Below are 132,176 nucleotides of genomic sequence, written 5' to 3' on the forward strand. Positions count from 1 at the left end.
GATGGATGGATATTCCAACATCATCATACGATGAAGATATTCTGCAAACCCTAACAACGTTTTTTGTTTTTTTTATTTTGACATGTATACACAGTCCTACTTCACAATTTTCATTGCATGCATTCATATTTACAACTACAAACCCAAACTATATTTTTCTATTACCGTATTTTTCAGACTATAAGTCGCAGTTTTTTTTCATAGTTTGGGTGGGGGTCTACTTATACTGGGAAGCGACTTATATGTGAATTGTTTTCATAAATGTTCAAAAATTAAAAAAAAAAAAGTGAAACCTCGATAAACGAACCGCGATGTAGCAAGGGATTACTGTAATTTGAATTTCAAGTGACGTCAGCAGCGCGGCGCGGCGGTTGTTTACATAAAGGACAAAGATTCGATCACAGGATGACGAAGATGACGAAGGGCCCCACGTACCTCCGGCATCCTTAGCGGCTTTGTTTGTAAGTGACACGGAGGACGAAGAGTTTGAAGAATTTAAGTATTTGGAGTTACACAGAAGGTTTGAAAAACTATTATGGCTTTTACGCACGCCCGGTCGTACTCTACGAAGCTCTCTTTCACCTCCGTGGATGGAGGTCGAGGACCGGCGCTCGGCCGGGTGGCTGCCCAAAGATGGTGGATGGGGCTCGGACATGGCTTTTACGCACGCCCGGTCCTATTCTATGGAGCTCTCTTCCACCTCCGTGCCTGGAAGTGCCACCTCCGGGGATGGAAGTCCACGCTCCCACATGCCTGGAAGTCCACGCCGGTGCTTGGGTCCTTGTACTTTGTTAACGCTGCAATATAGTTATATACTAGATCTGTGGAATAACTACGAGGCTGACGTCAGGGCGCACGCGCGCGCCACAAAGGACGAGGAATTTGATCGATGGATTTAATGATTTGGAGTGATACAGATGCTTTGATAATATTATTGCTTATATAATAGTTATTTGATTTCTAATTTATATATCGTTATATGGGCCTGTGGAATATTTTGAAGTGCAAGCGCCGTCAGCGGACCGCACCCATTGTTGACAAAGGACGATCGATGGATTTAATGAATTGAAGTGACACAGTTGGTTTTATAAATGTGTTACTTATGTAATAGTTATTTGAATAACTCTGAATGTTACGTCAGGCCCATTCTCAGCTCTTCGTTTGTGTTTATGTCACGTTAGCATACCTATCGTTTAGCCTGTTGTTGCTCGTTCATGTCTGTTCTTGGTGTTGGATTTTGTCGAATAAATTTCCCCCAAAATGCGACTTATACTCCGGAGCGACTTAATATGTTTTTTTCACGCTATTGTGTATTTTATGGCTAATGCGACCTACATTAAGGACCGACTTTTCGTCCGAAAAATACAGTATCTATTATCTTTTCTCTTGCTGAAATCAGGAGACAGTTTAGGGAAAAAAGAAAAAATACATGGAATTTTAATTGAAGTGTTTTAGATTTCTTGTTGTCCACAAATGCTACTTTTGTTACATTCATTCATCTTCCGAACGAGGCTTCCAGGCATGCCTGAGCCTATCCCAGCAGTCTTTGGGCAGTAGGTGTTAGGGTGGTGTTCACTCTAACTTATTTTGCAAGGACCACACTGGAGACAAGTCAGTCGTTTTAGACACCTGCAGGCGGAGAGTTCACTCGTCGCTGTGCTCTCAGCGATAGTCGAATGAAATCTCACTCAGGCCTCGTCAGGCACTTATTTATTGGGAGAACCAAAGTGGGGTTTCAAGTGGGGGTTTGGGAATACACAGGTTGGGCTGGAGACGCCCCCCCCTGCTGATCAAGGCATAGCAGGGGACCTTTTACGACTTTCTGTAAACAAAGCACCTTTGATTGCTTCCTCCGAGTTTAGTCAATCAGTGGTAAACTAATTTGTCTAGACAGGACAAACTAATTAAATTATTACAGGTTACATTCCAACATAATCATACGATGAAGATATTCTGCAAACCCTAACAGTAGGCATGGTAGATTGTGATTTGGTCACCAGCAGATTGTAGGGTACGTATAGATGAAAGACAAATCACACTCACAATCACACCTATGGACAATTTGGAGTGGTCAATAGGCTTACCATGCATGTTTTTGGAATGTGGGAGAAAAACCACACAGGCACCGGGAGAACATCCAAACTCCACTCAGGCAAGATGAGACGCGATTGAATCCTGCACCTCTAAACTGTGAGGTAAACGTGCTACCCAGCGCGCCACCGTGTCGGTCTTTTTATTACAATACAAATCAATTATATTGGTCAAAGGAATCTGTATTGATTGCTCTAGTTAATTGGTCTTTAACTGCTCAATCCCACAGGTCTGCTCACTGAACAGATTCTCTTCCAATTGGCAATGTGTGCATATCAAGTTCAAGGTCTTGAGGATAGTAGTAGACGTTTTGACAAGCATTGCAATCGTCAAACGGGCACTTTTTATCGAAGTGCCTCCGGCTCCCCAGTAACGGGTTCAATAAGCCGGGAGTGAAGGGACTCGTCCTTAGCTGACCACCCAAGTTAAATTAATTCTACTAGAATCAATCTAATTTCTATACGACGCCAACCCCTTTCAAGTCATCCGACGCGCGAGCCGAGTAACTCAATTCGAGGCGAGTCGTCGAAATGACCGCGCCGTAATGATGGCTCCCTTCGGTTGTTTGATGCTGGTATTACGTTACGGATATTTTTTAGATGCCTTTGTTAAGACCTCAAGGATTCGTTAATTTACTAGAGCGCCCTAGCTGAGCTCAAGATAACTACTTCGAACCAGATCTGACAATTCCTGATGTTAAGGGTTAAAACTGTCTTCACTTTAAAAAGAATTGAACGGATTTAAAGAATGACTATGATGGGGAAATAAAGACATTTCAAAGTTGTATTTACTGCATATAAAACCATGCTCGACATAGTTAATACGAAATAATCGATAACGAATTAAGGCTTAAGAGATTTAATGAATAAGCCAGAAAAAGAATTACAAGTCGAAAAAACAAAATAACAAGACTCACCCACACAGAACAAGAAAGGAGACTAAAGGTCTAAAATCGTATTTGGTGGAACAAGTCGAGTGATCGGCTCTCCTTTGTTCCAAAATCCGAATTCTGTTTAAAAAAGAGGAAAGGTTTGGCCGTGAGGAGCGTAGCCAAAAAAGTAAAAGTGGCGACTTCTCCTTTCTGCCCGGTGGCGGCTTGCTCCTCTGCCTTCCTCGAAGCTTAAAATTTGTCCAATTCGAAGACTCTGGAAATTCATCTTAGTAGATTTTGGTTCAATCTCAAAAAGAATGCAAAATCCATCTTCGTTCTTTTACTCCGGGCAGCGTCACGGCCATCACCCTGACTAGGAAGAAGTGCCCGCTCTGTGTCCGGGCAACATATTTATAGGCTTCTGGCATTACCTCATCGTAATTACCTCACCGGCACGTGAGGTGGCCTTTCTGGAAGTTTCTGGAAGCTTCGAGAATGTTCCTTAGCTGAGCCCTGTCCAGGCCAGCTGGAAACCACTGGTTGTCTTGGCAACCTTGCTTCAAGCAGGAAACACCTGCAATCACCGGATGCCGATGTTTCCTGTTTTGCTCGTTCGTCCTTTTAGTATTAGCCCTTAATGTCTCCTCTCAACTTAATACATTCAGGTATGGATGGAACACCAATGTTAAATACAGGTTGGACAAAACATTGCAACATGAATCACATATATCTTGTCTAACAAAGATCAATCTCAACACATAATAGTACTTAACACAATAATGGGTTCCTCCAACTTAAACACATATATTGATATTGCTCAAGCTGTTGCATCTTAAAATTATGGCATAGCAAACTCATTTCAAAATTGCGCGTTGTTACGTGTTTGAGCAGGTCGTGTCCTCCCAATTGCTAACAGTTTAATTTATTAGATTTGTTCATTTCCATCAGGTCACCCCTATGTCAAGCTTTAACACCATCTCCTGGTCAAATTTTGAACTACTACATGTTTTGGGATAGCCAATGTGCCTGGGCCAAATTCAATACCTAATTTTACACCATCTCGTACCAGCATGTCACTTGACACAATCAACAGCTCTGATGTGCATACGCACCAATTTGTCTCACCAATTTGTGCAGAAAACATGTAATGAGTGATTGTTGAAATAATTTAAGTAAAGCCTTGTCATTTACGAGTTTATGGCTTTCCTTTTATCTAGGCTCTTTCTCTTTAGTGACAGGGAAGTCTTTTGATCCCTGTCAGCCATATGTGTCCTTCCTGTCCTTATGTTATCTGTGTGTTTTTGTTGCTGTAAGAGGCCTTCACTAACAATGAGCAGAGCTTATTTGCATAGGCGAAATGTTCCTATTTGGTTGAAAGAAACTCCATTCCTTTTAGTTAACTGTAGGTTTGGTTCATTGATTGTTGTTGATCAGAACTGTTTTTCTTTATTAAGTGTTAAACACAGTTTGAAGTGGTTGCGTACAAGTTATCCCATATTTACTCAAGTCTTGTTCAAGTGTTTAGGACAAGTCACTTTTGTTATTGCGTGTTAATTTACTAAGTAGATAAAGTCCAGCCAAGGTTTAATTGCATTGTTCCACAGGAAAAGCGGCAATTCAAGTTATCTGATCACACTCGAGGACGACTCGGCCAACAATTGGAGAAGAACAGATGGACAAACTCTGCGGGGGTCACGGGCCGACAATGAAGTGCTAATTCACACCACACTACATTCTTTTGCTCATCAGCGTTGCTACAGACACAATCTTCCCTCCCTTTAGTGTAGCAACGCCTCTGTAACCAGGGCAACCAAAACATTAAATAGAGGAGCACGTGGAGGGAGAACTCAGAATTGATGGAGATTGTAACCGAGTTTCCTCTCTCTATCGTTCTCCTCGCGAGAAAAGACTTAATATTCTGTCTCACTTGTGGTTTGTTTGCTGTTGCTCTTCTCTTAATAGTTATTCAGTCATTGAAATAAACCTGACAGAAATTGGGGGCTCGTTCCGTGATCTCAACACGCCCTGAACGGTTCCAGCGGGCTCTTCGACACAGGCGAAAATCCTCGGCCGAGGTAAACAAAAGCCCTTTGACGGGACTGTCTCGATCAGTCCGGCTGGACACCGGGAGGGTTGACGAGATCTTCCGAGGAAGAGAATCAGCAGACCGTGAGTAGGAATATTAATTCTACTAAATAGAAACAGTTCAATTCCGCAGGGGCGGATGTGGAGCCCCCTAGCTTTCAAGCTAGTTAAATTCTGCAGCAGGAGGGGCGGACTCCTCCGTTATTAAAAAAACAAAACAAAAAAACCTTGAGAATTCTAGACCCTATCAAGTACAACTAGAAACAGTTAAATTCTGCAGGGGCGGATGAGGAGCCCCCTAACGTTTTATGTTAGTTAAATTCCGCAGCAGGAGGGGCAGACTCCTCTGTTCTTAAAAAAAAAACGCGCGTGGTATGCTTGTGAACGGTTTGACTGAGAATGATCTCATTTGAGCGCTCCTCTATATAAACACACAGGATTGTAAACGGTAGCTTTGTGTGGGTGCAGAGACATCAACTCTTTCGGGGGAGGTGAAAGGAGACTTACCACACATTGAATTTTTAACCACTGTCCTGTGAATAAAGTTGGTTTTAGGACACTGTAGGTGCCGTTCAAACTACCAAGTCCAAAATTTAGAAAAATAAACCATGGGAAACTTAAATAGTAAGCGAAAGTCCCTACCCCGACATGAACTAAAATGCAAGGATTGGAAATTAATGGAATGGGTCGACCCAGAAAATGTAAAATATCTTGACAAATGGATAACCAAAGAATAAGGGGAGTGAAGAAAAATCCAAAGAGAGCTTGTTGTTGCATAGGCAGGAAGATGATGAAACGACATCAGCGCGGCCTCGCTTGAGGGCCGTAGCTGAGGGTGTGATAAATGAAGATGAAAAGGATGATCAAATTACAAAGAAAGGCGTTGTGGGACGCCAAAGCGAACCATCCTTTCCGACTTTGTACCCCAAATTGTCAAGCGCAGGTGATCCTCCAAAATATAGTGATTCTGCTCATGCCATGGTGACGCGGAGCCGCGTGAAGTCAGAAGCTCCCTCTCCCTCAGCCCCCGCGGCGAGCTGCGGCCCAGGCTACATGGGAGCGGAAGTAGCTGACGCTTACCCAATGATTCAAGTAGCAAATCCTCATGATGACGGGGGCCCCACAATTTTAGTATACAGAACATGGACACAAGCTGATGTAAAATCAGCTACAGAAGGAATAGCATTGCCTTCTGAAGACGTTGAACAATACTGCACCGACATAATACAACTCATTGCTTCCTATAACTTGAGAGGTGATGAGGTGCAGCAGGTTTTTATGGCAACCTTGACCAAAGATTGGGCCAGTGTCAAGGGCGGGTGGAATCCTTTTGATGACCAAGGCCGTCCATTAGAATATAATGGGGTGCCATTGAAAACTCAAATTGACCAACTATTGGGTAGGATCAAAATAAAATTTCAACGTAGAGCAAATTATACAGATATTGGCCGAACCAAACAAAAAGAGGATGAGTTGTTTGAAGATTATAGACACAGATTGGAGAAGGTGTCACGCCCGTGCCAGAGCACGTGCTGCCTGCACTTCCCTCGGCTACACCCCTTTCGTTATCGTAATGTCTGTCACCTGGTTCCTCTTGTTACCCTGTGTATTTAAGCCCTGCCCGTGTATTTCTCCCTGTCGGTGTCTACTGTTGTGATCCGTCCCTGTCCGCGCCCAGTGTTCCTGTCGTTTGGTTTTCCTCGGTCTGTCTGGAGGCTCACGGTCAGAATTTTATCCTTGTCCAAGTGCCCAAATATCAGAGTGTCCAAGTGGACTTCTGTCTGTTTGCTGGCCGTGAGTCTCTATCCCGTTTGTGTCTTTGTTTCCCCACCTGTCTCCCTTCCCACTCCCTTTCCCTTCAATAAATCCTGGTCCAAGCTGCATTTGGTCGCCCTGGCTCACCTCATTCCTGACAGAAGACACCGACCAAAACAGCGACCAGCGCTTGGACCCCCCTCCACCACCAGCTTCCGTTGTCCAAGCCAAGCCAAGAAGTCAAAGCCAAGAAGTCAAAGCCAAGAAGTCAAAGCCAAGAAGCCAAAGCCAAGCGAAACCAAAGCCAAGCGAAACCAAAGCCAAGCGAAGCCAAAGCCGAGAAGCCAAAGCCAACAAGCCGAAGCCAAGGAGCCGAAGCCAAGGAGCCAAAGCCAAGGAGCCAAAGCCAAGGAGCCGAAGCCAAGAAGCCGAAGCCAAGAAGCCGAAGCCAAGAAGCCGAAGCCAAGAAGCCGAAGCCAAGAAGCCGAAGCCAAGAAGCCGAAGCCAAGCGAAACCAAAGCCGAAGCCAAGCGAAACCAAAGCCGAAGCCAAGCGAAACCAAAGCCGAAGCCAAGCGAAACCAAAGCCGAAGCCAAGCGAAACCAAAGCCAAGCCAAGCGAAACCAAAGCCACGGCAAGCAACCAAGCCACGGCAAGCAACCAAGCCACGGCAAGCAACCAAGCCACGCCAAGCAACCAAGCCACGCCAAGCAACCAAGCCACGCCCCATCTGCGACGCCAGACTCACGGCAGCCATCGGACTTTGCTCCAGCGACGTTGGACGCACGTGAGCCATGGAGATCCACCTTTGCACCACCGGATCCGCGGCTGTGGCTGTACTTCGGGCCATCGGACTCGTGGCCGCCATCGGTTCCCAACCCCGCGACGCTGGACCCACGGCCGCCGTTGATCCTTGTGCCAGCAGCGCCCGAACCTGCGATCATCACCTGACCCCACGTCTAGGAAGGCAACATGCTCGACTCCGGCCGCTGCGCACAACTCCGCCTCCCCGAATGCCGCCGATTGCGGCATGGACTCCCCGAATGCCGCCGAATGCGATTCTGTTTCCCCGAGTTACCGCCGAATGCGGTTCTGTTTCCCCGAGTTGCCGCTGAATGCGGTTCTGTTTCCCCGAGTTGTCGCCGAATGCGGTTCTGTTTCCCCGAGTTGCCGCTATGTGTGGGTAAGACTTTGCTGCTGGTTCGGACTTTGCCACAGACCAGTGGGGTCGTTTGGACTGGTGCGCATCCCCCCCGCTTGTCCCGTGGGGGGTTGTTTTTTTTGGGGGACGTCGGGAGCCGTCCCTTGTGGGGGGGGGGGGGGGGTACTGTCACGCCCGTGCCAGAGCACGTGCTGCCTGCACTTCCCTCGGCCACACCCCTTTCGTTATCGTAATGTCTGTCACCTGGTTCCTCTTGTTACCCTGTGTATTTAAGCCCTGACCGTGTATTTCTCCCTGTCGGTGTCTACTGTTGTGATCCGTCCCTGTCCGCGCCCAGTGTTCCTGTCGTTTGGTTTTCCTCGGTCTGTCTGGAGGCTCACGGTCAGAATTTTATCCTTGTCCAAGTGCCCAAGTATCAGAGTGTCCAAGTGTCCAAGTGGACTTCTGTCTGTTTGCTGGCCGTGAGTCTCTATCCCGTTTGTGTCTTCGTTTCCCCACCTGACTCCCTTCCCACTCCCTTTCCCTTCAATAAATCCTGGTCCAAGCTGCATTTGGTCGCCCTGGCTCACCTCATTCCTGACAGAAGGTGTTCAAAGCCAATAGTGGTTTGGAGCCTGGTACTGATGTCTATAACCAACAACTCAAAATTGCTCTACATGCAAATTCACGACCGGCAATCCAAAGCTGGGTAGGTAAACACATGATTACTTTCCCAACCTCTACATTGTCACAATTTATTGATCATGCTATACACGCTGAAAAGGTTGTCAATTTAAAAAAGGGAAAAGAAAAAGGGAAAGTGGCCGCCATCTTTTTTGCAAATGATGATTCATCTGAGGTATTTTATCAAAACAGAACCTTCAAACCACGCCAGAGAGGGCGCGGTCGTGAGAATTTCCGTGGCAGAGGCAGAGGAGGGTATAATCGTGGTGCGCTCGATTATGACCCAAACGGCCAGCCTGCCCAGGGTCAGTCAAAGCGATATGACTCCCGACCTCCTCTTTGTTGGTCATGTGGCAAAGAGGTCCATATAGCAAAATACTGTCCAAATCCCCATAAGGGTCAAGCTGATCCTCTCTTATGACTAACCGATGGTCAACAGAAAATTGAAAAGGCTGTCCTGGCGACAGCTCCCCCTGCTGATGTAGATTTGAACATTCAGGACTTGTTGATGAACAATGTAGAGAAACCTTTGATAACTTTGATGGTAAATGGGACTCCCATAACGTTTTTGTGTGACTCAGGCGCGTGTGTGACCACATGTCGCGACATACCCGCTGATGTGCGAGAAGGAGGAAAGACTTTCTGGGTGAGAGCAGCAAATGGTGTGACAACCCCAGTACCCCAGTCTCGTCCAGTCTGGATACAGGACCCAGAAGGGGGAAGTTGTTGCATTCCCATTTTGCTGACGCCCAATTGCCCTGTTAATTTGCTAGGAAGAGATGCTCTCACTGCACTTAGTCTTTCCCTTGTGCCCATTAATGACAAAATCGTTGTCAAAAGGCGACATCAATTACAGATTTTTGGCCAGTTTCATTGCTACTATTTCTATTCATTGGATTTGACTGATGCAGAAGTTGTGCAGTTTGGAACCCCTCTTTTAGCCCAGGCAGGCACCCTGTTGCGCTGCCCTGAACAGGCGATGGACCCAACCAACCTGCACGTAACCATGTGGCATAAAGACACACCTGGTCCTGATCACAACTACGAGAACATGTTGAGGCTGTTACGCCTGCCTCCTTGAAGACATCTTTCCTCCTGCATGATGGTGAAAGCCGTGCCTGTGTTGTCATAGGGCCGGCTCCCTCTGAGGTGCAGAAATTTCTCATGTCTCCCACTCCGCTCCACATCTCATTGTTTCGGCCTTTTACGGCCACATGGCAGAGTTTGGGATTTATGGCCAGAGATGCACTGGCGGCTTCTGATTGGACTCAAGTTGGGCCTGACTCGTTTTATAGTCCTTCTACTAAGTTTTTTTAAACAAAACATGAACCAGGTCCTGTCATTTGTTAGTGGAGTTCACGTTGACTCCTGTTCTGAGAAAGCATCCTCATTTTGACATTTTGTGCTGTCATCAGATGACGAGCAAAAAGGTGTTCTTAGTGCTTCTATGTGTTCTTATATGTTGTGCGTCATCCTTTTGTGCTGGTGTGTGTGTGCGTGTGCGCGCAGAGGATCCTCATGAATGGGTGTGCGTATGAGTGCGAGTGAGAGGTGTGTTCTATGGAAGAAATCAGTAATGGAGAATGTTCTGGAGGCTGTTGAGCAATAATAGGGAAATTGAGAAGTGGACAATGATGTGTTTAAGTTGGTTGGAGAAACTAAGATGAGCAGTGTGTGGCAGTAGAGAAAATAAGACGTGTGTGGCAGACAGTGACTAGAATGGTGGCTTGATAGGACGAGAATGAGACAGCAAATGTTGTGTAGAAGACTGAAAGATGTTGAAGGTGAGCATGATGAAGGGGGCAACGGCAAAGTTGGCCTGCCCTTTGAGAAGGTGAAACTGATAAGCGTGCCTGCGCTCGTGCGTGGTCGCGGGGCGGGGCTGTTCGCGTGGGCCTTTGCTATGCTCGTGTGGGCGGTGGGCCGGCATCATGGTTGTTGCAGGAAATGGCCAGCCTGTGACCAATCAACATTGATGCTGCGCCCCCACCTCTCGCACGAGGGGTGCTGTGGCTGCAGGCGAAACAGGGAAAGTGTGAGTTTCTCAGAGAATGTTTGAATATTTGAAGCAGGGTGATGCTTAAGGAAGATGTGACAATATTTGCATGAAGGATAAAAGGCACTGATGAGAAAACAAAAGTATAACCAACACGTCAAAACAGAGGATGACGTTTGCGCAGCGTTGTTTGTTTGTATTGTTTGTGAGCTGTGTCTCTGCTGTAAGTTTTTGTGTTGTCTGTGTGCTGTCAGTGTTATGTGTTAAAATTGGCTAATGTAGGTGCACAAAAGAATTTGCTAGATTGTAGTCTATATGATTTGCACCGCAAAACAAAAGCAATTTTGTGAAAATAAGAAGAAAAGAAAGGCAAGCAATTTTCTTTGTGGGCAGAAACTGGTCCACACTGCATTAATGCCTAGCCCTGATTAAACAAAATTTGAAAGATGGAAAGAACTTGCTTTCTGGAATTGGATGAAGCAAAATTATTAAATAACATTAAAAAGCTGAATTTAGAAGAAATAGTCGATTGGTTGTGTCAAGACTACACAAGTTTTTACATTTGGGAATGAGAGTGATTGAGTTAGTTAAAGTTAAGTAACAACAACAATTGTCTATTATATTAATTTACTGGCGGTTATTTTGTTAGTTTTTATCTTTATCTTGATTGGTTTGACACCTGGGGGGAGGAAAGATTAGGATGTGGAACACGGGTTGAGACAACCAGTTACACGTGCAAAACATGTGTGCACTGGGACACTGAGAAGCATTTTGAAAGGTGTGTCAAAATTAAATGAAGATGAAATCATATGTAGTAATACAACGCTTTACTACATATGGATCCTCTAAATCGTACAATTGAGTAAAATAAAACATACTTTTTGACTTTTGTTCAAATTACTAAGATTCTTGTGATAAACGATGAGAAACTGATTGAAAAGAAACTACAAGAAACTACAACTAAGCTAGTTGTGGAAGCAGTCCAATTGCCACGAAAAATGGCTATATGCACGTGTGCAGGGCACACACAAGACTGATAAGGTGCCAAGACGTAACAAGCTTGCAGACGGAACTGCATAGCTGTAGTGCAAAAGACGCTTCAAATTTTATACACAGTAGAAGCAGATTAAATTACTGAAACATTTTTAAAGATTTGCAGCGACAAAATCCATCGACTGGACTTCAATTATGGACGAAAAGAGGAGCAAGAGTGGAGAATGGTATCTATAAATGACCAGAAGACTGACCTATCCTCCAAAAAACCTATACAAGCGGGCAGCAATATTGAGCCATGGTTGTGTGTCGCATGGCTCAAGAGGAGGGATGGAAGGGCAGTTCAGTCAGCTTTATACAACATATGAATTTGATTCATATTCAAAACGTTTATAAAAAAATTTTTTAGAGCTTGTTTAACATGTGCTTAACACAATCCACAGGGTTATAATGCCTGGTCATAATAGATGCATTCTAAAAATGGATTGAATTGGCTTCAAAATAAACACTGAATGCCTTAACAGTGGCAAAAACGTTATGTAAAGAAATAATAGTTTGTCAACAACTGCTGTAGATGTTAAAGAATGGAATCAATATCTCGAAAATGAAACTGGATAGTTTGTTTACTGATTGTGAAATGTGCGACAGTGTTCTATATAATATCCGTTGAATGGAAGAAAAAGAAAAGAAACCATTGCTTTTAGAGACTGTAGTCAACCAAAATTATATATGTACCAACATGCCAAGATCTGGGAAAAAGCTGGAAAAAACAAAAACATAATATCTTTAAATTTGAGAGGCGGCGATGATCTGACTGAAATTGATGCAATTAAAGTCCCCAGAGGAGTTCCTGATTAATAAGAATTAATTGACCAAATTGAAGCGGGATGGGAGTCCTCCATTTGCTGCTGGTGGACGATGAACAAGAACGTTGACAGGATAAATTACATCCATTGCAACATGCAGAAATTGGGCAAACGGACACAAGCGGGACTTGAGGCAGTGCACGAACAGCTAGCCATGCCTTCCCTAATGTCAATCCAGAACCGCAATGCTCTTGTTATGTTGTTGTCTGGGAAAGGAAGGGTCTGCGCAATGTTCAGGGAACAATGCTGCACCTTCATCCAGAACGACACCGCCCCTGATGGGAGCCTGACGAAGATGATTGCAAACTTGCAATCCCTCAACACGAGGATGAAAGAGCACAACAAGTGGATGACTGCTTTTGGGAAGTATAAAGCCCTTGTGTCCTCAATTACTGCCATACTCACCTTGTGTGGATGTTGTTGTATTCCACGTCACCGTGCTCTGTTTAATCGTCTTATCACTACAGCAATCTCGCCCATGGACGACGAGATGGCCCGGGTATGCCTAATGTCTGAACGCCAGCATGTTGATGATAACGATGATGATGATGCAGTTTTTGCACTTGAGTTTACAGACTTCTTCCCAGATCTGTGTGTTTCCGAATGATAATACCGCAACATTTATCCTTTTTTGGTGTAAACTTATTTGTGCTCATACTTGTGATCCGACAACCGAAAATCGAGAGAAGTGGTTGTTCTTTGGTAATATAAACATTGAGCAAATATGTGATAAACAGGAGGGAAATGTTGGAATAATTTAGGTAAAGCCTTGTCATTTACGAGTTTATGGCTTTCCTTTTATCTAGGCTCTTTCTCTTTAGTGACAGGGAAGTCTTTTGATCCCTGTCAGCCATATGTGTCCTTCCTGTCCTTATGTTATCTGTGTGTTTTTGTTCCTGTAAGAGGCCTCCACTAACAATGAGCAGAGCTTATTTGCATAGGCGAAATGTTCCTATTTGGTTGAAAGAAACTCCATTCCTTTTAGTTAACTGTAGGTTTGGTTCATTGATTGTTGTTGATCAGAACTGTTTTTCTTTATTAAGTGTTAAACACAGTTTGAAGTGGTTGCGTACAAGTTATCCCATATTTATTCAAGTCTTGTTCAAGTGTTTAGGACAAGTCACTCTTGTTATTGCGTGTTAATTTACTAAGTAGATAAAGTGTAGCCAAGGTTTAGTTGCATTGTTCCACAGAAAAAGCGGCAATTCAAGTTATCTGATCACACTTGAGGACGACTCGGCGAACAACTGGAGAAGAACAGATGGACAAACTCTGCGGGGGTCACGGGCCGACAATGAAGTGCTAATTCACACCACACTACATTCTTTTGCTAATCAGCGTTGCTACAGACACAATCTTCCCTCCCTTTAGTGTAGCAACGCCTCTGTAACCAGGGCAACCAAAACATTAAATAGAGGAGCACGTGGAGGGAGAACTCAGAATTGATGGAGATTGTAACAGAGTTTCCTCTCTCTCGTTCTCCTCGCGAGAAAAGACTTAATATTCTGTCTCACTTGTGGTTTGTTTGCTGTTGCTCTTCTCTTAATAGTTATTCAGTCATTGAAATAAACCTGACAGTGATATATTAATTTCTCCCTACCTGAATCAGACGCTGACTAAATGTAAAAAAAATATTGCGTATTTTCCGGACCATAAGCCTTCAAAGCACTTAAAAGCCTTTAATTTTCTCAAAAACCGAAGTTGCGCCTCTTGATGAGGTGCGCCTTTTGTGTGGACCGAATTCCAAAATCTGGTTGTTGTGTGACTGCCGCCACACGCAGGGACGTAATATATAGACGAAATATGTAGACCTGATGAACCAATCAGAGGACATTATGTACGAAAAATACGTAGACCGGGGCGGTAAACCAATCAGAGAACTGTATGTAATACGTAGAGTACATACCTTTAAATAAATATCGGTTTGTGCAAAGCAAATAGTATTAGGAGTCTCTAAAATGGCTTCAACACACCTCATTCAAATGATCAGGATTGTTATCACTCAAGGCTACTGCAGAACTTGTTGATAAGGATCATGATAATTTAAATCAGGTGGTTTGGAGGAGGGAAACATAAAACACAGAGATTGACACCTGTGATTTAGGGGCTTCTGACCGACACGCGAGATGCTTCTGACCAACACGAGAGATGTGTTTACTAAATGGACAAATATTATAGCATATCGCCTACCAAACATCTACTGAGAATTCATACACAAAGAAACAGAACAAAATGTTCTACTCCTCATAGCATCACAAAACCTTTGCCAAATATTGAAGGCTGGAGAAGGACTAAGAGATGTCGAGAGACTGGGGAAAAGTCCTCAAAAACCAAATCTGAAACAGGATCCCATGGAATTAAATTTTATATGATTTGTAATGGTGAATTATTTAGTAGTCTGAAAGCCCTCTATCTTCGGGAAGAACGATTACCAAGGAGCATTGTGAGTCATGCATATGTAATACTGTCAGTGACAGAGAGACTGATAAAGGGTCACTGACACATGCTCTGTGTGGCCCATCTTACATCTGGGATGTTTTGATATAACAGGGGTATTTTTGACTAAAATGTGTAAATCTACAGAATAATGTCCCAACAAAGCTGTAACATCAACAAGCAAGTGACAGTGTGATCTTTTGGGCTGAAACGGTTGACCGTGATGGACCTATTTAGGGTGCCTGGAGATTCCAAAATGACCTCTGCAAAACATTGTCTTCCATAGTTTAACATGTCATGTTATTAACACATGAATAACAGGAAGTTTCATGAGATTTTTGGAGGATTTTATGTGTGCAATGAAACGCTGCACTTAGCTAACAAAAGGACATAATGTCAGCTCATCCTGAAAACCAAAGAAATTTGGCAGAGGTTGTGAATTTGACCCCTGAAAGTGCAACAGTTAACCAAACTTTGTAAGGAGCTGCTATGTGCATCAAGACGTCGTGCTTCTGTAATTCTCACTGTTGTTTCATGCCTAGAAATGGTAACCATTTCAAGTCTTTTCAGATGTACTATAAAAACCCACTGTAATAACCCAAAGTTTTCTTACCCACTAGGTTTTGGTGATCACGTCTCAGAAAATTCCCTTTCTATTATTTTGGGGAGTTTCATCCATTCTCAACATTCTTTATCCTGTTCAGGGTCGCTGGGGGTGCTGGAGTTGATCCCATCTCACATCAGACTACACCCTGAACTAGTTGCCAGCCCGTTGCAGGTTTTACGGACTTTGATACGGAGGGCCATCCAACCGTCCACCCGTCTGTCCGTCCGTTCATCCATCCATTCATCCATCCATCCATCCATCCATCCATCCATCCATCCATCCATCCATCCATCCATCCACCCACCCAATATATCCAATCCGCTTGTCCCCACGGGCGTCATCGGGCAGTTGGCGGGGGGTTGCCAGCAAATCACAGGGCAACCAATCGCACTCACACTCACACCTGTGGGCAATTTTTGGAGATCTCAATCGGCCTACCAAGCATGTTTTTGGAATGCGGGAGGAAACCGGAATTCCTGGGGAAAAGCCACGCAGGTACAGGGAGAAACCGACACAGGAGGTGGAATCGAACGCGCAATCTCTGAACTGTGAGGCGGACGTGCTAATCAGTGCGCCACATTGGAATTTCCATCAACAGTGGACATTTACAAAGGAGCCTTCCCTCTATTTTACTCGCATTCCCTTGATATCACTGAGCCACACACAAAAATGCTCTCTGTGACCCTTAGTATAGCGTTTCAGAGTAAATGAGTCCAGATGGTCCAGATGGTCATGTAGTACATTAATGAGCATTAATATGAGGAGGTGGGGGTATTTTAGATTTAGCAACGGGTCAGAGGGTAGAGAGATATTGATTTACCGGTATACAGTTGCTACAGAATTGAAGTACGAGTTTACATTTTCATGGAAATACACTCCACTCGAAACATACTGAAACAGTAAAACAGTAAATCCAGTTGTATTAGTTTTGCTGTAGTGTAAAGGTAGTATTTCAATTTAAAATCAAAATATGAATATGGATTTTTTAAAAAATGTTCAAAACATGGCATTTACTTGCCTAAGGGAGGAGCCATTTTTGCTCTCTAGTTGCAGGAATATGACGTATATCTGTCCATCTTACCCCCCAACACATAAACACACACTCTAGCCGCCCCACTTTTGCATGAGCATGTGTTAGCATGTTTCTGACATGCCTGGGTTTTGGTGTACAAACAAGTGTGAGAAATGTTCAGAGAATTGTTTCATTTATTCGTTCGTTCGTTCCTTGATCCAAACTGCTTATCCTAGGGACATGGGTGTGCTGGAGCCTATTGCACCTCATAATCACAGCTACAGTGGTCATTTATAGTGGTCAATCGGCTTATCGTGCAAGGTGGGGAGAACATGCAAACTCCACACAGGAAAGCCAGGGCGGGTACCGAACCCTGCACCTCTGAATTGTGAGGCGGACATGCTACCAGTGCTCCATCATGACACCTCCACTAATCGATATTCTTATATTACATTTGTGAAATATGACTTAAGCAGAAAACAACCCCTCTTTATACACCTCTGGGCGGATTGTGAACATCACGTGACCAAAGCTAGAAAACCTTTGAGCCTGAGCCTGATGTTTTTATTCAACAGCAATGGGCAGTACAAGGCAGATTGGGAGTCCCCGAAGATGGATAAAAAAGGGTGAAAATATTCCTGCTTTATTTTAAGATTTTACTGTTAATTTTTAACGACTTGGATTAGGGGCAGCACAGTGGTGGAATGGTTGGCAGCTCCAGCCTTCCTGTGTGGAGCTTGCATGTTCTCCCCGTGTCTGCATGGGTTTCATTCGGGTACTTCGGTTTCCTACCACATCCCAAAAACATGCATGGTCGGCCGATTGGCATCTTCAAATTGCCCGTAGGTGTGAATGCGAGTTCGAATGGTAGTTTGTATATGTTTTCCCTGTGATCAGTTAAGGGTGTCCCTCGCCTACTGCCCGAAGTCATCTGGGGTTGGCTCTAGCACCCCGTGACCCTCGTGAGGAAAGGCGTTTCAGAAAATGGATGGATGCTTGGATTAGACCTCATATGGGCAAGATACGACCCGCAGTACACATCCGGCCCACGGGGCCGTTTAATCCGGCCCGCAAAACCTGAATAAATTGGACTAAACATATTTTTTGGTTATTTTCCCTGCAATGACTATGTTTCGCCAGTAGACGGGGAAACGCTCGCCTGCGCATTTACTCCCGGAAGTCGTGTCGGAAACCTCGGTGCACACTCACAAGTGCGTGTACGGAGTCAGTAAGTAGTACGGAACAGGTGTTGTGCTCAATTTGTGTGAGATTTTGTTCCCCCTGCTGCGGGAGCGCGCACGCTTTGTTTGGAAAGCGAAAAACCGATGCCAATTAGTGGCCCAACAACATTATTAAGACATTATAACAATTTTATTAAAAAACTCAATTGGCATTAATTTTGTTCTTTACACATTTTATTGAAATTATTGACAGAGGTATTTTTTTCTTCTGTTTATTTTTAGATCAACCCGGTGGAATTCAAGCTTATAGTTGGCATTGTCAATGAGCATAATCATTGGAAGCTCGCGATAAAGAAATGTTTTAATGCCACAAGAGGGAGTAACATTACAGCAAAATGTACCCATGTATAATACGCACTCAAATTTTGACTTTTTTTTTTTAAAGTCCCAATGATCGTCACACACGCATCTGGGTGTGGTGAAATTTGTCCTCTGCATTTGACCCATCCCTGTGTGATTTTGATCCACCCCTGGGGGAGAGGGGAGCAGTGAACAGCAGCGGCGCCGCGCTCGGGAATCATTTGGTGATCTAACCCCCCCAATTCCAACCCTTAATGCTGAGTGCCAAGCAGGGAGGCAATGGGTCCCATTTTTATAGTCTTTGGTATGACCCGGCCGGGTTACTTAAGTCCGTAAACGTAAAATTATTTCAGAAAAAAGATCATCTTTGGGAACAACCGGATGTAATTCTGCCAGTCAGTATCACTGCGCATGCAGTAGCAAACTCGATAGCGAAGAAATATGAGACTCTCAACGGGGTCACCAATATTTGAGTGATGTTCCAGCTATTTATCACAATTAGTTTACCAAGTCTGTGTTTTGAGTTCCTCCAATAAACCCTGGTCCAAGCTGCACTTGGTAGCCCCGGTCCTTTCCACACTCCATCCGTGACAAGATTTTCTTCAAAAATTGTTGTACCATGATTTTCTGAAAAAAAATAATAAAAAAAATAAATAAATAAATTGTACCCATGTATAATGCGGACCCCAGATGTTAGGACAATAAATTAGTTAAATCTTGCGCATTATACATAGAAAAAAACGGCAGTTATGTGCAAAATGTTGAATAGTTCATGCATATGAGTAATAAAACATCATAGTTTGTGTTTAAAAGTTTAAAATATAGGCAACCATGCCAGGGGAAAAAAGGTCCTTACTACTTGATCCTCTTGGTGAGTCTCGAATGGACATTAAAAAATGCCTGGAATCAACGCGGTAAGCACAGCTTCTAAAAGTCAGAGTACTATTGTGATATCAACTTGTAACTGAAGATGTGCGCTTTCTTTTGAAAGTGGACTAGGTTTTTGTTTCTACCAATACAAATTATGTAATTGACGGATACAACTTTTTGTGTTGATATGTACTGGCTCTTATATTTCAGGGCGTTCATGCGCAAGAAAGGGTGCAATGTTTCCAGGTGGACTTGTGGCACTGTCCCCCATCCCAGGCAACAAGATTCAACCTCTTGTGGTGTCTTTGCTTTGAGAGTATGCATTTGATTTACAGACTAGATTTACCAAACCCATATCACTCAATTATGCAAAAGCTTAATAAAACATTACTCAAAACTAAAAAAGCAAATTTAGAGTTCATACAACAAAGGACAAAAACAAATTATTGTCTGACAGCAGAATTTTTTGTATGATATATAGGCTAAAGATGGCAAACATTTTAAGCATTCTTTATGCACTGTAAACATCTGTCACGTGTGGGCGCCGCCGGCTGCTCGGCCATGCCCCCCTTTCACCGTCACCGTGATCACCGGCACCTGTCGCTGGCTCATCAGGAAGTCTATACTAGCGTGACCAGCGCAACTCCAGTTGTCAGCTTGTCTTGTCAAGTCCTTGTCCGCATCAGAGCAGAGAGAAAAAGAAAGAAGAGAAGAGAAAGAATAGAAGAGTCCTGTCATCCAGCCTCGCCCGTCCACCATTCCAAGACTCCATCGATCCCCTTCCCTTTCACAATAAAGTCTGGTCGCTCTGCACATGGCTGTACTGTTCGATCCTTACAGTGCAAGCTGACCACCACTATGCAGCCAGCAAACGATCAGACGGCATTGTGCCGTCTGGAGCAAGCGGAGACCGCCGTCAGCAGCCTGTCGGCAGATCTCCAAACCCTGATTTTGATTGGTCAACAATGGCAACAGCAAGCAGAGCGGCAACGGCAAGAAATGTCGCAGATCCTGGGCAGCCTCCAAGAGCAGTCATTCCATAATTCACCCGTAGACGCTGCCTCGGTTGCGCTGGTGCCCGTCTCCACTCCTACGCCCCGTCCAGTCCCAGAAGCCAGACAACCCATTGATGTTCCGGAGCCCCGCCTGGGTGACCTCGAGAAGCTCAGTGGCGATCCCAAGTACGTCCAGGCTTTCGTGACAGACTGCCGCATCATGTTCGGTCTTCAGCCAGTATAACTCTCTCTCGTATACAAAAGACAGCTTTGAGTTCTTTTTGTTACTGATCTGTTTATCTTGACTTGACAGACGGTGAGAACTGTGTAAACATAAACATACAGTGCATTTCTTAACAATAAATAAATATGCTCAAAATAATCTCCTTTGGTCTCTTTTCAGATCATATTGCACTACTGCTAATAAACTTAATCACAAAACAGATAATACCTATAAGACTATTAAACAAATAAACTTTTAAACAGCATCACAATAATCATTACAATATACATATATATACCACCACTAGCAAACATATTCAATACTACAATACTGCAGCAAACAAGTGGTTATATTAGCTGTAAGCTTCAATGCTACAGATAAACAAGGTACATAAATCAAATGCAAACTTCTGCAATGAAACAACACAAAAACGTCACCCTCATTACCTTATTAGCTGCATATACAGGCGTGAGAGGTGGTTAATAAGGCTTAAGAAACATAACTATAACTTGGCTAGTCAACAGCTTAGAAAAAACTGGCTTTTCCTAGCGGAGATTTTCGCCGGTGGTCCGTTACTAAAACGGGTCCGTGTGAAACGACACAGAACAATGTTCTGCCTCATTGATCACCATTAATAGGTAAGAACAAAAATACTTTGAGCTGAAATACTGCCACAGATGCAGTTACAGCCAGTCACCTTTGCTTCCGAACCAGCCAAGGTGGGGTTTGCTTTGATCCACCTCACGGGCAAGGCACGGTTGTGGGGCCTGGCCAAATATGAAAGAGGATCCTTTGCATGTGACACGTTCGAAGCCTTCGCGGAGGAACTGCTTCGGCTGTTTGATCTGGGCTCCGCCGCTGAGCATGCAGCCGAGGAGCATGCAGCAGAGGAGCTGGGTCGTTGCTCGGTGGCCGAATACTCCCGAAAGTTCCAGACGTTGGCAAGAAGCAGTCATTGAAACACCCCGGCCCTGGTAAGCGCCTTCCTCCACGGGCTCGCGGACTATAGGAAGGATGGGATGGTGGCATACGACCGCCCTCGAACCCTGGAGGAGGCGATGGACATCGCAGCCCGAATTGATCGGCGGATCCGAACACGCCGGCGCGAGCATCGTGTGAAACACGCCGCCATTTCCCTTCGTCAAGGTCAAAGCCAAGAGCTAAGCCAAAGGAGCTGGGAACACACTCAACGCCTCCCGCTGGGCTTATGCTTGTATTGTGGAAAGGAGGGTCTTCGGGCGATTCAATGTCCGTTAAAAGACCAAGAGCTCACGCGGCATCAAGGAATCCGCGTGGGTTCGACCAGCGCTCACTCTCCCGGAGCCAGCGCATTCACATTACGGCAGGGGTCACCAACACGGTCGCCCGTGAGGACCGCATGAGTCGCCCGCAGGACTGTTCTAAAATTAGTTCAAATAGCTAGATCACCAAATGATTCCCGAGCACGGCACCGCTACGGCTCACTGCTCTCCCCCAGGGGATGGATCAAAATCACACGGGGGCTGGGTTAATTGCAGAGGACAAATTTCACCACACCCAGATGTGTGTGTGACGATCGTTGGGACTTTAACTTTTTCACTTGTCAGCGAGCTGCATCCATTTATTTTACAGTCAAACCTCGGTATTCGAACGTCCCGGTTCTCGAGCAAATCGGAATTTTCGGATGTCTAACAAAATTTGGAGGTCGAACCTCACGAGATGAGCCGGGAGGACCTGAAAAAAACCCGACCGCGCGGCCCGGATGCCGACTGACTCCGTTGTTATTGTATTTTCATTACTTTGAGGATTGTATTAACCCCTAATCATACCTCCAAAGAAAGCAAGTGGGAGTAGTAAAGCCATCCTAAAAAACAAAGACGCTCTTAAAGCAATGCGAGAGTGAGATCCCGGCGCGCTGCGGTAGCGCGTTCGGACCAAATTAAGCTCCCTGCGCACTGGGGTCCACTTAAATTTTGGAAAGTACATCAGGACTTTAATTTCATTTATTTATTTTCAAAATTTTAGCGACGGCTCTGTCACAATAATGCGACCAGCGCGGTGCAGTTGCGCGGTCGGCGACGCAATACTGTTGCGCGTTCGGTGGTGCGCTGCAGTTGCGCGATCGGACAAAATTAAGCTCCCTGCGCACTTAGGTCCACTTAAATTTTGGAAAGTACATCAGGATATTTTCTAAATTTAAGCGACGGTTGCGCGTTCAGCGGTGCACTGCAGTTGCGCGATCGGACAAATATGCACAAATGAAAAAATGCTTAAAAAAGGCGTTTTTTTTTTTTCTTGAAACGGATAAAAAAAAAATAATTGTATTATTTGTAATAGGAAAAATAGATTCGGAATTCGACCGATTCACTTATCGAACCGCCTTCTGGAACGGATTGTGGTCAAAAAACTTACACTTACATGTGAACTCGCAGACGTTTTCTGCAAAAACAAAGCGACTGCGCTTCCTCCTCACCGCTCCTATGATTGCGCCATCGACTTGCTACCCGGTACCTCTCCTCCCAAGGGCCGCGTATACTCCCTGTCCGAGCCGGAACACAGGAACTGGAGGAGTACATCTGGGACTCCCTGGCAGCAGGGATCATCCGACCCTCCTCGTCGCCCGCAGGAGCGGGATTTTTCTTCGTCGGGAAGAAGGATGGTACGTGCATAGACTACCGGGGGATAAATGTAGTCACGGTTGAGAACCGGTTAAGAACCGCTACCCGCTGCCTCTCCTCTCGTCCGCCTTTGAGAGTCTCCAGGCCGCAACCATCTTTACCAAGTTGGATCTCCGTAACGCATACCACCTTGTACGCATTCGAGAGGGAGATGAGTGGAAGACAGCATTCAACACCCCGAGCAGGCACTACGATTATTTGGTGGTCCCGTTCGGACTGACCAATGCCCCCGCCGTCTTCCAGCCCCTCATCAATGACGTGCTAAGGGACATGCTCAATCAGCTCATGTTTGTATACTTGGATGACATTCTCATTTTCACTTTTGCCGGACTCGGACTCAGTGCTGATTTTGACCGAGTCCACCGAGTCCGACAATTGAGAAAAAGAGGCAAGACGCAGCCAGAGAGTGTCAGGTTACAGTCAGCGCGGTAGGCGTTGGAAGAAGGAGTAAAAACTCCACCAAACTCGTCGTAATGACCCGTGATATATGTTATATCCTTACTATTTTCCAGGTTCTTAGATAGCAAGAATAGGTCGGACAACAACGTGAATGATAACTGCTTTATTCCTTACTCACAGTGCGTTCACAGGGTGTACCACAACAACACAGAATGCGCCCATCCCACTTCCGGGGTTTTTCTACTACGGAATTTGAGTTAGCCCAAAATACACAACATCTCTTCCCCTCTTACAATGAACGTGCGATATGCACCTATAACTTGACAATTTCAAGATATATCAATAACTACCATTAAACAATTATCATATATGGTCCAGACAATTATGACAATAATATTCCCATAAAACCTTAACTTTGGGTGAGCGTGGACTACGTCGAATTATAGCGAAAAACCGATGTCATACGGCGTCGTACGACGTCAGCACTATGTTGTTTTCAATAAAAACACGAAGAACTCACGTTTGCGTCAGTCAATTTTAATTTTTATAAAGGATTATTCTCATTTGATGTCTTTAAATTTATCCGCGTTCTGCCATCGAAGCGGGGTGCATTCATAAACCAGTCGTACAGACGAAAACATTTTGTGATCAAATCTTTCATAACGAGAATGATTTGAGTGAATTGATTTGAATGAATAATTGAGACGAAATTTCAGTTCTGAAGGCTCCTTTTGTCCCAAGCAAAGTGACAGATGGTGGGGAAGGGGGGATAAAAATTGTAAAATCAATTCACTCAAATCATTCTCGTTATGAAAGATCTGATCACAAAACGTGTGTGGCTTTTTCTTAAATGAACACGTTTGACATTGCTATCGTGTCAGCTTTTAATTATATTGCGCTGTCATGTTAAAGCAAATTAATAAATGCAACAATATTAATTTGCTTTGAAAATACCTGAGTAATAAAATAAAATGGATGGATGGATGGATGGATGGATGGATGGATGGATGGATGGATGGATGGATGGATGGATGGATGGATGGATGGATGGATGGATGGATGGATGAATGATGATCACAATTAAGTATAAAGTCTCCTTTGTAATATATACTCCTTGTAGCCTGTACCCAAAAAGAGGAGTTTCTTTGCACCGAGGTTTATGCAAAGAGCTCACGTAATTATATTGTTGCGTTTTGGTGAAGTGATTGAGTGTTCTGTCTGTACGACTGGTCTTTGAATGCACCCCGCTTCAATGGCAGAACGCGGATGGCATCAAATGAGAATAATCCTTTATAAAAATTAAAATTGACTGACGCAAACGTGAGTTCTTAATGAGTTCTTAAAACAACATAGTGCTGACGCCGTATGACATGGGTTTTTCGCTTTCCAAATAAGAAGTCGTCACTAATTATTTGTGTTTAGATAAATGTCTGAGCTATAATGGTGTAATTAATGATTAAAACTTGAAAGTATCTGTTTATTGTATTCGTTTATATGTTTAATAAAGACAAAGCCATCACAAAACTGTTGTAAATATTTAGATTGTGATCTAAATTAGCCTTGAATAAAGACTAAGCAGTCACATGAATTAACAGAAAAAATGGACAGCCGGACTCGGACTCGGACTCATGGCCAAGAGGCCGGACTCGGACTCGGTGCAAAAATCCGACCGAGTCCACAGCCCTGGCACAAACAATAAATAATAAGAGTGATAATAAATAATAAATAAACAGATAACACAAAAAATAAGAGGAGCAAAACGGAGCCAGTGTGCATACAGCAGACAGTAAGCATAGCGCAAAAGTACAGGACGCTACGCAGAACGGGGAAGCAAGTTCAGGATCCTAACAGCCTGGAGTATGAAGGTGTTTGAGAGTCTGGTTGTGCGGGAGCGCAGGCTCCTGTACCTCTTCCCAGAGGGCAGAAGCTCAAACAAAGAGTGAGCGGGGTGACTCACATCACTCGCAATCGTGGTCGCCTTGCGGGTGAGATGGGAGGTGTAAATGTCCTTCAAGGAGGGGAGCGAAGCACCAATAATCTTACCGGCCGTGTTCACTATGCGCTGCAGGGCCTTCAGTGCAGCCGCCACCCCAAACAGCAATACAGCTGGAGAGGACGCTCTCAATGGTGCCGCGGTAAAATGTAGTCATGACGGCCGGAGGAGCGCTCGCCTGAGTTTCCGCAGGAAGTACTGGCGGCGCTGGGCTTTCTTTGCCAGTGATGCGGTGTTGGTGGACCAGGAGAGATCCTCACTGATGTGCACCCCCAGGAACTTGGCGCTGCTCACTCTCTCCACCACAGCACCGTCTATGGTCAGCGGCAGGTGTTGGGTGTGACCCTTCCGGAAGTCCACAACAATCTCCTTGGTCTTGTCGACGTTCAGCAGGAGGTTGTTGTCCCTGCACCACGTGGTCAGAAGGTCAACCTCCAGCCTGTATTGAGTCTCGTCTCCCTTGGTGATGAGACCCACCAGAGTCGTGTCGTCAGCAAACTTCACTATGCGGTTGTCACTGTAGGTTGCAGTGCAGTCGTGCGTCAGGAGGGTGAAGAGCAGCGGACTGAGCACGCAGCCTTGGGGGGCCCCCGTGCTCAGCGTGATGCTGGCGGAGATTTTGTCGCCAACACGTACCATCTGTGGCCTCTGACAGAAGAAGTCCAGTAGCCAGTTGCAGAGGTAGGTACTGAGGCCCAGCGTGTCAAGTTTGCTGATGAGGCGTTGTGGCACAATGGTGTTGAAGGCAGAACTGAAGTCCACAAACAGCAATCTCACATACAAGTCCCTTCTCTCCAGGTGGGTGAGGGCCGAGTGGAGGGCAGAGCAGATGGCATCCTCAGAGGACCGTTTGGCTTGGTACGCAAACTGGAAGGGGTCAATGGTGGGGGGGAGAACCGATCGGATGTGCTCCATGACAAGCCGCTCAAAGCACTTCATGATGATGGGCGCAAGTGCCACGGGGCGGTAGTCATTGAAGCAGGACGTAGCGGGTTTCTTCGGCACAGGTACGATGGTGACAGCTTTGAAACACGACGGGACGATGGCCTGCTGCAGGGAAGTGTTAAAGATGTCTGTGAAGACATCCGTCAGCTCACCAGCGCAGTCCTTCAGCGCTCGACCCAAGATGTCGTCAGGGCCCGCCGCCTTACGGATGTTGATAGCGGCAAGCGCCCTCCTCACGCTGTCGGCGGAGAGGCACAGGGGCAGCTCGTGTGAAGGGGGAGTGGCCTTCAGCGGTGCCGTTCTGAGCGTCGAAGCGAGCAAAAAAGCGGTTAAGGTCATTGAGCAGACGGACGTCGCCTTCACAGCTCTGCGGCGAGGGCTTGTAATCCGTGATGGTCTGAATCCCCTGCCAAAGGCTCCGTGCGTCCCTGCTGTCCTTGAAGTGGGCGGTAATTTTGCACGAGAACGCCCTCTTTGCATCTTTGATGCCCCGGGACAGGTCAGCCCTCGCAGTCCTTAAGCCAGCCTCATCCCCGCTCTAAAGGCTTTTTCCCTGGCCCTCAGCAGCCTGAAGACAGCACCTGTCAGCCATGGCTTCCGGTTAGCCCGAGTGACGATGGATTTTGAGAGAGTCACATCATCAATGCACTTCCTGATGTAGGAGGAAACAGAGTCAGTATACTCCTCAATGTCTGTCCGATCGTCGCAAGTGGCAGCCCTCCTAAACATGTCCCAGTCAGTAGAGCCAAAGCAGTCACGAAGCGCATCAGAGGCACCCTCAGGCCACACCCGTACCTGCTTGCGAACTGGCCTGGACGCTCTCACCATTTGTCTGTATGCGGGCAAAAGCATAACAGTGATATGGTCAGAAAGTCCAAGATGGGGGAGGGGGGCGGCTTTGAAAGCTCCTTTATGCGAAGAGTAGACCAGGTCCAGGAAGCTGTCGCCACGCGTAGGAAAATTAACATGCTGGTGAAGCCTCGGAAAAACAGACTTCAGGTTAGCATGATTAAAATCCCCAGCAAAGATGGTGATACCGTCAGGGTGCGCTGTCTCTTGTTCACTGACAGCCCGGTACAGTTGACTAAGAGCCGCGATCCTGTCGCCTTCGATGTTGGAAGGCGGGATGTAAACCGCGACTAGCAGAATCGCGGTAAATTCCCTTGGCAGGTAAGAAGGACGGCACTTAATGATCACGAACTCCGCCAGTGGCGAGCAGTGCTTGCATACCACTACAGAGTCTCGGCACCATTCGTCACGGATGTAGACGCATATTCCACCTCCACGAGATTTCCCCCCTTGTACAATGGCCCAGATGTACGGCAGAGTCCGGAATGTTGACAGACAACCAAGTCTCAGTGAACACGAGCACACAGCAGTCCCGCACTGTCCGGTTTGTAGATCTCCTGAATGTGAGAGTTAAGAGGGCGGCAGACGTGAGATCAGACCACCACTTACTGGCTGCAAAACTCCAACTCAAGCTAAAGCGCCGCATTACCCCTGCTGGGAACAGAACAAAGTACAAGATCCAGCTCTTCCAGGACATTGGAACAACTGAGCTGTATAAAACCACCCTCCAGAACAGGTTTCAAGCCCTGCAAGAACAACCAGTGAAGGAGTACTGGAACAGCCTGAAAAGTGTATGGAAGGAGACGTGTCTGGAAGTTTTAAGGAAAAGGACAACAAACCATAAACCTTGGCTGTCAACAGAAACCTGGAAAAGAATTGAAGAAAGGAGGGCCAAAAAGGACACACTAAATAAATGCAAGACACGAGCGAGAAAGACCACAGCCCACAAGGACTACGAGGAAGCAAACAAGGAAGTAAGGAAAAGTGCCAAACGGGACAAGAAAAACTACATTGAGGCACTGGCTAAAGAAGCACAGGAAGCAGCAGCACAAAACAATCTCAAGGAACTCTACGTGACCACCAGGAAATTAGCTGGGAAGTTCAGACAGAACAACACACAAATCCGGAATAAAGAGAAACGACTCCTCACCACCAAGGAGGAACAACACCAAAGGTGGACAGAGCATTTCAGCGAGCTGTTGAATAAACCACCGCCTGACCAAGTAATAGAGATCCCACCAGCAGCGCACCAACTTAAAATCAATTGCGCCCCCCCCAACAAGATCTGAGGTAAAGAGGGCTATCATGATGCGCCGACGTGGCAAAGCCGCAGGGCCAGATGAAATCCCAGCAGAGGCCCTACAGGCGGATGTTGAAACTACAACCACTATGCTCCACACACTCATTAGGAAAATATAGGAGGAGGAAGAAAACATACCAGCAGACTGGAAAGATGGGCTTATTGCTGTCATCCCCAAAAAGGAGACCTTAGAGACTGCAACAACTACGGAGGCATCATGATGCTATCAACACCGAGCAAAGTGCTAAGCCACATCATCTTAGGAAGACTACGGAAAGGGGTTGACGAGGAGCTCAGAGAAAATCAAGCTGGTTTCAGAAATGGAAGATCATGTATTGACCAAATTGCTACTCTTAAGATCATTATAGAACAATCGAAAGAATGGAACACCCCGGCTTACGTAAATTACGTAAAAACCTATTATGGAGCTTAATGGCACATTACGGAATACCCCATAAGTTCATCAACATCATCAAAAGCTTATACCAGGACATGCAGTGCCAAGTGCTGCACCAGGGACCAACACAGAAAACATTCACCGGGCTGACTGGAGTGAAACAGGGATGTCTACTTTCCCCGTTTCTATTCCTCCTATGCATTGACTAGATCATGAAACAAACTACCCACAATAAAAAGACAGGCATCCAATGGACTTTGACAGAACAACTGGAAGACCTGGACTTTGCTGACGATATTGCTCTACTCTCACACAGCCACCAACAGATACAGGAGAAAACTCAACTACTCGAAAAAACAGCAGCAGGACTGGGACTAAAAGTAAATGGAGCAAAAACCAAAGTAATGCGAGTAAACAACTAAAACACAAACCCCATCAACCTCAGGGGCTGTCACTGGAAGAGGTAGACAAATTCACATACCTAGGAAGTGTAATTGCAGTGGACGGTGGGACGGAGGAAGATGTGAAATCAAGAATAGGGAAAGCAAGAACAGCTTTCAACATATTAGATAAGTGTTGCATTCACAACATTTATCTGAAAAGAATCTCACAGAGGCAGGATATGTCTTTGATGGTAAGCGATCATCTGCAGATGGGCGCGACTCAGACACAGCAAGTGTGGCTGAGACCCGCGCCCTTCCTTCAGTTTGGTCGTGCCTTTTATTGAGGAACAACAATGGGGCAAGTGTACATGAATGCATAGCTTCTTTAGACAGGAAAGACATTCCACAATTACATCTCATGACCACAGCACAGCAGCTTTACTATTATGGACAGAAGCAGTATGGTCATCTCATAACTTTAGCTTAACAAAGACGTAGTCTTAGTGCCCATGGGATGGATACTTCCGTGGTGTTCTCATGACTTCTACTTACGTAAATAAGACGTTTGTCTCCTTCAGCCATCCCATGACAACCTCATGATCTGTTCATGGATAGCTAACTATGGGGCTTATTGTATAGCACGAGTCGTGACTCCAGACATGAGTTCCTTAGCCAGCCATATGCTCCCAAGTCATTATCACGAGGCCAAACTGTCACATACTGTGGAAAATCTTGCACACATAAGTAGATACATACTAGAATCCAATGATAAAAAGTATATTTTTCCCAACAATAAGATTTGGAAAACCATTTCACTCAATACGAAAATCAAAATCTTCAACTCCAACGTCAAAACAGTGCTGCCATATGGATCAGAAACATGGAGGACCACAAAACACATCACCGCTAAACTGCAAACCTTCACAAACCATTGCCTAAGACGCATCCTCAGGATCTTCTGGCCCAACCGCATCAGCAACACCAGCTTATGGGACCGCACCAAACAAGAAACAATAGAGATACAGGTTTTGAGGAGGAAGTGGAGCTGGATAGGACATACCCTGAGGAAAAACAACATGGCTATAACCAGACAGGCGTTAACATGGAACCCACAAGGCAAAAGAAACAGAGGGAGACCCAAAAACAACTGGAGAAGGAGCACAGTGCTGGACGTCAAGAAGATGGGACTGTCGTGGAAACAGCTGGAGAAAATGGCACAAGACAGACGAGGGTGGAAACTCTTCATCGATGGCCTGTGTTCCGAAAGGAATGAAAAGGCCTAACTAACTAAGCTTCCGTCGGCGAAGCAAACGGCGTCCATTATGCTGCGGGAGACCTTTCGTCACCACGGCCTCCCACGGGACATCGTGTCGGACCGAGGCCCACAATTTGCCTCCGCCTTCTGGACAGAAATCTGTCGGCTCCTCGGCGCAATGGCCAGCCCCTCCTCGGGGTTTCACCCGCAGTCCAACGGGCAAGCGGAGCGCCTTAACCAGGAGCTGGGTAAGTCCCTCCGATGCATGGCCGCTGGAGATCAGCACGGGTGAGCCAAACAGCTCCTCTGGGTGGAGTATGCACATAATACCCTCCCCAGTTGAAGCCTAAAGGGGAGCAAATTTCCTCGTCTTTTTAGACACTAGCCATAGCACCAGCCCAGGAGCCGCGTACTAGTTGTCGACTCCCCTTTCACGTGCCTGCTCTGCTCACAACACAACAACGCCGGGCGCACTGCTTCCGGAAAGAGGAAGCAAGCAACAATGAACTGGATTTCAAAATAAAGTCGCGTCTAATGTCCGAGGTCAAACACGGCGATATAAATCGATGTTTACGTTTAGCATCGATGCCAATAAATCGTAGATCATTATATCGATTAATGGATGTGTATCGATGTATCGTTACACCCCTAGTGCATACAGCAGACAGTCAGAAGCACTGTCTGTCTGATGTACGTACTTTCCAAAATTTAAGTGGACCTCAGTGCACAGGGAGCTTAATTTGGTCCGATCGCGCTACCGCAGCACGCCAGGCGCTCACTGTCGCATTGCTTTCAGAGCGTCTTTGTGTTTTAGGATGGCTTTACTGCTCCCACTTGCTTTCTTTGGAGGTATATATGATTAGCGGTTAATACAGGGGTCTCCAAACGTTTTGCAAGGAGGGCCAGATTTAATAAAGTGAAGGGGCCCGGGGTCCGAAGGTTTTTTCAGAAATTTTTTAACTACAAAAATTTCATGCAAATACACACTGTTATAAAACAAATTTCATTGTCACAATTGTCTTTATTTTTCAAATGACAAAATAACCAAATATAAGCCATTCAGGCAGATGTGAACAACTCTAAAAACACAAATTCTGCCTTTCATTCATATCTGAAGAGTCAGATAACATTGACCAAACTGTTTGAAATACCTTACATTTACATGAGTTTAAAATTATTTTTGCCTCATGAACATTTTAAACAGGAGTTATAAGTAATGTGAATTTGTCTGTTATTATTAAAACTTAAAACAAGTGAGTTTTGCTCTTGTCATTTACAATATCTTTCAGAAAGTAATAGTTTGTGTCATGTCTACAGGTTTATAACATCAACAGTATTAACATGGCCACTACGTAATATTTAATATTAAGTAATATTTAATTTTTATTTAATTTTGACTCACTGCCCCGTGTAAAGAATCGCTGTTGTGATGCCACTTCAGCTTGGAGCTGCTTCACTTTATCAGCGCGGTTACTCCCTGTTAGCTTGTCGTATGTGTCAGCATGTTTAGTCTACTAGTGTCTCTTTAGGTTGAAATCCTTAAACAAGGCAACCGTCTCTTTAGAAATTAGACAAACAGAATTGCCTTGATTTTCAGCGAAGCGGTATTGTAATTGCCATTTCTCTTGAAAGCGACGGCCCTCAATGTCAACTGTCCTCGTTTTCTTTGCAGTCGCCATGGCAGAAATGAGCAGCGAGGGATGGTGCTGCCACTCTTTGGTAATAGGAGAAATTACAGGTTCAAGTTTCTTTTTTTTTTTCTATATTCAGTTTGACAGTGCAGGCGGTCCATAAATAATACATTATAAGACCGGAGCTGCGGGCCATATGAAATCTGATCGGGGGCCGGATTTGGCCCGCGGGCCGGACTTTGGACATGGCTAGGTTAATACAATCCTCAAAGTAACGAAAATACAATAACAACGGAGTCAGTTGGCGTCCGGGCCGTGCGGGCGGGTTTTTTCGGGTCCTCCCGGCTCATCTCGCGAGGTTCGACCTCCAAATTTTGTTCGACAACCGAAAATTCCGATTTGTTCGAGAACCGGGACGTTAGAAAACCTCAGTTTGACTGTAAAATAAATAGATGCGGCTCGCTGACAAGTTAAAAAATTAAAGTCCCAATGATCGTCACACACACATCTGGGTGTGGTGAAATCTGTCCTCTGCATTTAACTCTTCCCTCGTGTGATTTCGATCCATCCCCTGGAGGAGAGCAGTAGCAGTGCCGCGCTCGGGAATCATTTGGTGATCTAGCTATCTGAGCTCATTTTAGATCAAATAATAATTAACTTAGAATTTCATGGCTGCAACACGTGCAGTAGAAGTTGGGAAAGGGCATGTTTACCACTTCGTTACATCACCTTTCCGGTTTCGACCGATGATCCCGGTCCCAGGAAGAAAAAATATATAAAAAATATCCGAAGAGGTACCGAGGTGCGGTAGAAGCCGGACGGACAAAAATACAGAAAGAAAAAGGAGAAAAAAAGGAAATAAAGATGAAAAGAGAGAACACTGCTGGGAGGCAGCCACTCACGGCGCCATACCAAGAAAGGTAACACCCATTAAATTATTAATTATTATTATTAATTATTTTTTGCCACCTTTCCCAACTTCTGCTGGACGTGTTGCAGCCATGAAATTCTAAGTTAATTATTATTTGGCAAAAAACAATTAAGTTTATCAGTTTTAACATTAAATATGTTGTCTTTGTAGTGTATTCAATTGAATATGGGTTGAGAAGGATTTTCAAATCGTTGTATTTTGTTTTTATTTACATTTTACACAAGTTCCCACCTGGCGGCTCGGTGTTGCGCTGGGTAGCACGTCTGCCTCGCAGTTAGGAGGGTGCGGGTTCGATTCCATCTCCGGCCCTCCCTGTGTGGAGTTTGCATGTTCTCCCCGGGCCCGTGTGGGTTTTCTCCGGGCACTCCGGGTTCCTCCCACATCCCAAAAACATGCTTGATAGGCCGATTGAAGACTCCAAATTGTCCCTGGGTGTGAGTGCAAATGGTTGTTTGTCTCTGTGTGCCCTGCGATTGGCTGGCAACCGGTTCAGGATGTCCCCCGCCTACTGCCCGATGACAGCTGAGATAGGCTCCAGCGTACCCACGACCCCCGTGGGGACTAAGTGGTTCAGAAAATGGATGGATGGACAAGTTCCCAACTTCAATATTTGAGAATATTTGCCATTTTTCACATGGCCTGAGTGTTGTTAGTCACCTAATGTTGAACAGAGGGCGTGATTTACGAAGGAAGTCAAATTCCTTGTTTAGCACGCTCAAACATGGCGAATAAAAAACTCTTGAATCTTCAACCAAATCCGGTTTGCAGTATTTATGCTTTATTGCAATATGAATTCGGTCAAGATATTTAATTTTTTTGTCAGAAATATATGTTGACAAATTCAAACATAGAATGGCTTCAAACATATTCACACACAAATTCAAATTTCTTGTGTTACTGCAACAGAAAGTATCTCAAAAAATCTAATGTAGATCAATAAATATGACAGTGACCATGACAATATAGCAGACCCAAATTATTTAAATATTTAGCGGGGCGAAGATCATGCACCATAAGTGAGTGGAATGGTGGAGGCACAATTACAATATCTGGCTAGTGTTACACAAGGGTCATATCATAGTATCAGATTGAACTTTAATAAGTGAGCAAACTCAGTTGAGTAATGAAAGCTAAGATACAGTTAATAGCGTGCTCAGATCAGACCGGGGTCCCATTGGCAAGGGTCACATGAGCACACTTTTTTCATCTTTCGTTTCAGTAAACATCTGTGTTATCAGATGAGGGAGCAGGCGACTTGACTGTGGTGAATGAATGACACCATCTTGCTGTTTTATTTTCTGTCCTTTGTCCTTCAGCGCCACCCTCTGCATAAGTGTTGGCCATGCATCCTTTTAGGTCCAATTCAAATCCTTGCCTTTAAGACCAGGAAACATAGAATATTCAATTTCTTCAACACATGGGGGCTCATCATCTTCAAAACAGCTGTATGAGAGACAAAAGAGATTTTTTTTACATTGTCTAGCATGTAAAGGATGTGTTCATACTGATTCATAAACACTTAAGTACCAATTTTTACAGCGAGTGATATAATAAAAAAAACACAATTTATCTTGTTGAAACATTAATTGGCTCTAATAATAATAATATATTAGGGGTGTAAATCGCGGGTTTTGTCACGATACGATATGTCGATACAAAGAACTACGATACGATATTTGCCGATATCTTAAAGCCTGCTGCGATTCATTAACGATATATCACAATATAGTGCTCCACGATCGATATTTTTTTTTTTAAATAAAAAATATAGAACCGCCTCTCAGTTGGGACGGTGCAGGTTCGATTCCATGTTTGCATGTTCTCCCCGTGTCTGTGTGGGTTTTCTCCGGTTTCCTCCCACATACCAAAAACATGCTTGGTAGGCTGATTGAACACCCCAAAATGCCCCTAGGTGTGAGTGCGAGTGCAGATGGTTTTTCGTCTCTGTGTGCCCTGCGATTGGTTGGCAACCGGTTCAGGGTGACCCCCGCCTACTGCCCAATGACTGCTGGGATTGGCTACTGCAAGCCCGCGACCCCCGTGGGGACAAGCAGTATAGAAAATGGATGGATGGATAGCTGTGATAGTCAAGCCTAGCCCACCAGCACAAAGTGTATTACATTTTGTTCACTAAATCAAGATATTTACCTCAGAACACATCATATTTTTAAATTAAGGGCATATCTTACTTGTGTGACTTATGATCAAGGACGTTATGTCCCGGATTCATGTGGTTGATAAGACTTCTGCCGTAAAGGGCCCTTGTATCTACAGTCAGGGAGAGCAGACTGTGGCAAAATTTCATTCCCATTTCTTCGAGCTCCCTGGTTCTTGTCTGAAGACCCTATACACAAACAAACACAAAGGCAGTGACGAAAAATGTATTTGGTTGCTAATGCACACAAGAAACCACACAAACCAGGGTGAAAACATTTTACTATTATCAACATTACAGTAGTAGACAGTTGAAGTCAGGTAGGATAATTCAAAGGTGCAAACATTCTAATGCAATTATAAGAAACCAATGTGAAGTAAGTGGAAATGACCAAAACACGGGTAAGTCTACAAATGTCCTCCTTTTAACTGAACCGCCAGGTAAATGAACTTGTTTTCTCTTTTGTGGAAACACCTGTGGCTGAAGCCACTCAGTGCAGGGTTTTTACTTTCTGCACCTGGATTTCCCATCTCTGTCTGGCACTGGTTGCCTTGAATACGTCTGACTATCAAGGAATTCCAGAGAGAAATGTGGTGCTCAATGGCAATAACAAGTCGTGGGTCTTGCAATGGGATAACTCAAAGGAAGGAACTGCTGTGTGGAAAAAGTGGCTTCAAACCATAGACAACTTGAGCAGTTCTCTCATGATTATAGCTCAGACATTTATCTAAACACAAATAATTAGTGACAACCCCTTATTTGGAAAGCGAAAAACCCATGTCGTACGGCGTCAGCACTACGTTGTTTTCAATAAAAACATGAAGAACTCACGTTTGCGTCAGTCAATTTTAATTTTTATAAAGGATTATTCTCATTTGATGCCATCCGCGTTCTGCCATTGAAGCGGGGTGCATTCAAAGACCAGTCGTACAGACGGAAACATTTTGTGATCAAATCTTTCATAACGAGAATGATTTGAGTGAATTGATTTGAATGAATAAGCCTTGGGGGACCCCTTGTGTAACTGGGGAGAGGATGGATGTGTGACCGGAGAGAGAGATGAACTGGTTTCTGTTGGTGAGGTAGGAGGTGAGCCAGTCGAGTGCAGTGCCCTCAACACCTAGTTGGCGCAACCTTTGGAGGAGGATGGAATGGTTCACAGTGTCAAAGGCTGCGCTAAGGTCAAGTAGTAGTAGGATGTTGAGGGCACCAGAGTCTGCAGAAATTAGGAGATCGTTGGTGACTTTAACTAGAGCTGTTTCAGTGCTGTGAAGTGGGCGGAATCCGGACTGGAAGGGTTCATAGAGGTTGTTGGACTGGAGATGGGTGTGGAGTTGGGCGGAGACAATGCGTTCAAGGGTTTTGGAAAGGAATGAAAGGTTGGAGATGGGACGGTAGTTGGAGAGGTTGAGTGGGTCCAAGGTGGGCTTTTTGAGGATGGGGGTGATGGCTGCAAGTTTATAGACAGTGGGAAAGTGGCCTAGGGATAAAGACTGATTAAAAAGAGTGGTGAGGTAGGGGAGGAGGACAGGGAGGCAGGCCTTAGTTAAGGTCGTTGGAAGAGTGTCAAGAGAGCAGGTGGTTGTCTTGGATGAGGTAATGATGTCTAGGATAGTGGAGGAGTCAACAAGGGAGAAGGCAGTGAGAGAGGGAAAGGGCGGGCGGTCAGGAAGGGGGGGCAGGAGGGCAGGGGAGGAGGAGTTATTAATGGTGTCGGTAGTGTAGGGGTCTCAAACTCCAGTCCTCGGGGGCCGCATTCCTACATGTTTCCCAAGTTTCCCTCGTTAAACACACCTGATTCAAATCATCAGTTCATCCTCACGTTCTGCAGGAGCCTGATAATTGAATCAGGTGTGTTTAACGAGGGAAACTTGGAAAACATGTAGGAATGCGGCCCCCGAGGATTGGAGTTTGAGACCCCTGCACGGTGTTTAGAACTTGACACAACTGAATGTGTTCCATTTTAAAATATGTCTGTAACATATGTAACTATGGGTGGAAAGAGCTTTCCGGATGCACTGTTGAAATTTATCTACACACTGTATTATTACTTCAAATCATCCTCTAATTCAGATTGTTCATTGGTTTCTCATCCCGCTCAAATCATTCCGCCTTCTCTCTCTGTCCTTTGTCTTTTCAGTCCACGTTCTGAGATGTCTTCCTTGAATAACATTTTTCCAATAAATAGACAAAAATTATTATTTATGGTCATGCTGAGTCGATAAGTACATTTCACTCCAGTCAAGGGTTCAGTTCAGAGGGTGGTACACTATAGATAAATTCATAATTACTAATGTTGTACTAAAAATGCTTTGCAAACCTTGTATATTCCCTGGTCAAAACCATTGAAAGTGCTTTCCATGGTATAACTTCTCAGCACGCCCAATTCTTTCCAGACAACGATTCGGGCAGTGGCAGAACGAGATTTTTCCACCTGAGAATATCAGATTAGTAATATACAGAAAGTGGAGAGAAAGGGGAACTATTGGGACAGATAACTATCAAGTTGCCTATTTTGTCACTTTAAAGAAATCGCCCCATGATCTTATACTGTATGCACTTATACATGTAAATGTTGACACAAAACTACCTACCTACCTACTTAAGTACAGTGGAAGAAAAGCGCCATTTTTTGTGATTTAAAAGAAAAATAAGATGAATCATTTAAAAACTGTATCCACTTTATATGTGGTTGCACTATGCATTTGTGGTTGTCATGGGAAAAGACTAAAATACTTCAGAAATGTATTATCTGTAGCTGTAGCTGTAAATTCTGATTGATGGTGTTGTACAAGGTTTTTTTTAATGTTTACTATTAATTGATCAGACTGCCAAATGATGCAACATGGACTTATCAAATAAAGTTATGATTATTACCAAATAGTTGCAGCTGTTAAAAGAAAAGGCTGGTGCAATACGATCCAAGGCCTTTGCAATAGTCTAGAAAAAGTGAAAAGAACAAAATAGTTTGAACTCTCAATACAACAGTGGCGTTTCAAGCAATGTGTGAAGAGAAAAAAAGATAAGGTTTATGTAAAAATTAAATCACTATAATGGGCTTTGCAACACATGCACAACATGTCTTACTCTATATCCAGGGTTTTCTTTCAGTGCTGCTGTGTCAAATGTAGAACCTGATTGCCATAAAGTTTCCTTTACACTGCAGCCATACAAAAAAACGTTCTTTTTTCGAGAGTGGCCATGATAGTCACAGAAGACCTGAAAGAAGTAAAATAGACATCTTGAAATCTTGTACCACAACAATAATTAATAACATTAAGATTGAAACACAGCTATTCCTTGGGGGGGCCATTGGGGCTATGGATACCTCAGGGGGGCCGCAAAATAAAGCAATGTTTTTGCATATCCAAACAATTCATAAAAACTGCTGATTAAGATTCATTATATGTCCCCTTTCCTCCCACATCCCCAAAACATGCTTGGTCGGCCGATTGATCACTCCAAAATGTCCCTAAGTGTGAGTGCGAGTGCTATTGGTTGTTCGTCTCTGTGTGCCCTGCGATTGGCTGGCAACCACTTCAGGGTGTCTCCTGCCTACTGCCCAATGACTGCTGGGATAGGCTCCAGCATGCCTGTGACCCCCGTGAGGACAAGCAGTATAGAAGATGGATGGATGGATGGATGGATGGATGGATGGATGGATGGATGGATGGATGGATGTGTTCCCTGCTGGGGATCGGTGGAAATGTTGAAAGGAATTCCTGGAAAAAGTTGGGAGACACCCTAAAGTCAATTATTTGGCCTGGCGCCTGGTCCAAGAATATTTCAGTCGGGTCCAGTGCCCCTGTGGCACTCACTTGAGCTCCGCCAGTAGATCTAGGACCACAATGAAAGCGACCCAACTCGGATTTGAAAAAAATCGCGAGCTATTGAGACCTCCATAAGAAAAGAAAAAAACAGACACAGGTAGATGCAGACAAAAAATGCCAATTTGGGTTGTATTTGTTTGCGATATGAACCTAGCCAAATACTTATGAACTACAAGTTCTGTTACACCCTCTTCAAACAAGTGTTGCGGGACAAATAGCATCGCAAGCATACCTCATAAGTTCCAAACACACACACACAACATGCATGCGCACGCACACAGCCACTCGCCCGCAAACACGCATGCGTGCCCACACACACGCGCGCACGCACACACACGTGCACACACACACACACACATGCGCGCACGCTAACCCACAAACGCACACACACACACGCATGCACGCACGCACACACAGACACAGACAACTAGAATGTGACACCATTGTTTAACTATGCGAGCTCCCTACAAAATAAGCACACAATGTGCTAAATATATTGTCATGCCATATTTGTTCTTATGTCAACATCTGAGGTCAAAATATGATTGTGTTTTTGACACACACACAGCAGGGGAATGAGACACCATTGTTCAACACTACAAGCATTTGTTTCCATTTGGGTATTTTTTACGTCGAGCTAACACTTCCTGATGGAGCTGCACTGTATCAACCGGACAGGACTGACGATTGAGGACACGGGGCCAGCTGTACGTTCTTCTGCATGTGACGATGAATCGTGGGAGATGGCAGCTTCCGGGAATAGTAGAAACGAGTATACTGACATCACAGACATGCTCGGGAAAGGCAATATTTTCCGAATTGTCGGAATAAGTGCTTTCATGTGCCGATTGGATTGTAAATCGACATAAACCATGCCTCTCCTTCGGAATAAAATATTGTTTCGAATTGGCTTGATTCAATCAGAATATTCTGAATGGGGTGTGTGCATGAAGCATTTTCATTCCGAAAAAATGTTGTTTCCACAAAAATGTTCATTTATCAAAACTGGTGTCTTCATGTACAAAGATGTCAAACAATGGCACACTGGTTAGCACGTGTTTTTTTGTTTTAAATTTAAAAAAAAATCACATTTTTATTTTTTTTCCGGTATTTCACCCACCCCTATTTTTTATGTATAATTAATAGGGGTGTAAATCGCGGGTTTTGTCACGATACGATATCATATCGATACAAAGAACTACGATACGATATTTGCCGATATCTTAAAGCCTGCTGCGATTCATTCACGATATATCGTGATATAGTGCTCTACGATCGATATTTTTTTTTTTAATAAAAAATTTAGAAGAATAACCTGATTTATAACAATTCATACGCAAAATCAACAAGGTACTGCAAACTCTTTATTTAGGAAATTACAAGAGTATTGTAGTATACAAAGTGCTTATTTTAACACTGAACTTTGATGTCGTGTTTTTTCTTTAAATGTGCGGCGAGATTTGTGCTCCCTGAATATTTGATCACCGCATGGCAGGATTTACAAACTGCACATGTCTTGTCCGTTGAGCCATCTTTTCTTTGGAATCCAAAGTGCTTCCAAACGAATGACTTGAAGCCTAAAGGGGAGCAAATTTCCTCGTCTTTTTGGACACTAGCCATAGCACCAGCCCAGGAGCCGCGTACTAGTTGTCGACTCCCCTTTCACGTGCCTGCTCTGCTCACAACACAACAACGCTGCGGCGCGCACTGCTCCCGGAAAGAGGAAGCAAGCAACAATGAACTGGATTTCAAAATAAAGTTGCGTCTAATGTCCGAGGTCAAACACTGAGATATAAATCGATGTTTACATTTAGCATCGATGCCGATAAATCGTAGAGCATTATATTGATTAATCGATGTGTATCGATGTATCGTTACACCCCTAATAATTAATGTTCATTAGTAAGATCAATGATTACCATTACAAACAGTACTGAACTTGGCATAAGGTGTCACACTAGCAAGAAAACATTCATCTTACCAAGGGAGTCCGTCTAATACTACTGAGGTAGGAGAGGAAGCCTTTGGTATGGTAGATTGTTGGACAGAGAACAGGGTCTGGTTTACACCACTGACGATTCAAGTCATCTCTGTTCAGGTCACAGCGATTCCTGTGGCAAAACAAAATTTACAAATGAAGGGTACCGTATTTTCCGCCCTAAAAGGCGCACCTAAAAACCTAAATTTTTATCAAAAGTCAACAGTGCGCCTTATAGTCCGGTGCGCCTTATATATGGATCAAGTGATGAATTTGTTGATCCATACTGGTTGTACACAGTGCTCTGCCAAAATGTTTTAGTACGTTTTAGTACGACTAGTAAATTACAAGGTCGCATCGCTTCCCAGCATTACGGTAACTGTAGTCAGGGGGCGTCACCGAATAGCTGTTGTACCCGCGAGGCTATTTCATTTCAAAATAGGCTGCTCCGTTAATGTTTCGAGTAAATCTACGGATCGATATGGAAGGGAAACATAGGTAAGTAGTACCAATGCGTTAGATCGAACTTTAGTCAGTTCTGATCATTTTATAAGAGCTCGTTTGAGAGACGCGATTGTTTACACTTTGCTGAGGCTCATGGGAGATTGCGAGCTGAGGCTCATGGGTTTTTGCGGATGGCTAATGCTATAACGATAGCTGCTATACGCGCGAGGCTATTTCATGTCAAAATAGGCTGCTCTGTTTATGTTTCGAGTAAATCTACGGATCGATATGGAAGGGAAACATAGGTAAGTAGTACCAATGCGTTAGATTGAACTTTGGTCAGTTCTTATCCTTTTATAGGAGCTCGTTTGAGAGACGCGATTGTTTACACTTTGCTGAGGCTCATAGGAGATTGCAAGCTGAGGGTCATGGGTTTTTGCGGATGGCTAATGCTATAACGATAGCTGCTATACGCGCGAGGCTATTTCATGTCAAAATAGGCTGCTCTGTTCATGTTTCGAGTAAATCTACGGACCGATATGGAAGGGAAACATAGGTAAGTAGTACCAATGCGTTAGATTGAACTTTAGTCAGTTTCAATCATTTTATAGGAGATCGTTTGAGAAACGCGATTGTTTACAGAGGGCTCGTTGGTTATTGGCTAGTGGGTGCATACCGCAACCCTAGTCAACCTCAGTTTGTTGCAGTAAAGCTTCTATTTTATGCGCCTTATAGGCCGGTGCGCCTTATATATGGACAAAGTTTTAAAATGGGCCGTTCATTGAAGGTGCGCCTTATACCCCGGTGCGCCTAATAGGGCGGAAAATACGGTAATTGAATTTTTGGTCCTCTGACTGATTGATGCTGGTGTCTGCCATGTTGAGGATTTTTTTCGAAAAGGCCATTTGAATCCAAGGTGAGTTTATATTCTTGTACAAGAAAATGGATCTCAAAGAACAGAATATTCTTTGATGGTACGTCATCATGGGTGAATGTGAGAGTTTTTTCTGTGTGTGTGTGTGGTTGTAAAACAATTAGTAGGTAATATTTGTATTAATCTTGAAATAGTAATACAATAGATTACTATTTACAGTGATCCCTCGCCTCTTCACGCTTCTTTGATGGTACGTCATCATGAGTGAATGTGAGAGCTTTTTCTGTGTGTGTGTGTGTGTGTGTGTGTGTGTGTGTGTGTGTGTGTGTGTGTGTGTGTGTGTGTGTGTGTGTGTGTGTGTGTGTGTGTGCAGGGGGGAGGTTGTACAACAATGAGCAGACAAGTCATGAGATTTCTCTCTACTCACATTCCATTAATCACTCCATCTGGGTTTAGCATGGGGATGATCTTAAAGACAAATGTCTCTCTCAATGCCTGGGCTATTGGATCATGACTGCATAGAAATTCTAGGGTGCCTTTCATTACCCAGCTGGCATTGGATTCACCGGGATGGACACGACTTGACAGCACAATGCAGGGGCGGTTACCTAAAGAGACACATTGACAGTGTGTGGATTTTTTTTTCATTTACTGTACAAAATATTTTATAGTACATTGTTTTGAAAATAATACTTGTTTCTCGTATTAAGTAATATAGTAATAATTATCAGGGCTGTGGACTCGGTCGGATTTTTGCACCGAGTCCGAGTCCGGCCTCTTGGCCATGAGTCCGAGTCCGAGTCCGGCTCTACATTTTTTCTGTTAATTCATGTGACTGCTTAGTCTTTATTCATGGCTAATTTAGATCACAATCTAAATAATTACAACAGTTTTGTGATGGCTTTGTCTTTATTAAACATATAAACGAATACAATAAACAGATACTTTCAAGTTTTAATCATTAATTACACCAATATAGCTCAGACATTTATCTAAACACAAATAATTAGTGACGACTTCTTATTTGGAAGGCGAAAAACCCATGTCGTACGGCGTCACCACTATGTTGTTTTCAATAAAAACATGAAGAACTCACGTTTGAGTCAGTCAGTTTTAATTTTTGTAAAGGATTATTCTCATTTGATGTCATCCGCGTTCTGCCATTGAAGCGGGGTGCATTCAAAGACCAGTCGTACAGACGGAACACTCATTCACTTCACCAAAACGCAACACTATAATTACGTGAGCTCCTTGCATAAACCTCGATGCAAAGAAACTCCTCTTTTTGGGTACAGGCTACAAGGAGTATATATTACAAAGGAGACTTTACACTTAATTGTGATCATCATTCATTCATCCATCCATTTTATTTTATTACTCAGGTATTTTCAAAGCAAATTAATATTGTTGCATTTATTAATTTGCTTTAACATGACAGTGGAATATAATTAAAAGCTGACACGATAGCAATGTCAAACGTGTTCATTTAAGAAAAAGCCACACACGTTTTGTGATCAAATCTTTCATAACGAGAATGATTTGAGTGAATTGATTTTACAATTTTTATCCCCCCTCCCCACCATCTGTCACTTTGCTTGGGACAAAAGGAGCCTTCAGACCTGAAATTTCGTCTCAATTATTCATTCAAATCAATTCACTCAAATCATTCTCGTTATGAAAGATTTGATCACAAAATGTTTCCGTCTGTACGACTGGTTTTTGAATGCACCCCGCTTCAATGGCAGAACGTGGATGAATTTAAAGACATCAAATGAGAATAATCCTTTATAAAAATTAAAATTCACTGACGCAAACGTGAGTTCTTCATGGTTTTATTGAAAACAACATAGTGCTGACGCCGTACGACGCCGTACGACATCGGTTTTTCGCTATAATTCGGTATAATTCGACGTATAACACTCACCCAAAGTTAAGGTTTCATGGGAATATTATTGTCATAATTGTTTGGACCATATATGATAATTGTTTAATGGTAGCTATTGATAGATCTTGAAGATGTCAAGTTATAGGTGCGTATCGCACGTTCATTGTAAGAGGGAAAGAGATGTAGTGTATTTTGGGCTAACTCAATTTCCGTAGTAGAAAAACCCCGGAAGTGGGATGGGCGCATCCTGTGTTGTTGTGGTACGCCCTGTGAACGCACTGTGAGTAAGGAATAAAGCAGTTATCATTCACGTCGTTGTCCGACCTATTCTTGCTATCTAAGAACCTGGAAAATAGTAAGGATATAACATATATCACGGGTCATTACGACGAGTTTGGTGGAGTTTTTACTGCTTCTTCCAACTCCTACCGCGCTGACTGTAACCTGACACTCTCTGGCTGCGTCTTGCCTCTTTTTTTTATTGTCGGACTCGGTGGACTCGGTCAAAATCAGCACTGAGTCCGAGTCCGGCAAAAATGACCGAGTCCGAGTCCCCGAGTCCGAACCGAGTCCACAGCCTTGATAATTATAACCACTGATTCTGAGAACTGCTTCACATCACATGTTGCATGGGGTCAACTAATTTCTAACACCTGTAAACTGTCATTACAGCCCAGGACAATTAGGTATAAACTTCATTCCTTTGTTTTGCCTCAAAAATACATTTTTATAATCACCCAACCTTAACCATCATTCCAGCCCAGGACAATTCGGTATAAGCTTTATTCCTTTGTTTTGCCTCAAAATCACATTTTTATAATCACACAACCATAACACGATTAGGGTCAGGCAATTTGGTTTCCCTCCCCACATCGTTTGTTATATTGGTCGGACATAGCTGCTTATCCATTAACGTTTTTGTTTTGGGATGTTGTTCCACTAAAACATCAATTTCCTTCAGCATAAGGAAAAATTTGCTCTTATTATTCTGAGGTACAAACTGATCATGGATCTCTAGTACGCAATAGGTGTCGGCCTGGACGAGTGCTTCCCAACCTTTATTTAGACTGGGCGCTCATTTTACACAAGTAAAAACTCCCAGACACTGACATAAAAATACTGAAAATATCCCATATAGAGCTCCAGAATATTCCCCTGTGCATTTGTTTATAGCAGTATAGAAGTGCCAGCACGCCAAGGGCGTACACCGAAGAGAAGAACACTTTCAAAGAACACTTTGATGAGAAAACAACATAATGAAATACATGTGCAAGCTATTACTGCTCTATCAAGCCCCAGGAGTACTATCATGACAGTAGATAGGCGAAGGACCCTGACGGCTCAGCAGAACTGAGAGCCACTCACTAAATGGCTGAATGGTTGTGATCATACAAAGGCGGGGAAGGACAGAAATATAAGATTTATACATCTTATAAGACTTGTAACGGCCTAATCTTTGAGACGAGTATAATGCCACTGGTAGGATCAATCAAGTAGTCTCGGAGTTGAGGGGGGTCTAGGTGGAGGGCAGGGAGTACCGCGGGTAGGCGGCAGTAGAGTTGGTAAAGTTTTTCATTACTTTTTTCTTAACATACATTCATCCATTTTCTACCACTTATCCGGAATCAGGTCGCGAGTGCAGCAGCTTAAGCAGCGAAGCCCAGACTTCGCTGTTCCCAGCCACTTCATTCAGCACATCCCGAGGGATCCCGAGGCCAGCTGAGAAACAGTCTCTTCAGCATGTTGTAGGTCATTTCCGGGGTCTCCTACCTGGTACATGCCAGGGAGGCATCCAGGGGGAATCCTAATCAGATGCCCAAGCTACCTCATCTGGCTCCTCTCGACGCCGAGGCCCTTGCGGACGACCGAGCTTTTCGCCCTCTCTCTAAACGAAAAGCTGGGCACCCAGCGAAATAAAGCCTTTTCGGCCGCTTGTATCCTTGTTGCTTCAGTCATGACCCACAGCTTGTGACCATACGTGAGGGTAGGAATGGCGCTCGACCAGTAAATCGAGAGCTTTGTTTTTTGACTCAGCTTCTTCTTCGCCACAAGAGACTGTTAGAGTCCGCTTCAGAGCTCTCACTCGAATAAGACCCCAAAATCTTTGGTGAATGTTCATACAGTTTTCCCTTGGGAATTTATTCAAATATACTTTGTTTTAGTAAGACACAGGCAAGTTTGTTTGCCTGCTTAACATGTTCAACCACTTCCTGTAGCCTTCCTCACAAGCGTCACGTGATGGAAATGTGACGTGTCATATAAGCCGCTATGTGGTTTTGCCAGACAAGCAGGGGGAATTTACGCCCCATACTGTCCAGGACTGCATCCCAAGTGTGTGACAGGGTGTACGCTCCCTCATCCCAATTCATGCTCCTTGGACCTTGTTTCTGGATCTCGATTTGGGCGTCAGACAGTATGGGGCAAAAGTTCCCCCTGCTGTATGGCAAAACCACGGCGCAATTTAAAAGACATGTCACCTTTCCATCACTTGACGCTTCTGAAGAGGGCTACAGAAAGTGGCAGGAAGTTAAGCAAACTCCAAGATACTTGAACTCCTCTACTTGGGGTAAGATCTCATCCCCGACCCGGAGAAGGCATTCCACCCTTTTTCAACTGAAGATGTAGGAGATCACGGCTTGAAGAAGCCAACAGCACCACATAATCTGGTAAAACGAGAGATGTGATATTGATGTCACTAAACCAGACCCGCTGAACTCCTCGACTGTGCCTAGAATTCGCTCATAAAAGTAACAAAGATTCAGTGACAAAGGGCAGCCTTGGCGGAGTCCAAACCTCACGAAAACAAATCCAATTTACTGCTGACAATGTGGACCAAACTCTGGCATCGGTGATACAGGGACCGGACCACATTAATCAATGGGTTCGGTACCCTGGACTACCGCAGCACCCCCGACAGAACTCCCCGAGGGACACGGTCGAACGCCTTTTAGATGTCCACAAAACACAGGTAGACTCGTTGGGCAAACTCCCACGCACCCTTGAGGACCCTGCTGAGGGTGTAGAGCTGGCCCACTTTTCCACAGCCAGGACAAAAACTAGATTACTCCTCTTGAATCTGAGATTCGACTTCCTGACGGACCCTCTTCTCAACACTCCTGAATAGACCTTACTAGGGAGGCGAAGGAGTGTGATTCCTCTGGAGTTGGAACACACCCTCTGGTCCGTCTTCTTACAAAGAGGGACCACCAACCCGGGCTGCCAATCCAGAGGCACTTTCCTAGATCCCCATGCGATGTGGAAGCATGTCAACCAGGATGGCTGATAGAGTTTTGCCCACTCTACCTTTTATTCAAGAACCACACGTGAGACAGTTTGGCCATTTTGCGCTTGCAAGCGGAGAAAGCCATCAGCACCCTGTGTGGTACAGAGGTGCTTGAAAGCAGTCTGCCTTTTGCCTCTTGCAAGGGAATATGTATTGAGAGAAAACAGGGTGGGGGTGAGAGTGAACATGTTTCGGTGGTCTCCTCTGCAAACTGGTTAATCAGTGCAGAGGGTCTTAGCTCTTTGTTTTACAAGGTTGTGGAAACAGATACTAGTGGAGCATTTTAGATAACTAACCAAGCAAGGATGTTTTTACATCATTTGGAGGGTTTCAACAACTGAATGTGGAAAGTTTCAATGAGTCAAGTAAAGGTGGAAGATTTTAACAAAGTTAATGATTCTAGTCAACTGGGCAGATATCATCCACCCCTAGCCACTGAGAAGCTTTTTAACCATCACTCTGACTTTAACTCCAGGAATAGGAGCCTCTACAAAATCTCCAGGTTCTGCTTCATCGATGGAAGGCATGTCAGTGGATTTGAGGATATCTCAAAGTATATTCCCCTCACCAATTCACATGTCAAATTGAGGTCAGCAGCGCCCCATCTCCACGATACAGTGCAAACAGTGCACGGCTTCCCCCTCCTGAGACGTTGGATGGTGGACCAGAATTTCCGTGGAGCCGCCCAGAAGTCATTTTCTACAGCCTCACTAAACTCCTCCCACGCCCGAGTTTTTGCATCAGCAACAGCCGAAGCTGTGTTTTGCTTGGCCATCCGGTACATGTCAGCTGCCTCGAGAGTCCCACAGGGCAAAAAGGACCAATAGGACTCTTTTTTCAGCTTGACAACATCCCTTAGTGTCTGTGTCCACCACTGGGTTCGGAAATGTTGGTGGAATTGAGGAGGTTGTCGAAGTATTCTCCCCACTGACTCACAACGTCCCGAGTTGAGGTAAGCAGCACACCGTCTCCATTGCACAAAGTGATGTCGGATGGTGGACTAGAATTTCCTAAAAGAACGTTCGGAAATTATTCTCCATGACCTCGCCGAATTCCTCCCAAGCCTGTGTCTTTGTCTCTGTCGCGGCAAACGGCAGCTGACTGTGCGCGCGCACGCTACTCACTTGCGTCAAACGAGGCTATCAGGGCATCATTTGTTGTAAGGGTGGTCTAACTTCAGCTAACTTGTAAACTGTTAAGTACAATTGAGACCACCCTTACAACAAATGATTGACAAGTTGGAAGAAAATCACGGGTGAAGAAAATAAATGGAAACAATGGAACAACAGTCTGGTTATTGAGTGGAATCCAGTTCAAGTTCAGTTTGGTACAACCCTTCAAGTGTGGGAAGAAGTAAAACACTTGACAGTTTCGGCAACCGCCGAAGCTGCAATTTGTTTGGCCGGTACCTTCCGGCTGCCTGCGGAGTCCCACAGGCCAAAACGGCCCGATAGGATTCCTTCATCTGTTCTGCCAGGGGTGGAAGTCTTTCTGACAGGGGCTTCTGCCAGTCCTTCCCAGCAAACACTCACAATACGTTTGAGTCTGCCAGGTCGGACAGGCATCTTCCCCCACCATCTGAGCCAACACACCAAAAGGTGTCAGCTGCAGCCCTCTCTTTATGCGAATTGCAAAACATGCGGCCAAAAATCTGATGAGATGACTCCAAAATCGATTATCGAACTGCGGCCTAAGGTGTCCTGGTGCCAAATCCACATATGGACACACATATGCTTGAACATAGTGTTATGGACAATCCATGTCGAGCACAGAAGACCACTCTGGTTCTGATCCATTGGGGTTCTCCCAAACATGCCCTTCCAGGTTTCACTTTCCTTGCCCACATGAACATTGAAGTCGCCCAGCAGAACAAGGTAGTCCCCAGAAGGAGCACTCCAGCACTCCTTCCAAGGACTCCAAAAAGGGTGTCTAATCTTAACTGTTGTTTGGTGCACAAACAACAGACAGACACCCCCCTAACCCTAATCCCCCCCCCCCCCCCACACACACACTAGTACAGTGTTTCGCAACCTTTTTTCATTCACGGCACACCTTTTCATTGGAAAAACTCTCGCGGCACACCGACAACAAAAATCTGTTATGCTCCTATATTAAAATCAGTTATATTACAACGAAAGACGTAAAGTCCTATTCCTATATATATGTATGGAGAGTCGAATAATTTAATAGAAATAAATACCGTTTTTTTCCATGTATAATGCGCAAAATTTAACTAATTTATTGTCCTAAAATCTGGCGTGCACATTATACATGGGTACAAATGTTTTTTTTTTTTTTTTTATCCGGATATCATACGGAGGCCGCCATTACAGATGCGCTTTTTTCTTTGCTGTTCACTTCAAACACGCTCCATACTAACACAATGCTCTCGTATCAGACGCTTGCTCGATCACCTGCTCATTTGCTGTCACAATGTACCCTACACAAATCCGAAACATTTCTTTGCTATCGAGTTTGCTATCGCATGCGCAGTGATACTGACCGGCAGAATAACATCCGGTTGTTCCCAAAGATGATCTTTTTTCTGAAATAATTTTACGTTTACGGACTTAAGTAGGAGTCAAAATTTGGGTGCGTATTATACATGGGTACAGGCTTTTTTCCAGCATCAACACGCCATTTTTAGGGTGCGTATTATACATGGGGGCGCAGTATACATGGAGAAAAAATTGTACTAAATATTCTTTCAATTGTATTCCTTTTACGGTGTATGAAATAAATTATGTAAAGTGATTGTGATTAAAATAAAACAAATAAGAATCAACGTGATTTTGTTTACTGTTTTAGACTAGGTCTATAAATATTGCAACAAGAGGAGCAAAGTCACTTTTAAAGACGCTCTGCTGTTCTGACAGCAGCTGAGTGGCTATCACAGTCGAGGTGTCTCGACTTGACTGTTTATTTTATGTACCGTATTTTCCGCACTATTAGGCGCACCGGATTATAAGGCGCACTTTCAATGAACGGCCCATTTTAAAACTTTGTCCATATATAAGGCGCACCGGATTATAAGGCGCATAAAATAGAAGCTATACTGCAATAAACTGAGGTTGACTACGGTTGCGGTATGCATCCACTTGCCAAAAACCAACGAGCCCTCTGTAAAAAAATCGCGTTTCTCAAAAGATCTCCTATAAAATGATTGGAACTGACTAAAGTTCGATCGAACGCATTGGTACTACTTACCTATGTTTCCCTTCCATATCGATCCGTAGATTTACTCGAAACATTAACAGAGCAGCCCATTTTGACATGAAATAGCCTGGTGCGTATAGCAGCTATCGTTATAGCATTAGCCATGCGCAAATTCCCATGAGCCTCAGCTCGCAATCTCCCATGAGCCTCAGCAAAGTGTAAACAATCGCGTTTCTCAAACGATCTCCTATAAAATGATCGGAACTGACTAAAGTTCAATCTAACGCATTGGTACTACTTACCTATGTTACCCTTCCATATCGATCCATAGATTTACTCGAAACATTAACAGAGCACCCTATTTTGACATGAAATAGCCTGGTGCGTATAGCAGCTATCGTTATAGCATTAGCCATCCGCAAATTCCCATGAGCCTCAGCTCGCAATCTCCCATGAGCCTCATCAAAGTGTAAACAATCGCGTTTCTCAAACGATCTCCTATAAAATGATCGGAACTGACTAAAGTTCGATCTAACACATTGGTACTGCTTACCTATGTTTCCCTTCCATATCAATCCGTAAATTTACTCGAAACATTAACGGAGCAGCCTATTTTGAAATGAAATAGCCTCGCGGCTACAACAGCTATTCGGTGACGCCCCCTGACTACAGTTGCCGTAATGTTGGGAAGCGATGCGACCTTGTAATTTACTAGTCGTACTAAAACCTACTGAAACATTTTGGCAGAGCACTGTGTACAACCAGTATGGATCAACAAATTCATCAATTGAGCCATATATAAGGCGCTCTGCATTATAAGGCGCACTGTGTTTTTCTTTGTAAAATGTAAGTTTTTAGGTGCGCCTAATAGTGCGGAAAATACGGCATGTGAAAAATAACCAATCCAGGTTCTCCGGTTGAACATCATGCTCTGATTTCCATTGGACCACAAACGCACCACAACCGACATAGTGTCTGCCACTTTTAGCAAATGCACACAGCAACACACACATAAACTGAATATGTGCCGATGCAATACAATCAGACCGACACAATATGAAATCTCAAGATTCTCCGATTCTCCACGCATGCACGATTAGCGGGTGGCTGACCAGGCCTTGCGCGAACTGACCAGTGGTTTGGCAATCCTGTTTACAATGCGCTCCGTAATTAATATTTGACAATCCCACGGCACAGTTGAACGTCTCTCACGGCACACCAGTGTGTGCTGAGTACAGTGTCAGCATTTTTTCTCTTAAAAAAACTTCTCCATCAGTGTCACTATTGACTCGTCGCGCTATTCACAATGACAAAGTCGCTGCCAATGCTACCTGCATGGGCATCCCATATATACCTGCTGCTGCCATGCGTCACCAATTTTCCCATCTGCAAGCACAAGGCAAATCGCTACCTGCTGCTGCCACCTTCTGATATAGAAGATATGATTACTCCGGGCGCTACACCGCACAGGCGCACAAATTGGAGAATTTCCCATGGCACCCCTGACAATATTTTGCGGCACACCAGTGTACCGCGGTTGAAAAACACTGCTCGAGTACACTGGGGTGAACCCAAGCCAGGGGGATAAAGTATGCCCACGCGTACTCTACCTCTTTCACCTTGGGCAACTAACTGAACTGTTGTTTGGTGTACAGGCACAAAAACCAGTTATGACCCATCCATGTACCGAAAGCAGAAGGAGGCAACCCTCCAGGAACCCCAATGTACAGGTGCTAAGAAGTATAGACAACATGAACGGTCTTCAAATTTCATTACTGACAGACAAGCCGGTGAAAAGCTTGGGCAAGATCTTCGATGCTTCTCTGAGAGACATAGCAGCGATCCAAGCTATGCACTCAGAGCTGGAGACCTGGCTTGCGGTGGTGCACAGGTCAGGCTTCACAAGGAAGTTTAAAGCTCGGATATATCCGCATGGCATTTTGAAAAATCTTCATAGAATAGCATAGTACAAATAACAGAAGAAGTGAAAACCAAACAGTACCGTAATTTTCGGACTATAAGTCGCTCCGGAGTACAAGTCGCATCAGCCATAAAATGCCCAAAAAAGTGAAAAAAAACATATATAAGTCGCTCCGGAGTATAAGTCGCATTTTGGGGGTTAATTTATTCGACAAGATCCAACACCAAGAACAGTCATGAACGAGCAACAACAGGCTAAACAATAGGTATGCTAACGTGACATAAACACAAACGAAGAGCCGAGAACGGCCCTGACGTAACATTCAGAGTTATTCAAAAAACTATTACAAAAACAACACGTTAATAAAACCATCTGTGTCACTCCAATTCATTAAATCCATTGATCGTCCTTTGTCAACAATGCGTGGGCGCCGCTGACGGCGCTTGCACTTCAAAATATTCCACAGGCTCATATAACGATATATAAATTATATATCAAATAACTATTATATAAGCAATAATGTTATCAAACCATCTGTGCACTCTAAATCATTAAATCCATCGATCAAATTCCTCGTCCTTTGTCAATAACGCGGCGTGTGCGCCCTGACGTCAGCCTCGTCGTTATTCCACAGATCTAGTATATAACTATATTGTAGCGTAACAAAGTACAAGGAAAGACGTGGGTTTGGTAAACTGCTCTTTATTTAACAAAACAAACTTCCAGCCACAGAGGTGGAAGAGAGCTCCATAGAATAGGACCGGGCGTGCGTAAAAGCCATGAGCGAGCCCCATCCACCGTGCCTGAACAGCCACCCGGCCGAGCGCCGGCCCCCGACTTCAATCCACAGAGGTGGCAGAGAGCTCGGTAGATTAGGACCGGGCGTGGGTAAAAGCCATAATAGTTTTTCAAACCTTCTGTGTCACTCCAAATCCTTAAATCCTTCAAACTCTTAGTCCGCCGTGTCACTTAGAAACAAAGCCGCTAATGATGCCGGTAGTACATGGGGTCCTTCGTCATCTTCGTCATTGCGTGATCAATCTTTGTCCTTTATGTAAACAACCGCCGTGTCGCACTGCTGACGTCACTTGAAATTCAAATTACAGTAATCCCTTGCTTCATCGCAGTTCGTTTATCGCGGTTTAACATTTTTTTTGGGGGGGGGGGGATTTTTGAAGAAAAAACACATATAAGTCGCTCCTTATTATAAGTCGCCCCCCCTCCCAAACTATGAAAAAAAACGCAATTTATAGTCCGAAAACTACGGTAATAATAAAAACGACACCCACATTGTATTTAATAGACACATTTGAGATTACTACTCACGCAGCTGATGAATATCTGTATAGCTCTTGCTGGGAGGACATGCAGTGATGGTGACAAATGGGCAAGCATTGCCAGCAAGAGTAGGACAAAGAACCTGTTCTCGGAAAAACACCTTACTGGGATCAACTGATCTATTCAGCAAACGCAGATGAGCCTGAGGAACATAACGCAAATGTGTAAGTTATGATATGAAATATTAATTATTGGTTATTTCTTACAAGCATTATACTTATTGAAAATAATGTTTTATGGTTATTGGACAAACTTTGTGACATTGCTATGATTCTTATAATGAGCCCACAATATTACTTAAGAAAAAATAGCATCAATTTTCAATGAAAGGAAACCACCACAACTACAGAGCTGACATTTTGAAAGCAATATTAGGATAGACTAAACACGGAAATTATATTTACTAACCCTTAGAGCAGAGTATGTATAAGGGTAATGGTAGGCCAGGTAACAGACATCCTCACTGTATTTGAAGGTGATGGTGAATGTTAGTGTATAAAATGTTGTTCTCAGTCGGCCACGAACGGGACAGAAGTGGTTTCTGTAGAATAAAAAGAAATATGAATGAGGCCATGTGCTGGAATGTGCCATTTTTATTTGCATGTTGCATAGCGACAAAAACCTTGAAATATTTCACATGGCAATTCATGCCTGCTGGGGTCTGGACTGACCCATTTGTTGACCCAATGTTATGTAGATCTCAGTTTCTCAATGTTTATGCGTGGATAGAAATGCAATTAAAAGAATGGATAATGAATTTGGAAGTTTTACTGCATCTGGAACAATTGGCAACTACCTACTAATGAGAAGGTATAAAGAATGTTTTGAAGACTCTCGCGTGTTTTCGTAGATGTTTTACATCTTCATTAATCTGAATCATCTAGATGTGTTCCAACACATTGCAAATAATAGTAGCATACAACACAACAAAACACAATAACAACAATACAATACATGGAAAAGATGTATGAATCTGAGTAGTGGAGTCTTACCTGAAATAGCAAATTTCTGTCCCAGACCTGCACCATTGGGGTTTGCCATTCAATGCATCCCGTACTGAGTAAAGCACTGGCTGCATTCCTGTAGTAAGCAAATGCACACAAATACTAATTCAGGAAAAGATTTGCACCAAATGCAAGAGTAAATAGAGATTTAAGATCAAGCGTTCGGATTCTACGTTAAAATTGTTCTAAATTTGACTTGAAATATTGTATGTTATGATAGAATCAACTTCTGAACTGGAAGACTTTTAGTTCACATGCTATGGATGAGAAGGAAAACACATTTTTTCCCGGCCTTGCTACATAACTTTATTTATTACCCATCCAGATGGGAAGATCAGCTCCAGCCTTATGTAAGTGGGAAAACTAGAGCATTTTTGTATTTCCAAAAGTAATAGGATAATAAGCTTCAGTCTGAGTAAGATTAACGTACCATGACTGGAATCTATGTCTGCACTCAGTGCCTTTTGTTCTGGAGCCAACTAGAGTGGATGAGGTGGAATTGATTAAAGGAGCTGTTTGCTATTTTAAGCTTTTCACAGTTACTTTGGCACAATGGCAATCTAATATTTTTATTCATTAATCAATTTTTAATTAATTTTCACTACAACATAACGATAGTCAAACAGCGACATGCAATTGCGCTAAACAAGCAAATCCTCGTGGCGGAACCACCAGAGCTCACTTTAATGCTGGAAAATTAATTCGTCACTTACAAGCGCAAGGCGGCAAAGCCACAGCAGCAAACACTTATGGAGGTATTTCAAAGAAAAGAAAAGCTAATGCAAAATGACAAAAAAGCAACACAAAGGATTGTCAAATTGATTGATTTTAGATGATCTGTCCTAGAAAAGACTGGTGTTTGTCATCTATTAAACTTTTTGGACCCAAGGTACAGTACGTTGCAGAGAGGACGCAACCAAAGCTTGGGTGAAAAAAGTACCCAGGTTAGAAAAAGAGCTATGATTAATTTGTTTGAGCTAAACGAAAATAGTTTTTGGTTTTTTTTTTTTTATCAGGAATGTCCTCGGTGCAGTTTAGCAGATTCTTCTCACTGTTAGTCAGTGTTTGCATCACAACAGTCCTCACCGTAGTTGAACTGGCTGTTGCTCTTCTCACAGTTGATGATATTGAAACGGTAGGGAACATCGGGCACCATGTTACTGACTTCAAAATAAAACCACTGAGTGTGCTGGGAACAGTTGGCATCTGCATTCAATATTAGGTCATATTCGTATCTACAGAGAAAAAGCGTTCAAATAACAGATGCATCAGCAACAAAACCATCAATGTTTTTATATTTTCAATAATTATTTTAATTAGAAAAAAGAGAAACGACACGCACGCAACCCAATCCATATGGCACGTCCTTTTTTAAGTCTGTATGTAGGGGTTTTTTTTTTGACAAAGCTACGTATGTGGCACCCAGGGGTGGGCAAACTACGGCCCGCGGGCCACATCCGGCCCACGGGACCGTTTAATCCGGCCCGCCAACCCTGAACAAATTGTATTATTAAACTTTTTTTTTTTTGGTCATTTTGCCTGCAATGACTGCGTTTTCCCAGTAGATGGCGAAGCGCTCGCCTGCGCATTTACTACCGGAAGCCGTGTCAGAAAGCTCGGTGCACACTCACAAGTGCGTGTACGTACTCAGTAGTACGGACTTGGCGCACTCTCGCTCTATTCGTATCAGTCCCGAATTTAGAGCGTGAGCTTTGACGACAGCATTCTTATAATTCGCGCGCTGAGCTTTCAGATGCAGTTTTGCGCTAAAGCCACCCACAAACCTTCCCCTGGAATCCTTCCATTAAAATGAGTGGCCCGAAAAAAAGAAGTGAGTGCCGAATGTTAAAAAAGAGTGGACAATTTGGCTCGACGTACGCGACGTGACGTTCAGCCACATCAACATCAACCCGTCACAGATCAAGGTAAACGGACCAACACCTCGGATCTCGCCTAAGAATTGCCACAACAAATTTTACTCCAGACTATGACGCACTAGCAAAAAAGGGAGACCAACAACACTGTTCCCACTGAAAATGAACGGGAGGCTCTCAAGTTTATTGTAAAAAAATGCATTTTGAATATGATTTGTACACATAGCAGGGATTGAAACTAGCGACCATTCTCATTTTCAAACAATGCAGGATGCTCAAGGACATTGATGCACCACCTATTTGTGACTAATCTTAACCTGTAAAGTTCTTAAGGCTTACTTTAAGGAGGTGTTTCCCGTTTCCTCACCTCTGTTACCAGGTGTTTGCGAGTTAAAACTCTGCTCTGATTTTCAGATACCCCTCACCGTGTTGCTGTTTTGATTACTTTATTTGGATGTATGCTTTCACCGATTCTTCAAGATGATATATTTGGTCAGAATGTTTGCCGTTTGATGTGATCTCATAAGATAAACATCTTTCATTAATCTGACCTGCAGGCACTGAAGTGATGGAGATTGTTATTCATAATAACAGTGTCGTATTTTATGAGAATCACTGATAGCAGTTTTTTAGTGAATTTTTTTTTTTTTTTTTTAATGCTGTTAATAAATGCATTTGTTTTCAAAAAAATTGTTTGGAATATCCATGCTTTACTACCTACTAAAGGCCAAGATCTTTTATGCAATGACCTTTACAGGTCGCTTATATGACTTCACACAACGCCTACGTCCATCTGCTCCTTGTCCGGCCCTCCGGTCCAAATTTAGAACCCAGTTCGGCCCGCGAGTCCAAAAGTTTGCCCACCCCTGCACTAGTCTAAACATGGTTGGTATTCTGATCAGTATTGCATTCATGGAATATAACCCAAGGAGGAAAATCCACTCGTTTTCATCCATCTTGGGCAGTGGTCATTTTTCCACTTGCTGTTGACTGAAAACGATATCATAGTTGTTCGGGCTCTTGAGGGCTACGAAAATAAAGATTCAGCCCATCCAGAACATGCTTCTACATGATGTATTAAACATGGATGAATAAATACACCATCCATCCATTTTCAACACCGTTTATCCTATGAAGGGTTGTGTGGGTTGCTGGAGCCTATCTCAGCTGACATTGGGAAAAAGGCAAACTACACTCTGAACTGGTCGCCAGCCAGTTGTAGGGAATCATGGAGAATAAACAATTTTAAAAAATGCTCTATTTCAAAATGTAAGTGTTGCCAGACTGAGATGAGACAGCATGGAAAATCCACTTTTTTTGCTTTTAAGTACATTTTATCGTGCACATGGAGTCTCCAGGATTGTAGGCAATTTTAATCTAATCCCTCCAGGTGCTGAAGAGATACTTTTTTAATCTGTTTGGGGGAAATTTTTTACTCCGTTCAATTTTATCCATTTTCTATTACATGTTTTTATCTATTACGTCACATTCTTTGGGGCGGCACTACCAAACAAGGTAATGGATGTGGCCAAACGGTTTAGCAAATCCGCCATCTTTATGTCATGTGCCTGCGTCACCTGCAAACCAGCCGGCCACTCTCATAGTGTTCACAGCCACGTCCATGCAATCTAGTAATCACCCGCAACTGTCTCTGCTCGTTAGTAGACGCTATTTAAACCCCAAGAACTCATTGTCAGTCTGTCTGTGATGCCTGTCATAAGCGCACTGCGTTTCTGCCATCTGACTCGTGTTGCCAACTCTGTCCGTGTACTAACCTGTTTTGCGCTGCTCGCCGCCTGCCCTGACCATTCACCCGTTTTTTGACCTCGCTCTACTTGCCGCTTTCCCTGACAATCTGCCTGCCCAAGACCCCAATTACGCACTACTCCCTGCTGCACTGCGTGCTCGCTCTGTTGCTTGTCTCACCAGGTTGGTTCCTGCCATCTGCCTGTCAGTCACTTGGTGGATGGTGACCAGTTGCGGCGCTGGCGCTTCTGCCTGTCAGCCACGAGCCAGCCATTCCACCACCCCAGTCAAGCCAGAACTTCAGCTCTCCACTTCCTCTTTCCCTCCATTCAATAAAGTCTGCCTCGTGCCGTATTTGGTTGTCCTGTCTCGTCCGTCACACTTTATTACTCTGAAAGGCTTTTGTAGTCCAAACTCAAGGATGCAAAGGGGAAATTGGAGAGATCAGAATGTTCCTTGCTTAGATGCATTAATCCAGAGGTCCCCAACCACCGGTCCGCGGACCGGTCCGTGGGTCACTTGGTACCGGGCCGCCAAGCCGCACAGAAAAAGAAATATATTTTTATCGACGATCAATTAATTCAGGTAAAGACGCTCGTCCCGGTCACGTGACAGGTTTCCCCAGTCAAGCCCGCGAAGCAAGCAAATATGAGCAAGAAACAGAGATGTTTGGAAAGCTTCTTCGGAAAGGGAAGAAAGCCCAATGAGGAGACGGAAGAAGAAGAGGCAATGACTTCTAAGAAAAGGAAAGCTGCATTTAAAAGAAAATTTCTGGAGTCCTACTTAAAATATGGATTTATCGCCACAGGTGACTCTGACGCGCCAAGCCCACTCTGAATAATATGTGGCGACAGGCTAGCGAATGAGGCAATGAAGCCTTCAAAACTGCTTCGGCACATGGAGACCAAGCATCCTGCATTAAAGACAAACCTTAACCCAGGGGTCACCAACCTTTCTTAAGGTTAAGAAAGCTACTTCCTGGGTACTGATTAAGGCAAAGGTCTACCAGTTTGACACACACTTCTGAAATAGCCAATTGGCTCAATTTGGCTTTCACTATGTTATTATTGTCATTTCCCAATTCACGTGTGATTTTAACAAGAATAGCAAAAATACAGCCAAACCTTGGTTTTTTGACCACAGTCCGTTCCAGAAGGCGGTTCGAGAAGCAAATCGGCCGAATTCCGAATCTATTTTTTCCTTTACAAATAATGTAAAAAAAATGAATCCGTTTCAAGACAAAAAAACCCCGCCTTTTTTAAGCATTTTTTCATTTGGGCGTATTTGTCCGATCGCACAACTGCAGCGCACCGCTGAACGCGCAACCGTAGCGCGTCGCCCACCGCGCAACTGCATCGCGCTGGTCGCATTATTATGACAGAGCCGTCGCTGAAATTTAGAAAATATGTTTAAAGTCCTGATGTACTTTCCAAAAAGTCAAAATTGTCAAAAAGTGAATCTCAGTGCGCAGGGAGCTTAATTTGGTCCGATTGCGCTACCGCAGCGCGCCGGGCGCTCACTGTCGCATTGCTTTAAGAGCGTCTTTTGTTTTAGGATGGCTTTACTGCTCCCACTGGCTTTCTTTGGAGGTATGATTAGGGGTTAATACAATCCTCCAAGTAACGAAAATACAATAACAACAAAGTCAGTCGGCATCCGGGCCGCGCAATCGTTTTTTTTCGGGTCCTCCCGGCTCATCTTGCGAGGTTCGACCTCCAAATTTTGTTCGAGAACCGAGACGTTCGAAAACCGAGGTTTGACTGTAAAATAAATAGATGCAGCTCACTGACAAGTGCCGCTATTTGAGCTAATTTTAGAACAGTCCTGCGGGCGACTCATGCGGTCCTCACGGGCGAACTGGTGCCCGCGGGCATCGTGTTGGTGACCCCTGGTTTAAACCTTAGCGCAAGTGATTTACTTTCCGTGACTAATTTAAAGGCGATAAGAATAAGAAGTCGGAACAGCACTCCATTGTGCAACCACAGAGACTGCGATCGGTAAGGGCTGATAGAGCTTTGCGTATGCTGCAATTTTCGAAACACTCGTATGCATGGCTCTAATTGAGATTCTCAAAGTCTGCCTAAAAGGTGTACTTTAAGGTTAACTTTCTTCGTTTATCGACCAATTTCTTTCAATGGGCATTGCTACCTGACAATACAGAAAAAGGACAAAATGTTTCTGTATTTTTAACCTACCACTCATCTTCCAAATCAAAGACCACTTGGTTGATGATATCTTGTGTGGATAGTCTGATTGAATTGTAATGTAAATCATACTATTTGAGGATCTTCTCCCTTTTCTCTTTAGTTTTTTAAACTTATTACCATTACAAATGTGTACATACCTGCGAACGCGAATAGCCTTTCTCAGGTTGCCGCATTCAAAACTGGAAAAGAATCTCAAGGAGTCTGGCTCTGCAGGTGGAAACTGCAAACTAAAAGAAAATATAATTGAAATGTTTTTTTATTTAACTAATCATTTACCAACAAATAGATTGTTCTTTTAAAACTTGTCACTTCCTGCGTGCAGTAAACAAATAAAGATGTCCGATACAGAAAAATTACTAAATGTTTCTATATTTTTAACCTACCACTCATCTTCCAAATCAAAGACCACTTGGTTGATGATATCGGTATTCAAGAAACGCTGAATATCTTCAAGCACTTTCTGCCTGTGAAAACAAAAAATTAAAAGCCATGCAAATGAAATGAAGATTAAAGGAGCTGTATCGTGCGCATCAGGGCTATTTTAAGCTTTCCACAGTTAATTACAGGATTGTTTGTTTATATATGCTATTACCTTTGGCACAATGGCAATCTAATTTCTAATGAAATATGACTTATTTTGGAGGCTATTTCTCTAACCCGGGAGGAAGACGCCTGGTTCACTAAAACCCTGCCGTAGACTAGAGGTGTGTTCAAAGACTTCACGCAAACAAGGAAATCTCAAACACCGACTGCAACAAATAATCTGAATGAACCACTACAACTTCCTTCTTCATATTGTGCGTCAGGGTACCTCTGGATGTTGGGCTTGCGTGGAGCCATGGGTTCATTTCCAGGTGGTGGGACCTGACCCCAAAAATCAGGAAAAGCAAGCGTGCTGAATCCTGGGACAGATTTTGTTTTCATGGCTGCAGCTCGATACATACTGGGTTCATGGTAGGGGATGTCATGATTATGTATGTCGATTAAATCTGTCATAGGAGAATTATAACATTTTCCATTTCCCTCATTTTTATTTTTCTGTTCATCATCTGTCAGACTTGAGTTGGCCTCTTCCCTAGGATGAGAAAAGTCAAAGTCAAAAAGTCGAATTCTGCTTTATTGTCAATTTCTTCACATGTCAAGACACACAAAGAGATCGAAATTACGTTCCCACTATCCCACGGTGAAAAGACATAGTACACAATATACATGCAACTAAACAACACAAAAAGTAAAAACAAGAAGGCACAAACAATGAATAAATAAGAGTGATGCATAAATAATAAATAAACAATAAACAAGCATCATGTGACAGTGGTTACAAACAAAACAAAAAATTTACTCCCAAAACAGGGGAGACGGCAGTGATTTACAAAGATAACAAAAATGAGCCACGAACTCCTCAAAAACACACACACACACAAACGCACGCACACAAGCACACACACACACGCACACAAAAGTAAAGTTGTAATGGAACGCTAATTAGTGAGGAAAAAACATCGGGTACCAATTTAAGTCCTTAAAAAAGTCTGATTATATTTTTTTATGAAATGAGGATGAGCGACTGACTGTCCAAACTGTAGTTTATGTACCATGCCAAGGGAGACGTTTTATCATATGTACTATGTATAGATGATATGCATTTAATGTTTGGGATGGTAATTACCGTATTTTCCGGACTATAAGGCGCACCTAAAAACCTGTGCCTTATAGTCCAGTGCGCCTTATATATGGACTAAATTCCTAAATTCAAACTGGCCCGAAGCATTGTGTCATGAAATCAAACATAAGTGGCCTGCTGAAAACTATGAATCATGAGTCAAAAAGACTATGGATCATTATTTTGTAATTATAAAGTCATTTGTTGCATCTGAAGTTGAAATAAAAAAGATAAAATGGAGAATGATTTCATTTGGATTAAAAATCTGACATGATGCATTAATGGTGCGCCTTATAGTCCGGTGCGCCTTATATATGGACAAAGTTTTAAAATGGGCCATTCATTGAAGGTGCGCCTTCTAGTCCGGTGCGCCTTATAGTCCGGAAAATACGGTACTCAGAACCCCCAAAGAACAAATACTAATGACTTACAGCTTACCTCGTCTCTCCAGTCTTGGTTCCACCAGATCGGGTGTTAATACCAGTATGGCTATAGAAATCTTTGACCTTTAACGGGCAAGGAGCTACATATTGGACAGACAAAATGTGGATGGTCATTTTAGGAACATGCTAATGTAAATAACAGTTGGTAATTAAATAAGAAAATGACCCAAACACAATACAAACACAACAAAGGACTTCATCAGGGGGAAATAGTGGAAGGTATAGACTGGCCAAGTCATTCACCAGACCATACCCCAATAGAGTATATGCATTTCACCTCCTATAAGGAGACCCTCAGAAAGAAACAAAAAGACAGAAAAAGAAGCTGCAGTAAAGGCCTGGGAAAGCATTTCAAATGAAGAATGCAACAGTCTAGTGAAGTCAAAGTGCCGTGGGCTTGATGCAGTCATTGCAAATTGGGATGATGCCACCAAATATGAAATATTATTCACTTTAAGTTAGTTTGACAACATGTATCTGTTCTAATATTTTGCTCATTTGAAAAGTGGGTGGCTTCAGATATATGGTGCACCGTTCTAAGTTTTACACATCATATTGTAAGTAATACAAAATAAAAGCTGGAATTTTTGTCTTGTTCATTTTGTCTTACAACTTTTCCAATACCTTTGAGACTATAGGGGACTAAAACTGAGATCAATGGTTTGAAACTCAGAGCTCCACTGATAAACACACACGCACGCACACACACACGCACGCACACACACGCACACATACGTACGCACCCACACACAAACACGCACACGTACGCACATGCACGCACACACACACGCACGCACACACATATATATTTGGTGGCTCAGTGACGCACTGGTTAGCACGTCCGCCTCTCAGAAGGGTGTGTTCTTCCCGTGCCTGGGTGGGTTTTCTCCGGGCACGGGAAGAACATGCAAGAGCTACTTGTAAACAATAGCCACACTTGTCTTTCATTCTTATTGTTACCCTTCATTTTTCCTGTAACTTTGGCTCTTTTACCATGGATAAGTACATTTTGTGTTTAATTCAATTCAAGCTTGTTTTTTTTGTCTTTTAAATCTCCAAATCATATCAAGCTATGTAGTCAGCTCAAATGGAAAGTCTGTACATCGTAGATTTGTAATATGTTTTTATGAATAGAATTTAGAAAAGTACCGTATTTTCCGCCCTATAAGGCGCACCTAAAAACCTAAATTTTTATCAAAAGTCAACAGTGCGCCTTATAGTCCGGTGCGCCTTATATATGGATCAAGTGATGAATTTGTTGATCCATACTGGTTGTACACAGTGCTCTGCCAAAATGTTTTAGTACGTTTTAGTACGACTAGTAAATTACAAGGTCGCGTCGCTTCCCAGCATTACGGTAACTGTAGTCAGGGGGCGTCACCGAATAGCTGTTGTACCCGCGTGGCTATTTCATTTCAAAATAGCCCGCTCCGTTAATGTTTCGAGTAAATCTACGGATCGATATGGAAGGGAAACATAGGTAAGTAGTACCAATGCGTTAGATCGAACTTTAGTCAGTCCTGATCATTTTATAGGAGCTCGTTTGAGAGACGCGATTGTTTACACTTTGCTGAGGCTCATGGGAGATTGTGAGCTGAGGGTCATGGGTTTTTGCGGATGGCTAATGCTATAACGATAGCTGCTATACGCGCGAGGCTATTTCATGTCAAAATAGCCTGCTCTGTTCATGTTTCGAGTAAATCTACGGATCGATATGGAAGGGAAACATAGGTAAGTAGTACCAATGCGTTAGATCGAACTTTAGTCAGTTCTGATCATTTTATAGGAGCTCGTTTGAGAGACGCGATTGTTTACACTTTGCTGAGGCTCATGGGAGATTGCGAGCTGAGGGTCATGGCTTTTTGCGGATGGCTAATGCTATAACGATAGCTGCTATACGCGCGAGGCTATTTCATGTCAAAATAGGCTGCTCTGTTCATGTTTCGAGTAAATCTACGGATCGATATGGAAGGGAAACATAGGTAAGTAGTACCAATGCGTTAGATTGAACTTTAGTCAGTTCCAATCATTTTATAGTCAATCGTTTTAGAAACACAATTGTTTACAGAGGGCTCGTTGGTTATTGGCTAGTGGGTGCATACCGCAACCCTAGTCAACCTCAGTTTGTTGCAGTAAAGCTTCTATTTCATGCGCCTTATAGGCCGGTGCGCCTTATATATGGACAAAGTTTTAAAATGGGCCATTCATTGAAGGTGCGCCTTATACCCCGGTGCGCCTAATAGGGCGGAAAATACGGCAAACAGAACTGTTTTATTTTGAAGTATAATGGATTTTCTGGCTCGCTTTTCTTCTTCAGGTTCGTGAGAAAATGCATGCTGCATCTGGAAAAAAATAGAAACCTTAGGGAGACCTTACAAAGCATCGCATACGGTCCACATACGGATACGCATTGCACTGCAGCTAGTGCGAATTGTCACCACTGCTTTTTTTTCCCTTGCAGTGTTTGTAAGGAGGCCACGATGCATCCGCAATGCATGTGTTCTGCAGTCAGCATGAAATTAGGTCTGAATTCTGTCGCTATCTCACATCTTTTGGGGGGTTGTATTGTATGTGTGCCATAACGGTAACAACAGCCTAACCTGATTTGGTTTGATCTGATGTGCCTTTTTCTGTCTGGGACAGAAACTCAGGAGTTTTTTTTTCCGGCCCAGTTTCGTCATCAGATGAAGATGATGATGAACTCTCTTGTGAATTCAAATCCAGATCCTCCTGTATGACACAGATGCTTGCTGTTTAGTGCTATCTGTTATATGAATAAAACAAACATTTTTGCTTGCAATTCCTGAACTTCTTCAAAAATAGTCCATCCATCCATTTTGTATTCCACTTGTCCCCACGGGGGTCGCGGGCGTGCTGGAGCCTATCCCAGCAGTCATCGGGCAGTAGGCGGGGGACACTTTTAATCAATTGCAAGCCAATCGCAGTTCTCCTCGTGCCTGCGTGGGTTTTTTCCGGGCACTCCGGTTTCCTCCCATATCCCAAAAACATGCTTGTTAGGCCGATTGAGCACTCCAAATTGCCCCTATGTGTGAGTGTGGGTGCGGATGGTTGTTCGTCTCTGTGTGCTCTGCAATTGGCTGGCAACAAGTTCAGGGTATCCCCCGCCTACTGCCCGATGACTGTTGGGATAGGCTCTAGGACGCCCACGACCACCTGGGGACAAGCTGTATAGAAACGGATGGATGTATACCGTTTTTTTCCGTGTATAGTGCGCCCCCATGTATAATACGCACCCTAAAAATGGCATGCTGATGCTGGAAAAAAGCCTGTACCCATGTATAATACGCACCCAATTTTTATGAATTTTTTTTTATGAATTTTTTTTTTTTTTTTTTTAAGTCCCAATGATCGTCACACACGCAGGGAGGCAATGGGTCCCATTTTTATAGTCTTTGGTATGGTCTTAACTAGGCTGGATGTAATTTTTTTTGTTGGCGTTGATTTCTCCGACTGCCCATAAACGCACCACCGCGCTCCGTGCGCGCACGGGAAAGAGGCGTGCGGACGTGAAAAAGGCGGCTCTGTATGGGAGAGACGTTGAAGAGGAATAAAAACACCCTTGGAAACCAAAACTTGGTGATTTCAAGTTTCATTTCGAGGGACATTTGTCACGTCTCGTCCTCAGTTTTGCTATGTGTCTAGGTTGCCATAGTTTCTGTTCGCGTCGCCCCTCTCTTCCTGTGTCACCTCAATCGATGTAACGTGTTTTGTTTTTAAGTCCTGTCTGCCCCTCGCTCACCGTCGGATCATTGCATGTGTTACTGTCATGATGTCTGTTTGCTTTCTGTTCCTGTCTTTGGTAATGTCACCCTGTCTTTTTGTTCCACGACTTTGTCGGTCAGTCCTGTTGTTGGTTTTGTTTTCTTAAAAAAAAAAAAAAAAAAAAATTAAAAAAATTAAAAAAAAAAAAATTAAAAATTTTTTGTACCCATGTATAATGCGCACCCCAGATTTTAGGACAATAAATTCGTTAAATTTTGCGCACTATACACGGAAAAAAACGGTATTAATGAATCAATGTTTCCAATATTATCATGAAAAATATTGCGAATTTCATTCTAATGTTTCAAGCATGCATTGACATATTCACTCATTGCTGACAAGACGCTGCAGGTAACAGGTGTTTTATTAAACGACATGCATACTTGCCAACTTTGGGTTGTGAAAAATAGGGAGATTTCTTGTGAAAAATTGTGAGATTTTTTTTATCGATGTATCGGCCCACGAGTTCTGTGGCCGCGCTGGCGGGGTGTTATTCGTCAACCGATTTCTTGACTTAAATGATACATATTCTTGCCAACTTAAGGTTGTGAAAAATAGGTATATTTTTTCATCGAGGTTTCGGCCACTACTACAATGGCCTGCAACCACCGGTCCGAGGCTCAATATCAGTCTCTACAGTAACAGACTGAGAAATTCTTTTGAAAAAATTCATATAGTTTGGACAGACCAAGCTAACATAAAAATTGAGTTTGCTATCAATTGTGGCATTTGACAGCAAATGCATAATTCTGCTCAGAGGAAAACGTGTCAACTTGCAGCATAATGTAACATAACATCTGTCTGTGTAAACAAACATGAGACAAAACAACTGTTTGTCTCTGCTGATGTGCTGTTTGATTTTAACTAGTAATGTGTAGAAAACATGGGACAACAGAATTTTAACATTAAACAATCACATCCATCCTCTGGTCCTTTTCTACATCCTATTGTTTGTTTTTAAATGTTCTTATTGCATGCCCTAATTGTTAAGTGTGCTTCAATACAGTCTTGTTTTGATTGCCATATTTTTTGGCACCCGCTAGCGGGGGGCTCCCCGATCCACCGCATTGCAATGAGGTTTTTAGAGTACTGTCGCTGATGTTGCCCAATATCAGCTGTTCGGGTGGAGCCCACCTGCTTGCGCCGCTGGACACATGAGCAGGAGAGGGGAGCCTTCGTGGCGAGCAGGGCGCGGATGGAAACGCTTCGGGTGGCTGCGCAGCAAGGAGGAACCGTGTTGCATCATATTGCCCGCAATGTAAACTGTTTACTTAACTGTAAAATTGGGTGATTAGTGGATGAAATGACAGATGGGGAGGCAGGTGGGAGACAGGGTTGAAAACCGGGAGTCTCTCGCCTAAATCGGGAAAGTATTATGAGAATGAGCGACCATTCATACGTCAAACCCTGAGTGAGAAAGAAAAGTGACGAAGCAATGCCAAAAACATGGTTAAAATAACATGACCGACTGACGATTACATTTTGGTTCGATTTGAAAAAATAATAGAATGACGATGGCGGGAGGGGGCCCAGAGGCCGCTGACAAATGATGGACCAGCGAAATTGAGTACATTGCCATATATTATATACACCAATTCATATATTATATACATCAATTCACAGATGCCTTAGTCTTAAAGAAGTACCAGGAAGTCATGTGAGAGTTCTGGACAGAGACGGCTGTATTGCAGCAAAAGCTCTTTGGGTCTGTCTGTGGCAGGACGAAGACAAAGTGTGTTCAAATCAGTCTCCAAGTCGTTATCCTGCGAAAAGAAACACTCTTTATCTAGCATTCATCAGCATCTGTGATTCTTCATATGAACTAAAACATTTATAAACTATGTATACCGTAATTTTCGGACTATAAGTCGCGTTTTTTTTCATAGTTTGGGTGGGGAGGCGACTTATACTCAGGAGCGACTTATATACATATATATGTTTTTTTTTCACTTTTTTGGGCATTTTATGGCTGGTGCGATTTATACTCCGGTGTGATTTATAGTCCGAAAATTACGGTACATAATTTATATTGCTGTATGTGTTATCGATGCATAAAAATAAATTAATTTTATTATTATTTCATGGATTAAGCACATTGACTTCAACCGTGAAGCTGCAAAGTTCTTTTTGATCAACCCTTGTATTAAGATTTGATCTTAAATTAATCCCAGTATCCCACTTGAAACATGAAGCATCAAGTGAACATTTCTGGTGAGCAACTTGTTCATTCTTTACACGCGGCAATGACATGACATCATCGTCAGTACACGTTTTCATTAAATGAGGAGATCGAGTTGCATTGGCTCCCAATATACTATCTCCCACCTTGCTACTCTGGCATCATGCTTTGTGCATGTGTCACATCACGAACGCAAAGTGTTCACATTAGAAGTCGTATTTGTTTTTATAATGTGAAGGAGTACATTAAAAGATCGAAGTCAACAAAAAATTTGAATCAGGCATTAAGCCCTGCAGTGTAAGTGTAACATTTGATACAAATGAGGGGAGTAGTGAGGATTGGGCTGGAAAAGGCGCAAAGTCGCTGCTGTGCCCAATTTTAACTGTGCACAGTCTAGCAAAGTACTGAAACAAAGAAAATTCCACTCATGCTCACAGTTAATCCCACTGATGACAAAGTTCGGCAGGGCTCTTTCGAGGTCGCAAAAACATGTTTGGGAGACATTCGCCTGTACTTATTTTGTTGTAAGGGAGTGTTCAAAATTTTCTTGAGATACGAAATATACTCTGGAGTGATTTATGGGTGAAATTATTACCACATTATTATATAATTTCACATGTTATTCATATATTTATATAAATCGCAACATGGCACTCTAATTGTGTTGATGAGTCTGATGTAAGCAACGTAGAAGAGGAAGCACTGCATCTTCTACCTCCGGAGTTAGTGGAGTTGTTTAAAAGTGATGAAGATTTCAATTGATTTAGTCATTTGGAGTGACACGGGTGGTTTGGTAAATGTGTTAGCATGTTATTTATGCTACTGTTATCTGAATAACTCTTAGTATGTTATGTTAACATGTTAACCAGGCACATTCAGAGCTCGTTGTTTATTTGTCATGTAACGTTAGCAACGTTGTGTTTCCTCCCGCATCCTAAAACCATGCTTGGTAGGCCGATTGAATACTCCAAATTGCCCCTAGGTGTGAGTGTGAGTGCGGATGGTTGTTCATCTCTGTGTGCTCTGCGATTGGCTGGCAACCGGTTCAGGGTGTCCCCCGCATACTGCCCGATGACTGCTGGGATAGGCTCCAGCACACCCGCGACCCTTGTGGGAACAAGCGGTATAGAAAATAGGATGGATGGATGGCCGGTGCAATTTGTACTCCGGAGCGATTTATTATCCAGAAAATGAGTAACCTAGTAGAAAAATCGACTTTTTAGAGACTAGTAAATGTGATTTTCTTTCTATCTTTTCTGTCAAGCAATAAAAGAAAAAGGGTTTTCAGTAACCATCAAAGTATTTTCTTTTTTTAATGAAGAGGAAAAATCCATATCAATCATAAGCCCCTAAACGTACATAGTCTTTGCTCTGAGCCTCTTGGTAATCGTCCTCCACTTTATCATCATCATCATCATCATCATCACCATTGCTCTCATCTTAAAAAATAAAAATAAAAGAAGTGTGAACAAGGTTGTACTACATAAAACATTGCATGACATAAATTGAACAATAATAGAATAGGCTGGGTAAGGAAACAGCTGCTGTAAAAATTTCCATCCAAATCCTGCCCATTTTAAATAGGAAACAAGTCAACAATATATGTACATGTACACACGAGAACAAATCATTGGTATCGCTCTGTTCCTTAAAAAAATAATTTGAATAATAATAAAACCCCTACCTTATGATTTTGCCGCTCAACATTTTGAGAAGTGGCGGCACAGCACGGTGGTTTCTCCGGGTACTTCGGTTTCCTCCTACATCCCAAAAACATGCAAGGTAGGCTGATTGAGCAATCCAAATTGCCCGTAGGTGTGAGTGCGAGTGCAGATGGTTGCTCGTCTCTGCGTGCCCTGCGATTGCCGGCAAACCAGTTCAGGGTGTTCCCTGCCTACTGCCCGATGACTGCTGGGATAGGCTCCAGCACGCCCGCGATCTTGTGCAGACAAGCGGTACAGAAAATGGATGGATGGATGGATGGGCCTTTTGAGGCTATTAATGATATTACTGATGTTGTCAGACTCAGAGCAGGGAGAGGACTCGAATGCAGAATTCAAACAAAGGAATTTATTTCCGTGGGGAAGTCGCCTGAGGACCGCTCAAACTGCATCTCCCACTCTGTGATGAAGGCTTTGCTGAGCCCGGGTTCTCCAGCGTATCGTTCAGGGGGAGCCAGTCTGACCCCCATCGCCATGGGAGGGGGAGCCGGACGATCTACCGGGGAAGGAGCTGGTGGACTGGACGTCGCTGCTGGTCCCGCGGTCAGAAGCGTGAGAACGTCTTGCATTTGCCGGCTCAGTGTTCCCACCTGGGCGGCCACCGCCGCTCTGAAGTCTTCTTGTGTCTTCCTGATCTCATGAACGCCAATTCCCAGACTCAAATGCAGAATTCAAACAAAGGAATTTATTTCCTCCACGGAAGATTGCACCAGGAACAAAAAGCGCCTCCAGATGGAGGGGAAAAAGGGCAAAAACAAAAGCGCCTCAACACGAGGGAAAAAAGGCTGAGAACAGCAAACAAAAGGCGCCACAAACTGAGGGAAAAAAACGTAGGCAAAAATTCAGGAACAAAACACAGAGCTTGGGCAAAAAGTCTCTGCTATCTAGGCTTTCACAGGGAAGATCCGTGGCTACGGAATCCCTGGTGATCATGACAAGCAAGACGCACTGGCACAAGACAAGGGGAAGACGCAGGCTAATTACACACACGGAAGGGGGAGGACACAGGTGCAGACAATCAGGGCGGACGACACAGGTGTACGTAGTTAGCAAACAGGGAGGTCAAGTGGACGGCCGTGCAGAGGAAGGACCCACGATCTGAAATGTGATGTACAAAATAAAACAGGAAGTGATAACACGACGGACAGGACAAAACAAAACAATCTACAAAACCCGACAGCATAACATAACCCCCCCTCTAGGGCCGGATCCCAGACGGACCAGGAGCATCGGGGTGAGCAGCGTAGAAGTCACCCAGCAGACCGGGATCCAGGATGTAACTGCGCGGCACTCATTGCTGCTCTTCTGGCCCATAACCCTCCCAGTCGACCAGGTACTGCCAGCCCCTTCCCTTCCTGCGCACGTTCAGCAGCTCCTTGACCGTGTACGCAGGCCCACCCCCCACAGTCTCCGGAGACGGAGGCGGCACGGGAGCCGGCACCATCTCACTCTCCCTGACTGGCTTAATCTTCCCGACGTGGAAGGTGGGATGCACGGCAAGGGACCGGGGCAGGCGAAGCCGTACAGCGGCTGGATTCACGACCTTGGAAATGGGGAACGGTCCCACAAAACGGGGGGCCAGCTTCCTGGAGACCACCTGGAGGGGAAGGTCCCGGGCAGACAGCCCGACCCGTTGGCCCCGCTGGTAGGCGGGCGCCGGCCGGCTATCCTTTTTACTCTGTCCCCCTGGCGGACCAGCTTGGCTCGCGCTGCCGCCCAGATGCAACGACATCGTCTCACCACGGCGCGCGCCGAGGTTACAGACACCTCTGGCTCATTATCAAGGAAGACCGGGGGCTGATAGCCAAATACGCACATGAAAGGGGACATCCCAATAGCCGTGGTAGGAAGGGAGTTATGGGCATATTCCACCCAGGTCAAGTTTTTACTCTACGTAGAGGGGTTCTGGGTCACTAGGCAGCGGAGGCCTGTCTCCAGCTGTTGGTTAATGTGCTCCGCCTGGCCGTTTGCCTCCAGGTGATAGCCCGAAGTGAGGCTCACGGTGGCCCCTATGAGTTTGTTGAACTCCTTCCAGAATCTGGACACAAATTGGGGGCCCGTATCTGATACAACGTCCCGCGGGAATCCGTGTACTCTGAAAACGTGGTCCATGAGGACTTCGGCCGTTCGCTTAGCTGAGGGTAGTAACTTGGGCAGGGCAATGAAGTGGGCCACCTTAGAGAACCCGGCCCACCACGGTGAGTATCGTCATCTTCCCCTTGGACACGGGAAGTCCCGTGACAAAGTCCACAGAGATGTCGGCCCAAGGTCGAGAGGGAATGGGGAGAGGTTGCAGCAACCCCACACGGGCGCCGGGGGTGTTCTTATTTCGCGCACAGACGGAGCAGGCTGCCACGTATTCCCTGACGTCGGCCCCCATGGAGGGCCACCAGAATCGCTGCTGTATGACGTACAGGGTTCTTCGCACGCCTGGATGACAGGCGAGCCGGGAGGTGTGTGCCCAGTGGATGACGTGGACAGTCGATTCACCGGGCATTCCCCAGGGGGTGGCTCGTTGCCGTTGGCCTGCTTCACTTGGTCCTCTATGGGCCAGGTTACGGCACCCACCACACAGTGAGGGGGGGAGAATGGGTTCGGGCTCCCAGGCCACCGGATCCGGACTGTAGATGCGCGACAGTAAGGATCGGGGCGGAGCTGAATCGCTTCTTCGACTCCTGGAAGGCGGCCTCCGCCTTCGCCGTCCAACAGAACGGAACTGTTGGGGAAGTCAGAGCATGCAGCGGAGCCGCTGTGGCGCTGAAGCCTCTGATGAATCGTCTATAAAAATTAGCAAAGCCAAGAAATTGCTGCACCTTCTTGCGACTATCGGGTCTAGGCCATTGTGTCACCGCGCTTACTTTTGCCTGGTCCATGAAGCCAAGGAAGGACGTAGTCTTGGCGTGGAACTCACTTTTTTCAGCCTTAACGTAAAGTTGATGATCCAGGAGGCGTTGCAGGACGGACTTAACATGGGACTCATGGGTCTTCATATCCGGTGAATAGATTAGGATATCATCCAAATATACATAAACAAAGCGATCTATAAAGTTTCTCAGAACATCGTTAATCATGGCCTGAAAAACAGCGGGGGCATTGGTGAGACCAAACGGGATCACAAGGTATTCAAAGTGTCCTCGGGGAGTGTTGAATCCCGTTTTCCATTCATCGCCCTCCCGAATGTGCACGAGGTGGTAGGCGTTACGCAAATCTAGCTTGGTGAAAACCCGGGCTTGCTGCAACTGATCGAATATGGTCGACATGAGTGGCAGGGGATCTCGATTTTTAATAGTAATCTGGTTGAGGGGACTGTAGTCTATGCACGGGCGTAGGGTACTGTCGTTTTTGCCCACAAAGAAAAAAATCGGCCCCTGCAGGGGAGGACGATGGTCTGATCAATCCCGGCTTAAGTGACGCGTCAATATACTCATTTAGAGCCTGCTTCTTGGGTCCCGAAAGGGAATAAAGTTTCCCCTTGGGTATAGTAGCGCCGGGCAGGAGATCTATGGCGCGGTCGTAAGGACGGTGGGGCGGTAGAGAGCTAGCCTTGGCTTTGCTAAATACCTCCGCGAGTTGGTGGTAACACACTGGAACTTCGGTCAAGTCCGGGGTTTCGGGGTCTGAGACAGGAGGAACGGAGTCGGGGTTAGAACCACGGGTAGGGCTGATCGGGAGGTTCGGTTCGATACATGACCCTTGGCACTAGGGTCCCCATCCCCTTATCTTCCCGGACTCCCAGTCCATAGTTGGGTTGTGGCGTTTTAGCCATGGATACCCGAGGATAAGCGGATTCATGGGTGAGGTTACCACATGCAGTCTTACTTTCTCGTGATGATTCCCGAAAGACAGCGAGAGGGGTTCGGTTACCTGGGATATATCAAAGAGCGCCTGTCCATTGAGCGCCTTGGCCTTCACGGTCGTGTCTAACAGTTCGGTTCTTATCCCCAATCTCCAAGCAAAAGCCCAGTCAATCAAACTCTCATCTGCCTCTGAGTCAATTAACACACCATGTTTGGTGACCTTTCCGAGGCAGGTAATTGTGCTGATGGGTACGGTCCGACCCTTCTGCTGGCTAACGGAGAAGACTCTTACCTTCGGGTTCTTTCTCTCCGGGCAGAAGAGGAGGATATGTCCCAGCGCACCGCAATAATAGCATCTGCCTTCCTGGCCTCGGCGCTGCTTTTCCTCACCGCTCAACTTGGCCCGGCTGAGCTGCATTGGTTCAGTCCCAGGCGGTAGCAGTGTTCGATCTTTGGCGGTGCGTCTCGAGGAGTGCCGACTCCACCCCTGACACGGGGGAGAAGGCGGTCGCGCTCCGGCTTGCGCGCTGCTTCTTCCAGTCCTGCAAGCGGTTGTCCGTGTGGATAGCCAGCGCGATGAGAGCGTTGAGGTCAGCGGGAAGATCGAGGGGAATGAGTTGGTCCTGGATGGTTCCGGAAAGACCCTTGAGAAAAACATCATACAGGGCCGTCGAGTTCCACCCGCATTCCGCGGCCAGAGTGCGGAAGCGGATCGTGTAGTCGCTGACTGACTCTTGACCCTCGGTCAGCTGGCACAGCTCACGCGCCTTCTCTCGGTCCGAGGAGACCGAATCGAACACCATGCGCAGGGCCTCGATGAAAGCGGAGAGAGAATGACAGGTAGCGGAATCCCTGGCCCATTCCGCCGTCGCCCACGGTCGGGCCCTTCCCGTCAGGTACAAGATCATGTACGCCATCCGGGAGCGTTCCGTGGGGAAGTCGCCTGGGGACCGCTCAAACTGCATCTCCCACTCTGTGATGAAGGCTTTGCTGAGCCCGGGTTCTCCAGCGTATCGTTCAGGGGGAGCCAGTCTGACCCCCATCGCCATGGGAGGGGGAGCCGGACGATCTACCGGGGAAGGAGCTGGTGGACTGGACGTCGCTGCTGGTCCCGCGGTCAGAAGCGTGAGAACGTCTTGCATTTGCCGGCTCAGTGTTCCCACCTGGGCGGCCACCGCCGCTCTGAAGTCTTCTTGTGTCTTCCTGATCTCATGAACGCCAATTCCCAGACTCGAATGCAGAATTCAAACAAAGGAATTTATTTCCTCCACGGAAGATAGCACCAGGAACAAAAAGCGCCTCCAGATGGAGGGGAAAAAGGGCAAAAACAAAAGCGCCTCAACACGAGGGAAAAAAGGCTGAGAACAGCAAACAAAAGGCGCCACAAACTGAGGGAAAAAACGAAGGCCAAATCTCACGAACAAACCACAGAGCTTGGGCAAAAGGTCTCTGCTATCTAGGCCAGGGGTGGGCAAACTACGGCCCGCGGGCCACATCCGGCCCACGGGACCGTTTAATCCGGCCCGCCAACCCTGAACAAATTGTATTATTAAACTTTTTTTTTTTGGTCATTTTGCCTGCAATGACTGCGTTTTCCCAGTAGATGGCAAAGCGCTCGCCTGCGCATTTACTACCGGAAGCCGTGTCAGAAAGCTCGGTGCACACTCACAAGTGCGTGTACGTACTCAGTAGTACGGACTTGGCGCACTCTCGCTCTATTCGTATCAGTCCCGAATTTAGAGCGTGAGCTTTGACGACAGCATTCTTATAATTCGCGCGCTGAGCTTTCAGATGCAGTTTTGCGCTAAACCTTCCCCTGGAATCCTTCCATTAAAATGAGTGGCCCGAAAAAAAGAAGTGAGTGCCGAATGTTAAAAAAGAGTGGACAATTTGGCTCGACGTACGCGACGTGACGTTCAGCCACATCAACATCAACCCGTCACAGATCAAGGTAAACGGACCAACACCTCGGATCTCGCCTAAGAATTGCCACAACAAATTTTACTCCAGACTATGACGCACTAGCAAAAAAGGGAGACCAACAACACTGTTCCCACTGAAAATGAACGGGAGGCTCTCAAGTTTATTGTAAAAAAATGCATTTTGAATATGATTTGTACACATAGCAGGGATTGAAACTAGCGACCATTCTCATTTTCAAATAATGCAGGATGCTCAAGGACATTGATGCACCACCTATTTGCGACTAATCTTAACCTGTAAAGTTCTTAAGGCTTACTTTAAGGAGGTGTTTCCCGTTTCCTCACCTCTGTTACCAGGTGTTTGCGAGTTAAAACTCTGCTCTGATTTTCAGATACCCCTCACCGTGTTGCTGTTTTGATTACTTTATTTGGATGTATGCTTTCACCGATTCTTCAAGATGATATATTTGGTCAGAATGTTTGCCGTTTGATGTGATCTCATAAGATAAACATCTTTCATTAATCTGACCTGCAGGCACTGAAGTGATGGAGATTGTTATTCATAATAACAGTGTCGTATTTTATGAGAATCACTGATAGCAGTTTTTTAGTGAATTATTATTATTTTTTTAATGCTGTTAATAAATGCATTTGTTTTCAAAAAAAATGTTTGGAATATCCATGCTTTACTACCTACTAAAGGCCAAGATCTTTTATGCAATGACCTTTACAGGTCGCTTATATGACTTCACACAACACCTACGTCCATCTGCTCCTTGTCCGGCCCTCCGGTCCAAATTTAGAACCCAGTTCGGCCCGCGAGTCCAAAAGTTTGCCCACCCCTGACCTAGCTTGTCCTGTCTTAACAAAAGTAGTAGACCAAAGTGCTAAGATCTTTTGAACTGATTGACTAGCTGCAGAGGAAGCAATCAAAGTTGCCTTGTTTACACAAAGTCGTAAAAGACCCCCTGCTATGCTTTGATCAGCAGGCCAGGGGCTTCAACCCCAACCTCCACTCTCACCCCCACTCTCATCCCCACTCTGTTTCTCTAAATAAAAATGCTCCTGCGTGAGGCGAGAGTCAGAACTCATTCGATCATCGCTGTACACACGGCGACGAATGGTGTTTAAAAGGACTTACTTGTCTCCTGTGTGGTTCTTGCAAAATAAGTTAGAGTGAGCACCACCCTAACAACTGATACTTCTGCATCTCTCAGCAAATGTTTTGGCTCGCTGTTAATGAGAAATCTGCTCAGGTTGTCTCAAGTTTGAAGGATGCAGCACATTTCTGCTCCAAACACGATGTTTGTCGGAGTAATATTTCATTATGATTTATCATGTGTTATTATACATTTGTGATTGTTGTGGAAAGTGTGTTGTAAATAACAAACAGGAGCAGAGGAGCCAAAACCTGTTGTCTCTGCTTGGCCCCAGCTGATCTCAAGTAGAAAACTACCAAGAGGAAACTACCGGAGAAGACCTTTCTGCTGTTTTGATGATATGGTGAACTGACGTGCAAAATAGCTTATCTGCTAATGTTTGCTTGCAGAGACTCTGCAAGAAAAACATGCAAACATTTGCTGATTTCCCCACTCCATAGAGTTATGTAACTTGGGGACATCAAACCAAATAAAAGTGGTGTTGATGGGAGAGCTGATTAGAATTGTGAGAAAACCATACAGCTCTCCGATTCTCCTTGCAAGAAATTGAAGACGTCTTCTCTCTTCAATATTAGTGTGTTGTTTAGGAAATAAACCTAACAATGTTCAATAGGATTTACAGTAGAGCAAGGCTCATAGAAGACCACTTCAAAATAGGCCAGTAGTTATTATTCTGTTGCAAGACCCATAACGGAGAACAAGCTTTCTGACTCTGGGCGGCACATTTCTCTCTCGAATACCTTGAGATTTCACTGTACCCCAGCTCCAGAACATAAATTTGTAATGTTCACAGTAGGGACAAGGTTCTTTTCTTGGTATGTTTCATTTTTACACCTTTTAACATAGACTGATCTTGACAAAATCTGACGTGGAGGCGCTGCTATGGAGATTTCCTTCTTGCACCACTTCATCTTGTTAAATGGACTCTGACATTAGATTATTCTGATTAACACTGTATAGCACAATATTGTGTTAAATGTTGCTCACTCAGCATCCGTTGTAGCCTGGTCGTCCTAGATTCGCCCCTTTGTGGCCTTTTCTAAAGATTTCCCATTTTTGCCCAGAATGAGGAAAGGCAGTTCAGAAAATGGATGAATGGATGAGTTTTGTCCTTGCGCTCCAGTGGGGTTAAGATCAGGGGGGGCTGTTTTAATATGTCAGCTGTGGGCATGTGAAGCCCTTTCAGACTTCTGTGATTAAGCACAATATCAATAAATTTCACTTGACTTGACTCCTTGGTTGTCTCCCATGAAGTCCACTTTGGCTCCAACAATGATGGATGGTGCGATTTGACGCTGCTTGAGATTGATATTGGAGTTCATCTTTAATTGCTTTAGAAGTTGTTCTGACCTCTTTTGTTACTATTTGCATTATTTGTCTTTTCAATTTGCCATAAATTTTCCTCCTGCGGCCATTTTTAGGACAGTTCTCCACATACACTATGACTACCAGTCCTGATGTGGAACTGTATAGCCCCAGAAACATCAAGCTGCTTGGATATGATCTTAAAACCTTTACCTTTAACATTCTTGTTTATATTCTCCTGCGAAAACTCGCACTTCACTTCCTCTTGTCCATCACGTTTAGTGTTTTACACACCATTTCAACCAACAGGACATTGACTTGTCATTACATACAGTAATGACTTGTCATTACATTTTCATTTATCATTACCATCTTTCATTTATTCATTCATCCTGATGAGGGTCGAAGGCATAATGGAGCCTATCCCAGCAATCTTTGGGCGTTTGGCAGGGTACACCATGAACTGGTCATACTAGCTAAATCGCAGGGCAGGCATAGACAATTATTCACACTCACAATCACCTGGACGGACAATTTGGAGTGCTCACTCGGACTTCAATGCATGTTTTTGTAACGTGGAAGGAAACCGGAGTACCGGAGAAAACCCACGCAGGCACGGGGAGAAGATGCAAACTCCATACAGGAAGGCCGGAGCCAGAATAAAACCCTGCACCTTTGAACCACTGCACCACCGTGTCACCTTATTATTTATTTTATTTTTAATACTTTTGTTTCATTCACAGAGGGGTACCAACAACATTTTCCATGTACCGTATTTTCCGGACTAAAAGTCGCTCTGGAATACAAGTCGCATCAGCCATAAAAGGCACAATAAAGAGGAAAAAAACATATATAAGTTGCCCTGGAGTTTAAGTCGCATTTTGGGGGAAATGTATTTCACAAAATCCAACAGCAAGAACAGACATAAACCAGCAACAACAGGCTAAACGATACGATATGCTAACGTGACATAAACACAAACGAGGAGCTGAGAACGGGCTTGTCGTAACATTAACAGTTATCCAAATAACTATAACATAAATAACACCTTTATCAAACCATCTGTGTCACTCCAAATGGTTAAATCCATCAATCAAATTCTTTGTCCTTTAAGTAAACAACGCGCCGTGCGCTGACGTCGGACTCGTCGTCACTTGCAGTTAAAAATATTCCACAGGCACATATAACGATATATAAACTAGTAAATCGCTCCTGAGTATAAATCGACCCCCCACCCAAACTATGAAAAGAAATGCAATTTACACTCCGAAAAATACGGTATGTACATCAACTCAACAACATGGAGAAAAAACATAGTTCACCTTTATTTACTATAAGGTACTGGTACCATTTTGACTACTTTTTACACAATAGTACACAGCAATTTTGTTTTCAAAGATTAGATCAACAATCATCATTTTAGCTTTACAATAATCTCATGTCTTTACCTGAAGTTGCAACCATATCAAGATCATCATGTTGTCTTCCAGGCAAGGGGAAGAGGTATGCGGATTGATCTGATGTCAGTGGTAGACGGGTTTTAGGCAGGCAACTTCTCATTAGCTGAACAGATGACTCTATCAGCGACTCCTGACATTTATTCAACAAGTATGTCTGCAAAAATAAAAATACTCAAAACACTAATAAAATGACAGACCAACATTCGAACATTAGCTGAATCACTTGTTTGCTCTTCAAATCTGGTCATCAATATTGTCTGCACTGTTATCAAGCGCATTTGATGTCTGATTAACACTCACACACTGTGCCATAATGCTTCCTATTTGAGATCTTAAAGAGTGCTTGAAACGTCTGTGTGAATGCGTTTCAACTGTTATTCTGCACCAAAATTATTTTTCTCAATATTCTGACACATATTTCCCAAAACATGCACTTCAGCTGATTTAAATCATTTTTACATCAAAGATTTGACCTCAATGAATGTATCTAAAAAATAACTTTTTACATAGCAAATATTTCCCTTCATTGCATTAAAATTCACATTTTTCATGATAACATTCATGAATGAAACGATTTTACCTGATCTGTCCAACTTATATTGGACACAGGAAGTATTTTTCACATTTCAAAAATCCTCAGGTTTTTCCAAAAATACACATTTCCTTCTCAAAATTACCAATTAAATGGGAGAGACATTTTTATAAGATTACATCATTCTCTTGTGTTTATCAATCAAATAAAAAAACAATTACATATTTTAAAAGTCCAGCTCATTTGAGATGTTCAGGCTTCTATTGATCATACTATTCTAAATCTGAAAGCTCTTTTACAAATTTTCATATTAATATAAATTTCAAAACACCTCAGTCGAGACAGAGAAACAGAGATGTTGTGGAAGCTCCTTCGGAAAGGGAAAAAAGCCCAATGAGGAGACGGAAGAAGAAGAGGCTACGACTTCTAAGAAAAGGAAAGCTGCATTTAAAAGAACATTTCTGGAGTCATACTTAAAATATGGATTTATCGCCACAGGTGACTCTGACGCGCCGAGCCCGTTCTGCATAATATGTGGCGACAGGCTAGCTAACGAGGCAATGAAGCCTTCAAAACTGCTTCGGCACATGGAGACCAAGCATCCTGCATGAAAAGACAAATCTTAACCACTTCGGGTGTCATTGTCTCCGATTACGCCTAGATGGGACCGGCTCGTTTCTGAGAAACAAGCTCAGTGCTCCCACTAATTCAACGTAGTGGTGAGTTTTATTTTTATGTCGTTTATACTTGTTTTTATGCCAGTCGTATCATTTTATTTCATCGTATTTATATATTTATTATAAATGTATTATTTATTTATATAAATGAATTATTTATTTATATAAAAGCCGGTCCGCGAAAGTATTTCTGACACGTAACCGGTCCGTGGCACAAAAAAGGTTGGGGACCACTGTGCTAAAGTACATTTGGACAAGCCAGCTTAATTTTGGAATAAGGTGCTGTGGACTGATGAAACTAGAATTTAGTTAATTGGACATAACAAGGGGCGGTATGCATGGAGGAAGAAGAACACAGCATTCCATGACAAACACTTGCTACACACAGTCAAATTTGGTGGTGGTTCCATCATGCTGTCGGGGTGTGTGGCCAGTGTAGGTACTGGCAATCTTGTTAAAGTTGAAGGTCGCATGGATTCAAGTCAGTATCAGCAGATTCTTGCAAACAATGTTCAAGAATGAGTGACAAAGTTGAAGTTGCACAGGGGCTGGAAACCTCAACAAGACAACGACACCAAATACTGCTCAAATTCTACTAAGGCATTCATCCGGAGAAACAAGTACAACATTCTGGGATGGCCATCTCAGTCTCCAGACCTGAATATTATTGAAAATCTTTGGTGTGATTTAAAGCGGGCTGTCCATGCTCGGAAACCATCAAACCTGACTGAACTGAAGATATTTTGTCAAGAAGAATGGTCAAAAACACTTTCTGTAAAACAAACTTCATTTCACTTCTCAAATATCACTGTTTTTGTCTGCTATATGATATATTTAACTGAAATTGCTGATCCGAACAACCAATGATTTATAAAGGAAAATCTTGAAAATGATCAGGGGTGCATATGACTGTATATCAACAAATAAATCAAACCAAAGCCAAACAGCATGCATGTATGCTACAGTAACAATATACATATATTTAACTTATTTAGCGCTCTTTCTGACACTCGAAGCCGCTTAACAATTGCGCTCACACACCCATTCACACCCTGGTGGTGGTAAGCTACATGTGTAGCCACAGCTGCCCTGAGGCAGGCTGACAGAGGCGTGACTGCCAGTGTGCGCCTCCGGCCCCTCTGACCCAGTGTGTACCCAGTCTGAGTGACACTGGAGGCAAGTTGTGTGAAGTGTCTTGCTCAAGGACAAAACGAAACGTGACTCAGATCTGCTCTACTGCCCGAGCCATGGCCACCACAAGCATTCAGGTCACACAGAAGAGTCACGTGTTCCATATAATTGTGGAATCTTGTGTCTTGATTGTTGCGGTAATGAGTAAAATAGGAGTTGTGAAAGTAATAGTATTAGTAGGACAAGAAGAAGGAAGAGGAGCGGCAAAAGTAATACCTGAGTAGTATGATAAAGAAGTCGTATGCCTCCATGGGACACTAAATTGTCTCTGCCCAGAGCACTGCATGCAATTTTACAAAAGCAATGGAGCAGTGCCTGGAGGATGTCAGTGGCAGAGTGATTAGTGTCCTTACTGTGCCAGTCATCATACAGCAGTAAGAGACCAGACACATAACCCTTGGTCACTGCTGTGCAGATGTTATCTTCTGTTGAAAACAGGAACAGTGAAACAGGACAAACACAGAAAATGTCAGCATGTTTTCCAGCTGTAGTTTGCATCTGACAGTATAATGATCAAATGTAGTTTATGTACTTAAGAACATCCACTGTTGCAGTAAAAATTATAACAGTGAAAATGGTAGCTTGTGTGGATGTTTCTCTTTGGATTTTAGTGTTTTGTTTTTTTAACAACTGTTCTTGCTGATTTAATTTAATCTGATTTTACTCGACGTTTACATCAAGGATTTCAACATATTTTTGTCTGTTTTTGGAAGCTACTCAACTTTCTTAAAACTTTCTTATGAAATCGTTCATTTTACTAACCGTAATTCTCGGACTATAAATTGCGGGTTTTTTTCATAGTTTGGGTGGGGGGCGACTTATAATAAGGAGGGACTTATATGTGTGTTTTTATTCAAATATTTTCAAAAAATAAAAATAGTGGAACAGCGATGTAGCAAGGGATTACTGTAATTTGAATTTTAAGTGACGTCAGCAGCACAACGCAGCGTGGTGCGGCGGTTAATTACAAAAAGGACAAAGATTGATCACAGGATGACGAAGATGACGAAGGGCCCCACGCACTACCGGCATCATTAGCGGCTTTGTTTCTAAGTGACACGGAGGACGAAGAGTTTGAAGGATTTAAGGATTTGGAGTGACACAGAAGGTTTGAAAAACTATTATGGCTTTTGCGCATGCCCGGTCCTACTCTAAGGAGCTCTCTTTCACCTCCGTGGATAGAAGTCGGGGGCCGGCGCTCGGCCGGGTGGCTGTCCGGGGACGGTGGATGGGGCTCGGACATGGCATTTACGCATGCCCGGTCCTACTCTACGGAGCTCTCTTTCACCTCCGTGGATGGAAGTCGAGGAGCGGCGCTTGGCCGGGTGGCTGTCCGGGGACGGTGGATGGGGCTCGGTCATGGCTTTCACGCACACCCGGTCCTATTCTATGGGTCTCTCTTCCACCTCTGTGGCTGGAAGTCCACGCCGCCACACGCCTGGAAGTTTGTTTTGTTAAATAAAGAGCCGTTTACCAAACCCACGTCTTTCCTTGTACTTTGTTAACGCTACAATCTAGTTATATACTAGATCTGTGGAATAACGACGAGGCTGACGTCAGGGCGCACGCGCGGCGTTGTTGACAAAGGATGAGGAATTTGATCGATGGATTTAATGATTTAGAGTGCACAGATGGTTTGATAATATTATTGCTTATATAATAGTTATTTGATATCTAATTTATATATCGTTATATCGTTCTCAGCTCTTTGTGTTTATGTCACGTTAGCATACCTATTAGGGGTGTAAATCGCGGGTTTTGTCGCGATACGATATAATATCGATACAAAGAACTACGATACGATATTTGCCGATATCTTAAAGCCTGCTGCGATTCATTCACGATATATCACGATATAGTGCTCTACGATCGATTTTTTTTTTTTTTTAATAAAAAATATAGAACAATATCCTGATTTATAACAATTCATACGCAAAATTAACAAGGTACTGCAAACTCTTTATTTAGGAAATTACAAGAGTATTGCAGTATACAAAGTGCTTATTTTAACACTGAACTTTGATGTCGTGTTTTTTCTTTAAATGTGCGGCGAGATTTGTGCTCCCTGAATATTTGATCACCGCATGGCAGGATTTACAAACTGCACGTGTCTTGTCCGTTGAGCCATCTTTTCTTTGGAATCCAAAGTGCTTCCAAACGAATGACTTGAAGCCTAAAGGGGAGCAAATTTCCTCGTCTTTTTAGACACTAGCCATAGCACCAGCCCAAGAGCCGTGTACTAGTTGTCGACTCCCCTTTCACGTGCAGCAACGCCGTGCACTGCTCCCTGCTCCCGGAAAGAGGAAGCAATCAACAATGAACTGGATTTCAAAATAAAGTCGCGTCTAATGTTCGAGGTCAAACACGGCGATATAAATCGATGTTTACGTTTAGCATCGATGCCAATAAATCGTAGAATTATTATTATTAAATTGCGGTACTAATTTTTGATCGTCGTATTGGCCCACGATTTTGTTGGCTACAGGGGTGGAGGAGCCTTATGTGATACATTCTTGTTAAGTTAGGTTTGTGAAAAATACAAAAACATTTTAATCGAGGTTTCAGCCCCTGCTACAACGGTCCGAGGCCCGGAATTTTATCCATCTGAGTCTGAACGATCATCTATTTTGAAACATGATTCTCTCCTACACCACTTGTTGGCACAATTTTATGAGGATGCTGCGAGTAAAACTGCGTAGGAGTACACGATGTTTATTATTATATTATATTGTGGTGTTTGCATACAGAATTCCCCCATGGAACTAAGAGTTGAACAGTGTGTTGGGAACGTGGTGTTTGTGGTAATGCACTTGCATTGTTCTTCCTACTCCTCGTTTTACGAGTATGTACAGCAAAGTCTTTTGCGACAGACCTCCTGCATCTCCTTTCCTCCGACACCACAATACCATTGTATTTATGCCGGTCGTATCATTTTATTTTGTTGTATTTATCTGCCACACCTTAAAAACCATCCATCCATCGATCCATCCATCTTCTACCACTTATCTGGGGTTGGGTCGCGGGGGCAGCAGCTTTAGGAGGGACGCTCAGACTTGCTTCTCCGCAGCCACTTTGTCCAGCTCATCCCGGGGGATCTCAAGGCATTCCCAGGCCAGCCGAGAGACATAGTCTCTCCAGCGCGTCCTGGGTTGTCCACAGGGTCTCCTGCCGGTGGGACATGCCTGGAACACCTAGGAGGCGTTCAGGAGGCATCCTGATGAGATGCACGAGCCACCTCATCTGGCTCCTCTCAACGTGCAGGCACAGCGGCTCGACTCCGAGTCCCTCGTGGATGACCGGGCTTCTCACCCTATCGCTAAGGGAGAGCCCGGACACCTTGCGGAGGAAACTCATTTCGGCCGGTTGTATCAGGGTTCTTGTTCTTTCTGTCACGACCCATAGCTCGTGACCATAGGTGAGGGTAGGAGCGTAGATCGACTGGTAAATTGAGAGCTTCGCCTTTCTGCTCAGCTCTCTCCACTACGACGGACCTGTACAGAGTCCGCATCACAGCAGATGCTGCACCGATCCACCTGTCGATCTCACGCTCAATCCTGCCCTTGCTGGTGAACAAGACCTCAATATACTTGAACTCCTCCACTTGGGGCAGGATATCATCCCGGAGAGGGCATTCCACTCTTTTCCAACTGAGAACCATGGTCTCAGATTTGGAGGTGCTGAGTTTCTTCCCGACCGTTTCACACTCGGCTGCAAACCGCTCCAGCGATAGCTGGAGATCAAGGCTTGAAGAAGCCAACAGCACCACATCGTCTGCAAAAAAACAAAGATGCAATGCTGAGGTCACCAAACTGGACACCTTCAACGCCTCGGCTGCGCCTAGAAATTCTGTCCATAAAAGTTATGAACAGAATGGGTGACAAAGGGCAGCCTTGGCGGAGTCCAACCCTCACTGGGAACGAATCCGACTTACTGCCGGAAATGGGGACAATGATACAGGGACCGAACCACCTTTATCAGTTGGCTCAGCACCCTGTACTCCTAAAGCACCCTCCACAGAACTTCCTGATGGACACGATCAAATGCCTTCTCCAAGTCCACAAAACACATGTGGACTGGTTGAGCGAACTCCCATGCACCCTCGAGGATCCTGCCGAGGGTATAGAGCTGGTCCACTGTTCCACGGCCAGGACGAAAACAACACTGCTCCTCCTGAATCCGAGGTTCGACCTCCCGACGGACCCTCCTCTCCAGCACCCCTGAATAGACCTTACCAGGGAGGCTGAGGAGTGTGATTTCTCTGTCGTTGGAATACACCCTCCGGTTCCCCTTCTTAAAGAGGGGAACGACCTCAGTCTACCAATCCAGAGGCACTGTCCCTAATGTCCACGCAATTTTGTAGAGGCGTGTCAGCCAGGACAGCCCCGCAACATCTAGAGCCTTTAAGAACTCCGGGCGAATCTCATCCGCCTTGCCCTCGAGGAGCTTTTTAACTACCTCGGTGACTTCAACCCCAGAGATCTGAGAGTCCACTTCGGATTCTCCAGGCCCTGCTTCCACAATGGAATTGAGCAGGTCTTCAAAGTATTCTCCCCACTGACTCACAATGTCTCAAGTCGAGGTCAGCAGCACACCGTCCCTACTGTAAACAGTGTTAACGATGCACTGCTTCCCCCTTTTATTTTAAAGTCATTTAATACAATATAGATGGTTCTAGAATGTGATGTTGGCCAATACCACAGTACCTTGTGTCACTGAAACTGGGCCCCTATGACCAAATAAGAAATTTACACATCCTATATTATTTAACCATGCAATGAAGTACACCAAAAGAAAACATGTTGACTAAAGCCAATTGTTGTGGAGACAATGAACATATATAAATCATGTTAAGTCTTACTGTTAGATGGTAAACTTACTTGAGGAAAGCAGAGCAGCGAATGCAATAATGGATGCCCTGTAAAACAGAAATAATCAAGTCTGACTCACAAAAAAGTAAAAAAAGAGCATTTTGAAATTATTTATTATTGCATCCATCTTGCCGTCCATTCTCTACTGCTTATCTCATGGTTCGGTTGCGAGGGCAGCAGCTTTGGCGGGGAAGTCCAGACTTCCCTTTCCAAGGCATTTATTACAACTCTTCCAGGGGGATCCAGAGGAATTCCCAGTGAGACAGCCTCTCCAGTGTATCCAGGGGTCGCCCTTAGGTTGCTAATGGCGGAAAACGCCCGGAAATCCTCATCAGCGAGGCATCTTAACCAGATACACTCGGCACCTCATCTGGTTCCTTTCAACATGAAGGAGCGGCGGCTCCAGTCAGTCCCTCCCGGATGACTGAGCTCCTCAATCTCTCTCTGTGGAAGAAACTCATTTTGGGCACTTGGAACTGGGACCTTGTTTTTTCTGTCCAGCTCATAACCATTCGCTCATATCCTTCATCATGACAGATCAATGTAGTCCACATCATATACGCTGCACCAATTCGCTTGTTAATCTCTTCCATCCTGCCCTCACTCATGAACAAGACCTTCCTCTTGGAACAGGATCTCATCCTTAACCCAGAGAGGGTACTCCCTTTTCAGACTAAGGACCATGGTCTGACATTTGGAGGGGATGATTTTCATCCCAATTGCTTCATATTTGGCTGAGAATTACTCCAGTGAGAGTTGGAAGTTACGCCTTGAAAAAGGACATGCCTGCAGTACCACATAAAAAAGCAGAGATGCAACCCTGAGACCACCAAACCAGACCTCCTCAATGCCTGGGCTGCAAATAGAAAATCTGTCCATGAAAGGTAAGCGCAGAATTACTGACAAAGGGCAGCCTTGGCAGAGTTTAATCCTCACTGGAAACAAATCCAATTTACTGTCTGCAATCTGAACCAAACTCTTTTTGGTTGTACAGGGACCGAACAGCCTGCTGAATAGCCCTTACCAGGGTGGCTGAGCAATGTGACCCCCTATAGTTGCAACACACTCTCCAGTCCCCTTTCTTAAAAAAGAGGAACACTATCCTGGTCTGCACTATCCCACATGTCCACCGGATGTAGAAGCATGTGATCAAGGACGATCTTTAGAAATTCCAAGCAGATCTTATCCACCCCACGGGATTTGCTCTCACTGTGCTTTATTTACTATGTCGGTGAGGAGACCCCACCTCACAGTCCCCAGACTGTTTCCTCAAGGGAAGACATTTTAGTAAAATCGAGTTCTTCCCACCGAGTCACAATGTCTCAAATACTGGTCAGGAGCTCCTCTTCTCCAGTCTACATAGTGTCAATGGGTCACTGCTTTCACGTCCTAAGATGCCAGATGATGGACCAGAATTTCCTTAAACTAATCCGGAGGTCATTTTTCAGAGTCTCATAAAACTCATCTGATGCCCACATTTTTTTCCTGATGACTGCCAAAGCTGTGTTATAATACCTGTCAGCTGCCTCCGGAGACCCACAGACTGAAAAGGCCCAATAGTACTTTTTTTTCAGCTTGACAGCATCCATTACCACTCCTGTGCACCAGCAGGGTCGGGTTGGTCAGTTGCCTCAACAATGGAGGCGCGGAAATGGTCCACTCAGACTGAATGTCTTCTGCCTTGCCTGGAAAGTGGGTGAAATTCTTCCCGAGGTCGGAGTTGAAGCTTTTTGTGGCAGGGGATTCTATCAGACATTCCCAGCAAATTTCTGTGAATATGCTGGAAATAGAGTGGACATTAGGTGACCTAGCAGCTGTAACACACATTTCCCTGAATACATTTATTACGGAATGCAGCACCAGAATGACTATTCATTTTTTATTATCAACTAATCATGAATTGAGATTCACCGTGGAGTTTTCAAGAAGCAGGGCCCAAGGTATTTCTGAGAGCATCATAGTGTGTTATGCTACAATTAGTTAGAAATAAAATATATCACTCGAGTCCAGGCACTAGAGAATGTATGCAAGTGTTCATTTAGTACATACTTAATTGTTTGCCGATTCTTGATGGTATAGCGAGGGATAAGGTTGTAGACGACATCCAGCCCTTGGTTTGATCCAATATGTTTTGATGTGGAAACTGTAACACATGAAAAGATACAAATGAAAAAGGTACTGACATACAAAAAAAGTCTCATGATCCCCCAGTGCTGCTTAGAAGTGTTTTTTTAATCTGTCTGTTTTGCTGTTGTTAATAGCTCTCCCCAAGAGCTCATCATAATGACTAATTCACCTGTACATATGATCCAGTTGACCACAGCTGTCATGTATGGTCCATGTTTTCCACACCAAAAAGACACTTGAGTTAGTCACCCTCTCTTCTCTATCATTTGTTCCAAGGATTATGCTCTATGCTTGTTACATTTTGGATTCAACCTCCATTAATTTCAGATTTAATTTTTTTCCCAAATGTTGGACAAATTGAGGAAATTCTTACAATATAAATGTATCCATCCATACAGGCTAATCCAGCTACTCCAGACTTTTCAACACACTTAACTGCTTCAACACGCTGACAGTCTTCTCGCCTTGTTGCCATCACATACACCCTTGACCTCATAAATTCAAACAAGCCCATTTGGACAGGAAATGAAGACACTGCGTTAAAAAACTGACACACAATGTGACTTAAATTGAAGCATCACATGAAAGTAATGGAAACGAGAGTGCCAATAATTCTAAATAAATTATATATCCGACTATGCATACAATAATTGGGACTGCATCTGTTCTTAGCTTCTTACCAACTTTTACAATTTGCATTTAAATAAGGAACCTGTGACTTCAGGAATGCCCTTTGAATATGAAACAATCCATGGAAACGCCAGTTCTATCATCTTTATTCTTTAATGCTTCCTTTATGAACATTAACAACCAGAAGACTAAAATTTCTCAGTTTGACTATTTGATGGATGTCAAGAAGATCGGTACACAGCTGTGGAACCGTTCATGGGTGCTGAAGAAAGTCTAATGGGTTCAAAATTATCTCTGTCCTTATACTCTACTGGTCTCACTTACGTAGGAGTGTGGTATAACCTAACCATTTGTTGGCGTTTCCTGATGTGTGACTCCACAGTCTTAACTGTACTAGTCACACCTAGGCAGGAGTTTCCTGATGTGTGACTCCAGAGTCTTTACTGGTTTAAACTGGTAAGTGTGCCAAATGGTACCATAAATAAGGAAAGAACAATCTGAGTCTAGTTAGAGATGGTCACAGGTCACTAGCTCAAGTCACAGTTGTCTTTGACAAAATGGTCGAAATAACAAGGGGCCACTTAACTCAGTGGTTCTCAAATGGGGGTACGCGTACCCCTGGGGGTACGTGGAGGTACTCTAGGGGGTACGTGAGATTTTACAAAAATATATACCGGTATTAAAAAAACAAAAAAAAACAGTAAACCTGATTGTCTTGAGAATTAGTTATAAAAAGTTTGATGAAATACAAATGTATGTTTTATATTCAGTATTCAATTTTAATCCTTAATAAAAAGACTCTCCACAAACCAAAACCAGTCACCTGCGGTTGCCTTGATGACGCACTGTAACATGGAGATGTGGCTAAAGCGTAGCGCGATGCTGCTGTTGAAAACACAGAGAAACAAGTAAAAATGAAGGCAAAACCAGAGCTCGTAGCTAAAGCAAAAAAAAAAACGTTCACCATAGCTGAAGAGCTGCTGCTCCCCGCCGCTGTTGTATTGGCCGAAACTATGCTTGACAAAAAATCTGCAGATAAATTAAAAACTGAACCTTTGTCTAATGACACCGTTTGACGCAGAATAGACAGAATGGGTGCAGACATTGTCGAACAAGTTGTGGGAAAACTTGGCGACTCTTTTTCACTCCAGCTGGGTGAATCCACAGATGTCAGTGGAAATGCACAGCTTGTTGCTTTTGTGAGATACTTTGAGACTGCCGACATTTCTGAACACATACTTGTCTGCAAAAGTCTGGAGGGGAGAACAACCGGAGAGGACATTTTTAATGTCGTTAACGCATTTTTCTCTGAAAATAGTATCAGCTGGAAATCCTGCAGCAGCGTCTGTACAGATGCGGCTGCATCAATGATGGGCAGTGCGAAATAGTGTTGGCAAGTGAGTGAACGATTCGTTCAAAATGAACGGATCTTTTCCGTGAACAAGAGTGAACGAATCACATCCTAAAGTGACTCACTGAGTGAATCACTCATTGAGTGATTTTGCCTGAAATTAAAAATAAATAAATCCTTGTTTAAACTGTAAACATGTTTGACCAACTAATTGCACCATTGCAAGATTAAATCAAATCAATAAATAATATTCTCCAACTGTACTCACAGTGAAGCCAAGCGCTAAATACGCTTCGTCGTATTTCCTCGTCTTAGCTTTCGGCTGACTTTCTTTTGTTTCATTATCTTTGTTTCTCTCCGCTTTTCTTTTCATCCCTGTTAAAAGCTTTTTCATGTTGGTGGTTGTTATGTTGGGTTAGGGTTAGGGTTAACCCACTACCAAAAAAAAAAGCCTATTCCCCAGGGTCACACGCGCCCCACTATTTGAGAAGCACTGTACTAAACACTGCCTGTGACGCGTCAGTAATACCGGAGCAACACAGAAGTGTGCACGCGAGTTATTTACAAGGAAAGACGGTACACAGAAAGCCTTTTAAAAGTTTTAATAACATACCTTCTCATTTCTTTCCAAACACTGCCTGTGAGGCGACAGTAGTACCGCAGCAACACAGAAGTAACACGGCACTAATAGGGCTGGATAAAAAACTATACCGGTAAAAGTCATTGAGACGCGGCGGTAACACCAGTAAAAGTAAAAAAAGAGCCAGTATAAGAAACGTCTTCATCTCCCTCCTATGCACTGAAACCATCGAAGTCTTCGAAACTAGCGAGCTACACGCATAGCTCCAGAGTAGACGTGATCGGGAAAGAAAGAAAAGGATGACGCAACAAGGCTCTAGTCCAGGGGTGGGCAAACTTTTTGACTCGCGGGCCGAACTGGGTTCTAAATTTGGACCGGAGGGCCGGACCAGCAGCAGATGGACGTAGGCGTTGTGTGAAGTCATATAAGCGACCTGTAAAGGTCATTGCATAAAAGATCTTGGCCTTTAGTAGGTAGTAAAGCATGGATATTCCAAACAAGTTTTTTGAAAACAAATGCATTTATTAACAGCATTAAAAAAAAATAATTCACTAAAAAACTGCTATCAGTGATTCTCATAAAATACGACACTGTTATTATGAATAACAATCTCCATCACTTCAATGCCTGCAGGTCAGATTAATGAAAGATGTTTATCTCATGAGATCACATCAAACGGCAAACATTCTGACCAAATATATCATCTTGAAGAATCGGTGAAAGCATACATCCAAATAAAGTAATCAAAACAGCAACACGGTGAGGGGTATCTGAAAATCAGAGCAGAGTTTTAACTCGCAAACACCTGGTAACAGAGGTGAGGAAACGGGAAACACTTGCTTAAAGTAAGCCTTAAGAACTTTACAGGTTAAGATTAGTCGCAAATAGGTGGTGCATCAATGTCCTTGAGCATCCTGCATTGTTTGAAAATGAGAATGGTCGCTAGTTTCAATCCCTGCTATGTGTACAAATCATATTCAAAATGCATTTTTTTACAATAAACTTGAGAGCCTCCCGTTCATTTTCAGTGGGAACAGTGTTGTTGGTCTCCCTTTTTTGCTAGTGCGTCATAGTCTGGAGTAAAATTTGTTGTGGCAATTCTTAGGCGAGATCCGAGGTGTTGGTCCGTTTACCTTGATCTGTGACGGGTTGATGTTGATGTGGCTGAACGTCACGTCGCGTACGTCGAGCCAAATTGGCCACTCTTTTTTAAACACTCGGCACTCACTTCTTTTTTTCGGGCCACTCATTTTAATGGAAGGATTCCAGGGGAAGGTTTGTGGGTGGCTTTAGCGCAAAACTGCATCTGAAAGCTCAGCGCGCGAATTATAAGAATGCTGTCGTCAAAGCCCACGCTCTAAATTCGGGACTGATACGAATAGAGCGAGAGTGCGCCAAGTCCGTACTACTGAGTACGTACACGCACTTGTGAGTGTGCACCGAGCTTTCTGACACGGCTTCCGGTAGTAAATGCGCAGGCGAGCGCTTCGCCATCTACTGGGAAAACGCAGTCATTGCAGGCAAAATGACAAAAAAAAAGTTTAATAATACAATTTGTTCAGGGTTGGCGGGCTGGATTAAACTGTCCCGTGGGCCGGATGTGGCCCGCGGGCCGTAGTTTGCCCACCCCTGCTCTAGTCCCTACATTAAGAGCCAAATCGACTGCCTTTAACTTAAAAGTGGAATCATATGTATTTCTTTTGCCCCCTATAATGAAGGTTTGTGTATAAAAGCTTCCTTTCTTCAGTAATGTCCATCTTGATCTTGTTCTGTCTCTTCTTATTGTGAATTATACGGCACTATTTGGATGGACATGTGATCAACACACCACTCTTCTTCCCAGTGACCATGTCACATATCCCCCCGCCCAGCAAAGTCGTGCTGCACAACTGCAGTCCACAGCCTTTTTATGAGTGTAGGAAAGTGATCAAGTCATCACAAAAATCACGAAAAAATCCATAGACACGCCGCACCGGACTACCAGCCACAGGGTTCAAAACTTGAGCAAAAAGTAGCGGCTTATAGTCCGGAAATTACCGTAGTTACATTAATTACTCAGCGCTTTTCATTGTCACTTTTATGTTTAAAAAATGAAATGACATGTTTTTTTTCCCCAGTATCTTGCCACAAACTCCTGTTTTTAGCACCACTAGCCACGATTCAAAACAACACCGTCAGCAATGTGGGTAGGCTACACGAGGGTTGCTGTATCAAACACTGCAGGAATGTTTAAAATCAAATGCAGATACCCTCTACATCTCTCGGATGAAATTCAATTCAGGCAGGCTGGACCACAAGCTGGGCCATTCAGGTGTTGATTCTGGCCTTCACGTGGCCTGCGGGCTGCTACTTGAATAGCAATGTCCTAAAGCCTCTGTATGTTGTGAAGCTGTCATGGTTGACATGTCTCTACAACAATGTGGGGACAGTGCCTCTGGATTGGCAGTCCAGGGTGGTGGTCCCTCTTTTTAAGAAAGTGAGGGTGTATTCCACCAGCACAGGAATTACTCTCTTCACCCTCCCGGGTAAGGTCTATTCAAGGGTGCTGAGGAGGAGGGTCTCAGATTCAGGAGAAGCAGGATGGTTTTTGTCAGGGTTTTCAAACTATCTTGATCGTATGATTATGTTGGAATGTATGTAACCAGTAATAAATAACCTCGCTAGATTAGTTTTATGCTTATGTTGGTGTGTAACCAGTAATAAATAACCTAGCTTGTCCCATCCTACACAATGTCGTAAAACATCCCCTGCTATGTTTTGACTAGAGGTCAAGGGCTTTCTCTCCATCCAGTCCACTCTCACCCCCACCTTTAGTTTAGTTTATTGTTTAGCACATATTATTATATCAATAACTGTGCAAGGAGGGAGACGAAGCCTCGGGCTTGTAAAGAGCTCCACTCCTTCTAACCCCCAATTCCAACCCTTAATGCTGAGTGCCAAGCAGGGAGGCAATGGGTCCCATTTTTACAGTCTTTGGTATGACCCGGCCGGGGTTTGAACCCACAACCTTCCAGTCTCAGGGCGGACACTCTAACCACTAGGCCACTGAGCCTTGTTTCTCTTAATAAAAATGCTCTTGCGGGAGGCGAGAGTCAGACGTCATTCGATCATTGCTGTACGCACAGTGACGAATGGACTCTCCGCCTGCAGGTGCCCAAAATGACTTAATTGTCTCCCTTGTGGTTCTTGCAAAATAAGTTAGAGTGAGCACCACTCTAACAGTATTTTTCCTGGCCATAGAACAATGGACCAGCTCTACACCCTCGACAGGGCCCTCAAGTGTGTATGGGCGTTTGCCCAACCAGTCAACATGTGTTTTGTGGACCTAGAGAAGGCATTCGTCCGTGTACCCTGACGGATCTTGCCAGGGGTTCCAAATCGGATGCCCTAATACGGTCTGTTCCATTCCTGTACCACCTGTGGCATAGTTTGATCCGCATTGGTGGCAGTAAGTAAGATTTGTTTCCATTGAGGGTTGGCTGCTCCTTGTCACAAATTATGTTCACAACATTTCTGGACCGAATTTCTCGGTGAAGATGAGGCGTTGAGGTTGTCTGGGTTGTGGTATCAGTATTACACATCAGATTTTCACAGATAATATGGTACCATTGACTTCTTCAAGCACCAATCTTCAATTTTCAATGGAATGGATCGCAACAGAGTGTTAAGCAGTTGGGATGAAAATAAGCACCTCCAAATCTGAAACCACGCTGCTCAGTCGGAAATGGGTGGAATGCCCTCTACGGGTCAGGGATGAGATCCTGTCCCATATGGAGGAGTTAAAATATCTTGAGGTTATTTTGTGAGTGGAAGATCGCGCAGCAGATCTGCAGTAATGCGAACCCTGTATCAATCCGAGGTGATGAGGAAGGAGCTGAGCCAGAAGGTGAATATCTTGATTTACAGGTCAATCTAAATGACCAAAAGAAGTGTGCTAAGAGATTTAATATCAATTTAATGTCAAGAGACACTACCAGATGAAATATGCAAACTTTGACAAGGTGGCTAGAAGAAAGATTGTGAAAAATCAAAGCTACTGGAAGCTGAATGTAGGCGCCCACACATTTTTGCCTCACCAATTATGGCCCTCTTAGCAATATGTTTGCACGAGAACAATGCCGGGACAAAACCTTTCTGTGGTCTCTCGTTCCTTGAGTGTTTATGCATGAATAATTTGTCTCAGTGTGAAGTGAAGATTGCAGACTTTGTTGAGTGTTGTGACAGTTAACATTTTATGTTTTATGTATACGCACTCGCCACTGTTGAAATTGTTGAATGTAGATAACACATTGGAACATACCACATTGGAACATAATGCTCATAGCCACCCATGCCATCCTCAGAATAAAAGCAAATCTGTACCTTTAAGGCGCATACTATGACTACATGGTTGTCACGTTTTGCCAGATGTCCCGCTGATATGTACAATGAGTCTATTAAGAAAATCCAAAACTTTTGAAATGTTACCTCAGCAGTTCTATTGTGTACTGTTTCAGTGAATTAAAAATATCAATGTTAAAATTTTTATTTAAGCTTATTCCAAATACTTTGGAATAACCTAAGTTTTACCTGATCCAGCAAAAACTTGGATGACGTTGAGGTATGCTTCAGCCCTCCCGGCATGTTGAATGTTGTTTTTGAGTAGGTTTAGAGTCAGTAGCACAGCTCCAGCCTCCTCAGCTTTTTTACCTATATGACAGTCTGAAAAATACACATATGTAATGGATTTAAAAGTAAGCAGTTTTTGTGTTGCAAAAACTGCTGAACCTTTACATCACAAATGGGAATACATTTGGAGATTTTTTTGTTTATTGTAGCCCAGTTTTGAAGGACTCATTGGAGAGCCGCAAATTGGGATTCGTGCGTAATATTCACCTTCATCCATCCATCCATCCATCCATCCATCCATCCATCCATCCATCCATCCATCCATCCATCCATCCATCCATCCATCCATCCATCCATCCATCCATCCATCCATCTTCTTCCGCTTATCCGGGGTCGGGTCGCGGGGGCAGCAGCTTCAGGAGGGACTCCCAGACTTCCCTCTCCCCAGCCACTTCATCTAGCTCATCCCGGGGGATCCCAAGGCGTTCCCAGGCCAGCTGAGAGACATAGTCTCTCCAGCGGGTCCTGGGTCGTCCCCGGGGTCTCCTACCGGTGGGACATGCCCGGAACACCTCCCCAGGGAGGCGTCCAGGAGGCATCCTGATGAGATGCCCGAGCCACCTCATCTGGCTCCTCTCAACGTGGAGGAGCAGCGACTCTACTCCGAGTCTCTCCCGGATGACCGAACTTCTCACCCTATCTCTAAGGGAGAGCCCGGACATCCTGCGGAGAAAACTCATTTCGGCCGCTTGTATCCGGGATCTCGTTCTTTCGGTCACGACCCATAGCTCGTGACCATAGGTGAGGGTAGGAGCGTAAATCGACCGGTAAATTGAGAGCTTTGCCTTTTGGCTCAGCTCTCTCTTTATCACGACGGACCGGTACAAAGTCCGCATTACTGCCGACGCTGCACCGATCCGCCTGTCGATCCCGCGCTCCATCCTCCCGTCACTCGTGAACAAGACCCCAAGATACTTAAACTCCTCCACTTGGGGCAGGATCTCATCCCCGATCCGGAGAGGGCATTCCACCCTTTTCCGATCGAGGACCATGGACTCGGATTTGGAGGTGCTGACCCTCATCCCGACCGCTTCACACTCGGCTGCGAACCGCTCCAGTGAGAGCTGGAGATCACGGCCTGAAGAAGCCAACAGCACCACGTCGTCTGCAAAAAGCAGAGACGCGATGCTGAGGTCCCCAAACCGGACACCCTCAACGCCTCGGCTGCGCCTAGAAATTCTGTCCATAAAAACTATGAACAGAATCGGTGATAAAGGGCAGCCTTGGCGGAGTCCAACCCTCACTGGGAACGAATCCGACTTACTGCCGGAAATGGGGACAATGATACAGGGACCGAACCACCTTTATCAGTTGGCTCAGCACCCTGTACTCCTAAAGCACCCTCCACAGAACTTCCTGATGGACACGGTCAAATGCCTTCTCCAAGTCCACAAAACCATGTGGACTGGTTGAGCGAACTCCCATGCACCCTCGAGGATCCTGCTGAGGGTGAAGAGCTGGTCCACTGTTCCACGGCCAGGACGAAAGCCACACTGTTCCTCCTGAATCCGAGGTTCGACCTCCCGACGGACCCTCCTCTCCAGCACCCCTGAATAGACCTTACCAGGGAGGCTGAGGAGTGTAATTCCCCTGTAATTGGAACACACCCTCCGGTCCCCCTTCTTAAAGAGGGGAACCACCACCCCAGTCTGCCAATCCACTGTCCCCGATGTCCACGCGATGTTGTAGAGACGTGTCAGCCATGACAGCCCCACAACATCCAGAGCCCTTAAGAAATCCGGGCGGATCTCATCCACCCCCGGGGCCCTGCCACCGAGGAGTTTTTTAACTACCTTGGTGACTTCGACCCCAGAGATTGGAGAGTCCGCCAGAGTCCCCAGGCCCCGCTTCCACAATGGAAGGCGTGTCGGTGGAATTGAGGAGGTCTTCGAAGTATTCTCCCCACCGACACACGACGTCCCGAGTCGAGGTCAGCAGCACGCCATCTCTACTGTAAACAGTGTTGACGTTGCACTGCTTCCCCCTCCTGAGACGCCGGATGGTGGACCAGAATTTCCTCGAAGCCGTCCGGAAGTCATTCTCCATGGCCTCGCCAAACTCCTCCGATGTCCGGGTTTTTGCCTCAGCAACCGCCGAAGCCGCGTTCCGCTTGGCCATCTGGTACCTGTCAGCTGCCTCCGGAGTCCCACACGCCAAAACGGCCCGATAGGACTCCTTCTTCAGCTTGACGGCATCCCTTACCGCCGGTGTCCACCAGCGGGTTCGGGGATTGCCGCCACGACAGGCACCAATGACCTTACGGCCACAGCTCCGGTCGGCCGCCTCAACAATGGAGGCGCGGAACAAGGTCCACTCGGACTCAATGTCCCCCGCCTCCCCCGGGACGTGTGAATAGCTCTGCCGGAGGTGGGAGTTGAAGCTCTTCCTGACAGGGGATTCCACCAGACGTTCCCAGCAGACCCTCACAGAGCGTTTGGGTCTGCCAGGTCGGACCGGCATCTTCCCCCACCATCGGAGCCAACCCACCACCAGGTGGTGATCAGTTGACAGCTCCGCCCCTCTCTTCGCCCGAGTGTCCAAAACATGCGGCCGCAAATCCGATGACACGACTACAAAGTCGATCATCGAACTGCGGCCTAGGGTGTCCTGGTGCCAAGTGCACACATGGACACCCTTATGTTTGAACATGGCGTTCATTATAGAAAATCCGTGTCGAGCACAGAAGTCCAACAATAGAACACCGCTCGGGTTCACATCGGGGGGGCCGTTCCTCCCAATCACGCCATTCCAGGTCTCACTGTCGTTGGCCATGTGAGCATTGAAGTCACCCAGTAGAACGATGGAGTCCCCAGAAGGAGCGCTCTCCAGCACTTCCTCCAGGGACTCCAAGAAGGGTGGGTACTCTGAGCTGCCGTTTGGTGCATAGACACAAACAACAGTCAGGACCCGTCCCCCCACCCGGAGGCGGAGGGAGGCTACCCTCTCGTTCACCGGGGTGAACCCCAATGTGCAGGCGCCCAGCCGGGGGGCAATAAGTATACCCACACCTGCTCGACGCCTCTCACCGTGGGCAACTCCAGAGTGGAAGAGAGTCCAGCCCCTCTCGAGAGGGCTTGAACCGGAACCCAAACTGTGCGTGGAGGCAAGTCCGACTATATCTAGTCGAAACTTTTCTGCCTCGCACACCGGCTCGGGCTCCTTTCCAGCCAGAGGTGACATTCCATGTCCCAAGAGCCAGCTTCTGCAGCCGGGGATCAGACCGCCAAGGTCCCTGCCTTTGGCCGCCGCCCAGCTCGCACTGCACCTGACCCCTTTGGCCCCTCCTACAGGTGGTGAGTCCGTGGGAAGGGGGACCCACATTTTATTTTTGGGCTGTGCCCCATGGGCGAAGGCCCGGCCACCAGACGCTCGCCTTCGAGCCCCGCCTCCAGGCCTGGCTCCAGAGGGGGGCCCCGGTGACCCGCGTCCGGGCGAGGGAAATCTGTTTCCATATATATTCATCATCATAAGGGGCTTTTTGAGCCGTGCTTTGTCTGGCCCCTCACCTAGGACCCGTTTGCCATGGGTGACCCTACCAGGAGCATGAAGCCCCAGACAACATGGCTCCTAGGATCATAGGGCCACGCAAACCCCTCCACCACGATAAGGTGACGACTCATGGTAATATTCACCTGTCGTCGTGAATCCATATTTCAAGTGAGTGGTCTGGAATTGTCTGTGAAATGCACCTTTCTTTCTTTTTTTTGGCATAGGTTTTTGTCTTGAATTCTAACTGGGTCTTATTTTTTCATTGCAAAGAACTTTCCAAATACATCTATTTACTAATTTTGCTAGCTTGTAAATTAGATATTAGTGTCACACGTCAGTAATAGACAAATGTAACAGAGAATCTGCTCACTTTTCAAAATAAGATATCTTTCATCCTCGCCTAATATAGTGTAAGCCTAATAAATAAGTTACACGACCAAAAACACTTGAGTCAAACCTCAGTTTTCAAAAACTGTAACAGAGAATATGCTCACTTTTCAAACTAAAATATCTTTCACCCTCGTCTCGTAAATAAAACAACAGCTCAGAGTACCCACCCTTCTTGGGGTCCCTGAAGAAAGTGCTGGAGAGCGCTCCTTCTGGGGACTCCATTGTTCTACTGGGTGACTTCAATGCTCACGTGGGCAATGACAGTAAGACTTGGAAGGGCGTGATTGGGAGGAACAGCCCCCCCGATGTGAACCCGAGCGGTGTTCTATTATTGGACTTCTGTGGTCGACACGGATTTTCTATAATGAACACCATGTTCAAACATAAGGGTGTCCATGTGTGCATTTGGCACAAGGACACCCTAGGCTGCAATTCGATGATCGACTTTGTAGTCGTGTCATCGGATTTGCGGCTGCACGTTTTGGACACTCGGGCGAAAAGAGGGGTGGAGCTGTAAACTGATCACCACCTGGTGGTGGGTTGGCTCTGATGGTGGAGGAAGATGCCGGTTCGACCTGGCAGACCCAAACGCTCTGTGATGGCCAGCTGGGAACGTCTGGCAGAATCCCCTGTCAGGAAGAGCTTCAACTCCCACCTCCGGCAGAGCTTTTTCCACGTCCCGGGGGAGGCGAGGGACATTGAGTACGAGTGGACCATGTTCCGCACCTCCATTGTTGAGGCGGCCGACCGGAGCTGTGGCCGTAAGGTCGTTGGTGCCTGTCGTGGCGGCAATCCCCAAACTCGCTGGTGGACACCGGCGGTAAGGGATGCCGTCAAGCTGAAGAAGGAGTACTATCGGGCCGTTTTGGCCTGCGGGACTCCGGAGGCAGCTGACCGGTACCGGATGGCCAAGCGGAACGCGGCTTCGGCGGTTGCTGAGGCAAAAACCCGGGCGTGGGAGGAGTTTGGCGATGCCATGGAGAATAACATCCGGACGGGTTCGAGGAAATTCTGGTCCACCATCCGGCGTCTCAGGAGGGGGAAGCAGTGCAACGTCAACACTGTTTACAGTGGGGATGGTGTGCGGCTGACCTCGACTCAGGACGTCGTGGGTCGGTGGGGAGAATACTTTGAAGATCTCCTCAATTTCACCTACACGCCTTTTTGCTATATTTGACATTTTTCACATGTCCTGTGTTGTTAGTCACCTAAATGTTGAACAGAGGGTGTGATTTACCGAAGTCAAATTCCTTGTTTGGCACGCTTAAACATGGCGAATAAAAACTCTTGAATCTTGAATCTTCCATTGTGGCAGCAGGGCCTGGAGACTCTGTGGGGGACTCCAATCTCTGGGGTCGAAGTCACTGAGGTAGTTAAAAAACTCCTTGGTGGCAAGGCCCTGGGGATGGATGAGATCCGCCTGGAGTTCTTAAAGGCTCTGGATGTTGTGAGGCTGTCATGGCTGACACGCCTCTACAACATTGCGTGGACATCGGGGACAGTGCCTCTGGATTGGCAGACTGGCCTGGTGGTTACCCTCTTTAAGAAGGTTCCAATTACAGGGGAATCACACTCCTCAGCCTCCCGGGTAAGCTCTATTCAGGGGTGCTGGAGAGGAGGGTCCGTTAGGAGGTCGAACCTCGGATTCAGGAGGAGCAGTGTGGCTTTCGTCCTGGCCGTGGAACAGTGGACCAGCTCTACACCCTCGGCAGGATCCTCAAGGGTGCATGGGAGTTCGCCCAACCAGTCCACATGTGTTTTGTGGACTTGGAGAAGTAGTTCGACCGTGTCCCTCGGGTGGTTCTGTGGAGAGTACTTCGGGAGTACGGGGTGCCGAGCCAACTGATAAGGGCGGTTCGGTCCCTGTATAACCGATGCCAGAGTTTGGTCCGCATTTCCGGCAGTAAGTCGGATTCGTTCTCAGTGAGGGTTGGACTCCGCCAAGGCTGCCCTTTGTCACCGATTCTGTTCATAGTTTTTATAGACAGAATTTCTAGGCGCAGCCGAGGCGTTGAGGGTGTCCGGTTTGGGCACCTCAGCATCGCGTCTCTGCTTTTTGCAGACGACGTGGTGCTGTTGGCTTCTTCAGGCCGTGATCTCCAGCTCTCACTGGAGTGGTTTGCAGCCGAGTATGAAGCGGTCGGGATGGGGGTCAGCACCTCCAAATCCGAGTCCATGGTCCTTGGTCGGAAAAGGGTGGAATGCCCTCTCCGGATCGGGGATGAGACCCTGCCCCAAGTGGAGGAGTTTAAGTATCTTGGGGTCTTGTTCACGAGTGAGGGGAGGATGGAGCGCGGGATCGACAGGCGGATCGGTGCAGCGTCGGCAGTAATGCGGACTTTGTACCGGTCCGTCGTGGTAAAGAGAGAGCTGAGCCAAAAGAAAAGCTCTCAATTTACCGGTCGATTTACGCTCCTACCCTCACCTATGGTCACGAGCTATGGGTCTGCTGCCCCCGCGACCCGACCGGGTAAGCGGAAGAAGATGGATGGATGGATGGATTTGGGTTTTAAAAAAACATGCAAAAACTTTAACATGCTTTTAATCAGGTTTTTAGAAGCCCGATAAGAAAATAAGCTGAGTTACGTCTTTTCAAACCCAAATATTGTGTCTTGTAAAATCCTTTGATCGTGTTGCTTCATGTATAGTCAGGCAAAATAGTGGTGCATATTGAATCTATGTATACACCTGCGAGGGTCATTCCTGGCCATTGGTGAATTTTCTCTTCATATATAGTATAGTATGTACATAGTATAAATGTTAATATTTTATCCATCCATCTTCTTCCGCATATCCTGGGTCGGGTCGGAGGGGCAGCAGCTTTAGTAGGGAAGCCCAGACTTCCCTCTCCCCAGCCACTTCGTCCAGCTCATCCTGGGGGATCCCAAGGCGTTTCCCAGCCCAGCCGAGAAACATAGTCTCTCCAGCGTGTCCTGGGTCGTCCCCCGGGTCTCCTGCCAGTGGGACATGTCCGGAACACCTCCTTGGGAAGGCATCCAGAAGGCATCCTGATGAGATGCCCGAGCCACCTCACCTGGCTCCTCTCAACGTAGAGGAGCAGCAGCTCAACTCCGAGTCCCTCCCAGATTACCGAGCTTCTTACCCTATCTCTAAGGAAGAGCCCGAACACCCTGCGGAGGAAGCTCATTTCGTCCGCTTGTATCCGGAATCTTGTCCTTTCTGTCACGACCCATCGCTCTTGACCATAGATGTGGGCAGCAACGTAGATCGACCAATAAACTGAGAGCCTTGCCTTTTGGCTCAGCTCTCTCTTCACTACGATGGACCGGTACAGAGTCCGCATTACAGCAGACGCTAGACCGATCCACCTGTCGATCTCACGCTCCATCCTGCCCTCGCTCATGAACAAGACCCCAAGATACTTGAACCCCTCCACTTGGGGCAGGATCTCATCCCCTATCCGAAGAGGGCATTCCACCCTTTTCCGACTGAGGACCATGGTCTCTGATTTGGAGGTGCTAACTTTCATCCCGACTGCTTCATACTCGGCTGCGAACCGCTCCAATGAGAGGTGGAGATGACCGCTTGAAGAAGTCAACAGCACCACATCATCTGGAAAGAGCAGAGATGCAATGCCGAGGTCACCAAACTGGACACCTTCAACGCCTTGGCTGCGCCTAGGAATTCTGTCCATAAAAGTTCTGAACAGAATCGGTTCAGGGGTTGCTGCCATGACCACCTTACGGCCACAGCTCCGGTCGGTTCTCTCCACAATGAAGGCACGGAACATGGTCAACTCGGACTCAATGTCCCCCGCCTCCTCCTGTGCATGGGAAAAGCTCTACCCGAGGTGAGAGTTGAAGCTCTTTCTGACAGGGCGTTCTGCCGTTTGTTGCATAGACACAAATAACAGTCAGGACGTCCCCCCCACCCGAAGGCGGAGGGATGGTACCCTCTCGTTCACTGGGGTGAACCCCAATATATATATATAAAAAAATTCCCCTCTCACCCTCCGCGGGTGGTCTCCCACTCCAAGCTCGGGTCCTCTACCAGAGGCCTGGGAGCTTGAGGGTTCTGCGCAGTATTTTGGCTGTTCCTAGCACTGCACTCTTCTGGACTGAGATGTCTGATGTTGTTCCTGGAATCTGCTGTAGCCACTCCTCCAGTTTGGGGGTCACTGCCCCAAGTGCCCCAATGACCACGGGCACCACCGAGGCCTTCACTTTCCAGGCCTTCTCAAGCTCTTCTTTGAGGCCCTGGTATTTCTCTAGCTTCTCAAGTTCTTTTTTCCTGATGTTGCCATCGCTTGGTATTGCTACATCCACTATCACAGCCTTCTTCTGTTGTTTATCCACCACCACAATGTCCGGTTGGTTCGCCATCACCTTCTTGTCAGTCTGGATCTGGAAGTCCCACAGGATCTTGGCTCGCCCATTCTCTGTCACCTTAGGGGGTGCTTCCCACTTTGAACTTGGGGCTTCCAGTCCATACTCTGCACAGATGTTCCTGTACACTATGCCAGCCACTTGGTTATGACGTTCCATGTATGCTTTCCCTGCTAGCATCTTACACCCTGCTGTTATGTGCTGGACTGTCTCAGGGGCCTCTTTGCACAGCCTGCACCTTGGGTCTTGTCTGGTGTGGTAGATCTTGACCTCTATTGCTCTGGTGTTCAGAGCCTGTTCCTGTGCAGCCATGATGAGTGCCTCTGTGCTGTCCTTCAGTCCAGCTTTTTCCAGCCATTGGTAGGATTTCTTGATGTCAGCCACTTCACTTATCTGTCGATGGTACATCCCATGTAGGGGTTTGTCCTCCCATGATGGTGTCTCTAGCCACTCCTCCTCTGTTTGCCATTGTCTGAGACATTCACTGAGCACGACATCCGTTCGGGCCTTTTCCTTGATGTACTCATGGATCTTGGCTGTTTCATCCCGAACAGTGGCTCTCACACTCAGTAGTCCTCGGCCTCCTTCTTTGCGGCTAGTGTACAGTCTCAGGGTGCTGGACTTAGGGTGGAACCCTCCGTGCATGGTTAGGAGCTTCCGTGTCTTGACATCTGTGGTCTGAGTCTCTTCCTTTGGCCATCTTATTATTCCTGCAGGGTATCTGATGACTGGCAGGGCGTAGCTGTTTATTGCCCGGATCTTGTTCTTGCCATTTAGCTGACTTCTGAGGACTTGCCTTACTCGTTGTAGGTATTTGGCTGTGGCTCCTCTCCTTGTGGCTTCATCGAGGTTGCCATTTGCTTGTTGGATACCAAGGTACTTGTAGCTGTCCTCAATGTCTGTTATTGTTCCTTCTGGGAGTGAGACCCCATCTGTATGGACTACCTTCCCTCTCTTTGTCACCATGCGACCGCACTTCTCTAGTCCGAATGACATTCTGTGCTGTAGATCCTGGTTGTGTGGATCAGTGAATCGATGTCTCGCTCGCTCTTGGCATACAACTTTATGTCATCCATAGGAGGTGACTGATGGTGGCCCCATTTTTGAGTCGGTATCCGTAGCCAGTCTTGTTGATTATTTGGCTGAGGGGGTTCAGACCTATGCAGAACAGCAGTGGGGACAGAGCATCTCCTTGGTATATGCCACATTTGATGGAGACTTGTGCAATTGGCTTGTAATTGGCCTCAAGGGTTGTTTTCCACAGTCCCATCGAGTTTGCAATGAAGGCTCTCAGGTTCCTGTTGATGTTGTACAGTTCCAAGCATTCAGTGATCCATGAGTGTGGCATGGAGTCGTAGGCTTTCTTGTAATCAATCCAGGCAGTGCACAGGTTGGTGTGTCGAGTCTTGCAGTCTCGGGCGACTGTTCCGTCAACCAGCAGCTGGTGTTTGGCTCCTCTGGTATTACTGCCTATGCCTTTCTGTGTTGTGCTCATGTATTGAGCCATGTGCACACTTATCTTAGCCGCTATGATGCCTGACATGATCTTCCATGTTGTAGGGAGACAGGTTATTGGCCGATAGTTGGATGGGACTGTACCCTTCGTGGGATCCTTCAGGATCAGGATTGTGCGTCCTTCAGTTAACCATTCGGGGTGAGTTCCAACTTTTAGTAGCTGGTTCATTTGTTCTGCTAGGCGCTCATGGAGTGCAGTGAGCTTCTTAATCCAGTAGGCATGGATCATATCTGGCCCGGGTGCTGTCCAGTTCTTCATACCTGAGACTCTCTCTTGGATGTCTGTCACAGTGATGGTAACTGGGTTCTGCTCAGGGTGGTTGCTGTGGTCTTCTCTTAGAGAGACTAGCCATTGTGCCTCCCTGTTGTGTGATGTGTTCTTCTCCCATATGTCCTTCCAGTATTGCACAGTCTCCAGTCTTGGTGGGTCTGCTCTGCTGTTGTTACCCTGCCATTGAGAGTACACTTTTCCTGGTTGGGTTGTGAAGAGCCTGTTTATTCGCCTGGCTTCACTTTCTCTTGTGTATCTCTTTAGGCGGCTGGACAGGGCTAGGAGCCTCTGTTTGGCAGTCTCCAGTGCTTCAGGTACGTTCATCTGGCTGTACTTCTTGGGTGCTGGTTTCTTCATTGCACCTTTCTGGATCTCCGATAGTTGGCTCACGTCTCTCCGCACTGTCTTGATCTTAGCCTCCAACCTTGTTTTCCATGGTGGGTTTTGTATCTCATGCTTGATATTGTTCTTGTAACCAAGCATCTCCAGGATCACTGTTGCTGAAGTGTATATCAACTCATTGGTTTCAGTGATGGTGGTTGTAGGGATTGCTCTCAGTGCTGCATTCAGATTTTCAACCAGATCTTCTGGTGGTGCTTCTCTTAGCCTTTGTAGTTGGCGTCGGGGTTGGCCGCTGTTCATTCGAGTCATGATCTTATTTTTCAGGTCAGTTGCTGACTTGTTCAGGCTTGCATATTCTCTTGGAGCTGTGTACCCAATTACTTGGGCAGTTGATGTTGACTCCTCTCTGACCTGGTATTCGGGTTCCTGTGTGACTTGGCATCTGTGTTGTACCTCGTCAATCTCAAGTTGTGATATCAATTGCCGTTTCTGGATATTGGAGCACTGAGTTACTAGTTGTTTAGCGGTTAGTGTTGAGTGTGGATATCGCCCTTGCCATTCCTCCCACATTCGCTTCATGTACCCTCTCTGTCTTGGTTCACTGGAGTAGTAGCACTCCAACAGTGTTAGGTTCTCACATCTCGCCCATTTCCGCCTTGTTCCAGTAGCCCACTTTACATCTAGGCGTTCTGGTTCCCCAACGCCTGACGCAGACCTTGTTTGTCCGGGCGACGTCTGAGCCGGCATCTCATTTGATTCGTTATCTCTCATCATGTTTATGAGGTAGGCGATATCGTCAAGGGTCTTGCCCACAGACCCACACTGGATGATGGTATGGCTCCGCCCTGACCTGGTCTCGAACCCGGGTCCCGCTGGTTGATAGTCTGGCGACTATCCTACTGAGCTATCCAGCCGACATAACTGATTCCCGAGCGCGGCACCGCTGCTGCTCACTGCTCCCCTCTCCCCCTCGGGATGGATTAAAATCACACGGGGATGGGTTAAATGCAGAGGACAAATTTCACCACACCCAGGTGTGTGTGTGACGATCATTGGGACTTTAATCTTTAATCTTTAATATAACCCCAATGACCAGCTCAGTAGCCTAGTTGTAGAGTGTCCACCCTGAGACTGGAAGGTTGTGGATTCAAACCCCGGCCGGGTCATACCAAAGACTATAAAAATGGGAACCATTGACTCAGCATTAAGGGTTGGAATTGGGGGGTTAGATCACCAAATGATTCCCGAGCGCGGCACCGCTGCTACTCACTGCTCTCCTCTCCCCCAGGGGATGGATCAAAATCACATGTGGATGGGTTAAATGCAGAGGACAAATTTCACCACACCCACATGTGTGTGTGACGACGATCATTGGGACTTTTAACTTTAATATGAAGGCGCCCAGCCGGGGGGCAATGAGTATAGCCACACCTGCTCGACGCCTCTCACCGTGGGCAACTCCAGAGTGGAAGAGAGTCCAGACCCTCCAAGAGGACGTGCTCCAGAACCCAAGCTTTGTGGAGGCAACTCCGACTATGTCTAGTCGGAACTTTTATGCCTCGCACGCCAGCTTGGGCTCCTTTCCTGCCAGGGAGGTGACATTCCCAAGAGCCAGCTTCTGTACCCGGGGATCGGACCGCCAAAGTCTCCGCCTTTGGACGCCGCCCAGCTCTCTTTGCACCCGACTCCTTTGGCCCCTCCCACAGGTGGTGGGCCCATGGGAAGGGGGACCCACGTTGCATTTTAGGGCTGTGCCTGGCCGGGCCCCATAAGTGAAGGCCCGGCCACCAGACTCTTGCCTTCGAGCCCCAACTCCAGGCCTGGCTCAAGAGGGGGGGCCTGGTGACCCGCGTCTAGACAAGGGAAAACCGAGTCCATTTGTATTACTCATCATAAGGGGTTTTGTGAGCCGTGCTTTGTCTGGCCCATCACCTAGGACTTTTTTAAAGCCCCAGACAACTTGGCTCCAAGGATCATTATGACACGAAAACCCCTCCACCGCGATAAGGTGATGACTCACAGGGGTTAATATTTTTAATAACATTTTATTTAAAATAAATTAAATTATTATTATTAATTATTATCATACTTTATGATGAAAAGAGGTTAGGGCGGCTCGGTGGTGCACCGGGTAGCACGTCCGCCTCACAGTTAGGAGGGTGCGGCTTTGATTCCACCTTAGGCCCTCCATGCGTGGAGTTTGTATGTTCTCCCCGTGTCCGCGTGGGTTTTCTCCAGGCACTCCAGTTTCCTCCCACATCCTAAAAACATGCTTGGTAGGCCAATTGAGCACTCCAAATTGCCCCTAGGTGTGAGTGCGAGTGCGGATGGTTGTTCGTCTCTGTGTGCCCTGTGATCGGCTGGCAACCAGTTCAGGGTGTCCCCCGCCTATGACGGCTGGGATAGGCTCTAGCACGCCCGCGACCCCCGTGGGGACAAAGCGGTACAGAAAATGGATGGATGGATGGAAAAGAGGTTAATATTTTATTTAAAATAAATTAAATGACTGATAAAAAGTGTTTTTTATAGATTGAAGTCTTCTTTGTAGGGCTATGCAAGCAATATCTCCTTAATCTCTTTTAATTACTTTTTTGGAACATACACAGCCTTTTTTTTTTACAATCTTGTTGGAATAATTGGATAGTGAAGGACAGGTCAGATTTATGAAAGGTTTTATGAGGCGAAATCATATCAAACGGCAAACATTCTGACCAAATACATAATATTGAAGAATCGATGAAAGCATACATCCAAATGACGTAATCAAAACGGCAACACGGTGAGGGGAATCTGAAAATCCGAGCAGAGCTTTAACGCACAAACACCTGGTGACAGAGGTGATGAAACGGGAAACACTTCTTTAATGTCGGCCTTTAGAACTTCCATCCATCCATTTTCTGAACCGCTTAGTCCCCACGGGGGTCGCGGGCGTGCTGGAGCCTATCCCAGCCGTCATCGGGCAGTAGGCGGGGGACACCGTGAAGCGGTTGCCAGCCAATCGCAGGGCACACAGAGACAAACAAGCATTTGCACTCGCACTCATACCTAGGGACAATTTGGAGTCTTCAATCGGCCTACCAAGCATGTTTTTGGGATGTGGGCGGAAACCGGAGTGCCCGGAGAAAACCCACACGGGCCCGGGGAGGACATGCAAACTCCACACAGGGAGGGCCGGAGGTGGAATCGAACCCGCACCCTCCTAACTGTGAGGCGGACGTGCTACCCAGTGCGCCACCGAGCCTCCTTTAGAACTTTAAAAGTTAAAATTAGTCGCAAATAGGTGGTGCATCATGTCCTTGAGCAACCTTCATTGTTTGAAAATGAGAATGGTCGCTAGCTTCAATCCCTGCTATTTGTACAAATTATTTTCAAAATGCTTTTTTTTTTTTACAACAAACTTGGGAAACTTCCCTTCATTTTCAGTGGGAACAGTGTTGTTAGTCTCCCTTTTTATGCGAGTGTATCATAGTCTGGAGTAAAATTTGTTGTGGTAATTCTTAGGATAGAGCCAAGGTGTTGGTCCGTTAACCTAAATCTGTGACGAGGTTTTGTTGACGTTCATGTGGCTGAACAACTTGCTCACACACGTAGGTCAAGCCAAATTTGTAATTCTTAGGATAGAGCCGAGGTGTCATTCCGTTAACCTAGAGCTGTGACGGGCTTTGTTGACGTTCATGTGGCTGAACGACTGATCACACACTTCGGTCGAGCCAAATTGTCCTGTTTTTTTAAACATTCGGCACTCATTGTCCACCTTTCTTTTCTTTGGGCCACTCATTTTAATGCAAGGATTCCAGGGGACGGTTTGTGGGTGGCTTTAGCGTAAAACTGTATCTGAAAGCTCAGCGCGCAAATTACGAGTATGCTGACGTCACAGCCCACACTCAAAATTCGGCACTGATAGAAATAGAGCGCAGAGTCGCCGGGTCCCTACTACCGAGTACGTACACGCACTTGTGAGTGTGTACCGAGCTTTTTGACATGGCTTCCGAGAGTAAATACGCGGGCGGGCGTTCCCCCATCTACTGGGCCAGTAAACATCAAAGCCTAGTTATTTGGTGCATACTGGTACGCGAGCCAAATGATTTAAGTTTCCCGCTAGCACCGGCCCCCAAGGAACTTTGACACTATCAATGTTCAGAAAGTCATGCTATGCTGCGCAGTCAAAATGGTAATTATTCACACATTCATTCAAAATATTATTCACACACACAAAAAAATTGTCACTACACAAAATCAGCATTATTATCACCATTGATGCACGTATATTAGGGGTGTAACGATACATCGATACACATCGATTAATCGATATAATGCTCTACGATTTATTGGCATCGATGCTAAAGGTAAACATCGATTTATATCGCCGTGTTTGACCTCGGACATTAGACGCGACTTTATTTTGAAATCCAGTTCATTGTTGCTTGCTTCCTCTTTCCGGGAGCAGTGCGCGCCGTTGTTGGGTTGTGAGCAGAGCAGGCACGTGAAAGGGGAGTCGACAACTAGTACGCGGCTCCTGGGCTGGTGCTATGGCTAGTGTCCAAAAAGACAAGGAAATTTCCTCCCCTTTAGGCTTCAAGTCATTCTTTGGAAGCACTTTGGATTCCAAAGAAAAAATGACTCAACGAGTCAACGGACAAGACACCTGCAGTTTGTAAATCCTGCCATGCGGTGATCAAATATTCAGGGAGCACAAATCTCGCCGCACATTTAAAGAAAAAACACGACATCAAAGTTCAGTGTTAAAGTAAGCAATTTGTATACTACAATACTCTTGTAATTTCCTAAATAAAGAGTTTGCAGTACCTTGTTGATTTTGCGTATGAATTGTTATAAATCAGGATATTGTTCTATATTTTTTATTAAAAAGAAAAAAATCGATCGTAGAGCACTATATCGCAATATATCGTGAATGAATCGCAGCAGGCTTTAAGATATCGGCAAATATCGTATCGCAGTTCTTTATATCGATATTATATCGTATCGTGACAAAACCCGCGATTTACACCCCTAAAGTATATGTATCGTATTTTGAATGCTTCCTGGTAAGGTAATAACAGAACAGTATTTTAAAGGGTACAGTAATATTTTAGGATATTTTTACGGTAGAAGTGTTTGGTTAATGTATATTTGTTGTCTGAATTATTATTCACTGTTAGGGGGGCATTAATTCGGTCAGGCTTTGAATACATTCTCTGCAAATCAAGGCGGTGGTGGGAGGATTCACTCGTTTTTTATATGAATGTTGTTACCTTTTTGTCCTACTTTGGCTACCAGGTATAGTATAGGCAGCAGAATGGTGTAGTCGGGACTGGACCTGCTGCCATTCTTCATCAGTGCACTGAGCAAGGCTTCACTTCCACCTTTACTGATCATGTAGTGAATACGATGATCAGTACCTGAAACAAAGTGTGATGGTTATGGAAATTACTTTACATATATAAGAATAAAACAACAATGACCCTTACTTGCAATACCACCCATTGGTATTTGTGCCTATTTTTACCTTGCACACTACAAGTCATCTTTTTCTACCTGTCTTATGATGCTTCATATACTTTAAAAGCAATTTATAAGTACCGTATTTTATGCACTATTAGGCGCACCGGATTATAAGGCGCACCTTCAATGAACGGCCCATTTTAAGACTTTGTCTATATATAAGGCGCGCCGGATTATAAGGCGCATAAAATAGAAGATATACTGCAACAAACTGAGGTTGACTAGGGTTGCGGTATGCATCCACTAGCCAATAACGAGCCCTCTGTAAACAATCACGTTTCTCAAACGATCTCCTATAAAATGATCGGAACTGACTAAAGTTCGATCTAACGCATTGGTACTACTTACCTATGTTTCCCTTCCATATCGATCCGTAGATTTACTCGAAACATTAACAGAGCAGCCTATTTTGACATGAAATAGCCTGGCGCGTATAGCAGCTATCGTTATAGCACTAGCCATCCGCAATTTCCCATGAGCCTCAGCTCGCAATCTCCCATGAGCCTCAGCAAAGTGTAAACAATCGCGTTTCTCAAACGATCTCCTATAAAATGATCGGAACTGACTAAAGTTCGATCTAACGCATTGGTACCACTTACCTATGTTTCCCTTCCATATCGATCTGTAGATTTACTCGAAACATTAACAGAGCAGCCTATTTTGACATGAAATAGCCTGGCGCGTATAGCAGCTATCGTTATAGCATTAGCCATCCGCAAATTCCCATGAGCCTCAGCTCGCAATCTCCCATGAGCCTCAGCAAAGTGTAAACAATCGCGTTTCTCAAACGATCTCCTATAAAATGATCGGAACTCACTAAAGTTCGATCTAACACATTGGTACTGCTTACCCATGTTTCCCTTCCATATCAATCCATAAATTTACTCGAAACATTAACGGAGCAGCCTATATTGAAATGAAATAGCCTCGCGGGTACAACAGCTATTCGGTGACGCCCCCTGACTACAGTTGCCGTAATATTGGGAAGCGATGCGACCTTGTAATTTACTACTAAAACGTACTGAAACATTTTGGCAGAGCACTGTGTACAACCAGTATGGATCAACAAATTCATCAATTGATCCATATATAAGGCGCTCTGCATTATAAGGCGCACTGTGTTTTTTTTAGTAAAATGTAAGTGTTTAGGTGCGCCTAATAGTGCGGAAAGTACGGTAATATAGAATACCACATTTTAGGGTTCCCTCCACCCATTTCCGATGCTGCTTTCCGCCATAGGTGAGCTGGAGCCTACTGTTCAGCTGTCTTTGGGCAAGAGGCAGTGTACCGGAGAAAACCCAGGCAAGCACAGGAAGAACTTGCAAACTTCACATAGAAAGGTCGGAGCCAAGATGATACTTTACTTAGCATAGTTTGTAGCTTGTTGTAAAATAGGGTTATTTAGGTCGTAATTTAGCCAGACCACGCCCAAACCTTTCCCAACTTGCAAGCATGTGGTCATACAAGCAATGGCCCATTTGAGCGCCACTCCCAAGTATTAGGGAATTGCGGAGCAAGAGTCTGGTAAAGAGGGTGAGTATCACTTTAAAGACATCATCCTACCGGGGTGGTCCATTTTTTTTCACTCACAATCTCAATGCAAGTATTTTTGTTATCAGGAAAATTACATTTGCCTTTTCAATTTTAGCAATTTTTATTAGTTAAGTTGACCCAGTGAATTTCCCAAATAATTTAACTTGAGAAATTAAAATTCTATGAGCAATTGAGGTTTTTAGTGAAAGGTGAGGGGGAGATATTAGATATTAATTATAGCTAGCGTAGGGCAAAATGCTCACTTGTTCAGCCATTATAATTGCATGGAGTGCAAGCTATTTAACACATACAAGTACGTTTGTTCAATACGTAATAAAAGATGACATACCAACGTGTGGAATGACCAATAGTAAAGATTCATGAACAAGTACAAAATTGACCAAATTTAGACAGTTTTCTGCCCAGCGCCAACGATATACAGAGATTCACATGACTATGGGGCTGCATCGCTCAGTGGTAGAGTAGGTGTCGCTCAACTCGGAGGTTGTGGGTTCAAACTTGTATGACCATGTCAAAGTGTTCTGCGCATGAGACTGACTCCCTACTTGCTCCTGATGATGTGTCATCAGCAGGTGAATGAGGAGTCAGTGTGGACCTTTTTAAGTGCCTTGTAGGTGCTATACAAGTGAAAGACCATTACCATTCAGCAGGAAATGTGATGCAATTGATTGAATGTGTTCATTCATTCTATTTATTTCAATGCTCACCTGCAGACAGGAGTTCATCCAGGATATTGAGAACATTTAGGGTGCTCTCGGCATCCTCTGCATTCTGGAGAGGTAAACAAAAGCACCATTCTGATCACCAAATATTATGTCTAAAATACTGCTTATGTTGACAAACATTTGCACCAGTGCAGCGTTGGATAAGGCTCTGTGAGGCTTTTATTAAAACATAAACAACAGCACATCAAGCATTACCAAGTTACATGATGTGAATAGAATGTATCTGATAAGGACATAACAAAAACAATGAACAAACCAAATGCATTACTTTAAGTGTTTTAGCACGAGTAAATATCCTCAACAGTTATCTACGGGATGCTTATTAGAAAGTAATAAAAATGAAATAAAATATGAGGAGCTCAATATTGTCCACATATTTATAAAGTTATCAAAGATTAAAGTTTTTTTTTAATGATTTGCCAGCGATGCAACTGTATTGCTTTCTTATCTACTGCCTTGATTGTCTCCGTATAAGGTGAAATGAAACGTTTTATTGTGACGTTGTGACATGATGTGATGCAGTCAGGCAAATATGAAAGCATCATTGCACGGGTGTATATGAATGTGGCATTAACTGACAAGGTCTGATGAAGTAGAAACACTTCAGGTTTGTTTTAACCTATTTACATAGTACAGTCAAACCTCGGTTTTCGAACGTCCCGGTTCTCGAACAGAAAAATTGAGGTTTTTTTGCTTCGGAACAAAATTCGGAGGTCGAACCTCGCAAGATAAGCCGGGAGGACCCGAGAAAACCCGACCGCGCGGCCCAGATGCGGACTGACTCCGTTGTTATTGTATTTTCGTTACTTTGAGGATTGTAGTAACCCCTCCAAAGAATGCAAGTGGGAGCAGTAAAGCCGTCCTAAAACACAAAGACGCTCTTAGAGCAATGCGACAGTGAGCGCCCGGTTGCGCGATCGGACCAAATTCAAATGATCAGTTCATCCTCACGTTCTGCAGGAGCCTGATAATTGAATCAGGTGTGTTTAACGAGGGAAACTTGGAAAACGTGTAGGAATGCGGCCCCCGAGGACTGGAGTTTGAGACCCCTGCTATAGACCCTTCTCACCCAGGTCGCAATCTGTTCGAACTACTCCCCTACGGACGGCGTTATAGAGCTCTGTATGCCAAAACCAGCAGACACAGAGACAGCTTCTTCCCCCAGGCTGTCGCTCTGATGAACTCACATCACTCTTAGAGTCTCAGAGTCATTGCTGTGCAATAACATCCTGTTCTCCACACCTTTTTTGAATTGTCTACACTATTTGTACTATTTGTCCACTCTGCATCCATAGGAGCCTGGTCATCCTGGAAGAGGCATCCTCCCAACTGTGGTCTCTTCTCTAGGTTTCTCATTTCCCCTAGTTGGAGTTTTGAGTTTTTCCTTGCCTTCCTGGGAGTTTAAGATCAGGGGATGTTTGAGAATATTTGTCATTTTTCACACGTCCTGAGTGTTGTTAGTCACCTAAATGTTGAACAGAGGCTGTGATGTACCTATGTTAAATTCCTTGTTTGGAATGTTCAAACATGGCGAATAAAAATTCTTGAATCTTGAATTACAATACAGATATGTGTTTGGTCTGTAATTCTGTTTTCAAAATAGAAACATTCATCTTTAACAAAAAGCTGTGATGAACACATGAATATGACATTGTCATGCAACCCAAGCGTTTTACCTTCACCTGCTGTAGATTGCATTTTCATGATTAAATTTAAATTTTCTTCTTAAATCTTTCTTCTGTTAGGCTCCCATGTAAATATTTTGTGATAGGATGATAACGCATGTAATTGAGACTCCTGCCCTCATGTGCAGGAGCTTTACGCCATGGAAGGATACAAATATTTTTCAGTTTGCAATGCTTTATTCATATTGTCAGTAATACATATTGCTATACAGCAATTACACTCTCTGACAAGACAGTTAGTATGCCGGAAATATAATGCAAGTTAGGCCATTTTTCTAACAAACTTTTGTGCGAATTGTTTGTGAACAAGGTTGTTTGTAGCTTGAATTTTCACTGGCATACATCTGTCATTACAGTTGGTAAAGTATTACATCTCTCCTTTTCTCATAATGGAAACTTTGAGAGAAAAATAACTGACATGCCCACAAAGTTTTACTCTCACTAAAATTGGAAGGGCTGAAATCATTCAACCATACGTTCTCTGTACTGCTTATGGCGCAGATTTGATCTGTGTGGCAGATATGCAAACCAGTCAGCCACTGAGCCACCTTCAATGTAAACAGCAATGGGAAACCTTTTAAAAAGTAAATGTGCAATACATTTATAACAATATAATATTACACCAATGATAAAAGAAATACTTATTTGAAGCGCTACAACTCTTCTGTATTGTATCATCCACAGTTGCATTAGGAATCCCTACCTGTAGAGTAGAAAATATGACTTCAAAGCCACTGGAGGGGTTTTGGGAGACTGACATTCTTGGTTGACCCTGCTCTGTGCAGGTTGTCAAACAGCAACAGCAAAAATGTGATCAGGTAGATGTTGAAATTTAAAAAACAAAACAAAGGGCAGCTATACCAAAAACACAGGAAGATTTCCAAAGCACAGAAAAGGAGATGTAGTTGAAATAATGTCCCACTATCACACACAACAGTCAGACAAAGAAGAAGACTTTTTTGAAAGACTAAGCGCGCGCGAGAGAGAGAGAGAGAGAGAGAGAGAGAGAGAGAGAGAGAGAGAGAGAGAGAGAGAGTAGTATACTTGTCCATATGTAACACTATCCCTCCAAGATAAAGAGCTCGAGAAAACATTTGTGCTGTGGTGTTGAGAGGTCTGCCACTAAAAAAAGGCTTTGACAAGACCAGTTGGGCAGCTGCAGAGCAAACTATATTCAGTGGTGGGATTCATTCACAGAGGATTAATGGCTAAGTACCGTCATTTTCCATGTATAATACGCCCCCATGTATAATACGCACCCTAAAAATGGCATGTCGATGCTGGAAAAAAGCCTGTACCCATGTATAATACGCACCCAAATTTTGACTCTTACTTAAGTCCGTAAACGTAAAATTATTTCAGAAAAAAGATCATGTTTGGGAACAACCGGATGTTATTCTGCCGGTCAGTATCACTGCGCATGCGCTAGCAAACTCGATAGCGAAGAAATATGTGAGACTCTCAACAGGATCACCAATATTTGAGTGATGTTCCAGTTTTTTATTATCTTTCTGTGTGTTCACAATTGTCATGGTGATCTTTCTGGTGATTTCTTAACTAGGCTGGATGTATTTTTTTTGTTGGCGTTGATTTCTCCGACTGGCCAGAAAGGCACCATCGCGATCAGTTAGGTTAAAATGAAAAGAGAGGAAAGTGACGTGCGGACATGTGAAAAAGGCGGCTCTGTATGGGAGAGAAGTTGAAGAGGAATAAAAACACCCTTGTAAACCAAAACTTGCCCCTTGTCGTGACTCGGAGCCGCAACAAATGTTTCGGATTTGTGTAGGGTACATTATGACAGCAAATGAGCACTCTCGCTCTTTATATAGCTGACGTGTCTTGCGCATCCGTTCTGCGCATACTGTCATGGCGGGCCTCCGTATGATATCCGGCCTGCGATGGAGATTAAAAAACAAACAATATTTGACAATAACACACCATCAAGGATTGCACCATCGCATCAAACGATGTGTCGTCAATTATGAATTTTACTGACTAAGTGAGTTGGGCAGGATGGCTGAATGCGATGCGCGATTGACAACAAACAAGAAGAAAGGTGATTTCAAGTTTTATTTCGAGGGAGATTTTCTCCAAAAATTGTTGTACCCATGTATAATGCGCACCCCAGATTTTAGGACAATAAATTAGTTAAGTTTTGCGCATTATACGTGGAAAAAGACGGTACTTATGTTTGGCACTGGTAGCACACACACACGCACATACTCTAGACATGCACACCCATATTTGCATGCAGATGAACACACACACACTTACATGCACACGCACACACACAAATACACATGCAGGGCTGTACTCCTTGCGAAGCCCTTGACGCTTTTCTTACTTTGTCTAGTGCCTTGGAGTGAATAACTTGGAGGGATTCTTTGGAAGGGTTTGCATACCCCTATGATCCTCGGAGCCATGTTGTCTGGGGCTTTATGCCCCTGGTAGGGTCACCCATGCCAAAAGGGTCCCACGTGAGGGGTCAGACAAAGCACGGCTCAGAAGACGTCTTTGTCACGAATCGGAGTGGAAATGGAGCAGGGCGACCAAGTGCAGCTTGGACCAGGGTTTATTGAAGCAAACTCAAACTAACAGACTCGATACACCGACATAACTGACTAACAAAACCAACCACAGGAATCGAACAGAGACGTGAGACAAAAAGACAGGAACCAAACAAACCTCATGACAGTAAATTTCATCAACACTCCGACAGGGAGTAACACACAGACAGGACTTAAATACACGACAGGTAACAAGAGGCAGGTGAGAATGATCACACTGATCATGGGCACACAAGAGGGGAGGGGCGAGCACACAGACAGACTGACAGAAACTTTGGACATGATCAGGGACACATAGCAAAACTGGGGACGAGACATGACAGAACCCCCCCCACAAGGGACGGCTCCTGACGTCCCAAAAAAACAACCCCCCACGGCGGCACACGGGGGGCGGGGGGCCAGCGCACCAGTCCAGACGACCCTACTGGCTTTCGAAATAGCTTGAACCGCGCACGGCGGCGACTGAGGAAACAACCGCACTCGGCGGCGACTTGGGGCACAGAACCGCACTCGGGCGGCGACTTGGGGCATAGAACCGCACTCGGGCGGCGACTTGGAGCACAGAACCGCACTCGGGCGGCGACTTGGGGTACAGAACCGCACTCGGGCGGCGACTAGGGTCACAGAACCGCAGGGGCGAGCACACAGACACACTGACAGAAACTTTGGACATGATCAGGGACACATAGCAAAACTGGGGACGAGACATGACACTCTTATGATGAATAAAATATATGGACCTCGCCGGGACATGGGTCACCTGGGCCCCCCTCTGGAGCCAGGCCTGAAGGGGCTCGAAGGCGATCGTCTGGTGGCCGGGCCTTCGCCCATGGGGCCCGGCCAGGCACAGCCCAAAAATAAAATGTGGGTCCCCCTTCCCACGGACTCACCACCTGTAGGAGGGGCCAAAGGGGTCAGGTGCAAAGCGAGCTGGGCGGCCGCCAAAGACGGGGACCTTGGCAGTCCGATCCCCGGCGCAGAAGCTGGCTCTTGGGACATAGAATGTCACCTCTCTGACTGGAAAGGAGCCCGAGCTGGTGTGTGAGGCAGATAAGTTCTGACTAGACATAGTCGGACTTGCCTCCACACACAGTTTGGGCTTCCTGTTTTTTGGATGATGGCGGCGCACGCAGTTGCAGTGGCTCAGTGCTCTCCCGATCTACGCAATGTTTGTTTTTTGTTAGTGTTTGTACCCACTGTATGTCAATCATACACCACCTACAACCGGCAGGAGCTCCTCAGGATAGGGGATTGCTGCGAGTTGAGTGTCAGCGGAGTTTCACCGCTCGCAAAACATACCGGAGGATATCATCAAGCGCCCCGGCTCCCCTTGGATCACCATCCCCGCTGGGAGGAAGCGAAGGCAGCGCAGAGAGAGGAGGCAAAAACGAGGCTGCAGGGCTGGCGCGCTAACTAGGCTACGGAAGCGGCCGTTCAAACCACCTCTCCCTAGCCTGTTTCTTACCAACGCCAGGTCTCTTGCTAACAAGATGGATGAAATCAGGCTACAGATGTCTGTGAACCAGACCGCGAAGGACTGCTGCATGGTGCTGATCACCGAAACCTGGCTTCATCCACTCATACCGGACTCTGCTATCGAGCTAGCAGGCTACACCACACAGCGTCATGACAGGACTGAGAACTCCGGCAAGAGCAAGGGGGGGGGCTCTGTATGTACGTCAATAACAACTGGTGTACTAATATGGTGACTGTCACTGCTGCCCGGACTGTCACGACTCGCCCCTCCTGTGTGCTAATGTCCGTGGTTTCTGTCTGTGTGCTCGCCCCTCCCCTCCTGTGTGCTCATGATTAGTGTGATCATTCTCACCTGCCTCTTGTTACCTGTCTTGTATTTAAGTCATGTCTGTCACTCCCTGTCGGATTGTTGCGTGTGTCTGTTGTTGTGTGCGTCTGGGTTGTGTGTTAGTGTCATGATGTCTTTTTGGTTCCTGTTGCTGTCGTCACGTCCTGCTGTCTTCTTGTGTCACGTCCCAGTCAGTCACTCAAGTTATTGTTCCGTTAAGTCGTGTCAGTTTGCCTTTTGGGTTCTCCAATAAACCCTGGTCCAAGCTGCACTTGGTCGCCCTGCTCCATTTCCACCATCCGCTCGTGACAGAATGATCCAACCAATTCAGCGACCAGCGCTTGGACCAACCATTGCCCGCTCCCGCAACTGCTGCATGGTCGCCACAGAGCTGGGCTCCAACGGCGCAAGACGCACGACCGCCGCCCGACCCAGTTCCGACGGCGCGGATGCTGTGGCCGCCACCAGTTACGGCGGCGCGGATCCAGCGGCCGTTACCTAGTCGGCCTTCGGCGGCGCGTGACGAGTGGCCACCACCCGACCCAGTTCCAGCAACGCAAGATGCACAGTTGCCCCTCAACCCAGGTCCAACGGCGCAGATGCTGCGGCCGCCACCAGTTCCGGCGGCGCGGATCGAGCGGCCGTCACCCAGTGGCCTTCAGCAGCGCATGACGCACGGTCGCCCCCCGACCCAGTCCCGACGGCGCGAATGCTGCGTCCGCCACCAGTTCAGGCGGCGTGGATCAAGCGGCCGTCCCCCAGTTGGCCTTCGGCGACGTGCGACCACCACCCTGACCCAGTTCTGACGGCCTGGATGCTGCGGTTGCCACCAGTTCCGGCGGCGCGGATCTAGCGGCCGTCACCCACTCTGCTTTCAGTGGGGCAAGACGCACGGCCGACCCCCGACCCAGTCCCGGGTTGGAAGGCCGTAATTGGGAGTCCTACTGCGGCGTTTGGGATTGTGGGACTCCGGAGGCAGCCGACAGTTACTGGATGGCCAAGCGGAACGCGGCTTCGGCGGTTGCTGAGACAAAAACCCGGGCGTGGGAGGTGTTTGGCCAGGGCCTTGTAGAATGACGGCTTCGAGGAAACTCTGGTCAACCATCCGCCATCTCGGGAGGGGAAAGCAGTACACCGTCAACACTGTTTACAGTGGAGATGGCGTGCTGCTGACCTCGACTCGGGATGTCGTGATTCGGTGAGGAGAATACGTCGAAGGCCTCCACAATTCCACCGACACGCCTTCCATTGTGGAAGCAGGGCTCTGGATGTTGTGGGGCTGTCTTGGCTGACACGCCTCTGCAACATTGCGTGGACATCGGGGATGGTACAGTGCCTCTGGATTGGCAGACTGGCCTGGTGGTTCCCCTCTTTAAGAAGGGGGACCGGAGGGTGTGTTCCAACTACAGAAGAATCACACTCCTCAGCCTCCCTGGTAAGATCTATTCAGGGGTGCTGGAGAGGAGGGTCCGTCGGGAGGTCGAACCTCGGATTCAGGAGGAGCAGTGTTGTTTTCGTCCTGGCCGTGGAACAGTGGACCAGCTCTATACCCTCGGCAGGATCCTCAAGGGTGCATGGGAGTTCGCTCAACCAGTCCACATGTGTTTTGTGGACTTGGAGAAGGCATTTGACCGTATCCATCAGGAAGTTCTGTGGAGGGTGCTTTAGGAGTACGGGGTGCTGAGCCAACTGATAAAGGTGGTTCGGTCCCTGTATCATTGTCCCCATTTCCGGCAGTAAGTCGGATTTGTTTCCAGTGAGGGTTGGACTCCGCCAAGGCTGCCCTTTGTCACCGATTCTGTTCATAACTTTTATGGACAGAATTTCTAGGCGCAGCCGAGGCGTTGAGGGTGTCTGGTTTGGGGACTTCAGCATTGCGTCTCTGCTTTTTGCAGACGACCTTGTGCTGTTGGCTTCTTCAAGCCGTGATCTCCAGCTTTCACTGGAGCGGTTCGCAGCCAAGTGTGAAGCGGTCAGGATGAGGGTCAGCACCTCCAAATCCGAGTCCATGGTCCTCGGTCGGAAAAGGATGGAATGCCCTCTTCAGATCGGGGATGAGATCCTGCCCCAAGTGGAGGAGTTCAAGTATCTTGGGGTCTTGTTCACGAGTGAGGGCAGGATGGAGCGTGAGATAGACTGGCAGATCGGTGCAGCGGCGGCAGTAATGTGGACTCTGTACCGGTCCATCGTGGTGAAGAGAGATTTGAGCCAAAAGGCAAAGCTCTCAATTTACCGGTCGATCTATGCTCCTACCCTCTCCTATGGTCACTAGCTATGGGTCATGACCGGAAGAACGAGATCCCGGATAGAAGCGGCCAAAATGAGTTTCCTCCGCAGGGTGTCCGGGCACTCCTTTAGAGATGGGGTGAGAAGCTCCGTCAACCGGGAGAGATGCGGAGTAGAGCAGCTGCTCCTCCATGTTACGAGGAGCCAGATGAGGTGGCTCGGGCATCTCATCAGGATGCTTCCTGGACGCCTCCCTGGGGAGATGTGTCCCACCGGTAGGAGACCTCGCGGAGGACCCAGGACGCACTGGAGAGACTATGTCTCTCAGCTGGCCTGCGAACGCCTTGGGATCCCCCGGGATGAGCTGGATGAAGTGGCTGGGGAGAGGGAACTCTGGGAGTCTCTCCTAAAGCTGCTGCCCCCGCGACCCGACCCCGGATAAGCAGAAGATGGATGGATGGATGGATGGATGGATTCTTTGATCATTACAAAGGGCTAGAACAAAGATCAAGTGTGAAGTAATTTCAGAACAAGCAAAAAGCAATCAAAATCATTCAATCAACTAATTGAACATTAGACAAAAAATAAAGCATTACAAAATGATTCATACAGCTGAACCTCGATTTTATGTCGACTTTTTGAATTTGGGAATTGTGTGAACGCCAAAAGCGCGTTATTGAGAAAGTCTTGTAAGAGTAATAAAATCAGATCCATGCATACGCGTATCGGGTAATTGCAGTAGGAAAATACGTACTAAGATACAAATGTTTGCATTTGGGGAATTACATCATTGTTCTGGGTGAAAATTAAAACGATATATTTGTTAAAAACGATTATTTACTAATCGGGGTAGCGATCATGTAGGGACCATCCTATCCTATTAGCATAAGCCAGCCAGTCCAAAGACCCCAGTCAGATTTCATACGGCCCGCAGCTTCTGTCTTATAATGCACTGTATTGGCCCAAATAAAAATGATGTTTTTTGCATAGACATAAGATAAAGTGGGGGTCGTCTTACATTCGCGGTCTAGACATACCCATTCACTTGTGGGCAGCGGTAAGTTAAAGGTTGCTGGTATCGATTGAGTACCGTTTTTTTCCGTGTATAGTGCGCCCCCATGTATAGTACGCACCCCTAAAAATGGCATGCTGGTGCTGGAAAAAAGCTTGTACCCATGTATAATACGCACCGAATTTTTATGAATTTTTTTTAAAAAAAAATTTAATTTTTTTTTTTTTTTTTTTTAAGTCCCAATGATCGTCACACACGCAGGGAGGCAATGGGTCCCATTTTTATAGTCTTTGGTATAGTCTTAACTAGGCTGGATGTAATTTTTTTTGTTGGCGTTGATTTCTCCGACTGCCCGTAAACGCACCACCGCGCTCCGTGCGCATGGAGCGTGTTTGAAGTGAACAGCAGAGAAGAAAGGAATAAGGCAAAGTGTTGTGAAATAAAATATTACCTGTAATACGGATTTAGGTAGAGAACTGAACTCTCGCTCTTTATATAGCTGACGTGTCTTGCTCATCCGTTCTGCGCATCTGTAATGGCGGCCTCCGTATGATATCCGGTTTGCGTGTGTGCGAGAGCGAGAGAGAGCGAGAGAGAGAGCGTGCGAGAGAACGCTCAACCGTAGCGCGCCGCCGACCGCCCAACTGCACCGGGCTGGCCGATTATTGTGACAGAGCCGTCGCTGAAATTTAGAAGATATTTTTAAAGTCCTGATGTACTTTCTAAAATTTAAGTGGACCTCAGTGCGCACTGCGCAGGGAGCTTAATTTGGTGCGGTCGCGCAACCGCAGCGCGCCGGGCGCTCACTGTCGCATTGCTTAAAGAGCGCCTTTGTGTTTTAGGATGAACAGCAGAGACCAAAGGAACAAGGCAAAGTGTTGTGAAATAAAATATTACCTGTAATACGCATTTTGTTATTTGCTGATTGAAACTGCTAATTAAACTGTGAATTGAAACTAATAGGAAGAAAACAACTCTCGCTCTTTATATAGATGACGTGTCTTGCGCATCCGTTCTGTGCATTTTATTTCACATTACTTTGCCTTTCTTCTCTGCTGTTCACTTCAAACACGCTCCATGCGACCGCAATGCTCTCGTATCAGACGCTTGCTCGATCACCTGCTCGTTTGCTGTCCCGTGCGCGCACGAAGCGCGGTGGTGCGTTTATGGGCAGTCGGAGAAATCAACGCCAACAAAAAAAATTACATCCAGCCTAGTTAAGACCATACCAAAGACTATAAAAATGGGACCCATTGCCTCCCTGCGTGTGTGACGATCATTGGGACTTAAAAAAAAAAAAAAAAAAACGAAATTAAAAAAAAAAAAATTTTTTTTTTTTTTTTTTTGTACCCATGTATAATGCGCACCCCGGATTTTAGGACAATAAATTAGTAAAATTTTGCGCACTATACACGGAAAAAAACGGTATGTTCCTGTGACCTTGTGCGTCTTTGACACAAAGTGAGTATATACTCACTGTCATTGTTTCATTGTTACTACTGCCCACTGTTGTGCCGTTTGTCCAATCGCGGTTTGCTTCGCGTGCGCGCCGGATGATTGACAGCTCCGGCGCGCTCCTTTAAGTTTGCCTCGCATCGTACGAGTAGCCGTTACGCAGTGGCACGGCCACTAACGGTCCCCAGCAAATGTATTTTGTTGTCTCGATGACTTATGTTTGGTGTGTTGCCGAGAGTATTTTATTTCTGGTTATTCAGTATAGCGGAACCGTTACATGCAGTTAGTTATGTAAAGTGTGCTGTCTCCTAGTGTTGTGAGATGTCAGAAGTTGAGCGTTGACTTACGTGCTGTATTTCTGTCTGTTACAGAAACACACACACACACATGCACACACACACGCGCACACACACACACACACACACACACCCTAACCCTTCACACGCGTCATACAATAATCACACACAAGAATCACATTCACACCCCCAAAGATTCACCCATGTACGCTACACACACCTGTGCGTACAACCAAACGTGTGCATATACCGTATTGCCTGTATGCCCCTATGAGCCACAGTTCCTGTTACATTTTTGCCAATAATTCAGTAAACCAATCAAAACGGAACCACGTCTTCCCTCCTGTGTTCAGACCGACACCCGGGGCGAAAAGAGCATAACCATCCGAGCCAACCCCCTATACAGTCCTCAGGCTCCCCAACAATAGCGGTAGCAGTTTGCATTATTTAATTGCAATGTTTTCCTTATTCAGATTTGTTTCAAGACTACAGTAACACAATTTTGCTGTTTTATTACAATAGATTGGTTTATTTACATTTCAAAAACCAGAAGCCATTCATTTACAAATGTGATTGCACTTTAGTTCACATATTTAAATGTTCAGATATTAAGATGTGATGTATGATTTGAATGAGGCAAAATAACATGCTTTTTTCTCTCGGATATATTGTTATAATCATTTGTGGTGTTCAAAAAGTCTTTTCTCAAATTTGAGTCTTGAAAAAGAGAGGGTCGACTTATAATTAGAGTCGTCTTATATTCGGGCCAATATGGTATTATTTATGGCCCGCCTGCACTGTCATACTGAATAAAATACAGAATCATGAAAATTGAAACTATAATTTCTCCTATTACCAAAAGGTGGCAGCACCACCCGCTCCGCTCATTTCTAACATGGCGACTGCAAAGAAAACGAGGAAAGTTGACATTGAGGGCCGTCGCTTTCAAGAGACATGGGAATACTTCTTCACTGAAAATCAAGGCAATTGTGTTTGTCTAATTTCAAAAGAGATGGTTGCCTTGTTTAAGGATTTCAACCTAAAGCGACACTATCAGACTAAACACGCTAACACATACGACAAGCTAGCAGAGAATGACCACACTGATAAAGTGAAGCAGCTCCAAGCTGAACTGGGATCACAACAGTGATTCTTCACGTGGGGCTGAGTCAAAAGTGAATCAAAAGTAAATATGACTTAATATTAAATATTACGAAGTGGCCATGTTAATACTGTTGATGTTATGAACCTGTAGACGTGAAACAAACTACCGTTTTTTTCCGTGTATAATGCGCCCCCATGTATAATACGCACCCTAAAAATGGCCTGTTGATGCTGGAAAAAAGCCTGTACCCATGTATAATACGCACCCAATTTTTAAAAAAGAAAAACATTTTTTTTTTTTTAAGTCCCAATGATCGTCACACACGCAGGGAGGCAATGGGTCCCATTTTTATAGTCTTTGGTATGGTCTTAAATAGGCTGGATGTTTTTTTTTTTGTTGGCGTTGATTTCTCCGACTGCCCGTAAAGGCACAAACGCGATCCGTGCGCACATGTGAAAAAGGCGTGCGGACGTGAAAAAGGCGGCTCTGTATGGGAGAGACGTTGAAGAGGAATAAAAACACCCTTGGAAACCAAAACTTGCCCCTCGTCGTGACTCGGAGCCGCAACAAATGTTTTGGATTTGTGTAGGGTACATTGTGACAGACAGCAAACGAGCAGGTGATCGAGCAAGCGTCTGATACGAAAGCATTGCGGTCGTATGGAGCGTGTTTGAAGTGAACAGCAGAGACAAAAGGAACAAGGCAAAGTGTTGTGAAATAAAATATAACTTGTAATACGCATTTTGTTATTTGCTGATTGAAACTGCTAATTAAACTGTGAATTGAAACTAATAGGAAGAAAACAACTCTCGCACTTTATATAGCTGACGTGTCTTGCGCATCCGTTCTGCGCATCGGATCCATAGTGCGCATGCGCAGTCATACTGCTTCCGTATGACGTCCGGTCCGCGATGGAGATTAAAAAACCAACAATAAAAACAACACACCATCAAGGATTGCACCAACGCATCAAACGATGTGTCGTCAATTATGAATTTTACTGAGTAAGTGTGGTGGGCAAGATGGCTGAATGCGATGCGCGATTGACAACAAACAAGAAGAAAGGTGATTTCAAGTTTGATTTCGAGGGAGATTTGTCATGTTTCGTCCCCAGTTTTGCTATGTGTCTAGGTTGCCATAGTTTCTGTTCGCGTCGCCCCTCCCTTCCTGTGTCACCTCAATCAATGTAACGTGTTTTGTATTTAAGTCCTGTCTGCCCCTCGCTCACCGTCGGATGATGTCATGATGTCTGTTTGGTTTCTGTTCCTGTCTATGGTAATGTCACCCTGTCTTTTTGTTCCACGACTTTGTCGGTCAGTCCTGTTGTTGGTTTTGTTGTACCATGACTTTCTTAAAAAAAAAAAAAAAAAATTAAAAGATTTTTGTATAATGCGCACCCCAGATTTTAGGACAATAAATTAGTTAAATTTTGCGCATTATACAAGGAAAAAAACGGTATTACTTTCTGAAAGATATTGTAAATGACAAGAGCAAAATTCACTTGTTTTAAATTTTAATGATAACAGACAACTTTGCATTGTTCACATCTGCCTGAGTGGATTATGTTTTTTGGTTGTTTTTGTCATTTAAAAAATAAAGATAATTGGGACAATGAAATTTGTTTTATAACAGTGTGTATTTGCATGAAATGTTTGTAGTTAAAAAATGTCCAAAAAAACTATTGGCCCCCAGGCCCCTTCACTTTATCAAATCTGGCTCTCGCAAAACGTTTGGACACCCCTGGCATAAGCAGTCATAAAGTTCAAACAGCCCTTACAAGTGCTGTTCCGACTTCTTCTCATCAAACACCATTAAATTAATCACAGAAATTAAACCACTTGCACTAAGGCTTACACGCTTGTCATTTAGCCTTGTACGATCTTTATATCCTTATAAATTGGGGTTCATGACCAAACTACGTTAGAAAGTTGCATAGATTTGAAGTGCATAAAATTTAGGTTCAGCTGTATTTTGTATATTCAACAAAGTAGTCCTTTTCCCAAAGTGAGATCTTGGCAAGCAACAAACCAGGAAGTGATCAACAATGGCACAACTAAATAGTGAATGTGTGCAAAGCCAGTCAGAAATCGATATTTCAAACGATTCTGCAGGGTTCCACGTGTTTGAAGTGTTGTTGGCATGACACATACATGCACGAGCTACATGCTGAGGATGCTGAAAATGTTGTGCCCGAGTGACCCATTGAAATTGAAAGAATGGCAAGCTATATCGGCTTAGGTCATTAGCCAAGCATTTTTGTTTAAAATTCGATGCTGGGCTGTGCTGTAAATGACCTAACAATGACCTTCAAAGTGCTTGCAAAAAAAACCCATCAAAACTCGTCAACACCGCAGTGAAATTCGTTTGCTTTGCAAAGGCCAAAAAGGTCCATTGACATGACCTATTCTTATCTTTGAGCCACTCAAACAACTGTTGGCCTAAATGTGAGCAATGCATCACCATACTTTTGCCAAATTACACAATATCAATGGCAACGAGCAGTGAATGGGACAATCAACGATGCGGTACAATTACGCTGACCTCCTCTTCCCAGACAAGTCCTCATTTTGAGGCCTAAGAAAATGTCCGGGAGGAATTTCATAACACAGAATGTCTGGAATTTCTACTGGATGTCTGAAATTTCTACTCCAACTTTATCTGTAGGTTTAAGTGTGACCTTGAGTCATGTCAAGGACTCTGTCTCAAGCAGATCCAAGTCCCCTGTGACTGTCTGCCAACCTTAGCAAATCAGCTTACTTAAGCTGAACAGCTAGCCATACAATGAACAGTTTAACATTGGAATGGGTTGAATTGGTAGAAAAAAAAAAGGAATCAGAGAAGAAAAACAAAATAATTTGGGGTTTTGGCAATTTCAGGCTTGTTGGAAATCCTTGCCAAATGGAATTGAATGAGCTGAATGCTGTGAATTTCTCATCGGAATGATGTAAATGTGAAATGTTGAACGGCCCGAAGAGAATGAATGGTACAGTTCAACAGCGGTAAAAAACAAAATAAAAAATAAATAAAAAAGTCCCAAGTAAATCCCAAGTTGCTCGCTCACAGTTCCCCAAGCCAACTCCCGTTAATTTTTGCCATGGTGCTGTTACATGAGCATGTTGTAGATCTGGCAATAATGATACTTTTTCTACATTTGGTTTTCTCCTTTTCCACAGAGTCCGCCGATGTTATGGTTCAACTCGCTTCCAGATTAACTGGCTCCCCGAATCTAGATGTGGCCATTAGGGCAAAGCCAGTTCAGTAATCGAAGCGAGTTGAACCGTAACATCGGTACAAGACGCAGTGCGTCACGTGGCACGTTCACGAAGCTGATTGGCTGAGTGCGAGGCGCAGCGCATCAGAAGTTAACTTCACTTTATATTTCGGAGTGCGCTGTGCGTCACACGCCCCAAAAGCGCCACTCTGGACCGACCATTCCATTGACTGAATCGCGTCGCAAAAACTGACTCAATGGAGGTTTTTTTTTCCCACATTTGAATTTATTTACCAGCTCAGTGGCCTCGTGGTAGATTGTCCACCCTGAGACTGGAAGGTTGTGGATTCAAACCCCGGCCGGGTCATACCAAAGACTATAAAAATGGGACCCATTGCCTTCCTGCTTGGCACTCAGCATTAAGGGTTGGAATTGTTGGGTTAGATCACCAAGTGACTCCTGTGCGCGGCATCCCTGCTGCTCACTGCTCCCCTCTCCCCGAGGGGATGGATCAAAATCACACAGGGATGGGTTAAATGCAGAAGACAAATTTCACCACACCCAGATGTGTGTGTGACGATGGTTGGGACTTTAACTTTATTTGTCAATACGGAGGAGTGGATTCACACAGCCTGTTGCTGCCTCTGCTGCTGTGAAGCAAGCTAGCTTGAGTGGCTACGTAGGTGGTACGTGCGTGTGTGAAGGAGCCTACACACACACACATACCACCTATAACTCCACCTTCTTGATTGATGTTGTGGTACGGGACGACTATATAATAAATAACGGAAGGGTGCCCATGTCGGGGAAGAAGGACCAAAGACAGATTGCCAAATTTTGGGAAAATGCCCAACTCTGCTAACCTCATCTGTCACACTGCGCATGAGAGTTAATCCCTGATGTAGATCTCACCCCCACCTTACTCCTTCGTCACACCAAGGGGAGGCACAAGTAGTAGAGAGTGAGTGCTGGAGCAGCCTTGGAGTGAGTATATCTTCTGTAGAAAAGATACCAATGTCATCGACAAAGAAGATGGCCAACCAGAAGATTAAGTGAATCAAACTGGAGTCTGGCGTTCTATTTATGGTGCTAGAATTTCTTCGTCACAATTCACAAAAGATGCTACAACATGCAAATAAGATCCAGTCAATATGCAGGTCAAGTTAATTGAGACTGTTTTGCCTTTGTCTTAAATGATACGGAAATAGATTTTCACACATTAGGTTTCAATGTTCTCCTTTTCCCCCTCATTTATAGAGGTCATTGCCAACAAGATACTGTTGCTCTCGCTTTAAATAGAATTTGGTGTAACTGAGTCCTGACTGAAAATACTTCTACTTCATCACTTGAATTGGATCCTTTAGGATTAGATAAAATGGCACGTGGGCCTCCTTTGGAGACAGCCACAAACATAGTACAAAGCTAAGAAAATAAGTTTATTTTTTGTGAAAACATGCAATCAGTAATGTTGCTAGTGAAAACATTATGTTGAACTTGTCTCCAAAGGGGGCAAGACAGAATGGTTCAGCTCCTATGAGCTCCATATCGAGCTTCTGCCCTCTGGGAAGAGGTACAGAAGCCTGCGCTCCCGCACCATCAGACTCTCAAACAGCTTCATACTCCAGGCTGTTAGGATCCTGAACTCGCTTCCCTGTTCTGCGTAGCGTCCTGTACTTTTACTGTCTGTATGCACACTGGCTCTTATTTGTTGTGTTATCTGTTTATTTATTGTTTATTATTACTCTTATTATTTATTGTTTGTGCCTTCTTGTTTTTTATATTGTGTCGTTTACTTGTATGTCTATCGTGTAATATGTCTTGTCACCGTGGGATAGAGAAAACGTAATTTCGATCTCTTTGTGTGTCTCGGCATGTGAAGACGTTGACAATAAAGCAGACTTTGACTTTGACTTTTTGACTTTGATTCCTATTTCCCTATGGTCAAATCGTCAATAACAGCATTTGTTTGGTCAAGAAAAACCTGAAAAAGCTATTGGCCATGAAAATGCATGATCCAGGTCCC

General features: G+C 45.0%; 1 protein-coding gene across 18 annotated transcripts; it reads right to left on the bottom strand.

Moving 5' to 3' along the window:
• Positions 1-33,650: 33,650 nt before the first annotated feature.
• On the bottom strand, positions 33,651-117,538 carry LOC133156864 (cytosolic carboxypeptidase 4). 18 transcript variants are annotated; one of them, XM_061282920.1, is made up of 27 exons: positions 117,181-117,518; positions 114,775-114,838; positions 112,264-112,410; positions 96,560-96,691; positions 90,883-90,944; positions 89,352-89,445; positions 82,651-82,859; positions 80,023-80,188; positions 70,029-70,108; positions 68,137-68,253; positions 65,308-65,437; positions 62,703-62,787; positions 61,413-61,676; positions 60,985-61,065; positions 60,739-60,828; positions 55,861-56,009; positions 54,763-54,850; positions 54,179-54,311; positions 53,759-53,912; positions 42,734-42,795; positions 42,615-42,655; positions 40,873-41,002; positions 38,149-38,280; positions 37,939-38,001; positions 37,382-37,495; positions 35,096-35,250; positions 33,651-34,349 (listed from the first exon to the last, which is right to left on the bottom strand). In XM_061282920.1, exons 1-27 carry the CDS (start codon positions 117,235-117,237, stop codon positions 34,259-34,261), a joined length of 3,090 nt encoding a protein of 1,029 aa, XP_061138904.1. In that variant the 5' UTR covers positions 117,238-117,518; the 3' UTR covers positions 33,651-34,258. The 18 variants fall into 18 exon arrangements, with proteins under 18 accessions (XP_061138904.1, XP_061138900.1, XP_061138902.1 ...); XM_061282916.1 differs by having other exon boundaries at positions 42,615-42,795; positions 117,181-117,513; XM_061282918.1 differs by lacking the exons at positions 82,651-82,859; positions 90,883-90,944 and adding exons at positions 87,312-87,349; positions 88,895-89,082 and having other exon boundaries at positions 42,615-42,795; positions 117,181-117,512.
• Positions 117,539-132,176: the final 14,638 nt, after the last annotated feature.

This window comes from Syngnathus typhle, linkage group LG7, assembly GCF_033458585.1.
Source record: "Syngnathus typhle isolate RoL2023-S1 ecotype Sweden linkage group LG7, RoL_Styp_1.0, whole genome shotgun sequence".
NCBI classification, from domain to species: domain Eukaryota; kingdom Metazoa; phylum Chordata; class Actinopteri; order Syngnathiformes; family Syngnathidae; genus Syngnathus; species Syngnathus typhle.

Coding starts and splice junctions, on each gene's coding strand:
- LOC133156864 (XM_061282916.1), bottom strand. CDS start 117,237: ATGTCAGTCTCCCAAAACCCCTCCAGTGGCTTTGAAGTCATATTTTCT. Junction 82,860..89,351: donor AAGAATCGGCAAACAATTAA/GTATGTACTAAA, acceptor TGTTTTCAACAG/AAGATAACATCTGCACAGCA. Junction 60,829..60,984: donor TTTGATTTGGAAGATGAGTG/GTAGGTTAAAAA, acceptor ATTTTCTTTTAG/TTTGCAGTTTCCACCTGCAG.